The sequence below is a fragment of the Centruroides vittatus genome, unplaced genomic scaffold (assembly GCF_030686945.1).
Source record: "Centruroides vittatus isolate TY-2023 unplaced genomic scaffold, ASM3068694v2 contig_345, whole genome shotgun sequence".
Classification (NCBI taxonomy): Eukaryota; Metazoa; Arthropoda; class Arachnida; order Scorpiones; family Buthidae; genus Centruroides; species Centruroides vittatus.
The window spans coordinates 4,036,536-4,155,760 of record NW_027122170.1 but is presented as its reverse complement, the minus strand read 5'-3'; the positions used below and the strand labels follow the sequence as shown (position 1 = coordinate 4,155,760).

Sequence of the window (119,225 nt, the reverse complement as noted above, 5' to 3'; positions counted from 1 at the left end):
GCCTTTCGGTAAGGGGACTTATCGAATATACTGTGTATCGCTCTCGTTGAGTTATAGGAAGAGCTCAGAATAGGTCCCCTGGTCCTTACTGTAATGCTACTATACTGGTTTAATAAATATTTCTGCCACTTCGAGCGCTTCGATCGCGTATAGTACTAAGTTTTGCTGGAGCGTAGGCAGAGTCGGCTATAAACATTGGAAATTCTTTTAATATATGAAATTTTCTCGTTTTTAACTCAGATATTTCTTTTGTCTTTTTTAAAGGACTGCTTGTAAATACTATTTTAATCCGGTTTTGAACATTCTTTATTCGTAAATGTCGTTAATATTTATATTTCCGTTAACTGTCACTTTCGCGATTTTAGACTTTAAATTGATTAGATTGTTTGTTTTTTGCTTACAATTACATCTTACCGAGGCGTACTCCCGGGATGAAATGTCATTCGAAATTTTCCGAAGGAAACTCTTCGGCCTCCCGAAATTCTGTTGCAATACTTGATTTATCTTCATTGTTTGTGAGAAATATTGTTTAACAATAACCATAAAAACCATTGTTGGAATGATGACGTTTAATTTTTAAATTCGGCTTTTTTTGAAAAGTTTCTATAATATTGTAGGCACAAAATTTTTCGGATAAAACATTTAAATGTTTATTATTAAGGTTTTAGAAGAAGTTTCAAAGCACGCAGAAGGGCTCAGTCTTCCTTTTTTTTTTCACTGACGTGCTGTGTTGCAGGAGACATTCGTACAGTACATGTTATGTAGGCTACTTACAAATGTGATTTATTCTAGAATTTTTAATTTACATGTGTTCAGATTTATTCCCCACGAATGTACAATGATTACTGAAAAAAAAACTTTCACAAAATTAATAAGCTTTAAAGTAAGTGTACAAAATCGTGCCAAATGCCTATATAAACAAACGACAGATGTCAGCAGATCATCAATAAATCTTCATTCACATTGTACAGAATATGTCTATAACTTAAAATATGTAGAGTTAATGTGAATGTCATCAGAAATGTAATTTTTTATGTCAAAAATAGAAAACTATTTCATCCCAAGTAATATTTCTCACTGTACTGAATCGAGTAAAATTGTGTAGCATACTTTATGTAGTGTTAAAGTTAATAAATTATTTTAAAAATACTTTATCTTTATCTGGATTAAATTTTTATAGTTATTTAAATGTATTAGACCAGGCCTGGCCAACCCAAATTGTTTCGTGGGCCACTTTGATCACGCGTAATATTACGGTGGGCCACAATTTAGGCAAACATGCTTTTAAAAAAGTAAAACAAATACAAAATGAATAAGATTTTATTGTTATACCAAGAGTTCATACTCGCACTTGCTCATTATAACAATGACATATGCAAATTTTCATTTATTTAATTGTTTTGGTATGCACATAACGGGAAACAAAAGTTTTAATGGATATATAATATCGCTTAGCGGGCCACACAACTTAACGTGACGGGCCGCGAGTTGGACAGGCCTGCATTAGACGATAAGCTATGGTTTTCCGAATTATATTGTCATACATATGTAATAAAACAAGACAGTAAAATGCAAATTTATTTACTTATTTTACCATTACCTATTTATTAAACAGATATATTATGCACAGAACGTTATGTACAAAACTTTCATTCACAATACGTAACAATATAACAGATTTAAACATTATAAAAGAGTTTCTTGTTTTGAAAATTGTTGAAACTAATATCTCAAATACTATAGTAGAGATAACAGAGATCAATCACAATACTACCGGTAACATTAAAATGAGAGAAGATTGCACTCTGATGATAGAAGTGTTATTTTTATGTTACCAGTATCTGCGTGATAAGTCTGTTATCTCTAGTATAATATTTGAGATATTTAATATTAATAGTTTTAAACAGATCTCTATTTAAAACCTGGATAAATTAAATCGAAAATATAACAACTTTCGACTTATCCACATCCTCATCTATAATTTAAAATCATCGTGTTATTAATTTTTTTTATAAATCGAATACGCTTTTCTTTCTTTACACGTGATATAAAATTTAAAAAAATGTAATTACGAATAAGATTTTTTTGACAGAACAGTAGAAAAAAGTTAGAAAAATGCTTGTAAACGGGAAATTACCTACTAACCAAATAGATAAACAAACTTCTTCTCGCCTACCGGCGACTCTCACGCCAGCTATCGGAAACTCGAGGCATTAACTGTGAGAGTATAGCGCAAGGACCAGTATATCTATTGACTCTCTCAAAGTCTACCGAAAAGATGCACGAGAAATTCGTTGCAAAATAGGTGACTAAATTTATATACGAAACGAAGTTTAAAATTGATAATAAATTGATGTACAGTACTTTATTTAGGTTATCTAACTCTATCCAACTTATAGTCGTGGGCTAAAAACGTTGTTTATTATTATTGTTATATAGAATAACTATGCCTAAATCTCAAGGCAGACTAGAAGTAATCTTTAGTCAAATTAAAATGTCAAATACAGACATACGGTACTTTAACACTTGTAGAGACCAAAATATACCGTTGAAAACATTGCAAATATCTCATAGTATCAGTAACTGTATCCAAAGACATGACGTTAATATTATAGAAAAGATTATATTAAAATCCTTGATTAAATCTAGAAAATATAAAATTAAAAAACTAAAAAAAGTTAGGGGGCAATCTAAAAGACATCGGGAAACGAGATAAGAATTGTGAAGAATATTTAAATAAGAAAATTTAAAAAATAGAAAGTACGTTAGAATACCCTTTAATTTCAAATAAAGAACATTGGAAAAACAAATTATTACTTAATCATAGTGATGTTGAGATCCCACCTGATATAAGAGATACTTTGATGCTGGGATTAGATTTTAACGGATCCACCCTTTTAAATATAAGGAAAACTGCTGTAGATTTAGAAGCGGGTTTAATTAATCGTGAGCATCGAGAAAACGTTCGATCTATTAGAAATAATATCCAAGCTGTAGTGAAAATTATAAGTTAAAGAAAAAAGAGAAAAATAAAATAAATAAGGCTGAAGAATTTTTAGAAAATAATAATCTAATATTAACTAAAGCTGATAAAGCAAAACAAACAATAGTACTGACTAAACATAATTATAATCTATATATATAATCGAGACGAGTTGATAATAATAATCAGCACAGAGCCCAAACGGTTAGGAGTTGAAAGTTGAAATTTGGTACACAGGGTACCAAATTTAAGCAATTGTGTTACACCGAAGTGTTAAGTAACAATGGAGAACAAAAGAAAGCGACGTGCAAGATTTACGGGCGCCGGAGAAAAAAAAAAGAAAGAAAGAAAAAGAGTAATGTATTAGAACATTCGATCTTCAAATTCGACCTTTTTTTAGAAATACTTAGTTTGTTGATGAAATTACTCTTTTTATTTTGTGACTATAACGTAATAATCTTAATCTACGCTATCGTTACTTTTGCCCGAGCAACGCCGGGCCTACCTGCTAGTTAAAATATATTTTTCACCAATCATTTCAATATCAAATTCTATTTTATATATTTTATGTTCTAAATTACAAATCTACTGTAATTTACACTACTTTTTATTGAAATAAAGTAGATTTGTATAATTATTACAGTGTAAAATAAGCTAAACTAAACAATAACTTGGTACTTAACTAACAAATATCAGTATATAACTGGCATAAAACTTATAAACTTGAGATTAATACAAATAAATAGTATATCGTTATTCGAAATATTGTCTAAATGTTCTTAAACTTTGATTTATTTTAATTTGTTTTCAGACAACGAAGGTAGAGACGACAAAATTAATCCACCAAGCTTTCGTTCCGATCTGGCTAACACGTTGTTTGGAAGAAAAATGGCGGTTTAAGGTCACACGATCACAATAAGGATAAGCCTTTCATTAGTCTGTTACAAATTCTAAAATCGTAAAAAGCAATATTTATTAATATAATGAATTCAAATTATATTTAAATACAAGATAAAAAGTACAAAATATTATTATAGATTACAACAATGCTTTATTAGTTTCAGTTTCGTTAAAACGATAAATACATAATTATAAATGCAAAAATAATATACAAATAACACAACCTTTTATTATTAAGAATGGTTTTAGGTTCGTTTGATTTTTTGAGCTTTCGTTATCGCAAATTGAGGGATTACGTCGTCAAAATTAATACTTTTGGCAACGTCCCTCTCAATAAATAACAAACTTGGTCCATACAATCAGGGGCAGATATAGGTTTTACGGAGCCTAGGGCTTTAGTCTATTAGTTCCTACGTAGATCCACCCCTGGTCGCAATCTGCTAAGTTCTATAGTGGTACTAACCGAAAAAAGTCTTCAAACTTTGCTTTTATTTAACGGAAAGTCACAGTTTAAATTAATTTGAATTCACCAGTGACGCAGGGAATAATATACAGAACAGAATTCTTTTTTTATGAATTTCATTATAGAACGTTGATTTCAAACGTATTCGCCATTTTTAATGGAAGGATAACGTTGGAAATAGATTTTCAATTTGAAATGCTTCTAATTTTCGGCAACGGAAAACATTAGAAATTGCAAATATTTAACATTCAATCAAAACGAAGAACATTCTTGGTTTTTAAATTTTTTTTATAAAAATTATATAAAAAGTAAATGGAACGAAAAATCGAACATTTTAAAATAATATTTCGAAAACTTTTCATTAGAAATTTTAAATTTATATTAAATTAATATTTAAATTTTTGACGTTTACGTATATTAAATTATATTCTAAACGATACGATTAAGCTCCTCTTTGCCAAGAAAAAATGGCTCTGAAAAGAGCCGTTCGTTTGCTGATTTGCAAGAAATCAGCAATTGGGGCCTTTTTCGTGGCAACGAATTCCTATTTGACTACCGGATTTAACAAATCTTCCTTTTTTTCCTCACGGATTTCTTCCTCTTCGATACCCGTTTCCTCTTCTTAGGCTTGCAACTGCGGGAGCGTTTCGATTTCGTTCGACTTTTCTTTCTTCGGCTAATCCTTTTTTTCTGGCCCTTCATCGGTTTAATGCAAATACAGACTCCCTTCTCACTTCTCTCTGACTTTATCTTCTTGATGTTGGGAAGATCAACGGGTTCTTCACCACAAAATTCTTCTTTTTTACGAGATCCCTCACTCATGATAACCGCTTCGTTTATTCGTTGCTAACCGAATGAAGATATTTTCCAATTCGAACTGTCTCACGCGCTGTCCTCTACGATGATTCTTCGATTACGTAATTTAAACTTTAAGGTTCAAAGTTTAAATAGTTATTTAATGAAAATAAAAATTCAATTTTCATTAAATAACTGTTAGCAGTATTAATTTTATTAAAATGCAATATTTCATCTTTATAAAGTTTAATACAGTAATAATAACAACATCAGTGTTATATGTTTTAATTCTTTAAAACTTAAAACTTTTACTGAAATCAATTTCAAATGAATTCTTTAAACTTTTTGTATTGAATGTTACTTTTTGGCAGAAAATAAATTAAAAATCACGTGTTTATTTAATTGTTCGCACCCTTTTACGCCAACTTGACATCATCTCTTCACGCATTAATTTAATTCGTTAACATTAAATTGATGTAAATGTGAATCAATCGATGACTAACAAGAAGAGTCTGTACGAATTCGTAAGTTATCCGAATAGGCATAATATAATTTAATCCGAAAATAAGTTTAAGCAATGGGCGCTTATCTGATAATCGTCGTCTATTGATTATATTGCTGTGAAATTTAAATATGAGAGCGAGTCTAACGTAGTACAGTTGTGACATACTTCGTATTACTGCATCCAACTATCTAAAATCACGTAAAATCCAATGGTCACAATAGGTTTTTCAGGGCCTAGGGCTTATTGAAGTTCGACAGAGCCTCATTTTTTGTTAATACAAATAATACTATAAATTATCATTATTATTATATTATAATATTTTTACTATACGATAACAGCTCATTGTTAATGAAAAAGTATTAAAAATTTATTATAAGTGGGCCGTTGACACTTGGGGGCCCAGGGCTTGAGTCCTATTAGTTAGTCCCTATGTAGATCCGCCCCTGCATACAATCGTTCTTGGATCATGGAAGATATAAGGTCATTTTTTTAATTAACTTTAGTTTGCTGAAAGATTGCTACAGTTATAGGTTTGAAGAGAAATACAGTATTTTTTATGACCTGCATATATTCGATATAATTCGTTCGTTTTCCATCTGTGCACGACATAAAAAATGTCAAGGATTGAAGTGTCGATTTATGTTGTTAATTATTATTAAATAATAAATACGTATACAAATATTGTTTTATGTATATTTATTTACTTTATTAAATAAAATATTTTGTCGTGATATAATTCAAAGATGTTTTGATTAAAGCATTTCAGTGGAATATAACGCTATTTTGTTCTAGTGTTTACAGGTGACAACACTAAATTCACAGTGCAGACAGTAATGAAAATCTATCGTTGCCAGTAGTGGTTCGATTAAGACGGTTTGCACGGTGACATTTGTAACACATCAACAATCTATTCCGGGAAAATTTTTAAAAACGGTCCATAGAAAAATGTTCAATACACGTGATAATATAACTCATACTCGTATGTGACATTTTTCTATTAATTTATTAGTTCGCCTATATAACAAGTTTGAAATTTTGGCATCCCTTCATCTCTGCCGTGCCTCCTCTGCTCCCGCTGCTTACATTTTAGTGCGGTTTTCTAAATGCTGTATCTCACCCAGACAAAAAATGTGACGTAGTTCAAAAAATGCAAATTTTTAGGAAAAGAAAAACAGAAAGTTCAATGGAAGTAGCAGCCATTTTAACATTGGAGAAAATGTCCATATAAATCTCCACATTTAAAACAATACAAGTAACTAAGTGGCACGTCATCCTATGGGCAAAACGGTCAATTGCCTAAGGCCCCATCGATAGGGGACCCAAACCAATCTTTTATAAGAAAATATTTTACCTAAAAATTCCCTATTAGGAAAATGAAGTCGAAACTGTACTAGGACTCTTTAACTCAAATTCGCCTAGGCCTAAGAAGATATAATGGCGCGAAGAAAAGGCGCGAACGGTTATAGAAAAAAAGTAAAGGATGAATCATCGATTGCGCCATCTGTCGAGACTAGAGATTGCAATCCAGCAGTGTTTTTAATCCAGCTGGATTTTTGCTGGACCAACATCATTCCAGCTGGATCCAGCGCGGATCCAGCGCGGATGTATTTTTGGTGCAATAAAGTGTTATCTATCTATCTATCCAGCAATTTATGGTTCCTTTTTTTTAAAAAAATAAAACATTTATTTTTAAATACTTAAGAAACTTTTATTATTTAGACTGGTCACTATAAATCAGTAAAACTTCTTACACATTTAGGTAGTAAACTTAATTTTGGTTCGGTTTAACACTCGAGATAGAGATAATTAACTTTAAATGTTTAGTTAGATTATAATTATAATGTAATCTTTAAGTTAAATAATAACAAAGGTAATTCTACTAATTAATTTATATTAATATATATATTATAATAATGTAAGGACGGATAATCAGTGGCTAAGTGGCTATCAGTCTTACCAGTTTTCTTATATAGGCTCTACATATCAGTCTGTAGTTATTTATAACTAATTTAACTACTTGTGTTAGTAAAGTAGTGAGTAAGTAATTAGTAGTTGTCTAGTAGTTAGTTATTATTATCACAATCACGAATCATATACATTCGTATCATCATATATCTAAGATACTGATACTCATTAATTTAATTAACTATTTAACTAACTAGGTAGTTTCAGTTTCTCACTAATTTTCACAATAAAATTGCCTAGCCCAGCCCACCAACCACTTACAGAATAAAAGTTAAAAACTCTTACTTAATACAATTAGAGTAGAAGTTATAAAATATTAGTCTTGAATAAAGTATTTTAAAGGATTAAATAAAATTAAATCAATCACTTCTGTTATTTTTTTGACTTTTCTGGAAGTAGGATCTCGAGAAAGAAATGGTATTAATGGTGTTGTCTCCTAACCTACTTCTTAATGAACTGCATATATATCCCGCTGCGGAGAAAGCCCTTTCTGCCTCTACGTTAGTCGGTTTCGGGGTCACCAAATAATCATAAATCGTTCCGTCACGTGATTCATTGACGGTACGATTGATCGTAAAGTAGAATTATACACCAGCACTAGGAAAGGAGTTACTTATTTTATTTAGCGCCAAGACGCTTTATTTAGCGAGAGCGGAAAGTCAACTGGCAATTAGATCAGCAGAGGCAAAAGGGCGGGCGGTGCAGTGTAGCACGTGCCTCACTGAACGGCAACGTCACTCTTGCCGCCGAGCGATAGCGCACGTAGCAAAGCGGCAACGCCGACTTTTGCGCCATTATTTAGAAAGTTAATTGAGTATTTGCGGATCCGCAGCGCTGGATCCAGCTGGATTGCCGGATGAGGGATTCAGCAATTGCAGATCCCTAGTCGGGACAAAGGGTAGCTAAATGGTATATAAATAAAGAAATTAATACAGAATTAGAAAAAAAAAGAGCAGAACTAGGTGCAACTGTATCGGAAGGGAACCGACACGCCGTCTATTCTCAGATGCCGTCCCACTACTGCACGACGCGGGAGCTTTTGCCTGCTGCGTTTCCGCCCTGGGCCGATTCGCTCCTCCTCAGGCGACCCGGTCACCCCGGGTTCACCCGAGGCCACCATATCCACGTCGCTCTTAGCCGGGACATCCGATCCACATAGTACCGCGTGAAGGTATTCTCCCTTCCTCCAGCCGTACTCTAGTTCCGGCCTCCAGGCGGCTGGATTACAGGAACGCGCCACCGCTCCCGGCCGACAGCATCCACTTCGCAAAGTCTATACGTGTCTACCTTCCGCGTTTCTCTTTCTCACCCTTCGTTTTCTGCTCGAAAACTGTTTTATACAATTTTGTGGGCCGGATGGATCGATTGCTGTTTCTTAGTTTCTCGTATCCGATTTTTTAATTGAGCGAATATAGTTATTGTTAACGATGGGAGATGGCGCTGCGTACTTTCTTGTCACGTGCTAACTTTACCTGTTTTCCTATGATCGATAGAAATAAAGCTTGCTGTTACAATAAATTAGAAAATGACTATTCTGTTGTTTCTGTTGTACAGTAGGTTATTGTTAGTGGAACTGAGCAATTCTTTATCAGTTATTACGCTGAAGTAAAGAATTATTTGAGTTTTAATACCGAAGTTATTTAAACTGTTTTTACTGTTTTACTGTTTACGTTTGGTAAATAAAGTATCTCATCCAGCTGAGAAAAGTGACACGGCTCAAAAAATGCAAGTAAAAGGAGAAAATAGAAAGTCGAATCGAAATGGCAGTCATTTTAACATTTCCATGTAAAAAAATTCAACAACGAATTGCTTGACTTTTACGGAAATAAATTTAACATTACGTGTGGCTCCATTTGTTACAACATTTTATTTAAAACTTTCTTATTATATTAATTATTACAAAGTAGAAAAAAAAGGTTAATTTTGAGGGTAGAGATGAGTTTTATAAAAACAAAAAAAAAAAAAAAAATGAATGAGGAGTAAGCTCTTCATTAAGTCCGATCCCATTCGATATATGACGTATGACCCCCTCGACCTTTAACCGCCAAAATTTAATAGCATCAACCTCCCTAATACATAAACCTCGCTGTAAAATATCAGAAATTAATAATAATTACTAATATAAATACTTTTTAAAATAAAATCTCGTAACAGATGGCGCAGTACACAATTTTTAACATATGCCGGGAAAGTTACGCAACTCGTTGTTGGATTTTTTAATATTTTCTTTTAAGATTTTAATATAGTAATAAAATCATTTAAATGTATTCTTGGAATATATTCCATCAAGTTCGAAGGGTATCGTGCCATCAGCTAATCGTTTAAGTCCCTTTCCTCCCAATTTATTCTCTATGGTATATCATCAACTATATCTACCATAAAATTTATCATTTTCTAAATGCTATTAACTTTTCCTCAATACTTTATCTTAAATCGTACACTCCCTTTTTTAATAGCCCGTATCTAAATCCCATGAACTGGTCTCTCTCTAGTAATATAATATTGGAGATCTTAAAGAAAGGAAAGTATATATTACTTGAAGATAATCCTGCGAATAGCCTTAAAAAACAAGTTATAATATTTAACAAGTTAAATAAATTACCTGTTTCTGAGTATAGTATCACAAACACCGACCAATTCTTAAAAAACATGAATGCTATCTAACTATAGGATGGCATCTCTATATGTTAACAATATGTATCCCTCAATAGATTTAGAATTAATTTTAAATTCACTGTCCTATGTGAAGAGCCCAGATTGGGTTAACCAATTAGTTAAAGTAGCGTTAAATAATAATTTGTTGAGAAAATAAATAATATATTTCATTTTCATTCTTTTCGACTTAATTTGTCAACACTGGATGTGGGTATCTCGATAACGTGATCCAGTGCCACCGACGGTGCCAATATCCATTGCATAAATTATAAGCCAAAAAAGAATGGCGTAAAAATTTTAATACGGTGTCTTATTTATAGAAACAGTATCCTAATTGGAGATTGCCCACTCTGGCAACTGTGTCGAGAGAACAATGATTAATTTGCGACGGCGGGCAGTGCCATCTAGGGGCACTCGGAGAAACAGTCTACGAAAAAAAGGCATCAAAAATGTGTTATACATAAAAACGCGTGAATAGTACTTATTAAAAGTTTAAAAACAAAACATTTCTAAAGTATAATCAACGGTTTAAATTTATGGTTTACTGGTCTGTCGATGGTACTGTATTCGACACATACAGAGGCGTAGCTACCGTGGAACAGTTGGAGCAAACTGCTGCAGGCGCACGAATCACTGGGGCGCCAAGTTAGAAAGGGCGAAATAAAAACTACTTTGCCGAACTATTTTTAATTCACACCGCAGCCCCCTCAAGTAGCTTCTCCGACATTATTGCATCACGCCTCATTTTTTTAACTTTACCGGCGACGAAAGCGACAGCAGAACAGAGTTTTTCAAAACTAAAATTAATCAAAACTCATTTGAAAAGCAGCGTGTCACAACACCGTTTTACTATATAATTGAAAAAAACAATACCTTGTCAATTTTATCGGGAGAAAGTGATTGACCGATAATAAAAAAGCGAGAAAACAATTTTGAAGTTTTTTTTACATCTATTATTATGTACAGTATTTGTTATGAAACTGAACATGCATACATTTTGTCAATATAGTTTATATAATATGTAGTAAATATTATTAGTAGTCGAACCAGTGCTCGGGCTCTGGTAGTATTACCCAATGGGGACCACTCGTCCTCGCCTTCCTCGCTCTCGAGCCCAACCCTCTTACATGGACATACGTTTTGGTGCAGCCTGTACTGCACAAAGAGTTCTCTACTAAAGAGAGACCAGCTATTATAAACAGTCAGCAGGGTCCCCTCCCCTAAAAATGGGGGCCTGCCCAATGCGCCCACTGAGCATATAGGTCGAAGAGACCTATTACTATTCCCATCAATTCCTTCAATAGGTTTTCTTTAGTTGCTGCAAGCGTTCAAAGTACTTGTTCGGAAGGCTTAGACCAGTCGACCTGGTCAGTCCCTTGGCAGTAGTCTTCGGTTAGAAGACAGTCAAATACATAGTGCCTCGCGTCTCCGCGAGGGCACCCACAGGAGCAGCTACCATCTCATTGTCCGAACATGGACTTGAAGCGGGAAAACCCCCGTGTCTGCTCAGTATTTGCATTATGTACCAATTACAACTTACTGGAGTTTGGCCAAATTCAGGCACGAAGACGTAGGTTGACGTACAGTACCTACCGTACTTTGAGTCCAGCGGTCTTGCCGGAGGGTGGCTTGGTCCGTCCGGATATGTCGGTCCTGTCCCTCTCCACCCGGTCGCCCCATTGTGGGCCTGGCCCAACTCGTAACGGGCTTGCTAAAATGATGTCTCGTAGTGTCCATAGGAGAGTTAAAAAAAAGGTACTCCGTACTTAAAAAATTACAATTTGTATTACATTATTATTATTTTTATATTTATTAAATTGAATATCTTATTGTTGAAATGCTGAAATCTCAAATAAATTGTTATTAAGTAAGGTTTTAAATCGAAATAATTAGATATATGTATTTAAATTAAATGTTCAAAATAAATTTCGCGAGACCTCTTTCGAGGAACTAGGGGCGCATCGATTCTACTTGGTCCAGGGCGCCGAATATGTAGCTACGCCACTGAATACATATGTATTTCGTCCCAATCTTCAGTTTTGTTATAATTTAAAAGCTGTAATATGGAACAGAAACAGTGGAATGTGGATCGCTGGGGCGTGATGACATAAATAATCGCCATTAAAACAAACAATAAAAAGATGTTATTGTAGTTTAATTCAAGCTCTGAATGAGACGGTTGGAACCTTATCAAAGCTCTAGAATATACTCATAGGGACAAAAGGGCAATTGTCTGGGAACAAAGGAGGCCCAAAGTAATTATTAAGGAAATATTCCCCCCAAAAAAATTTACCAGTGGCCCAGTGGATAAAACCACTTAACAGTGGCATTTCACCAACACTTCATTGAAGAAGAGCTTCGTCACAAATGTTATTTAAATCGGGGGTTCTCAAACGTTTTGTGTGCGCCACTTTGATTCTTCTTCCTTTTTCTCTCTTGGAGGTTTGACCTTTGTCTTTTCCTCAGAGACCATTGTCATCGTTCTATTTCACCCTTCAAAAGTTTTTTTATAAGAAAAATAATTAATTGTATATTTAACATCTAATTAAAATGAGAGGCTCCTCAGATAAGTCGGGATGTTTCCGACCATAAATACCAGAGTTCTTTGTTATAGTCTTAAAAGAAACGTTCAACAGAGTTGGAATCTCGAGGTGGAAGCAACTTTTATCCACTTCCTTCCGGTGATTCTAGGAGAGATTTCCTTTTTTGTTTCTGTCGAGAGATGATTCGACCAGAAATGAAGACTTTCTCTAATCAGTGTGGACGGAACTCGTCTTGGTTGGTCTTTGGCTTAAACTCTCTGAGCAGATTCAAACAGACCGGCAAGGAGACGACCCATTCTCGTCTGGAGAATGGGTCGTCATGGACGTACTCTAGCCGTTCTTTCTCCATTTCACTGGGTTTTCGAAGATCCTCCCTTATGACATCACCCACGAAACCTTGTCGATTGACAGTCGATCCGCCTTTTCTTTCCATTGTATTCTCGAAAACCCGCCGAAAGTTTTACAGGGGACTTCTGCGCTGAAGAAAACACAGAAAACTCCACGTAGCCAGCCCGTTGGCAGGAGCGAACCCACGACCGGTGTTCAATGGTTTTATCCACTCGGCCACCGGTGGGCCCCCAAAAAATCTCTCGGACCATCCGGAAAGAAGTGCAAGAAACGCAATAAAAATAATAACGGAAATTATTACAAAAACAAGTTGAAGGGAAAAATAACGAAGAGACGAATAACAGAGCAAAGTGTTGAAAGCAATTCAACTTCAACCGAATTAAGTGAAGAAAAATCGTTGTTATATTATTTTCAAGTATTTAAACGCTTAATTATCCCGTAATTTATTTCCTCCTCGTTTATTTCTTAGCTCCATATTTCGTTTTCATTTATCCTCTGACCTTAGAGGAAATATACCGACGACGTTGCCACCATGGCGAAATCCGACCCAGGCTAGTAGATCACATCGGTCGGGGTGAAGATCCTGACATAAATGAAAACTTCTCGTGACCTTTATTACTACAAAACACACCGTTATTATTTTTATTTACACGCGATATAATTATTATAATCATTTATTATAGCGTGCAACTTACATAGAATCTGTCGAGCTGCTTATATTTTAAGATAAATCCGGTTAATGGTAATAATTTATTTCTGATTGACCACCGGCACGACTCTATTGTTAACAGGAAAAGTACGATTACGGGGACAGGACACCGCTAATTTGAGGTGGAGAGCATATATTTTAAATTAAATAAATTAACAATACGATGTCGCAATGAGTAATTTCGATTTTTAATAATATAATACGAATAATAGAACGTTAAATATACTATTATACGCCAAAAATTAACAGGAATTTGGTCAATTTGATAACATTTTATCGAAAGAAATACGCTAGAGGATTCATTAGCATTTATCTTCTTCCTATATATGCTTTAAGGGTGTATTTTAAGTCGAAAGCATCACCTATGTGAAGAAGTGCGATTGGCTTTCGTGCCATACACTACAACAGGGTCGGTGACCTATGGCACTCTGAGTGAATAGAAATGTAGTAAAAATTATATTTTAATTATTAATTATACATTTAAACAGAAACCGTAGTCTATTGTCGGCTGTGGTACATTAAAAATTCGAATCTCTTGCTCGTATATTTACATTACAGCGCACGACGAGTTTACGTTCCATCTACGCGCCTCGCGTGTAAGAAGATAATTCAATTAACCATTTGACTTCACAATTATGTAGTTTAGAAGCCCATTATAACCGGACCAATTTTGATAATATATATATATATATATATATATAACACAATTGGTAGAATCGTGTCGGCACCCGGAATAACAGTATAAATGAGGTTCGACACTACACCGCCGAAAGGTTGGCGACCCCTGCACTAGAACATACTAGAGATATACAGAAGAAATTTTTACTTTCCCGGCTGTTATATATAACAGAGCGATGGGTTAAAAAATGACCCGCCACGACTTTTACATTTTTGGACTTAGGACACTTTTAGTGTGTATATGGGGGAGACGACTTTTTTCACCCTGTTTCGAGCTTAATAACTCCTGTGCTTTTTGTCGAAAATTTCTGAAATTTTGCAGGGAAGTTTGTGTTTTGGGGAGATTAATATTATTATATTTTTGTGGTTAAAGTTCGAGGGGGCGAGGAAATAACGGGGGTGGTGTGTATCTCCAGTAGGGTCGGACTTAATGACGATTTTACTCGTTATTAGCATTTACAATTTCTTATAAAACTCATCCCTACACTCAAAATTATACTTTTTGCCGTTTTATAATAGTTAAAATATGGAGAGTCTTTTGAATATGAAATTCTAGTTCATTATTCGCTTACTAGCACTAAAACCACGATACTGTCATTTATTAAATTATTTTATATAGATTAACAGATGTAACGGCCATCGAAGTTTTCTGTTTATGTTACTTCAAACCCTCGCGAGTAATGCGTAACGCGTATCAATAAATTTAAATAAAAATAAATGAAAATAATTAGAATAAAAAATCTACATTGAAGAGTTTAATTGGTTATATTTTACTCCAAAGTTTGAAAAATTGCGTGATTAACCTATTAAAGATGCGTTCAAAATTGGAATCTAGTTCACTCTCGGTGTATGGCGGTTGATGGTTAACGTATTCACTCGTAGATTTATTTATAGAGCGAGATATATTTAATTTTCCTGCTCAAAACTCTAAATATTGTAAACAAAAAGCGAGAAAGTGTTAAATGTGGCTAAGAATCATGAAAGCGTAAGCCTTTATTTCCTTTCTTTTGTCAAAGACCCGACGTTTAAGGTTAAAGTCAGACGTGATTAAAATTAAATACTTTTTTTTATAGTAGAATGTTCTGATTCTTGGCCCAAATGTCTTCTATTTTCTAAATTACTTTGTTAAGATTTTAAACCCGGTTACTTAAAGCTTAATTTAATCTTCGACGACGAACTCCGAGCTATTTTTAGTACGTCTTATAATTGTAATAACGGAGTAAATTGTATAGTTCGAGAGTGCACTTTACAGGAAAATTTCTATTTGAAAGCATAAATACTATCGAAGTAAACTCGAAGTATTTTACCGCACGAAAGTTTTAAAAAATTTAAATACAATTATGTAAATGTTAATTAATTAAACGTAATTGAACGTCGACATTTAGAAAAATAAAAAGTCGAAGTTCAAAAGTAAAACGAGGAGAGAAAAGCGTGGAAAACTTTAGGTCACTTGCCTTTCTTTGACCCAATTTCATTCTAAGGACGTTGAGCTTTTGTTGTCGGTAAGGTTTCGTTGGGATCTATAATTGTAATCGACCTTTGACCCGCTACTTTGCATAACTCTTAGAGAAATCGTATAAAAGAAAAGATAATGCGCGCTTCGTGTCTTCAACGATACAACGACATGAAGACAGTGAGTATACACGTATTTTTCCACTATAAAATTCTTATGTCTTTAATATATATATTATAATTTACTTTTATTAAATTGTAGAAGACGTGACAAATTCGTTAAGTAATTAAGAGAAAGCAAATCGAGCACTGTAGTTTTTTTGTTTCTAAAAGAGATATTTTATAGAAAAATAATTTGTAGAAAATGTATTTAAGCTTACAGAATATACAGAATTCCGTAATATCTCTGTATAGTAAGCTTTTTCGATATTTTATCTGGACAGAGCTGAAAGAAGAGAAAGTTAAATTTGGAAATATGTCCATAACGATACTTCCTTTAGTTATTTCATCCCTCAGTTTTAAATTTATTGAAGTTTTATTTTAATATTTTAATGATATGATTTATTTTTTCAGGCTATAACGATCTTTCTGTTATTCGGTTTCCTGATAACTCCTTCTCTACAAGTCTGGAAGTTATCGAAACCATCGAAAGGACAAGTCAAAATAGTTTTATTGCCGTTTGTATCGCTTAAAGCGGGTGATGGAAAAGCAGAAATCATATACAAAGGAAAAAGTAACACGAGTGAAGAATATGACGAGAGATTAAACGAAGGAACATCCAACCAAAATGATTTTCAAGACGGAGAAAGCTTTCTAAATCCAAATACTTCCTCTCCAAATAGCGAAAACGAAGAAATTAAAAATCCTCCCGATAATAACGATAATTACGGAGTATTCGTGCAGTCGGGAAATATTTACAGAGGAGCAAACCAAGAAAACTTTCAAGTAGACGATACGAAAAAATTTGAAAGAGGTGTACAAAAACAAAACTCACCACAATTTGACAATTTAAATGCAGGATTTGCTCGACCGGTGATTCAAACGGGATTTAGAAACGAACAAAAGTATAATATAAATACCAGAGAACCGGCCATCGTTCATATTTTAACAGAACAACAAGATATATTTAATAATCCCGAACCCGTACAAGCGGCCGAAAGAAAACCTGGAACATTTTACCAGAATTTTAACCGCCAAGAGCAACAACAAAACTTCCAACATCACCCAAGAAACTTTAGAGAAGGAAATCAGAATGCAAATAACAGAAACATAGGAGGAAGATTTAACGAATATCCACCTAGAAACACTCCCGAAAGAGGTTTTCTTGTTGCTTCTATCGATAAACCGACCGAAAATTTTAACGTTAATATCGACGAAAGAAGAAAACCAATTCACGACGGTTATCTAAGAATTCCGATTTCGGGAAAAGAATCCCAAAATAATTTCCAAAATGGCGGAAGTAGAGAAGAAACCGCCATTGCAAACATAAGGCAGAACACCAATAATCAAGGAAGATATTTTGACGAAAGTGGTCATTCTAAGGGGGATAACAGAAATAAATCACCCCCTTTTATAATTCAAGATAAAAATGTAAACGTAAAGTTCAATAAATATAACGGAAACGAAGGGTTTCTTGTAAGAAAAAATATCCAAGTTCAACAACGACCGTTAAACCTTCCAGTTCAAGGAAATCAAAATACTAACATCCAACCCGTTAATTTAGGAAATTCGGCTAGTCAACAGAGGCCCGTAAAACCCGAAGAAAATTCTAAATTTATTGCTTCTGAAGAAAAAGTAATAGGTTACACTCAAAGATACATTCCCGAAAGTCACCCTGCAGATAACAATTGGAAACCGATGCAGTTTGGTGTACAATACAGAGGAGCGGTCGAAGAGAGGAAAATTAAACCCTACGAAAATTCGAATGCCTATTTACCTAACAATAGAGAGGAACCACCGAAACCTCACCATTTCTCTAACACAAGAGCACCTTTTTCAAACGATAACATAAATGGAGAGAAGCTCTTAACCGAAAGTTACGCACCTCGAGGGATCATCAGAGTCAATGGAAGAATACAAGTACAGTCGGATGATTCTAAAATTTCCGAAAATTTTCGTAATTCGGGAAGAAACCAATTCCTTCCATCTCAAGTTAACGAGAGGAATTTAGGTACGGATTCGAATATAAAAAACCATAGAGGTTTTGACTCGGATGCAAACGTAAACAGGCCTACGAATGTGTTGATGACACCCGTAACGATTAATCAACCGTCTTCGGGAAATTTGGCCCAATCCAAAGAAGACATCGGAGAGAGCCAAATGAATTTAAATCATAAAGAGAGTAAAAGTAATTCGGTCAGAACACAGGGATTAATACCAGTGATTATAGTACAGTCCTTTATCGAGGAAGATGCTGCAGATAACCAGAAAAATCAATAAACCAGGAATATTTTCTGCTGCATTATTGTTATAGGATAATTAAAGAATGATTCCCGATGTTAAAGAACTGATTTTCACAGTAAAAACACTAAGTGATTGGTTAATAACAAACAAAATTATTTCAAATTTACATTTACAGATTTTTTCTGAAATTTAATGGAGGACTCTTCATAATTATCGACCCCAACTTGGTGAACATATTCAAATATTTCTACTTTTATATCTCAATATTTACGTCATATTGTAGTTATTGTAATATAATGTACAGTTATGTAAAAATAAAATGATATTTTCTGATTTGTTGGAATAAATATAAATAACTAAATATTGTTACGGACATTCAATATCTAGAATGGCTGGAAAGTAACTAGGCATTGATAAATCGCTGTAATTTCTATACTTCCACAGCAAATAGATGAAAATTATTAAACTATTCTACCTTATTAAATATTAATATAAACACGTCTTTAAAATTTAATATAAGCATTACTACCATCCCCAACTTCCTCAAGCGCCCGAAGATCGTGATGTGTGAACGGCCGCTTCTCTGTGAGTGCGCGACCGAACCTTTGGTCATTAGCTTCTGATGACAATTTACGATTGTTTCCGCATGACATCCATCACCGCACGCCACCGTCTTCGCACGGCAACTAGCAATTTCCACACCTCGTAGCGGGCAGCAATCTGCGCTGGCTCCGACACGGAAGAGTGGTCGGACATCTTTCTTGCCATTGCACGTGAGACCTCTCTCGCTTATTGTCCAATCTACCGACGCAAAAATTATATAATTCCATTGGCTGATATACGTACATAGATAAATTTTATTAAGATTGCATTATTATCACAAAAATTACAGAGATTGCTTAACGCCTAGTCACTTTTTACCCACTCTGTATGTCTTATGAAGTAGTTAACACAGGTATTTAATTTATGTAAATATATCTATAATTTTTAAATTTTTTCCCTTTGGGCACTAAGAGGACCTTATTTCAGGCCCACTGCGGGGTGTCGCGTGATGAGAATCGAGGCCTGAAAATTTTCTGGTGTTGCTCGATTTTGGGTGTCCCAGTTTATTAAATACAACCTTAATATTAACATTTCTTTATTTTTCAAAGAATTTTGGGGATAGTTCCGTAATATTCTAATAAATCATCAAAAATTTCAAAATATTCAGATAAACTGAATTTTCAAACGAAATACATAGTATTTGTAATATTGCCATCGACTTCGACAGCATACTTGAAGCTGTTGTCCAACAGTTGTTCGTTCGAAAAATCGAGACAAGAATTGGAATCGTCGTTCCTGCCTCCATCCTCCCATCTGGCCAACAGATGCTGTTTGGCACGGTAGGCCGCCAGATGCGCGTACATAACGGGGCACGGGACGGAAATGCTTCGAGTGCACCTGACGTAAGTGTGGCACAAGTAATACGACAGGGTTTGCAACTCGTCGGCCGTAAAATTGTTATCGTCCCACAGCACGGTGTAATGGGCGGGTCTGCTGGTGCCCTGGATGCCGGCGTGGCTACAGATGTAAAAATCGAATTGGGTGGGATGGACGATGGTCGTATCCACGGTCGTGCCCGGGGGGATGTTGCTGTGTTTTCCCACTCCGTCTTCCACATTTTCTGGCACGAAACGAGTGTGGTGTCGTTTGCCCACCACCACGAAAGTGATGGGCGGTTGGTAGACTTCCGAAGAATTCATTTCTGCGCAGGCATCTCGCATCAGCATCAATTCCTTGTTTACCGCTTTAGAAAATTCGCCTTCGCTCAATCCGTCTCTGTAAAATATGATTTTTTCGGGTTTTTTTCCTCCGGTGCTTCGATAGAACGAGACCAATAAGTCTTTCATCATGTCTTTCATGTTCTCGATGATCTCCATTCTGTTCTTCTTGCCGTTGGTCTGCACGCTGACGGTGGCGGCGTATCTGCTCGGATAACTGTCCAAACTTCCCACCAAAGCGGCGATCGACGATTTGATTTTATCGTGTGGCGAAGGATGGGTGCAATCGGCACCGATGACGATGACCGGTTTATGGAAAATCTTGGGAACGACCTCCGGCGAGAGGATGTTGTTGACTCCACCCAATTTGGCGTTTATTTTTTGGCACAGATTGCAGATCAACTGGGCGTTACATCTTTTGCCGGAAATATTAACGTCTTTAACGCATTGGGTGATTAGTCCCATCCTTATTTCCGCCATTTCTTTAATTTCGGCGTAGAGACTTCCTCCTCCTCGAGAAGGGAGAACGACCATAATTAATTGAATTCTGGGACACGAAGATATTATACTTCTCAGAGTTCTCTCTACGGAATAGTTGGCCGGGGAATACTCTCTCAGGTAGTACGGTTTGTTAAGAATCATGCCAAACTTCCTTCCACCTTGACACATCATCCGAGCAAAATTTAACATGTCCGCTTCCTTACAGACATTCGAGGACATGCTGACAAACGCCCACCATTCTACGTCGACGGAACGATAGAAATTCTTGTCTCTGATATCCCAAGCGCCGTTTTCCGGAAGAATTTCTTCGGATTTACTATATACGATCGCCGGCGGCATTAACACTCGTCCATCTACACGCACCGGTTGATTATTTACGTCGATGCGGAATTTCCGGTTAAGTTCCTGGTTTTCTTGACAAGTCTGTTTAACGGCTTTGATGATGTCTTTAAATCGATTTTGTGGGGGTCTGGCAGTTTTTCGTATCATCTCCGCCACTTGCTTATCGTCCATCTTTTTACCGCAGTGTTGGCCCGGACAAACTTCGCAAACTTCGAGGGGTAAATAGGAGTATTTTCTGGTGTTTCCCACACAGACGCACGGAAGGTGCGGGTATCGAAGTTCTCCGTATTGTCTGTCGAAGTAATCCGCAACGGAGATCTGACGCGGCGAATTTTCTCGTTGCCAAATGAAGCAGACGTATCTGGCGGGTTCGCTGGTGACGTCGTTAATCTTGTACGTCTTTTTGTGTTGCAGATGGTTTACCGCAATTTTCAGAGACTTCAACTCCCTTCGAAGTGTTTTTATCTGACGATCGTCGAGTCCCCTGCGCTGTTGGACGTCGGCATTTAGGACTTCTTCGACGAACTTTATCAAAGGTCCGCTTTTGTAGAAGGTGGTAGCCGATATGTCGACGTTCAGCATGGGTTTCCATTGAGCTATGCGAACGCTCTGATGGTAACCGAACCAGATTTCTCGACCCGCTCCTAAGGAAATTGTTTCTTTATCGCTGGACGAAGAGAAGAACGATCTTCCGATAGGTACCAGAGATTTTGCGGGCCCGTGGCGCATGATGGTATCCACGGCCATAACGGCCTCTTCGGAGTTCCCGAGACTTTTTCCACGAAGAGGTTTTAGATCGATCCTGGGAATAGCCATTTTATCTTTACAAACGGGTTTTAAAACTACGTTGTAATCGCACGTTCTGTTGTTGCTCTTTAGCGATACGAAGAACGTCTTCTCTTCTTCGATGGGCATTAGATTACAACTGAACAAATTCTTCTTTCCGTCGAAAGCGACGGGATATTCCCGAAACAGTTGAAAAGTCGACAAAAGGTTGTCGATGACTTTTCTGTTTTCTTTGGTGTTGAGGCAGTTGTATCTTTTGCAACCGACGGATTGTTCCTTGTACTTTTTCAGAGGGAAAATATCCACGTCGTAATGGTACACGTAAGTCTGGCCTATTTTCATTTCGAAAAAGTTACTTATGACGTTTATCCTCTTGCCAGCGCACCCGAATCCCGGTCTCGGTGGGAAAATGTTCTGCAAATTAACATCCTTTGGTCTTGCAGCTACCTTGTCTCTGTTGATTTCTGTATATCTGATATCGGCAGATACAGAAGATACCTCGCGGCTGACCGAAGGAGAGAGTTTGTCGCTCTTCCATATGTTATTTCGCGTCTTCGGAAGTGCCCTTAAGTTTGATATCTTTCCGACGACGTCTTCTTTTTCGTCAGCTAATGAAATAACGGAAAGTATTTATTTAAAAATATATTAAAATTATAAAATTTGCACGAAAAGAATAGAAGAAGAGGGCAAGAGAACGAGATGTTAGAGAGGCTTTCGTACGGCACAAGATGAAACAAACTATGATAATAAATAAAAGTTTTAATTAGTTTTAAATAAATATATGTATTTTTACCTTCCTCTATTCTTCTTTTGGCCCTTTTAATTACAAATTCCATTTTTACTTTTTCCGATTTGCGGCTTAGAATTCAAAACAACGAATCCAATTGGAAAATGTCGTTAGAAGAATAATTCGAACGTCTTAATTTGAAAATATTCAAAAAATGAATAAAACAAATTGTCGGTTAATGATAAAATATAATTTTATTATTATACAATTGTATAATTATCAGATTATATTATTAATTTTGTGAAATTTCAATTATTCGGTTTATTAATTAATAACCAATAATGGGCTTAGAAGCCAAACAAAAATAAATATTTTAAATTACTAAAATCATTTTAAAAACTTGTGTAAATGTTTTTCTATTATCGCAGCGCAGCCGCGTGTCCTATGTGTTTCATTCGTCAGTGGCGCATTATAACTTCGTGGACCCCAGGCAGATTTGAATTGGGAGGCCCCACTTGTGTTGACTTCAGACATTTTTCTTTCGGGAATTTTTTGCGGAATATTTTCTTATAACTTAGCCAATCTCCATAAAATTATTTTTATACGGCGCGGAATACGATTATAACAATACATACATATTTATCTGACATTCTAGTCGGGCTTCTACTAGTAGTTTTTGATTCTCTATCTGATTTTCCAACCTTTATATAGAAGCTACTACCATGCTAAATGGTAGTAGCTTCTAAAGGGGATTAATGCTATTTTGGCGATTAAAGGTCGAGAGGATGGGGAGATAGAGGGGTCACTTATCGTATCTCCAGAGGAATAGGACTTAATGACGATTTCATTCGTTATAAGCATTTACAATTTTTATAAAATCATACCTTACCCTCAAAATTAAGTTTTTTGCCATTTTATAATAATTAAAAATATTTAAAAAGTTATTTAATAAAATATCGTAACAGATGGCGCCACCAAAATTTTAAATGTCGCCGGAAAAGTTAAGCAACTCGTTGCTGGATTTTTTGTTGTTTTTTTTTATGAAGTAATCCTAATAGCAAAAGTTTTTCTTTGCTAATAGTAAACGTCGTAATCAAATCGTTTTGTTTTTACTTCCGTGCAGAGCGATAATTTACTCTTCTGTGAGATGAGTTTAATGCCAATATGTGACGTCATCATCTCCGAACCGCTTCTCCCGTTCGCTTTCAAAGGTGTGGTCGTACTTAATCCTCGAAAAAGGAAATGCAACTCTGCAGAACTTGATTTTGGCTAAATTAATGATGCTAATATGTTACGAGACAGTTTTACGAACCGTTGCAACCAGTGGAATGGTGTCAAAATTTTAAAAAACTTCTTGCGGACGTGCATCTTTAACAAAGAGAGCAACGGTCGACAATGATGCAGTTGGTTTGAAGTTGAAAGAACAGTTTGTTGGATAATTTATAAGACTCCACTCGTATAGTGTCAGCCTTTGTTAACGGTTGTAATAACATACTTCGGTACTTTTATTAATTTGCTAATACATTTTAAATTAAACGATTTTCTACGTAAAGAGCTTGATAATGTCTTGCACATTAATTTTCCCTACTGGCTTCTGAATTTGTAACGAAAGATTTTTTTAAGTGTACGAAGGATTTTTTACATACACGAACAGGATCTTTGTTTCCTACAACCTGACCATACTGTCATGTAATTCGTTGACAATCCGTGGCAAAATTCAAATGGTAACTTCGATATGACGAAATTGAGGATTGAAGTACTGTGTTTATTTTGTATTCAGTAGAAATTTATTAGTGTTTGATTCGGATAGTGTTAATTTGATGTTATCTCTTCAGTTTTAGAATAAGAAATTATAAAGAGTGATGTGAAATCTACATAAATAAATGTACCATCTCAAAAAATCAAACAGATCTAAGGATTAAAATAAAATATTGCACTTTTATTCAATTTCATTAAATTATAATTGTAAGTAATAACAATAATATTCGTATTACGGACGTATCATACATTAACAGCCTAATTTATATGCTTTAATGTATACCTATGCCGAAACCTACCTGTTGGATTTTCTTATAAATACATCAAAATTAAAGTTTAGACCGATATTTATAGTATAATTTTTTTATAAACTTTTCATTTTTTATTTATGATTTTACGTTGTTAAAACTGCGAAGAAACGATAATAATCTCATATTAAACTAATTCAAAATACAGATGCAATATTCTAACGTTGCGGTTTTTAACTTCATTTTACATTCTTCTACCTCGGTTTCTTCTTCATTAAAACTAACAGAAGAATACGATTTTAATATTTATCTAACCATCTAGAGGGAGTTTTTGGACTAATAAACAAATTATGTCAAATATTATTGTAAATAAACAAATATTTACAAATGTAAATAAAACATCTGGAAATTAAAATTGCTTCTGAGTAATTCTTCAACTCTAGCAAACAGTCGGATTAGAAGGACATAACAATTTGTTTATTAGTCCAAAAAACCCCTTTTGGATGGTTAGATAAATAACTGATTAAGCCGGCTAATATTGTTACATTTTTCTGATGATTTTAATAATTACAATAATACCTTAAAATATATAGAATTTCAGAAGGTAAAGAAAGTACAACACTTAATTAGCTTTTGCAACACATTGTTAAAATGCATTTTTTACATAAAGGCGAGCAAACAGACCACGTACATTTTGTAAAGAAGTCCACGTCGACACTAAATACTTTCACACGTGAATGTTACAAGTAATGCAATTCATACATCTTAGTATTATTTATCGTTATTAATTTAATACTTCAGTTACTGTTTGATATATATACAGTAAGACCCCGCTTAACGCTGTTTCGGTATTACGCGGTATTCCCCGCGTGGGGATTCCCCGAACGCACGTTCGCTGCGTCACAGTTGATTTATGCTCGGTCATCAACTTTATTGTGTGTATAAAGATATAAACATATTTTATTTTATTGTGATGAATACGGCATTGTTTTAGTTTATGCAATGGGTGATTTCAAAGAAAAAGAAAGTAAAGCGACAAGAAAAAGCATTTCGTTGGAAACTAAAATGCAGGTGCTCGGACGATTAGATGCGGGTGAACGGCAATCTGATATCGGCACTGCATTAAATTTGTCAACTTCAACAATACGGACAATTTTAAAAAATAAAGAAAAAATCGTATCATCAGCAACTACAACCACAACGACTTTGGCAACAAAAATTACCCGTACCAGAAGCAATGTGTTTGAGAAAATGGAAAAACGACTTTCCATCTGGATTGACGATGAAGTTGAACGCAATATGCCATTAAGTCAGCAATTATAATGGAAAAAGCGAGAAAAATTTTAAACCACCATATTCAGAACAAAAAAGGCGACACGAGTGAAAATTTCTAAGCTAGTCGTGGGTGGTTTAATCGATTTAAAAACAAAAACAATCTTCATAACATACAGGTTACTGGAGAAGCCGCAAGTGGAGATACAAAAGCAGCTGCAGTATTTCCAGCAACATTAAGAGCAATCATTGAACGAGGGAATTATCCTCCTGAATTAGTTTTCAATGTTGATGAAACGGGCCTTTTCTGTAAGAGAATGCCAAAACGTACATTTTTATCCCGTGAAGAAAAGCGAGCATCAGGATTTAAAGATACAAAAGATCGTTTAACACTTCTACTGGGTGGTAACGCTAATGGAGACTTTAAATTAAAACCACTGCTTGTTTATCGTTCCAAAACCCCAAGAGTAATGAAAGGAATTTCAAAATCATCTTTACCAGTAATTTGGGAGTCCAGTAAAAGATCTTGGATCACTATGAAAATTTTCCAGAATTTGTTTACCGAACATTTTTGCCCGTCTGTTAACATTGAATGAGTGGACAGAAAAAATACTTTTTTAAATAGGGACAATACACAAAAAAGATTAGGAACCCTTCTATTAATTGGTTTAACTTTTCATTTTTATTGGTTTGTAAACAACTTAAACCAATCTTCCAACTTACTTTGTCGGCTTCCGCAAAGTCGTTAATTACTTTATCATAAAAGTCGCCGGTCGTCGACTCCATCGACGTATTTAAAAGCTCTTTTTCTATCGAAAGCAACGCTAGCGACGACAATTTTTCCTCCGACCCAGTGTTCCTGGCCAATGTACGAATTCTCTCCGTGGTCGACAGATCCTCCGGTAGATGCTACCGTAAATATTAACGATATTAAATCATATAATTCTTTTAGTACGTCTTTGTTCGAATCGTCATTAATTATAATACGTTTTATGTCTAAGAGTTACTTGTCAATATAGTCCGGACACGAATATAAATATTGCGATTCGCAACGTGATTTAGATAAATCAAAAAATTTCCCATAAAATTTACTTCATTTAAAGAATTAAAACACGCTCGGAAAAATTGTTAATAATTTTAATATTATGAAAAACATCTAAAAGTGATAAAAATTCTAAAGATTTTGTCTGAAAATCTGTCAATATAATTATAATTTTCTTTTAATTATACTGTAATTAAATATAACTTTGCAATAAAACGTACATAAAAATAACCAGGGCCGGATTTACATAGGGGCATTTGGGGCCTGTGCCCAGGGCCCCCACAAAATAGGGGCCTCCACAAAACTAAAAAAAAATTATGTTTAAACATAATTTTTTTTCTATTACCGCGACAGCCTAGTGTGGCCTAATCATGAGGGCAACAGGCAGAGAAAACCAAACCCGGAAAAAAACCTATTAAACATCGGAAAATTTCGGAAAAAAATTTCACATAGGTATTTTTCAGTTAAATTAAAATAATTAGTTTTACACAATAAAATATATGTATGTTTACAATAACCGTATTTTTAAATGAAATTTACAACTTCCTAGTTCAAATCTAATTGAAAGTACAGTATTTTGTGTAAATTTCCTAAATCATCAAATTTGCCTACTCTTAAAGGGGGGACCCCCACCGAATTTGTGCCCAGGGCCCCTGGATTGGTAAATCCGGCCCTGAAAATAACATTGAATACTCTTTACTTTTTAAATCTTAAACAATTCACTTAGTCAGATAGCTCCCCACCAGTGGCTAAAAGATAAAACTGTTGGAAGCGTTATACGTGTGTAACTTCCACCAGCTAAACCGAATGAAATTGGTGCTCTCTAAAGCGCATGCGCCATTGCCTATAATCTGGCTTACAGAACCTAGGATGCATATATATACTTTTCGTTTTGTATGGATCGATCTGTAAAATCGGATCAGCCCTTGTCACGTGATACAGATAGCTTCTGTCATAGCAGAAAATATACAAGTAGGATCGAAGATGGCGACAAACATTTGTTAGTTAATAATAGTCTCTGCTTGTTAGTTAACATACACTGATTTTTAAAAATATTATACGTATAATATCTTTGAAACTCTGTATACGTTAACTAACAAGGATTAATTAATTAAATTAAAATAATCCATTTTATCCCTCGATATTAAAACAGTAGTTGGTACTAAACGACATACGCTGTTACGAATTATCGTTTATTTGACAAAATTGTTTGTGCTCATTCGTACGAATTTTTAAATCGTATTACTCCGTCAATAAAATTGTTTTCCACAAAATAAAATTTAAATAAAAATTTTACAAAATTAAAAATAAAACTTGCAGAAAAGGTGAAAGTGCACGCCATACATTCTTGCTGTACAATCTAGCAAAATTGTTTCTAAATACTTATTTTTTCATCTCAGTTTATCGGACATTTTAATAATGATGTTTTTACTTGTCATTTATAAGTTTTAAATAAGTTTCCTTGTCAACAATTCAACGTGTTTCTTCGTTATTTACTATAAGCTTAACTTCAACCATGGAAGCCGCCATCTTTAATCTCTTATCCGATCCAAACGATCCTACCCTCCGCTCGGATTAGTTTGATCGCGATCCAGTTGATCCTAGATGGCGTTTGTATACGCAAATAGCGATTGATCGGATCGCAGTAGTTCCTTTGTATACACAATTTGAACGATCGAAGTGATCTTGGATCAGTTTGATTCCAAAAGTATATGCACCCCTAGATCTCAGAGTAGCGACACACGAGTAATCGCCACCATGTTCTGTCGACTGTCATCACGTGATCTAAAAGTTTACATTAAGAAATGACAACTTTTTTTTAGTTTAATAAAGCATTTTATTCCTAAAAGTGCTTTATTGAACTAAAATAATCGTCATTTCTTAATATAAACACATAGAACACGTGATGACAGTCGACAGAACACAGCGGCGATGAGCCGTGTGTCGCTACTCTCATATCTAGGTACACTACTCTAGGTTTATAAAATGAACACGTCGCAAACGAATTTGGGAAGATGTCACGTTTGTGTAACCCATTTCTGACCCGCCAACGGGCAATAGAGCCGCGTCGGCCCTCCAAACATTTGATTTTTGTCGCTGTCCATAAGTTTTACGGGATGGACACGTATATCTTAAAGAATAAAAAAATACTTATTCACACGTCAGCTGACAAGTGAAATTCACGTAGAAAGCACAGGAACACGCTCGGCAGTGCTGGCGTTTCGAAATGGACTAGCCAACTAAAACGGCAGCGCTCGTGGCGGAAACACTGGTGATGTAACTGAGGCGAGGGTGGAACTTCGCCCATGCACTTTTCCCGCACGCATCTCAACAGATAAGGCCATTCACATACCGGCCACACGCTCGCAATCTAAATATCGAAAAGTGAAAACAAAATTTTTTTTATCATTTTCTTTACCACTGAGGCGCCATATAGGATTTAGCGCCTGGAGCGACTGCTCTGTTCGTTTTACGGTGGGGCCGGCTCTGACTGTAAGACATTCTGATAGCATTACTTGGCGTGCAAAGGGCCACAATCATTACAAATTCCACTTTGGATTTTCAAAAATACAGATAACATTTCTTTAGAATAAATGAATGATTCGACATTTCTATAATTTTATTTATTAGAAAACAGAAAGCATTATTTTAACTTAAAAATCATAAAGTAACCTTGTTTGTAATGAACATTACTATAATAAAATAATCCTTTGTGAAATATTTCAAACCGATTAATGTTTTTCGTAACGCGTGACGTAAAGATATGACGGGATCATAATTTCTCACGCGTTTCAAACAATACATTCTAACAATACGGGTAACGAATTGTTAAAATGCATTGTTGACTTTTTCTATTGTAGGTGGCTATTGTTAAGAATAAATTTGTTCGAAAGTTCCGCGTTTCATTGAGATTTGAGAACAAATTGTGATTAAGTAATGTACGGGAGGCAGAAAGGGCTCTCTATGTCGCCTTTCTCTTAGGCTTGCTCGAGTAAAAAGATGAAATTTCCTGTCGGCCTTTTTATTAGAGTTACTCTTTACTCTTCACTCAAACTAACTCTTTGTGTTCTGCATCATTAAGGCTCGCTCGGATGAAGACAAAGACAGCACCCCGTTCTAGAAAAGCCCGCGAAAGGCGAACAGGCCCGCGTAGGGCGAAGAGGCCTTCCTAGGGCGAAGAAAGAAGATACAAGAACGGGTCGAAGGCAAAAGACGGTGAGGCTTTCTGTGTTTTGTTTCTTTAAGGCCCGCTCGAGTTAAGAGGCCGACCGGAGATGGAGAGGGCTTTCTGTGTCCCGTTTTATTAAATCGCGCGCAGGGCGAGTATTTTTTTTTTTTTTTTTTTTTTTTTTGTTTTTCGTTAATGAGGTTCGATATGAGTTTGAACTAAATTTTGTGACCCTAACGTGCATTTTATTACGATTTTGTGTATTTATAGATTTCCGTCTTTTTTCATTACTAGTTGTTGTAATATTGCATTTCTTAGTTCAGATAGTAATAATATGGTGAGTTTCGAATAGCTGAATCCAGAGGTAATTACGAATATTTTCATCGTGCGAGTTAGGAAGAACTCGGCTCGACAAGTGATGTTGGTCACTTGTGGAGTTGGATTCTTTCCAACTCTTGGTGGAACTCCGAAGCAGCCACCTCCACGTGGTGAGTTCTGGGTTGTCGTTCGTCTGGTAATGACGAACGGCAGGCGAAGAGCTGCTTGTTCCATTTTATCCATTCGGCTCTGCTGCGCAGCTTTCTTATGCCGATCGACGTTGAAAACCCTAAGTGTTTTGGTGTTTGGTTGAAATAGTCGAGTACAAAATCAAATTTAAATTTATTATAAACTGCTGATAAGTAATTTACGATTGTCCCTCCTGTGATTTATTAATTCTAAAACTGAAATATTTTGTTAAATACATTCTATTATATTAACTCCGGCTTTCTTGATGGGTCGGTACTGACCCTTCAGGGGTCAATGAAAGTTTGCGGGGATAGCTAAGACTTTGCAAATATTTACAATTTTACCCATTATTCTTCTTGCTCTTAAATAAATGTTTTTTTAAAAAATTATATAAGAAGTTATATTATATATAATATAATATTGTATAATATATATAGTACTTAAACGATACTGCGAATTTAAAAAGCTAGAACCGAAAGCTCTACTTTTGATCGATAATGCTGCAAGCCATCCAACGCGTTTGTCTGGCTTAACAACACGCATTCCAGTAGAAGTTGTTTTCCTGCCGCCAAATACAACTTCGTTAATCCAACCAATGGATCAAGACGTAATATCAAATTTTAAAGCTTATTATCTGCGGCGGACATTCCGACAACTGACTGATAAAACAGATGGAGCAGATAAACAATCCATTAGAGATTTTTGGACAAACTATTGAATAGGCCTATCTCATCATGGATGCTGTAGACAACATCAATCTTTCCTGGAATGAGGTGACCGAGAAACGTTTGAAAGGAGTATGGAAGAATGTATGGCCGGAGCTAAGCAAAGATGTTAACACAAGAGAATCCATTGTTGATGTCGACGAAATTGTCGAGCTAGCTAATGAAACGGGGTTGGATCATATAAATGCGCAGGATATTGAAGAATTATTCCGAGTTACAACTGGAGAAAGTTTTTCCAACGACGATCTTAAAGAATTAGTAGAACAACGGGTGCACGAAGATGACGAAATTAGCGTTTCTGAAGACGAGGAACAAAAGGAACTTTCTACGGATTTTCTAAAAAAAAGTTTAGCCACTATAACGGAAATAATGGTTCAGTTTATACAAAGTGATTTCAATTTTGATAGAAGTTCAAAGGCGAGACGAAGTGTCACGGATGCCATGTCTCGCCGAACGAAACGGGAAAAGGCAAACGACGTTAGGCGACTTCTTCGCAAAGAAACAAAAGATGTCAAATGAGGAAGAACCTTCCTCGTCGCAAACGTAACTTCTTCACTCGAACTTTTTTTTTATTTTCATGAGTGTTTTATGAATAAATATCGATATTAGCAATAAATAAGTCTATAATTAATGTAATAAAAAGTATTTAACAATAAATGTTACAAAATAAAACAAAACAAAAAAAAACTGATAAATTTTATTATTCTCTGTTCTGTTTCACGTAACTCCCTTATTTACGTGTTAAGATGACCCAGTTTAACGTTGTTTCGCTTAGCGCTCTGTCATCTTGGAACGCATCCCCAACGTTAAGCGGGGTCTTACTGTATATACCAAACAGTAACTCAAGTATTAGGCTAAATTAATTACATTATAGGCCTATACATACAGTAAAGGTAGCATTTTCCTATGAATACAAGAGGCATAATTCTTAGAACAAGGCAGAATGCATTGTCTTTGTGAGTACGAAAAGATATTGTTCCTGTGATTACGTAATATACTTTCCAGTGACGTAACAGTTATCAATACGTTGATAGAAAAACGCATCAAATACTGCACGAATACATTTTAAATCCTATCCCTTATATTTCGGCTCTGTTTTTCTTTACTCGGGATAATACACGAGTATAGGTCTACGTCTAACATAATTCTTGGCCGTGTTTTCGGTTTTACGAGTATTGTAAACAAATGACGTTGAAGTGACATCATTATTTCAGCCTTATCCAATCGGCTCTTTTTTCACAAAAGACAACGTTGAGCATTTGTCCACTTCGTCGTCAACTTCGTTAATTGTCTCGACTAATTTTGAAACTCGAAAAGTATCACGTGATCCGAATTGACAAATAGTCGTTTAGTAAATATTTAAAACGGACTGACGTAAAATCTTGGCGAGAGTTAATTGGTCGATTAGAATCGATTATCTTCACCATGGTAAGTCGAAGTAATTACGAAGTTTCGAAGCTCTCGCATCCGAATGAATATAAAAACACGTTCCTGGATGTATTTCGGCACGTGGTTATTCGTGTGATTAGGTTATATCGTGGTAATACGTAAATACGTATTGCATTGAAAGAAAATGGCAGATACAATAGTTGCGGACGAAGGTAAGAGTTGGAAGTTTCTCACAGAGAGTGACGTCTTATAATAAAAGTTATGAATTGTGTATTTTCAGTTGTTGACGAGAATTACAATGCAGACGACGAGAATGATTCGATGGAAAAAGAATTTAAAAATGATAAATTGTATACGATGAACTATTCTGTTGATGCCAGAAGTGAACAAGTAAACGAATACGAATTGCAAATGGAAATGAAATGGCCTGTTATTGAACCTGCCGCTCTTTTATCGAAAAAGGTAATTTAAAAATGCCAACATTCGGTTATTTATCAAATGAATTTTTTGGAAGTTTGATAAAAAAGACCCAAAATTTATTATTATTATTTCCAATGAGACTACTCCAAACTATTCGGTTCTACACTTCTCTTTGGTGAAAAATTGTGTTACATAAATATATGCTGCTCTTAATTCGATAAGCTTCTATAATCGGTTCTTGTCTCAATATTATTTTATAAATTTTTTAATAAATAAGAGCTGTTTGTACTCTGTACATATTTTTTAAGGAGTTGAATAGCTGCATTTGTCAGGGTTTGCTTGGGTTTAAATGGACTCTAGGGATGATTTGGGGGTGGTCTCTCACTATATTTTTTCCTAGGGTTGAAAAATATTCGTGCCAAATGTGGTGCGGATTTGTTGAACAGTATAGAACCTTTACCATACGTACATTTATTTTTACCTTTATGTGGGCAACTTTGAAAGTTACCAGATACGCAAAAATCACCAAATGCAGAAAAACGGTCTGCCAAGCTTCACGTCTTGGATATTGAATCGGCAGCAGTGAATAGTATCTAGAACAATTGTTTTTACATTAGAAAGATTGTCTTTGTGGGTGCCTCGTTCTCTGACTGAACAGCAAAAAGAAACTTGTGTGGAATGGTGCCACTATATGCTGGAAAAATTTCACCCTTTGAGCTCAAAAACATATGTGGGACATTGTCACTGGTTACGAGATCTGGATCTACTAGTATGACCCTGAAAGTTTGGGTCTTCTCCGATAAAGTCTTTTGAGAAATCCTAAAATGGGCATTTGTGGACTCTTGCTGCACCGTGATAATGCAACGACGCGTACGGCAATGATAACTGTAAACTACTAAAGTGATTCCCGAGTGCAATTTGTCACCCATTTACCTTGTAGTACAGATTTAGCACACTGTGACTTCTTTCTGTTTTCCAAAGCCAAGGAGGTCCTCGAGGAGTGTCATTTTTTGGGAGTCTGAAAGAGGCTGTTGCTGCATACAGACGCACCTTGGTAGACATCTCAGAAGACCAGTGCAGAGCTGGTTTTCCGGCATGTAACAATGGATCAAATATCAGAGAGAGTACTTTGAGAAGATATGAGGATGGACAGAAAGTAACAATAAACAGGACTGTTATTTCCGGAAACTTTCAGCTTGACTTTCATATATGTATATAGAATAACATTATTGGAAAAAGTTTTAAACAAACAAACCAGTGAGTTTAAATAAAGGTATATTGATCACAAAACATAATAAACTTTAATGAAAGATAATTAATATTTTACTGAATTTGAAATGTTCTAATTTCTATTAACAGTTCCTGATGTACCAATTAGAGGATGTCATTTTTTTTTTAATTACAGTATTGTGTTAATAACAATACTGTTTTAATTTATGAAATTTGAGATTTTTATTTATTTTATTCCAAATTATGAAAAAAATTAAATTATTAATTTGTGTAATTTAGTTACATAATAATGTATGTGTGTAATTAATTTAGTAAACAGGCCTGGATAAAGGAAAAGCTGGACCTGAAGCCTTGATATCCCAGGCTGAAATCTGTGTAATCAAATCTAATTATAAAGTTTATAAAATCAATTTATGTACAGTAGACTCTTCCCTACTGAAGTAATGTAGGCAGGAGTGATCTGGATATATTAGAAAAATCCAGATAAGGTGATGTAATAATTTTTAACTAAGATCATAACATATATGCCTACCAAAATATGTATAAAAATGTTTATTTTGACTTTTATGTTTATTTTTGACAATTGCAAATAATTTTGAAAGTATTGTGTTTTGTTCTTGTTTTGCCAATGAGCTGCTTCATCATGCCAATGCTGTAAAATGTTTTCAAAAATTTTTGGTTGCCTTTGATCAGTCTGTATGTGGGAAGATCAGATGAGGGAGTGAGTACTGTAATTTCAAATGCTTAAACGAAAAAAAGATAACTGAAAATGTCAAAAGTAGGTTCTTTTTTTATAACTCTCTCCTCCACAGACATGATTAAAAAGGCACTCCTACTGTCTTTGTAGTCATGTGTGTCAGGATATGTATCTTAGATTACAAAGTGCATTCTTAACTGGACTTTGATGATAGCCAAGTGGTTAAAGTGCAGTAGAGACTATAAAAAATGGGACACAAGCTATAGAAAAGGGCATTTGTACATTATGCAAGAAGTTTCAACCTCTATGGTTAAATGCTGAATGAACACTCCCACAAGGTGGTTCTGGTTAGACTCAGACTAATTTTGTCTTGAAAACAGGAATGTGGTTTTGGCCAACATTGAATCTAGCAATGGGCAATAGCGTTGATAAACTTGCTGCACTCATTGCAGGTTTGGACAGGCCCATTATATTTGGACACCTTAACCACTTGGCCTACTGACCTTTAGTCAAAAGGAAGTGTAGAGAGACTTTGAGACCCTAGCTTTAGGAATTGTGATTGCTTATGGCTGTGTTGATAGAAATGATTCCACGTGGAAACAAAATGAAACTTATAAAATTAATTATGTATTAATAAATTTTAACATAAATGTACATATTATCAATTATTAAAACTTTAGAAGGAGATTCAGTTCATTTACTGTAGAAATTAAACTTTTGAAATTAAAAATAATTCTTATATTTATGATTTTAACATTAAATAATTACCAAGATTTTAATGTGTAAAATTTTTGGACTACAATTTTCAAATTGCAGATATAAATTTCCATTGGCATCCATTTGCCTGTCTGTCCTTCCTTAACCTTGAGAACAGAGTTAGGTAGATGAAATTTGAGATGATATAATAAAGTTTGAGGGCAGGAGGCCCAATTAACTGTGTACAAACTACCAGTTTAGACCAGAAATCACATTATTTCAATTCAAAAATTTTCTGAATGGAGTTAGATGGATGACTGGCATGACCCTATTGCTAACAGGAAAAGTATGATGTAAAGGGCCAAGACACTACTAAAAAAATTGAGAACATTATGACAAAAATTGTAGCCCATCATTGTGACAATGTCAATAAATAATTGCTCATCAATATATAAAAATATATTTTAATTATTTAATGTCTGTTCCATAATTAATCATTCAATTTAATGTAGAAGAAATCCTGATAAGAATTCTTCAAATTATATTTAAGTCAAAATTTTTATTTTTGTGGGTTTCAAAATGTATTTAGTTTTGAAAATTAAGCAAGTTTTTTCATTTTAGCTTCAAACTCTTTTTGAAAATAGAATACAAAAAGTTTTTAAGTTATATGGATCGAATTGATATAACTAAGACAATCCAACACATTGACAGTTAGACAAAGGGTGGTAACTCCCTAGGAAAACTTTCTATGAAAACTGATCAATATTTAGGTGTTAGACATATGAATAAAATCAAAATTCTACACAACCAGCCTGTTGTTTAGCTGCAAACTCAACCAACTACCAACATTCAATGGTTTTATCCAGAAGAATATTTGTACTGCAGTTCCTGGATCCAAAAACAGATGTTTGTCTACAGCTTATCACTTGTACCCAAGAGTTAAGCAGAAAACATCTGATGCTCAGTTTTGATAGTTGGATGTAGATCAGTTGAGCTAAACTCATCTATACCTCCTATCAATGTTCTCACTTGCAATAGGGCAATAAGTACTTCTATTTTTGCTTTGTTTCAGTCTTAAAATGTTAAAAAATTGTCAGTTTTATGTAAATGCAGATATTTGCAATAAATAAATATTAATATTTATTTATTATATTTATTATATTTATTTTAAATAAATATTAAAAGTACAGTTTTAACAACCAGTTTGGCAAACTAAAAATATGTTAGGAAGTCTGCCAAACTGGCACAAACTAACTGAATGCCACCACTGGCATGAGAATTGTAAGCATTGTCTACTGTATCAATAGATCTATTTGTTCAATATATTCTAAAGACTCATTTTTATCATTTAAGTGAATTTATACTAAATTTCTAATTTACTTTAAAATACCATTATGTAAAATTGATAGTTTTCTGTTTTAAGACCATGCCAATTTATTATTGAATTTGTACATATTTTGATGAAATAAATTTTATTAATTTGTTATTTTACTAGAAAGTAGTAATATGCCAATAAAAACTGCTGTTGGTTTAGTTTTATAAATAGGTTTTTACATATAAATTCATTTTTGTATAATTAATATAGTATAAATCGGGGATCGCCAAACTACGGCCCGTGAGGTCGGTTCATCCGGCCCACCGCCGCACTGTGCCACAAATGAGCAAAAATATAATTATTTATATGGAAATATCATAGATTGTAGATAAACTTATTATGTAGAAAAAATTAAAATAAGTGTAAGTAAAAATGCCGAAATTGGTCCAATCTGATTTTTGCATCTGGCAGTAATATAATATTTAAAAAAATCGGCGAAATAAAAAATTTTGGCAACTTTTTGCGACTGCGATGATATCGGACCGCTTTTTATATAAGTACCTACAATAAAGTTTCTAAGAAAAACAATTATGAGCTTGCTGGCAGCGATCATGTTTGTGTATTGGTAATGTATTGGTAAATAAATTTATTGGTTGTCCCCATTTTTTGTGTATTCGGTATACTGTATCGAACAAAATGATTATGCGTATGCAGCCTGTGCTTGTCATTCTCTCAGTTATCTGGCTAACTGTGAAAAAAGTTTGGTGACCCCTGGTATAAATTGATAAAAATAGAGGTATACTTAAGAAATTAATTTTTGTAAACTGATTTTGTGGTTACGTTTATTAAACCAAGCATGTTAAGATTTTAAATTATACTAATGTTTGAGTTATTAAATAATTTAATAAATTGTAATTATTACTTTATAATTAAAAATCTGTACTGTACTTATTAAAGTTAATAATTTAATTATTTATGTCGAGAATGCAGAAAACTACACTAATTCGGAAACTTTAAGATTGCTACTATCAATACAGAAAAGTTTAGCTAATAATGTCATTATGGTCAATAATTATTCCAATATTGTGACTTCTGACTTTCAAAAAGATCGAGTAACTATATTTTTGTAAACTTTTAGAAGTAATAGTTTAGAAAATTCCCAAAATATAAACAAAGTCTTTTTAAATATTTAATGATTGCCATAGTTTTAAAAGATACATTGATTTTATAGATTTTTTGAATCAAAGTGTTCCTTAAAAATCCATTCAGGCAGAAAATTGGTTGTTTACTAGAGATAGGCTACTCTTTTAAAGAAATTTGTATAATATTGAAAAAAGAAATCATTTTAAGTTTTTAAAAATGAAGTAAATGTGAACTGAAAGAAAAACATAATAAAAATGTTTTGCCTTTTTTTTTTCAGATAATGACTATATCCGATTATTATAAACCGAGTAAAAAAAATGTGCCAAATATCTGGGGTGGTGTAAGGAAGAGAAATTCAAAACGAAGTATCGAGAAAGATCAGTTAAAAGTAGTCGAAGAAAATTTGTTAATCGAGAGCGACGAAGAAGTAAGTTTTATATTATTAACGACGTACGCTTCAATTCCATTATAATTTGATGGTTGGGGTCGAAGAGTACAAATTGCAATAAATCTGAAACCACATAGTATTGGAGTTGCAATGTTATAAAAAGGGAAAATGGCTTTGTAATGGATTCGAGCTTGACTACAACTACTGTAAAAAATTTGAAGCTGCAATAAAAAAGATATGATTTTGAGAGGGTTTTGTTTGTTACAAATACATTCACAATTTCCTACCTTCTCTACACAAGCATTGTTTTGTATGCAAACAATGATAATGCCCGTCAATAACAACACTAAAATTCCAAATAAAAGGTATGAATTGATGAAATAAGGATTATTTAGATTAGAAATATACAGATAACACAAAAATAAAAACTAACATCCATTAAATGATATCTATAATACAATCATTATCTATCGATAAGACCATATTATTAAAACAGGTTCATGATGTAATTGCATTATATTGAATTTTGTACTGTAATGGAGTTGAAGTGTATAAGTAAATAGATTGCAATTTGTTATGTATAAATTTCAAATAGTAGGCCTATATTCAAACCTGTATATATCAATATATACTATTTGTATACGTAGAGGTATTATCAATTCAAAATGTAAGATTGTATTATGACTATTTCCATTTTGAATGTACTTTATAAAAATATAAAAGAAATACTGTTTAGATTTACGAAATTTCTTCTTGTAAATTGAGTAAATGCTTTAAAATTTTAGAAAGTATCTAACAATTTTAATATTTATTATCTTTTATACTAGTTATTTATGTAAATTTTAAATATATAATATACTATTATAAAAATAAGGAATAGAAATAAATTTTGTTTACGATTGTATAAAGTGATTTTGATATAAAATGGTATGTTCTCTTTAAATTTGCTTTATTACTTTTCTTATATCATTTTTTTTGTAAATATTTGGAAAAGTAAATAAATTATGAAAATATTTTTTCAACAGGAAAAGTTCTGTCAGTCAGAAAAAGAAGTACAAATTCAGATAAATGAAACTTTCGTTGTGCCAGATTCTGAATCAATTTCTGCATGGCGCTTTGGTGCAGCAGAATATTGGTTTAATTCGTTAAATATTCCTGCTAATAGTAAAATATGCAATTATGGATTTAAATTAAAGGTAATTTATTTCTAATTCAATCAAATTGTATGTAATTTTACTTATTATAGTTGCGTACAAACTGGTAAATATAAATGAATATTAAATAACTGTATAAATGTATGTGTGATTGAGTGTATTCATATTTTTCTTTTGGACTCAAAAGCCATGATTTTTACTGCATCTCTGTCAAGTTATCTTGACAATTTGGAGGCTGTCCTACTTGTTTTTTACATTGCATGAATGAACATAACATAGACAAAAGATAAAACTTTGAATTACTATCATTCAATTATTCAATTCAGATTGATGATTTGCTAAAATTACGATTGATTATATATGACTTGGTCACCTCTATGATTGATTATAGAGGGACTCTCTAATAATGAAAAGATCTATACTGAAACATTACTATTACCACAATAGTAGTTCAACCTCATTTTCTCACATTGCATTCTATCAGTGACAGATCCTTGAGAACACTCCTGCATTTCTCATTCACAAGTTAATTGAGATTTTTTTTATTATTCTGAACAAAATCCAAAAATTGATCTGGTGACTTTCTGGGAAAACTGCCACAAACTAACAACCTGAGAAACTGTCAGCTACCACCTTGGGAATATCCCAATTTTAGTTCAACCATATACTACACTCAACTTTTACTTTTGATTTAAATACCTTTTCGAAAATACTTGTAACACACATTTACATACAGTCAAACCTCTGTTTTGAACTTAGTTAATTTCAAAAAGTTGTTCAAAAACCAATTTGTTTTCAAACTGAAATAAATATTTCCATAAGAAACAATATAAAATGGATTAATCCATTCCCAGTTCCCAAAACAAAACCTTTTTTTACCTTTTCAACTGTATTTTGTGCATAAAAATACCTACAAATGCAATATAATATTATCTATATCCATTTTATATTAAAAGCAAAATGTTCTGTTGCCACTAACCAAAACCATCATTTTATAAATAGAGACTCGCCTCTGCCTGGATGAAATATAACCAAATCAGTCAAGACAAACAACAAGTACTTTATCCGCACTTTCGAAATTATTATGTTTCAATTTCTTTGATTTAAACTTCAATTTAAATTAATTAATTAATTTCGATTTTTATTTTTTAATGTTAGTTTCAGTTTTGGTGTAAAATCCAGAGTTTTAATTATTATATTATTTTTAGTTTTAATTAATTGGCTGCCTTAATATTAATAAATATTAATATTTAATTTAATATTATTAATATATAACATTATATTAATAAATTTTTGTTATATTATTTGAGTTTTGTTCTTGAATGGAGAAATAAAAATTATTTTCAATTCACCAAATTATTTGGAATTTTTGCAGTCTGTTTTTGAATATGGAATTCTAGAAAAGCAATCTCATACTTTAAACATATTGTGGGGAAGTACTCGATCTTTAGAGTATTCCCCGTGCAGGAACAAAGAAAAAGAAACTTCAAAGAAATAAATCACACACTCTATGACGCCAATGCAAGGAACTTAAAGTTTATTTTAGTCCTTCCAATCACTACTCTGTCCCTTCGCTATAACAGACACTAAAACAAAAGAAACAACACACAAAAAAAAAATCAATCTCGCGACTCTATCGTCTACATGTCCTCTCTCTCTTTCTTTTTTCCGAAAAAAGTCGTTCTTCTTCCGTTGAGCATGCGTGATCTCCCTCTCTTCCTCCTTGATCCGGGGTTTTTTTTTCCAACGAAAACGCAGCCCATCCTTTCTTTACCCTGCAGCCCACCCAAGAATTCTGCAATAGAACATGTGATATTTGGACCACATATCTCCCCTCCTCCCATTAACTTTTACAACAGGAAGCTTTTACGCTATGAGGGCCTGTCCCTCCTTTACACCGTGAACCACCCAAGGGGTCGGTTACGAGCCGGTTAGGCAACAGAACACGTGGTCTTCAGACCACAATATTTAAATTTCAGTTTTGCTATATTTTTCATAATAAAAGATTTAATAATTTCTTTTACCAGGATGATGACTATGATGAAGAAATAATTGATGATATACCTCTTGAAAATTATTTGATGATTAATCAGCTACAGTGGGAAGATGATGTAATATGGGATGGTGAAGCCATTAAAAATAGAGTATGAAAAATTTTTATATTATAATTTTATATTTTGCATGGTTCTGCATGATTGAAATGATTTATTAATAATTTCAATCATAAAATTGTGCTAAAATTTTCAACATTCTTAGAATTACAACTGTTTGTAAAGAAAGAAGGAAATATATTTTAATAAATTTTAAAAAGAAAACTGCTCGAGAAAACAATGATAAACTGAAGTGAATATAAAACTTTATTAAAAATATAATATCAATAAAACCTTATAAAATTCATTTTAAATTAAGAGGAATTGAAATTTACAAAGTAAAAAATAAATAAAATTGTGTGCGCCAAGTAAATTCTGACATGTCACAGTTTATCATCTCTAGCTTAGCAGATAGACATCTTCAGTTAACTCAAATAGAACAAAAAGATCCAAACAAATCAGTAATAAAGTTATAAAAGTTATATCAGAAACTTTATTATCTGATACTTATAAATTAACATATACAGGTATACCTCACCTTATGTCGGTAATTGGTTCCGGGAGAGGCAACGTAAGTCAAAAAAACAACTTTAGTCGAATTTACTTGTCACTAGGCTAAACCACAAATAACCATTCCCTGTATTTTATTTATTAATGCATTTTTAATAAAATAAATTCTTATTAACCATACATTAAGCTTACAAACAAATTACTTTTTTCTGTACTGTATTAAAAACTAAAATTTATCTAAATTTACGAATACATATACAATATGTACATACTTGTAAATGTACGTTTACAATTTGGCGATGTTTACAGTGCATCGCAGACTCTCTATTTGTTAATGTGGTTTGCTCTAACACATTATAAAATAAAATGATTTTGTAAGGTTGAATAACAAATACAGTTATTAAAATTATTTTGCGATAGTAGAAAATAAACTAATTTATGTTAAATTTACCAATAAAGACTGCTTAATAAGGCGACAGTACAGAGTCTCAGATGTTGTCATATTTCATTCTCTAGGATTTATGATGTACAGTATTAACATTTATTGTAAATGTACAGTACATATTTTAATACGATTTTATATACTTTTATTCTTATTTATTGTATAGTAACATGATTTTATGTGCTTCTAATGCTTTTCTAGTGCTATTACGACTTCAATATTTGTGGCAGACAGATGTAAAGTATATATATATGAAAAAATAAAAATCAAGTTTAAATCATTTTATTCAACTTTGTCTGTCAACTTTACACACACACACACATATACACATATATATATATGTGTGTGTGTGTGTACGTATGTATGTTACTGTGAAAGACTGAAATTAGAGAATGTTGATATTCTCTGGTGAATGTCAACACATACAAAATACGTGGGTGAAAGACTGAATATTTGATTATATTGTTATACTTTTGAACAATTGCCGGTGTATGTCGACAAGCACAGATAAGCTTTGGTGGAGGTCGAAACAACACCCAAGAAGCCAATGTCGACAGAGAGGTGACAGTCTGTTGCCAAATCCCTTGTGGAGGTAGGACAAGGTCATACCTCTTTTTCCAGGAACAGTTTGGTGGAAACCACCCACCTTGTCACTTGATGGTGTTTTTGTTCTTTTGATCCCGTGAGGTGGGGATCAGTTTGTCAGATCGAGTGGCAGGATGAGAGGGGTTGTCAGTAAGGTGTCTGCAATATCCAAATAAAAGACACCATTAACAGATCAGTTCATAATCGCGTAATAACGTAATCAGTTTGTAATTTGTAAAGAAAAGTTACTTTCCATACATGAGATTTCTTCTCAAGAAATATCACTGAGAGAAGCAGCTGCAGCTAATTTGAAAAGTGGAGGGCAAGGCTATACATGCTGTCATTACAAAAAGAAGTGTTCCACGAATAAATGCAGTTGTGAAAGCAAAAGACTCTAATGAAATTCAAAGTGCCATAACAGTTTAAGTTGTTGCAATAAATAAGATTGTATAACTTTAATCACATAATTTATGTGTAAGTTTATTATTTTCTTTAATGATTTAGAATGTGCTGTTACTTAAGCTTTCTCCTATTTTGGCATATTAAAAAGTTGTGTTTTTGTCTTAACATAATAAAAATATTTTTATTCAACATTCACCATCAGTGCATGCTGAATGTCGACATTTGCCGGTATAAGTGAGAAATAATGATATTTAGCAAATATTTCGTACATATGCAAAACGACTGTGTGAATGCTGACATTTACTGGAGAATGTCGACATTCGCCAAATATCGGTCATTCACAGTAACATATATATTCTTTGACAAACGACGTATAATCGAAAACGACTTAACACGAAACGACATAACCCGAGGTATACCTGTAAATATAAATTTTTTGTGATTTGCAAAATATATGTTAACATATTCTGTGATTCCTCAATTCCAAAGCAGGAAGTCCACACACACACACACACACACACAGAAAATGTGTCAAGTTATCCAATATGACGACTAAAACGAAGTTGAAAAAAACCACAAAACAATTAGGAAAATACAGTAGTGCTTTATACAGTTAATACAATGAATTTCTCTGACCCTCCGTCACTGGCACTAAAGTTGATTTCTACTCCAATTATTTCACTGATTTCCATCACATTTTGTTTCAGTATTGGTCCCAAAACAGGAAGATTCGACGAACAGATTTGCTTTAGCTAACATACCAGAGTATCTTTGACATCTTTGTATGGTGACGTTCTCTGACATTCTTTATTATTTTTATTACGTATATTTAAAATTCAAGTAAATTCTAGTAATAAGTTTTAAGCTTAGAACATTCTGAAACTTGGTAAGTATTATTATATCAAGTAACATTACTAATTGAGTGGAAAATGATTCCTACTGTACTTTAAGCATGCTAATTCTAACAAGTAAGAGTTAATTTTGGAAGTTTTCTATTCAAGAAGTAAAACAATACGGGCGACTCAATGTTTTTTACTCTGAACAATATCAAAGTGCTTGTTTTAGTGTGTTATCTTTTAATCTGTTAGTATGATGTGAAAAGTTGATCATGTTTACTAAATAGAGAATGAATAGGCTCAATTTAGGAGTCTGAGAATTTAAAAAGAAAAATTTTTAGTCTGGTGGTTTCCCAATAAGCTAGGAGAGATGGAAAATCCATTGTAATTGATATATTGAACGAAATATATCATTTTTCAAATGAATTGTTAATATTGTTCTTTGTTAGGTTCAAACATGTTATACCGCTCAAAATATTTGGGATATTGCAATATTAAACTAATTTTTTTTTAAATCAATACTTTTAATTATATTTTAAGATTTATGTGAAATATCATTAACACTAAATAAGTGTACTTTGAATAATTTTATTTTTTCTATACAAGTATGCTGTAGTTAAGTTACAGAATATTACATGATTCAAAATTTAGTTTGTGTATGTCAACATGAAAGTTCAATAAACTGTTTTTATTATTAATCTGTCATCAATTATATATAAAATAAAACTTTCAATTTCATTGAGATATTGAAATGCCTTCAATAATTTACTTTGTATTTCAAGTTAAATGATTGTATTTGAAAAATATTGCTACTTGATATTTAATATTCATTATCTCTCATTAGTCTTTGAAAAAAATAAAGTTTAGCTCATAGAAACTATTAATAATATATTAAATTTTAAAAAATTTCTTCTTTAGGTATTACAGAACATGAAGAAAAATAACACACCGTATTGGGTCCAAAAAAGTATGTTATAAATGGTTTATTTACAGTGAAGTATATTCATAGAGATAAGAGAAATATTATTATATTATTGCTATGCACTAGCTAATCCTAATAACCATAGTATCTAAGTTAGTACAAAGTTTATCATACCATTGAAAGAAATATGACTATTAATGTGAAGTAAATGTTTTCATTATAATACTTCTAGTGTTAAGGCCAAAGCAGCCTTACCAACCTTTTGTGGACAACAAGACAAAAGGCATAGAAATGGGACTATTTTACATAAAGTGGAATGTCTAGTTACTGTGTATTATGTCAATTTTTCACTTAAACAAATATAAATAGTGTATGAAAAAAATTTTAGTAGTTGTAATAAGCAAGATAAAGCAAAAATTCTAACTTAAAGGAATTATTGGTTTTCTCTTAATAATAATGCAAATAGCAACTGCATAATATTAAAAATTGGATAAATGAAATAAACATGATTTACATTAATAGTGACATTTTTCTAACTATGAAAATTTTATTAAAATTATATTCTTAACACTATTACTATCAACTTACAGTTAGGCTTGCCAAATGTCCTGGTTTCATAGTGAGGTCCCACCATTCCAGCCTGTTTGTAATTTTGTCCCAGTTAGAGGAAAGGACCAAAATTTTATGTAAATTAATTGGAAATAGAGGGGGAACTTTTGGAAGCATCAACGTCAAGAATGGTGACTGGCATGGCTTGACCTTGACGTCCAGCATCAACATGGCAGTGCACTACTGTCAGTTCTCCCTTTATACTGCAATGCATCCCTACTGTCTTTCCCCTCTTCCATCAAATAAGAGCAAAGACAGGATACCATGTGCCTTGAGTTAGTGGATAACTATTCTTTATGCATGCATATTTGTTTTTCTCATTGTAATTATTTAAATTTAATGAAAAACTAGATTCAGTATGTTGAATTGTAATGGCAGAGGTGAAGGGTGCTTCTGTCGCCTGTCTCGGTTTGACATTGTGAAAATCTGGCAAGCCTACTTACTGTAATATTTGACTTCAGTTTGTTATTAAATTTTTTAACCTTAATTTTTTTTTATAAACTGATGTAAAAAAAATTCTAATATAAAGGCAAAATTTACTGTGGCAGTTTAATTACAAAAATTATGAAACATAACACACAATCAAATTCTACTAAAAAACATGTATGATTTACCGATAAACAGACATTTTCAACTACTTTCAGCTATCATTGTCAGCTACATCTGTCCAGAGAGTTTCCATTCATCAGACACCTTGAAATATTAGAAATACATAAAGTTTATAAGAAAAATGTTGTGATTAATTTTAAAGATACTACCATTTTTAAAGATACTACATTATACACCATGCTTGGAGATCTTTTATTTGAGGTACCGTTATGTATGTAAACCTCCAGGAGATAACCCGCACCAAATTGCTCCTTGACCTATTTAGGTGACTCCGCTTTGTCGTGTTCCTTTGTCTTCGGTCAGTCGTGATTTAGCTGTGGTGACACTTAGACCTGGAGGCACGTGTTACGTTTGTATTATAAAAAAGTTACTTATATACGTTAACAAGAATCGTTTATTTTACGGACACAACAGGTACCATTTTAATTTTTTATATTACTGCAGCAACAATCAATCAGATGGTGCCTTGCCATCATTTAAAGATTGACTTTTGGCATTATACTCTATTTTTGAACACTGGTTTAACTTGACTGTGATAGCTGAAAGCCATTGAAAATGCTTGTTTATTAGTAAATCTTGCATGTTTTTTTTACTGGAATTTGGTTTAACTTTGTGTTGTATTTTCTTTCTTTGCTTGAGGATGACATTTTGAAATGTCAAAAGTATTTGCATATATTTAATTCAAGTGAATAAATTTAATGCCGAAAGACAGTACATTTTCCTTCGGATAATATATTTGGTGTCATGTGAGTATATAAATTTTTTGTTTATCCAGTTTTTTGTGGTGGTTGTCTTTATATGAAGTATAAATTTTTAAAATACACACACTGTTGCCAAAAATTAACACACCTTAAAGCCAACGTGCTATAGTAATCAAATTCTGCATGCAGAATGGTAGTGAAACAACAAAAAATTCATTATAACATTACAGCACAAGGATATGCCCATTAAAAAAGAGTTTCATCACAATTGTTACAAATCAGAAAATGGTAAATGTGATCTGGCAATTAATTCAAACTGATCAGTATGAGAGAGTTTGAATTAATTGCCAGATTGCATTTGTCATTTCCTGATTTGTAACATTTGTGATGAAATTGTTCTTCACTGATGTGTCTGTGTGCTGTAATGTAATGAATTTTGGTATATTTCTACTATTATTTCAACATACAGAATTTGGCTACTGTTGCATTCTGACTTTAAGGTTCATATAATCTGTTGCATAAAAAATTAATGCTGATGTATATCAAAATTCACACCTAAACGCTAATTCCGACGGAAATGAACAATAAACTTTAATGTTCGAACGTTTTCGGCTTCTTTTAGAGGCCCTCCTTTTCTGCTGGAATTAATGTTTAGGTGTGAATTTTGTTAGTATAGTTCCAGTTTATATGTGTTAATTGTTTTAGCTGATGTATATAATTAATATAATATTTTTTTAATTTAAAATTCTTTTATTTTAGCATTTTTAAAAAATGATGAAGGTAGTTGGTATTCAAATCTCCCTGTAGAAAATCAAGATTTAATTAGTGGTGAATGGGAAAAAGATGTCATATGGAATTGTGATGTATGGGATTATTTTTTTTTAATTTATTAATATAAAATCTAGTGAATTGGTTATTTTTATTAATTGTAAAAGCCTTACTGTCCTTAAATTCTAATATTATTGTTAATTGTCTACAAGTAGACAATTAACAATAATATTGATTATTTTTATATTTATCAGCATAATTTGAAATTAGAAATTTTCTTTTATTTCATATTATTATGTAAAGGGAAGAGACTGGTTGTCTGAGATGACTTAGCTAGAAGGAAGGTAAGGGTAAGATAAGATATGGGGAGTGTGGGGAAAGAGTGTGGTGTGACGGGTTAAAGAAAACCACGTTATGTGAATAATCTCACGGATTGCACACGTATTACAAATAAGTAACAGTAAAGACAATTTTATTCGTTTATTGACGCGGATTACAAAAATCTAAGCTGATTAATTTTTCCTTTGTGTACAATGCGGGTAGTCCGGATTGAACATTCAAACGCGAAGGCGGTTGGTTTACAATCGGTTTTAATCGCGCTACTATACTAATTAAATCTACTTAAACTAGGTTATAACTAATGTTAGTTAGATTAAGAAAGGAAATATAAGATGGTTATATTTTAAGAAGACCACCCCTTTCTTTGTTTGGCGAGTTTAAGAGGCCTATTACGATTAATGAAAGACGAAACCTGACTACTTGGGACTCCTCCGGTGGGACGAAACATCTAAATAAAAAGAACTACTTCACTTCTTGATAACACAGTCCTTTCACACAACTCTGGATTTCCCTCTCTTGTTCTTTTCTTCATCGGCAATCTGCTCCCTCTCTACACGTGTTCTTCTTCCCGCCGTTCCCTCGCCAATGCCGCAAATTGTCCCCCTCTCCTTTGACAAGGGGTGAGTGACCTTGCACTCGCCCAAAACTCGCCATGAGAAAAATATTTTAGAAAATTAGTGAAAAGTCATAGACGATGGGGTTAGTGGAACAATGTTAATGTTAACTTATAAATACGATAATACATACATAATTACATAGGGGGGCTTCACCCACCACATCATCCCCCACCGACAGGTATTTTGGTTACATTACATATAATGACGAGCTACTAGTATCCATGGTGTAACAGGTGATAATTGATGCGCTGACCTCTCAAGTTATACGGTTTAGGAACCACTCTCGGCTGATCCTTTTCCGGTTGCCTTCTGGCTACTTCGTGTTGTAACCCTGTCGAATTCTGATCGCATTCCCGACTGCCTCTGGTAGTTGAGATGATGCGGGGATCAAATTCGTCGCCCTCATCCTCGTCCATAGTAGTCAATCCATGGTCCATTTGCATACCCCTCGCTCTCCTCTGGCTTTTATGGTTTCTATCGAGGTGTGGTTTGAAGTAAGGTTTAATTCTGTCTATGTGAATGGTTTGTTTGTTGTTATTATTTCCCGCACTGATTCTGACGTTAACATCATTGACTATTTCGGTAATGCGGTAAGGGCCCATGTACTTTGGGGAGAACTTTTTCCTCTTCGGGTCGCTGTGGGGCCTCAATAACCAGACTCTCTGGCCAACTACGAATTTTCTTACGTTCCTATTTTTATTCCAATATTCGCGTGCCTTTTGTTTTCTCTCCTCACTAACCCGCCTAGTGGATTCGTATACTATACGCATTCTCTCCACAAGTTGTTCACGGTATGACTCTATACTCTCACTTTCCCTCGATGGTGTTTCGATGTTAACTTCGTGCGGAAAGGCTGGGTCGAATCCATACATGATGAAGTTTGGCGTTTCATGTGTCGTGGAGTTTACACTATTCCTATAGGCGAACATTGCAGCGGGTATGTACTTGTCCCAGTTTCGATTGTCACCATCTGATATCTTCGATATGATGCTTACTATTGTTTTGTTGGCCCTCTCCACTGCACCATTTGATGTGGGCCTATACGATGTTGTGACTTTCCTTCTTATTCTCAAGTTGGTGCATAGTTCTTCCATAACTCGGCTTATTAAATTTGCTCCTCGGTCTGATATCAGTGTCTGCGGGCAACCAAATCGGCAAATGACATGGTCGAACAAGGCCTCAGCGATTATATCGGATGTTTGTTGTGGGATGGGGTGGCTTCGGCGTACCTCGAAAAGAGGTCGATTACCACAAGAATGTATCTATTTCCAAGGTCTGATTTAGGAAGGGGCCCAATCAGATCCATCCCTAGCACCTGCATTGGACGACAGATTTTATTAAATTTCTGCACTGGCGCCTTCCCCTTATGCCTGTTATATTTCTGGCAAACAGTACAGGACTTGACATATTCCTTAACTCTGTCCCACATTTTCCTGAAATAGTATCTCCTTTGCACGTGCTGGTGAGTTTTATACACTCCACCATGTCCTGCTAGCTGGCTATCGTGGTGAAGGCCAATGACCTTTTCAATTGCATCCTCCCCTACGCACTCCCTAAAGCGGGACCTGTCACTGTTATTGCCTCCCACGAAAAAGAGAGAGCCGTCGATTATGTCAAAGTCGGTAATAGAGAGAGGCGGGTTGTCGCAGTCTTTCCTGTTTCCTTGTATTGTGCGTTTTATGGGCCCAAAGAGCGGGTCCGTTTCCTGAGAAAGCACTATAATGTTATGTATGTTCTCACTCTCGTTGCTTGCCACGTCTGCACTTCCGCTCTCGGGTCTTGACAAGTAGTCGGCAACGACGTTATCAGCTCCTCGAACGTGTCCGATTGTGCAATCATACTCTGAGACCTCCAAGGCCCACCTCATTAGGTGCCGATTGTTGTTTTGCATGTTCTTCAAGAACATTAATGGGCGGTGGTCAGAGAAGATCCTTATTGGCCTGCCGAGGATGAGGTAGCGGAAGTGTCTCAGTGCAAAGACGAGTGCCATACACTCTTTTTCTATTGTTGAATAGTTCAACTCACTTCCATTTAATCTCCGACTGTAGAACCCAATTGGTCTTACCTCCAGGTTCGGACCTTCTTGTTGTAAGGTTGCACCAATGCAGTTGTCACTTGCATCTGTATATAGCTGAAACTCAGCATCAAAGTCGGGATGACCTAGTGTTGGTGCCTCAGAAATTATGGCCTTTATATTCTCAAAGTCAGATTCATGTTCGTCGGTCCAAATAAACTTAACACCTTTCCTAGTCAGGTTTGTTATTCTATTTACTATCCCAGACAGACCCTTCATAAACGGGCGATAATAGTTTATCATCCCTATAAATCTCCTCACTTCTCTCACACTGGTTGGTGGCTTTATCTGCCTTATAGCTTCCACATTCTTCGGGTCCAGTGAGATACCTTCTGCATTAATTAGATGGCCGAGGTATTTTATCTCCCTCACGAACAGGTGACACTTTTCGGGTTTTAGTTTTAGCTCGTGTTTTTTTATTCGGCGAATGACGTCGTCTAAGAGCTCGAGGTGTTCCTGTTCCGTTTTCGAGTAGAGTACGATGTCGTCCTGAAAGACATAACATCCATTTCCGATTATGTCAAACAAGATTGTGTTCATTACTTTTTGGAAGTAGCGCCCGCTGTTCTTTCCCCCTTGCAGCATACGGCAGAGTTGGTATTTGCCTGAGGGGGTCATGAATGCGAATATCTCTCTCAACTCCTCATCAATCGGAATTTGGTAATATCCTGAGCTGAGATCTAACACAGAGAATATGACACTACCTTGGAACTGGGTTAGAATATCATCCACTCTGGCCATTGGGAAGTCTTGGCCAACTATGACTTCGTTGACCTTCCGTAGGTCGAGAGTTAATCGGATGTCTCCATCGTCCTTCTGCACCAGGTGGATTGGGGAGGTGCTGTTTTCAATTATGCCAGCCTTCTTGTAATCATCAATTTTTTGTCTCAGCTTTGGTAGCAGGATGTGAGGGATTCTATATTGACGGGTGTGTATAGGTCTATTATCCGTGATCTTAAACCGGTGAGTGAATTTCAAAGTCCCATTCAAGTCACTCACGTGTAGCGAGAAGCACTCTCTGTATTTTATAATTATGCTCCTTATTTCATCCTTTCACGGGCTAGGCACACCAGAGAGATCCACTTTGTCTAATAATCTGTCATTCGTCACTTCATTGCATGATAGGGCGATAGTCTGTATCGTTGGAGCATGTCTCACGTGGTTTTGTACAATTCCATCTAATTTCTTTATGATTGATCTATCTTTGGAAAAATAATCTATCCCCAATACCCCACGGTATTCTCTCGTGGGTTCAATGCTGTAAACGATAAAATCATGGTTCACTTCCCTCCCTTCTGAGTTAACCATGGTCAATTCAATTCCCGTCGAGCAGAGTGTCGGCGTACTGTTTATTCCTTTTAATAAGATGTTAATGTGGTAGGTTCGTGCATCAGTGTCATTCATTCTGCTTACCAATCCTTCATCTATTACTGACCGCTCAGCTCCTGTGTCGATGAGGAAATTCACGGTTTGATTGTTGATTTCCGCTGTGCACAAGGGTAATCCACCACGACTTTGTGTTAAACTGTTGGCCATTTTTACTTGGTATTTACCCCGTTGACCCTGGCCATCGTCATTGGGGTTTCCTAGTTTAAATCTCTTTGCCATTTACACTTTCTAGCTATATGGCCTAGTGAGTTACACCTATAACACCTAGGTCCTGCCTTTCTCTCTCTGTTACTAGCCTCAATCTGAGTTTTTAGAGCATCGATTGTAGCTGTCAGTTTTTCGATGTCTGCTCTCATTTGTTTCATTTCTGCTTGATGAGGGTCACCTCTATCTCCACTGACACTATTAACTTTGCATTCTTCAGGCTCTTCCTCAATGCCCGAAGAGTTAACCTCGCTTCGTCTCGAATATCTCTCTCTTTGCTTCACTATCCTTTCAGCCAACTCCACGGCATCCCCCAACATTTGTGGATCAGTTCGGATGACATCCTTCTGAATGTGGGGCATTAGCCCTTGCAAAAACTGGTCTTTCAACATGTTCCCCTTTATGTCTTTGTAGAGGGGGGAACTTTTTTCAAGTGTCTCCATTGCGGTTTTCAGTCTAAAAGTGTAACTTCGGATCGGTTCCCCTTTCCTCTGTTTGATCTGAATGAAGCTTTCTAGTGCGGATTTGTATTATTTATCTGTGGGGAAAAGCGCTCAATTATGTCCTCCTTTATTTTTTCAAAGTCCGATCCATGGAAGGACTCACTTTCGAAAAGGTATGCGAGTGCCCTACTTTTCAGTCTGGCTCTCAATGTCACAAGTTTCGTGATCTGATCCCACTTTGCCAAACTGGCGACTTGTTCAAAACAGTTGAAGAATTGGGCGACACTGATTGACTCCCTCTCGGCAGAGAAGAAGGGAATCATTCCCAAAAACCCAGAGACAATCGGGGCTTCTTGCTGACTGCTGGAGAGTCGTTCATCCATTGTTCTTTGTTCTTCCATATTGTCCGAATACACACAATATTTATAATAATATAATATATCTCAAATATAATAATATATATAATAATAATATAATAATAATATCAATTATATTACACTTTTAAATTCGATACGTGCGAGGATACTCGTATCCTGTCGCGGACGCCAATTATGTGGTGTGACGGGTTAAAGAAAACCACGTTATGTGAATAATCTCACGGATTGCACACGTATTACAAATAAGTAACAGTAAAGACAATTTTATTCGTTTATTGACGCGGATTACAAAAATCTAAGCTGATTAATTTTTCCTTTGTGTACAATGCGGGTAGTCCGGATTGAACATTCAAACGCGAAGGCGGTTGGTTTACAATCGGTTTTAATCGCACTACTATACTAATTAAATCTACTTAAACTAGGTTATAACTAATGTTAGTTAGATTAAGAAAGGAAATATAAGATGGTTATATTTTAAGAAGACCACCCCTTTCTTTGTTTGGCAAGTTTAAGAGGCCTATTACGATTAATGAAAGACGAAACCTGACTACTTGGGACTCCTCCGGTGGGACGAAACATCTAAATAAAAAGAACTACTTCACTTCTTGATAACACAGTCCTTTTACACAACTCTGGATTTCCCTCTCTTGTTCTTTTCTTCATCGGCAATCTGCTCCCTCTCTACACGTGTTCTTCTTCCCGCCGTTCCCTCGCCAATGCCGCAAATCGTCCCTTTCTCCTTTGACAAGGGGTGAGTGACCTTGCACTCGCCCAAAACTCGCCATGAGAAAAATATTTTAGAAAATTAGTGAAAAGTCATAGACGATGGGGTTAGTGGAACAATGTTAATGTTAACTTATAAAATACGATAATACATACATAATTACATGGGGGGCTTCACCCACCACATATCGACAGTGGAAGGGGTGAAGGTTAGGATGAGCAATATTAGAAGGAAAGGTGTAGAAAATAGTTGAGGAAGAATTTAGAGTAGGGTGGATACACAGTCCTGACATGCGATGCAGGTAACAAAGATAAAACAATATACAATGGCATTTCTTGTTGTATATAATAATCTGGCCAGACGAACTTTTATTTCATATTAATAATAGCATCTTATAAGTGTATTAATTAAACACAGCACATTAGATATTTCAAGAATAATTATGCTGTTTAATATACATTAATTGTTGTTAGCATGTGGATTTATATGCACTTAAAACCCTAAAAATTGTATATTAATATGCTCCAAAAACAGGTAAAATATCCAATATAATATGCAGCCTTTTTATTTCAATTCTTTTAAATAAAATTTTATGCACAATCTAATGTTGTTTAGCACAACATTGTTTACAAATACAACATAAACATTAAAACACTACTTTGCTGAAGTAGTGAAAAACTAAACGTTGTTCATATGTTCAAGAGTAATGTGCCAATTTCATTCAGAATGAGTATGTACTGACTCATGAGAGATAGCACACTCAATATTGCAACATGTTGTAGGTGTATGCTCAGGGCCATGCCATGCTATGATGCAGCAAGGTGGCTGCATCAAGCACACCATAAGGGGTGGCATAAAAAACATTTAAGGGGTGGCATTTCAAAGACTTGCATCATACTAAGAAAATCTACTGCACGATCCTGTGTATGCTTGAAGTTGGTAACATTTTCTGAGTCACTCTACTGTATGAGGAACTTGCGATTCATTTCTTTTTTAAAATGGCTTGTCTTAAATAAGACATCAAATCCTGGGTTCTTTCAAGCCCACATTTTAGTTCTTCCTCAGTTTTTCTACCAGTCTGAGTTGGGACTTGGACATTTTTTAGTACTTGCAATGTTTCTATCAGAGGTAATCCAACAGTTTCCAGTTTCTTGATATTCAGGACTAAAACGTATAAATGATACATGATATATTCCAGCTATTGAACTAATTTCCTTTTTTTAAAAGTATACTGACAATCAGCAATGCAGCTGGATGAATCTCTATTAAGACTTTAAATCACCTCATTTATACTGTTGAAATGATTGTTATAGAATTTGCATCTTCAATCTGCATTTCGAACACATTAGCATAGGTTCTAACAGTAGAAGCACTCCTGGTATTAAGTCTTGACATTGTTGAATTTTCAAAGGTGTTTAAAATACATTTATTCTTTAAATTAAATTGTTTACCGTAGGAAACAAATATCTTCCACAATTCAGTAAAGACCATGGGCCAAACACATGACATAGATCAGCTTAGGATAAAACATACAAGTTATGTGCAGCCTTGACTATACAGTGGAACCTTGCTTAATGAGCATAATTCATTCCAGAGTCTTACTCATAATGCGAAACACTCATTAAGCGAAACAATTTTTCCCATAGAAATTAATGTAAAATATGATAATGTGTTCCACGCTGAAAAAATGCTCAAATGTTTTATGTATAACGTTTATTCAAAAAAATGTACAATATACACTGTTAAGGAGCATGAATCATCATCATCATCTTTTCTTCTAGTGAGGAATGAACCATCCTGGAATGAGAATTTGATTTGCAGAAACAAAAAAAAATCACAGCTAATATGTTTGATAAACACTCCAAACAATATGCCAAATTCTTGGGCCATGTAAAGGCTATAATTAAATATTAGAAATTAATTAATTTGACTAGAGGAAGGTAGTTATGTTTCCATCTCATATTAAATTTAATAATTATAAATAGTTAAATTTTAGAAATGTCTGAATTAAAAATTAATTTGGAATCTGTCATTAAATTTAATGACCCAAGAATTTGGCATATCGTTTGGCATGTTTATTATATAATGGGCTATGGTTGTTGATGTTTATAAGTAATATGTGTGAACGCAAGTTTGGAAAAATATGTGATTACAAGTGACAGAAGGAGTGCTAAACACAGACTGATGGAGCGTGCCTCATGCACACAATTCGGAACTTCCCCTCTCCTCATCACTCGTTAAGCAAGGCAAACTTTTACAGTTTGTTTTGCTCATTATGCGAAATACTCATTGTGCAAGGTGCTCGTTAATCAAGGTTCCACTGTATATATGTAGAGCTGCATCAGTTAGTGGTAGAAAAAACTTTGTATCATTCCACTTTCTGGCCACAAGACTCAAGGAATCATTCAGAAATCTTGCCATTGTTTCATTGTTTACTTTATCCAATGGGTTACAGGACAGAAAGATAGGAGTGGGAATAAATCATCTAGTAGAATCTGTCATTTCATCCACTGCTGACCAAATCAGCAAATTGCCTATTTTAAATCACATTTATCTGTAATTGATGCATATGCAATTGGCAGATATTTTTTATTTTTTTTGTAAATTTGACTCATTTGTGTATTTGTAAACATTTGTAGAAAATTCCCAAAAGCAGGTACATTCAATTTTCTCCAAGATATATTTGCAGCTATTAGTTCATCACACATTTCTTGATTAAATATATCTTCCATTTCACTAAGACCACTTTTAGTCAATAAAGCTTACTTATTTCTACACATAGCATTCTCACAACATATTCCAGTTGCCATGTGTTGATCAAGCTGAAATCAGCTTTTAGAATTTAACTAAATATGAACTCATCAGTAGTGATGTTTGATATGAAAATGCGATTTATCTGATATTTTTTTCTTAACAACAATAATAATAATTTGTTTTGATTGTATATTTGATACTTTACTATAATTGAGCATCAAACACAAGACCGTGTTATTTATTAAACACTTGGCACTTTTCCACTTCTATTAGTTGATGAGCATCAAACACAAGACCGTGTTATTTATTAAACACTTGGCACTTTTCCACTTCTATTAGTTGACCTAATACCTAAACTTTACTATAAGTTTGAGCTGCCTAACAAACAGTTCAAAATCTGCAGGATGCATTTGATTTCAATCATGCTTTTTTAAGAAAATCTTGCATTTTATTAAAAACTTACTAATGAAATATATTATGTTTTATCTTAAGATTTAGAATAAAAGATAGTACTTAATAATGAAAAATTTTATCGAAACGTAATTATTAACTATATTTTGTAGGAAATGAGTATTCTTCCCGAACCTAATATTTTGACTTTGGATCTAAATGATGAAAATATCATTATGGAAATGCCAGATGACACACTAGAGGATTCTACCAAACAGGAACAAGTTTTAAATGGTAAAAATAGCAATGGCAAAAAGGTGAGAAAACTCAGAATTTCTATTATATTTAAAAATACATTTTGTTTAAAACTGTAAATTCAATCACTTTAAAATAATCAGATAAGAAATTGGTGATAAGTTTTAAATCAGTTTAGTTTTCAAGGAAATCACAAATATCTGTGTTACAAAATTAAAGAATAAGATTTATTAAGAACTTTCGTTATCTTTTGGACTTTCTGATTCCTTAATAAAAACAATCACTTTTTATGTTTTTCAATTATTTATTTATATTTTTTTAAGGCTTCTTCAATTAAAATAATTGTGTAATAAGCTTTTAAGAAGTGTTAAGATTGGATGTAGTAGATTTAAAGTTTTTTTTTATATTAGTAGCTTTAAGTATAATAAAATATGCTTATTGTAATAGTTTTTAAGACTTGCCTGAACTGATAGCAATAACAGACTTAAGTAAATAACTCTCAATTAGTGAAAATTCTTGTTTTATTGAATCTGACATTAAATGTATATTAAAAGCAATAAGTCAATAAATCTTAATGTATATCTATACAATAGCCCCTCATTATATCATTCATATCAGCAGAAAACCAAACAAGCGATTTATCAAATGGCACATTATAATAAATGTGTGTATCCACCTGTTTTGTTTATTTTAGATTTCCATGATGACTTTTCTGTGGGTTTTGTTTATTTCATACAATGATAGTTACGAGGCTAATGATTGGAATAAGGTAATATTTCTTTGCCAGTAGAAATTCAATGGCAATTGATTTTTTTAAAATTATTGGCTAAAGCAATTTTATGTCTAGAAGACCAAAAAATCATGATATACCTGAATGAGTGATATGGTGAGGTGTTGCTGTAACCATTACTAATAAATAAATATTAATAATGGTTACAGCAATTTAAAAATGTGCCAGCAATTTAAACTATTGTGCTGTGAGGAAGTAATGATTTAAAATGATAAATGCATAATGTTTATGGCATTGTTATTGCTATTGTTAGTGAAGGTAAGCTAAGCATACCTTGATCTCAAAGGTTCACCTTGCAACAAATTAATTTAGAAGTGTAATCTTTTTAAAGAAAGACAGCAGACCTCTGAAGGAAAGCCAAAAGACATTACTATGGGCCGTATTCTGGTCACTTATCTCTCGTCTTCAAGGACGGATGATGTCAAGATGAGAGACGAATTTAGTCTCTCAGAGACAGTGGGAATTCTGGTCACTTTTAATGATCTCGTCTTCATTGATGATGTCACAATTCTACTAGGTTGATTACACATGTTCGGGTTATCTGCATGCGCAACATGGTATATAATTTTAACCAATAAAATTGTAAAATTTTCGAAAATGCAGAATACATGCTTATTTGAACACATGCTGTGATCTATAATTATTTTCTCTCTCAAAATAGTCTTTTCTGAGATAGAGAACATTCTTTAATATGATTGTATAACGCGAGTGGCATCCAGTCACCTTTATCGGATATAACGAAATTGAGGCAAAAGATGAGTCAAAAGACAACTATCCACTTTCTCTCGTTTCTCAGAGACATCTTTGAGAGAAAAAGTTGTCCAGAATTGTGTTTGGAGAGATGCAATGATCTCTCGAGATGTAAACAAATGATTAGCCAATCAGCGACAGGCTTGTGAGAGACGAGAGACTATGACCAGAATACAGCCCCAGGTCTTAATAGAAGGAAAATCAGATTAACAAGTCTGCCTTAGCAAATATCTACACACACACACACACACACACACACACACACACACACACACACACACACACACACACACACGAGATGCAGAGGAGTCTCCTCAGCAGATCCACAAGAGCAGCAAAAGGCTGAGGAGGAAATTTTCACTCAGCACAAATGTTTACAAAAGTGACAAAAATTAATTACATGAAATAAGATAACATTACTCTTGTTGAAAGCCAAGAAATTGTAGCTGAGAGCAAATGACTAAGTTCAAATAATCACTCAGCATTGATAAAATTAAAAGTTTATTATTTACAGTTAATACTAATAGTTTCTGAAAAAATAATTGTACACACTTACGAACTAGAAAAATACAAAGATACTTGGGACCACCCGTAACAATATTACCAATTGATTCCCATGTGCCGATAAAACAAAGGACTTGTTCTAATTTATGTCTAGCAAGTACTTTTTAAGACAGCCTGACTGTCAGAAATAATATAGATAGCCTTATTAAGAGAATTCTAAGTAAAATAGTTCAGACACATCAAAAAACAGCTAGCAACTCTGTTTGAAACACAATAGGAAACTTGCTATGAGAGAGAATTCCCTATCCAAATATACATACATACAAATGCTCACATCTATGCCACTATAAGTTTTGGACCCATCCATAAACCAGATTATATCTTGTGAATGAAAAACCATCTATCTGTGTGCCAATCAAGGTCAGTGTGAAAGAAGACCAGATAATGCCTGTCAAATGTAGAGGTAACATTTTGTTGGAACTGTAGTGCTCTGCAATGTGTGTATTATTTTTTTCTTTCGTTTTTTCCCTCTGTTCCTTCGTTCATTCTGTACTGTCTCATTTTCAACAGCATATACTAAGTTGGCATCTAGATTGGCCAACAGAAGTCATGTGGGGGAGAGAGGATATCTTCCCAGGAAGTACAAAAATGCTGGGAGTTGTGTAAGACTTATTTTGTCATTTGTGCTTGCACTCTGCTTTTCATTCCCATCTGAAGTTGAGAGAGAGACACATGGAAGTAGCATAACAATGGTCTAGTGAGAGTGATCAAGAATGTCGTCATGAAGGAATCTGTCCCTATTGGAACGAATGTACTTGAAAATTGGATAAGCACATACCAAGGGCATGGAGATTAAAAGGAAATTTCATCTAAGGACATTAGTTTTTTTGTTACATTCAGGTGAGTGGAAATTGTTAATCCTAATGTGCAATACATGTTTTGAACCACGACTCCCCCTATACCATTTTTCTTACTTTGTTTCTCACGCTTCTTTGTTCTTTCTTTATGCATACAGATTGTGAGATTGGCATTTAAGTACAATTGGTTATCATTATTTTCATCAATGAAACAAGAGTTGTCGGGATAGAAATAGATGTAAGTAGGTGATTTGATACCTGGTTCTTAATTGTCATGTGCAGAGGAATCTCGAAAAGGAGAGAGGAAAAGGAAAGGTGAATCACATCTTAGGGTGTACAATGATTGTGTATTGTGAATCATCAAAGGTAAAGATTAAAATCCCTGTTGATTGTTAAGTCAACTTGTTTCTGTGTTTGTTTGTTCCATAGATCTACACACTATGGTACCTTCACAGAATCCATCAAAAAGATGTTCCATTATCATGTCCTTCAGTAAAGCTGAATGATCAAAAGTGCTTGGTCTAGAAATGACCAAGTACTTTTCTTTGCACTTTGCTTATAGAAGTCCTCAATGCACTTTAGCTTATAGAGGTCCTCCTTGAATCATCAGTTCTAAAGTCTGGAAAATGAGCCTCCCATAAACAGAAAATAGTTTTCCAAGCAGATGCCAAAGGTTTACTGCGAAGAATTTAACTCAATTCAGAGCAGGACTTTGTAGTTTTTAGCTACAAAATCCTGAAACAACTTCAAAAGTCCGAAACTGCTAGGAAGATTAGAAATGTTTGAGCAAAAATCCTTTCATAAAGATCTTTTTAACTCTTTAAGAGGAGCTTTTTGTACTGTTATAGCATTATTTTAGACTTTCCGCTTGCCACTGTGCTTAGCATAATGACTTTAGAATTGATGACCTCAGAGAGCTCAACTCCCTGTTTCACCAAGGAACTGTGCCTTACATCTTTTCCTGCCCCTCCTTCACAGTGTGGTGGGTCCGACTCAGTGGAGGAGTTGTTGTGTAAATCTGGGTGTGTAACTTAGGGTGGGAGATTTATTGGAGGGTGTGTCTCGAGGAGAAGTTAGAACGGAAGTGGAGACAGAAGAAAAAATCAGTAGGGAAGAGTGTGGTGTGTGAAAATGTGTGAAAAAAATAGTTGGAAAGCCAGAAAGTAAAGACTGTGCAACCAGGTCAGCAGGAAGACTTCATTTTTGAACTGTTTCCTGTCCTATAAGAAGTAAAAGAAGAGGTACACTTTAAACTCATTGTCAGTATGTTTTATGTCTGTGTGTTACGGGAATTCTGTAGCATATTATTGTCGGGAGAATTGTGTTAAAGCTATTTGGTAGATTGGATTGTCAGGCTCTGTACGTTCCTGTTTATTTCCCTGGAAGTATTGTATGTTCCAAGGAAAATTAAAGAGTTATCTTGTTAATTTGGATAGTTGTCTTTGTCTAGTCCCTACTGAGATAAATGGATATCCCCTTCTAAGCGTCTGCTCTATCAAACACGTTTGTTATCAATTTGTCCCATCGAAGAAATCGCTAAAGTTCTCCATGTCAACTCGTTCGTACTTTATATAATCTCACAGAACTAAACAATGGTAAACTTCTCATAAGTAGACAGTTAATACTGTCTACTTAGAAGTTCACCCCATTTAAGTACTTAAGAGACATATAGGACTTGAAATATCCTATTATACAAGCTCAACAGCCAACTCATTGTCTGACACAGTATCAAATTGGCTCAAAAAGCAACCCAGTCTGGAAGAGATACTTTTGAAAAAGTATCCAGGCAGTTCTTTTGGGTTTTGAAATGCACCATTTTAAGCCTGATGCAAAGCTAAGGTAAATACAATGTATCTGTGATCAGACAGGGAAGGTTCATCAAACAGATCTAGTCCATCACAGTGCAGTTTAACCTGAAGATAGTGAAATGCAGAATTTCTGCACATCTGAAAGTGACATAAGTGGATTTATTACCTTGATTTAAAATAACCATCAAAAATTTCAGAAGATAATCTTGTCCAGGATTGTCTTTCTTATATATCTACTGTTGTGTGCTTTTGCATCATAACCAATTAGGAGAGGAAGGTGACGACTGGTAGAAAACTCTAACACAGATCTGACTTCTCCATGGGAAGATGTTCACTAGAATCGTAAGGAAGATAGGCAAAGGAGATAAAAATCTTTTTCTTAGCAACATTTACATCAACTATTAATCAGCATACAACAACTAGACTTCTTGTCCAGAAATCTGTGTTGGAGAAATACCTTAATCTGTGTACTAACAAAAATACAAGTTTGCTGATCTTTATCAGATGTGTTATAAAATGTACCATCTAAATTATATAAAGTCCTAACCTGACCTTAAAAACCCGGACTCTTACACGCTAACTGTATTGCAGAAGACACCCTGCAGTGTTACAGATTGATTTGGATAAAACTTAACGTAATAACTTACCCTTAAATGAAGTCGTCTTGGACATTAAAAAGACCCAGATATCGTAGAGCTCCCTTTTAGTCAGCAGCAACAAAGCCTATTTGGTCCCAAAGTTGCTGACAATGAGCTAGCATCAGCAGTGGCTCATTGTCATTGTCTGCAGCAGCACCAGCCATAAATCAGTAGCATCAGATCTGTAGCTAGATCCTAAAGCCACTGATCGCAAACCAACCTTAGCAAGTCTTCTGGTCCTGAAGCTGCTGAAGAATCAGATCATAAAAATGTTGTCACCCTGGTAAGTCCCTGAGACTTGGACCCTCAAGCACCCAGCTGAAGTACTGTCAATTACAACAACCAGGCATTGACCATAAATGTCAAAAGCCCTTTGAATCAGTGCCTAGTCTTAACTATTTTTAATAATACCAAAGTTTCAGTATCCAATAGCAATGTGAAGCTTATTTTGCACATTCTAACACATTACAGCCTAAGAAACTAATAAACAATACATTTATGCATGGTATGACTGAATTTGCTATGTAAACTCCTATTGCTATTGTATACTGAAACTTTGTATTTATCAAAAGTAGTTAAGTCCAGACCTCCAGACCCAGATTCTGAGTTCCAGGTCTTTTAAGAATTTCGAGAACATCCTTGTTTTTGACCCAGAATCATCATTAAAATTGTTTTACATGGAACACGTTAGGTGTTGGTTAAATTAGTTATATAGGAAAATTTTCCAATTCAGCATAAGACCCTTTTTTTATTTAAATCAATTACATCAATCTACTTTAAATTTTAATTAGTAATACGTGATTCATGTAATAAACTGTTGTAGAATTATTTTAAGCAATGACTTATTTTATGTAAACTAATGTACATTAATGTTAATAAAAATGTTAATATTATTAATGTATTGTGGCTGTACGCCATAATAAAATATTCGGTTAATGTGAGCCTAGGTATACAAAATGGCGGAGTTTCCGGTTGCCATCTTGTTTGCACACGCAAATGTGCAAACAAGATGGCAACTGTCAACAATAACCTAAACATGCCCATATTTAAATTTTTTTTAAAACTAAAACATTTTTAAAACGTAAATTTGCTACTTACTTTTTCCCCTGCTTTTGGTTACTTTTCCTACTCTTGGACCAGAAACGAAAAATAAAAAAGTCATCATACTACCTATAAATTCAATCGATGCATGGACGAAGTGAATTACAAGATTCTATATATCAGTGGTTCAAACAAAATTTGCCTGTATTGTACATAAATTTTACTCCTTTTAAGAACTGCAGTCTTACTATTCACATCTCTCGCCTTTTCATCTAGGATAGGCAGCATCTCTATAGAGGGTGGCACCTGCGATCCACAGCCACCTAGGCTTCCATGTGTCGTTCACGTTGTATTTCAGGTCGGAAATCACTATTACATATCCTTGGTTATGACAAATTTAACACATTTAAAACACATTTGCACACTTTAAATGCACATTTGAACCACACATAAACCCTTTACAAAATTTTTAACTTCACTTACACAATGTTAACAAACCTTTAATACACTTTTATGACATTTAACATTCATTAAACACATTAAGGACATGTTTAACATGTTAATTACCATTCACAAACTTTCCTCCTCGATAACTTTAGACTTTGAGTAAATTGTACAAACTTTAAAAAAACACAGACACTTTAAAAAAATTAACAACGTTCATAATCCGTCTACGTCATAACCAAAATTTGAAATTCACATTATTCCTCATGTTTCCTGAATGGAATTTTTTGATGGATATTTGCATATGAAGGCATCATTACTATCAACGCCATCTACATTTCTTTTCTAAAAACACTTGCCATCGAGGTTACCGGAAGCGCCGCCATTTTGTATACCTAGGCTCACATTAACCAAATATTCTAGTTTGTAGCTTCTATCCTCGATTGTTGTCTCTTTCCCATTTCTAGAATCTTTTCTTGTCTTCGTTTCTATTTCACTCGGTTGATGATTGATGTTCTGAACTGTCCTGTAGGAAAAGAAATTGCTTAAGAGCCTAAAGGGAAGATGTAACTGTTTTCCAACTGGAAAGGAGAGTCAAACTGTGGGAGACAATGGAGAGGAAAGGTTGATCCTGATTGTAGCAAGGGACTTTCTTTAAGGCTTCGTGAACAAAATCCCGAGGCTTCAATTAATCATTAATGAAGACAGTCCCCTTTGATCCCTGATAAAAAGATATGTTAACCTCCCCAAAAGGACCAACAAGGAAATTTCATTGAGAATCATCATCAAAAGTAATCATCTTCATGAAAAAGAGGAATCAACCGAGTATGGGTACTCCTATCTTTTTCCTTTCCTTTGTCTATTTTAATTTTCCATTTCATCCCTATAGTTATAAGTTAGTTGTAAGAAAAAAATTTTTTTTTTTCTTTTTTTTTGTAATACACAGTTGTACCCGTTTAACGAAATTGTAAGACACAGGAATCTTTGTTTTGTAATGTGAGTCTACGTATCTTTTCTTTTTTGTTTGTTTGTTTTTTTTGGCAGAGCTGGGCAAACATCCTACAGTTGGCATCTGAACTTTCTTTTTTTGTTTGTTTGTGCCTTTTGTTTTCATTTTTATTAAATCAATTGTTATCTTAATTTTGTACTGTTTTAATTGCATTGTATCATCACCCTCATGGTGACTTGACATAACTGCACTTTTCACAGTATTATGTCTTAATTATATAATTTTTATAAGTTCTTCAAGCATTTTACAAATTTAAAATTTTAAGTTAGTTTGACAATCTTGCTTTGCATTCAATACTAATGAATGTACCTTAAATGAAGAAGCTTTGACTGAAAATAACTGCAAATACATGTAATAAATGTTCTAATTAAATGCTAATGTGCTTTCTTTAAATCAAAACACTTAATGAATATTAGTAAAATAAAACAATTGAAAGTATTTAAATTTATTATAGGATGTTTGGAAATTCTGGAAGAAAGAAAATATTGCTTCTTATGAAGTAAGCATTTGATTTGTATTATTCAAAACAATGATGAAATTTAGAGTTTTAACAAAATTTTAATTACAGTAGAGCATCGATTATCTGAAACAGTTCAGGACTGGGGTTGTTCGGATAACTGATTATGTATGAAAAAATATATTAACCTATCCCGTGTTGAAATTGGTTCGAATCCTGGCACGTCCTTAAGTACCTTCTCATGGTTGTGCCAGTGCTGCCAGCTACAACATTCACGCCAACAAAAATAATATTGGAGTAGCCCAAGACAGACAAATATTGAAGCGCCGCGTCACTGGCGAAAATTTAAATTTGCCGACCGGAACGCTTTCCGTTAACCGATGTTGCGGCCGATTGATATTCGGATAATTGATGCTCTACTTTAAATATAAAGATGAGATTATCTTCTACGTAATTTATTTGAATGTGGATATTTGATAGCAAAATATAAATTTAAATAAGTAAACACAAACATATATCTAAGAAAGATTGTAAAAGATTGAAAGTATTTTAATAAGAAATTCTGGATACTTCTTTTCTGAGTTTACTCAGTCACTTTAATTATATAAAATGTTTTCAAATCATTGTGAAGTAATACAAAATATTTTTTTCACAAAACTTTATGCTGGTTTTTAAGATGTTTTAAAAAATTACAAAAACTGTATTTAAAATTAATTTAATATGTATAAAATATATATATTAATGTGTAGTGTATTAAAATAAAAATTAATAATAAATATTGCATAAATTGCTAGAAAAAGTTAGGTATTTCAGGTGGAAAAATTTCCCTTGCCAGAGTGGTAAGCTACATTGGCATAGCTCTGACTATAATCAATATTAATAACAACAGTAATTATGATCTGTAAAATGGTTTCCAATGAAAAACATAGTCAAAAATTATATGTATTTTTTATTCATCTTAAATGTTCATGAAGCTCATTACATTTTCATTCTTAGAAGCAGCATATTGTTTAAATTTTATTACATTGAATATTTTGTTCGTTTATACAAATTTAACATAAAAATTCTGATCTATGAAATGTGATTAATATAAATGTTCCTAATTACATTTCAGCTCCCAATAATTCAAAAAGATTCATTTAATATTTCAAATGATGAATATTATAATCCAAAATGCATTCAAAATTATAATTTAAGATCAAATGAAGGAATCATAATTCAAGTAAGTAATCAATACAACAACTCAAAGTTGGTATACGTAATTAAGCGCTACACACAAAACCAATATCCAGCAAAAGCTATGGAAACCTACAAAAGCGAATATTTTCACCCTTGTTGAACGGTCAGATTAAAAGACCTTTAAAGTTTGACTGAAGCTGTTAAAACAAATGATTCGAAAAGAAGAATTTCTCAGGATTGGTAATTTCCATCCAAGTGACTGCAGTCGTCAATCCTGACAAGCACTAAAACCTCATAATACTGTTCACATTCAGATTAGGAATTGAAGAATTGGAGATAAAAAAAATAATTGAATAAAATATCCAAATTTCTTTTACGTTGCAAAATAATATATTGCTATTTTCTGAAACTTGTATATTGGTTTTGTTGTGATTTTTCTTGTTTCAATAATTGTTAATTTAGTAAAACATTAATGTATTGTGTTAATTGTCTTTTAATATGTTATTTATTTGACTTAAATTTTTGATATTTTTTTAACTTTTTATAATTTGCATGTATTTAACATTTGCATGTATTAAATGAAATAAAGAATATTAATTATTGTTTAAAAACAAATAATCGACAGTTTGTAACTTATTTTTATTTTATTTAAAAATATGTAGCATTCAATTCCTGCATTGGAACTGCATCCCGCTTTTTATCCTCCTAATATTACCGAGGCTGTATTGAGGAATTTTCATCGACCCGTGTTGAAGCTTTATTATCGAGGTCCTCTGTCGAAATCCAGAAGTCACGAGGTTATATTTCTGAAAAAACACATTAAGCAAGTAGCTGAAGTAAGTATATGTAATAATCTTACTTTGAATAACAAAGGGAATATTTTTTGTCAGTTAATAAACAGAGCACAGAACTGATCTCTAACATAATTTTACAAGAGAGCAAATGTTTTCATCCTTGTTAAATGGGCATCAGGCTAACTAAGCTTTTTAGTTGAGTTCAGCTGTTGAAACACTGGGATTGCCATCCCAGTGTTGAGAGTGGAGTTTTGAATGGTTGAATATTTTCTGTTGTTTATTTATTTATTGCGTAAATACAAGGCACTGTCATTAAGCTGAGTTGTTTCTCTTTTAACAATACTATTATAAGAATAAATTACAGTACTTTTGATTGCTCTGTGTGCCAGTTATTTAATTTGTTATACAGATATGCTGTTTTTGTCATATTGGTGGTTTTTGTTTTACTGAGCAACAATTGCCATCAGAAACTTTAGTGATTCTATTTTCATTACACTACTATATGCAGTTGGTTCAAAGGTAAGGGTGCCTTTCTTTGGTACAAAGATTATTTTGTACCAAAGAATCCATTACCTTTGTACAAGTAAGTACATAAATTAAGAAAAAATGAAATAAGTATTGGAAAAAGGTTTGAATATGATAAATGCACTTAACACACATTTACAGCACTTATATGGAATATCTAAAAGTGTATTCTTTATCCACAGGGTTAGTGGCTACATCTACAATCATACAGGAGAGAATATAGGTTTGTTCATAGATCTGAAGTATGTAGGAGTGACTATTTCAATACTTATTATTTTTTTATTATGTAATGATCGTTTTATTTCTGTAGTATTTATTTAATATAGGCAGTAGTATTACTATTTACGTTTTGTTAGGTTTTTTGTTTGATTATGTATTTTTTGTCTGTAATTTAGTGAATTTTTTCAATACATGTTTATGTTTATTTTATATACATCTGATTTTAGTGACTGTTACATTACATTATAAATAATACACTTCATCTAATGGACAATATGCTAAGTGATCATAAATTATTGGAACATTTTTGGGTAAAACCAAAGAACAACATCTGAATTCAATAGATGGAAAAGATTCTTTTATGATTTATATTTTGTGTGAATCATCTAATCCATGTACTTTAAAAAATTCATGTTCTAGTAACTTAGATACATTTGTCTCTTTAGTGGATCTGTTGTTAGACAAGATTCTAAAAAAGGTTTAGGAGTTGAAGGCATATTTTCTACTTTTCGAAAAACATCATGTTCTTGCTATTGTATATAAAACACTTTGACCAGAATCTAGTTTAACTAATAATAAAATATCTTGAAATATTTTATTTATAATATAATGTTTCCATAGTTCTTTACCTAAAACTAATTCTAAAATTATAATTTCTAAAGACAAGATATCACTTTTTGGTCCTGATGGTAAAGGATATGGAAATGAATAACCACTTTTGCCTGGAACATCACCCATTAATGTTTCAGGAGCAGAATATTTAGGTAAACCTGTCGAAACTGACACACAAGCACAACATTCAGTCATATAATATAAACCATAATTTGCTAATTTTATGTTATTCTCACTATCAAGTAAAATGCAATTAGGAGAAAGACATCAATGAATTAGATCACTTTTGTGAAGAAATTCTAAAGCATCTAAAGTCTCAAAGGTTAATAATGCTAAATCTGATATATTTTCTTCTTGTTTTTGTATTATTTTTCAAATAATAATCACTTACAATCATTAGTCATTCGTGTTTTCCTCTAATAACATCAAAATATTTACAAAGACGATCATGATTAAGAGTTTTTAATTTTTGAAAATGACCAAGCATTTGAATAGAATTGGGAGTTAATGGCAGACCATTTATTCCACAAATATCAACAGAATGTGGTGTAGTAAAAAATGTTCGTGAACCTAATAAAGCTTCTCCTAAATTTTTCATTTCCTTCTCCTCGAAAATCGTTAAGCTATATTATTAATATTAGTTGCTTAATTTATTTTTAGATGAGAGAGAGAGAACGTGAAGCATCGGGTGGTGGAGACATGTTCTTTATGAGAACAATTAACGATCTTTCCAGTAAAGATGGGGAACTTATTTTTGCAGAATATTCGGAAGAGTTTCCTCCATTAATGATGAATATTGGAATGGCTACAAAAATTAAAAATTATTATAGGAGGGTATGTATTTTTGTTTTATCAATTTATGAAAAAAAATAAAAGATTTTAAGTAGGATTCCATATTTGAATTTTCAAAATACCAATCATTTGCGTCTAGATTGAACTTGTTTATTGAAGAGAGTCTAGATTGGGACTTATTTAATGAGCGGATTAAATATTTTGCTTGATAAATATACTATAAATACTACAATGGCTATGTGCAGTCAGAGTGACTTTGAGTGTTTCCTCGCAAAATACTTGAAAAAAATAAAATGATACGCAAACAATGTTAAATAAACCAAAAATTATGATTTAAAACAAACACTTTCATTCCTTATTATAGAAGTTTTTTAAGCTTACACAAATTTAGATAGAATATATTTAATAATAAACAAATATCAAGCAATGGGATCGGTTATTGTATACGTTAAAAACAATAATCTTTAAAAAATTGTAAATTTTTTAAAAATAAACGAGTTTTAAAAAACAACTCTTTTTTATCCGATTTCGAAATGAGCGAAGAACTGAGATGGACACCTTAAAAATTAACAAATATTTCTTACTTTATTGTTCATTATCCATACGTTATTATCCAAATTATTCAAATGCATTTCACAAAATCGTTTGCCTCTTCAGTGGATAATACACCTTTACAACACTGTTACATTTATATTCTATCAAACTATCCCAGCATGCATCTACAGATAAACCTGTATTCAAATTGATGACATTTGCATAACTTTTGATGCAATAATGTTCAACTAATGTTCAAATATTGTAACAAGACGCATTGTCTCGTTACAATATTTTCTATTTTATACAATATTTTAATATTATTTCTATTTATGATAAAATTCTTATTTTTACAATGTTGATGCCACGAAGATTCGGTTCTTTTTAATCGAATTGCCGCTTCATGCTCTTGTGGGGAACGTCACTCTCCACATCTTAACAGTCATAACGAACCCCAGGTGGTAAGAGTTATTACTTCCTGGAACGGGACCGGACTCACCCTGTGGGACCTTTTGGACAGCCAGTTGCCTTTTGTTAGCCACATCGTCGAGTCATGTAACTGTTACGCGAGCAGAAAATAAACGTAGTTTTGTTACTGTTCGTCTCATTCGTTTTTAATCGCGCGGAGTGACGAGAAGCAAAAGTAATAGCAGTAAAAACTCTACATTGGTGACCCGAACCCGGACTAATAACGTAATTCAACTAAGAAAACTACCGAATCCACCCATTGGAACCTTCATCAGGTACGTCGTTCTTCCTTGTTCACGACTTCAATCGTCAGATCATGGCCGAGATTGGAGCAGTAAAAATCCCTCCGTACAACTTTTCCGACCCAGCCTTATGGTTCCACATGTGCGAAAGCACATTTGCTCTAGGATCTCCAAAGCCGATCACGGAAAGTGCCACAAAGTTCAACTACGTAGTGGCTCATTTACCACCGGAAGTCGCATCAACGGTTAGAGACATTATTATTTCTCCGGACCGTACAGACCCGTACGGTCACATAAAGGTAGAACTTATTAAACGATCCGGCGAATTGTCTCAACAAGAGTTACGAAAACTATTGGCCGGAGAACAGCTAGGAGACCGCAAACCTTCCGAACTACTACGTGTTCTAAAGCGTCGGGCGGAAAATTTTCAAATCCCGGACGCAGTTATACTAGAGTTATTCATACAACACCTTCCGACTTCCGTCCAATCTATCCTAGCCGCCATTACCCCACTCGACGTAGACAAAGCAGCGGAAGTAGCGGACCGCGTGGTGGAAGTAACCCCTGCAACGATAGCTTCAGTGTCGCAACCTGAGAAGCCCGATACCTTAACCAACAAAATACTAGTCGAAATAGATAAACTTAACAAGCGAATCGATAAACTAACGCAGGCACGTCAGGATCGCAGCGACCATTTTTCTCGACGCTCCCGCAGTAGTTCAGGACATCGCAACAATTCCACTCACCGCAGTATTAACAACTACTGCTGGTACCACAACTGTTTTGGCGCAAAGGCACAAAAATGTACTCCGCCGTGTAGTTTTCCAACAAACGAGAGCGGCGAAGCGTAGAGGTGACATGCACTTTGCCGGAGCAATCTCGTCGCCTGTTCATCCTAGACAAGAGAACGAACGTAAACTTTCTCGTCGACACAGGTTCCGACGTATCAATATTTCCAGCCTCCTCGTCACAAAAGAAGCGCGCATCTCAAATGACCTTGATGGCAGCAAACACAACTGCAATTCATGTCTACGACCAACGAACACTCACTCTCGATTTTGGGTTAAAGAAAATTTTTCGTTGGAAATTCCTTATTGGCAACGTGTCAACAGCAATAATAGGCGCAGATTTCTTGTATCACTTCCATTTGGTACCGAATCTTAGACGCAAATGTCTCACAGACGTTCAGACAAAGGTGAACTCTCCAGGCAAATTATTAGAAACCTCCATCCACTCTATCAAGATAACGACCAACGACTCCATATATCATAAGATATTGGAAGAATTTCCTGAGATCACCAGACCTCCACGTCCTAACCAACCCGTAAAACACAACGTTGTACATCACATAGAAACTGTTGGTCAGCCCGTAACTGCGAAACCACGTCGCCTAGCACCCGATAGGCTTAAAATCGCTAAGGCCGAATTCGATAAGATGATAGCTCTCGGCCATATGCGAACATCAAAAAGCAATTACGCATCACCACTCCACATGGTCACCAAGAAAAACAGTTCGGATTGGCGACCCGTGGGAGATTATCGTGCTCTAAACGCACAAACCATAAAGGACAGATACGGCGTTCCAAACATCGCAGATTTCACATCGGAACTGCACGGAACACAAATCTTCTCTCACATAGACTTAATCAAGGCCTATCATCAAATACCCATCTACCCACCGCACGTGCACAAAACAGCTATAACGACACCGTTTGGTCTCTTCGAGAGTACCAGGATGCAATTCGGATTATGCAACGCATCTGCAACATTTCAACGGTTCATCGACGAAGTAACCATAGGACTCCCCTTTGCATATGCTTTCGTCGATGATATATTAATAGCGTCACGCTCCCAGGAAGAACACATCTCGCATCTTCACGCCTTATTCCAACGCCTCCAAGAATATGGGTTAACCATAAATCCGTCGAAATGCACCTTCGGCGTACCATTAATCGAATTTCTCGGATTCAAGGTCTCGGGAAAGGGTCTGGAACCACTCCCTGATAGAGTCAGAGCCATCCGAGAATTTCCCAAACCTTCGTCTCTCACTCAACTTAGACGATTCTTAGGCATAATAAATTTCTACAGGAGATGCATCCCTCGAGCGGCACACACCCTCGCCCCGCTAGTGCAGCTACTAGAAGGAAAAAAGAACGGGAAACGTACGTCACTCACTCGGAAAGCAGAATCACGATCTCTGCAATGGTCAGAAGCGGAAGAACAATCCTTCGTATCAGCTAAGGAAGCACTGTCCAAAGCCACACTTCTCCACCATCCACTACCCGGAGCTAAACTATGCATATGGGTAGACGCGTCAGACGTAGCGGTTGGAGGAGCACTGATGCAATACAACAGGAAATGGGAACCCATCGCCTTTATCTCAGCGAAACTGGCACCAAATCAACACAACTGGTCAGCTTACGACAGAGAACTATTGGCAATATACACATCAATAAAACAATTTCGCCACATGCTAGAAGGCCGTGAATTCACGATCTACACGGATCAAAAACCGCTCATATATGCCTTCAAACAAAAACCAGATAAATGTTCACCACGACAAATGCGGCATCTCGATTTTATATCCCAATTCTCTACGGATATACGTCATATTCCGGGCACAGCTAACACAATAGCAGACGCTCTCTCCCGCATCGAGATAGATTCGATCACCTCTGCTTCTCCTCTAGACTTCCGAGAGCTAGCCACAACGCAAGCTACAGATTCGGAACTTCATCAATTGTTAAAGGATCCTATGTCGCTCAAATTAGAGCTGAAATCCTTTCCACCTAACGAAATCGACCTATACTGTGACACATCATCCGGAACACCTCGCCCCTTCGTGCCACATAATCTCCGACGAACCATTTTCGACCATCTACATGGACTTTCTCATCCAGGAGCAACAGCAACCACTAAGCTAATTTCGAGCCGTTATGTTTGGCCGGGCATGCGGAAGGACATCCGTCAGTGGGCACGACATTGCATCCCCTGCCAGAAATCGAAAATTCACCGCCACGCCTGGACACCAATAGGAAAGTTTACACTTCCGGAAGCAAGATTTTCCCATCTTCACATGGATCTGATAGGACCACTTCCGCCAGCTGACGGGAAACACTACTGCCTTACAGTGATCGACCGTTTCACCAGATGGCCAGAGGTCATCCCAATTGCCGACATATCTGCTGAGACGGTATGCCGAGCCTTTTTCTCAGGTTGGATCGCAAGATTCGGATGCCCTACTACTATCACCACCGATCACGGACGTCAGTTCGAATCGAACCTCTTCCGAGAACTGACCAGACTTCTCGGCACCAATCGCATCCATTCGGCAGCATACCATCCCCGATCAAACGGTTTAATAGAACGATTACATAGACACCTGAAGGCATCGCTAATGGCACACGAATCCTCCAAATGGACCGACGCCCTTCCGGTAGTCCTCCTGGGAATTCGTTCAGCACTTAAAGCCGATATAGGCGCAACAGTAGCTGAACTGTTATATGGTACCCCGTTAAAATTACCAGCTGACATCATTAGCCCCGACACCCCACAAATTTCTTGCGAATTTTTTGTCAGTCAACTAAAAACCCACATGGCCAATCTGAAACCGTTAGCAACTTCCGCTCATTCCACAGAGAAAATTTTCATTCATCCAGAACTAAAAGAGTGTACACATATTTTCTTAAGATTCGACGCAAACCGACCTCCTCTTCGTCAACCTTACTCAGGCCCATACAAAGTGCTAGAAAAACACGACAAAACACTAGTAATTGACATCCAAGGTCGCAAATCCACCGTCTCAATTGACAGAGTAAAACCAGCGTATATCTTACAAGACGAACCACTTCAGAAATCTAGTATAAAACCCGTCCAATCAAGACCATCACAGACACCATCTTTATCTGCAACAGCGAATAACAAAAAACTGGAAATGACCTCCAAAAAAGATCAAACCGTTACCACGAGATCAGGCCGTCATGTTCATTTTCCTAAAAGACTAGTCACCATAATGTAACGTTAAGCGATTCGTTCGACATCAGTTCTATCGCTCGTCCCTCACTGGGGGATACTCTGTGGGGAACGTCACTCTCCACATCTTAACAGTCGTAACGAACCCCAGGTGGTAAGAGTTATTACTTCCTGGAACGGGACCGGACTCACCCTGTGGGACCTTTTGGACAGCCAGTTGCCTTTTGTTAGCCACATCGTCGAGTCATGTAACTGTTACGCGAGCAGAAAATAAACGTAGTTTTGTTACTGTTCGTCTCATTCGTTTTTAATCGCGCGGAGTGACGAGAAGCAAAAGTAATAGCAGTAAAAACACTACACTCTTTAATACGTTGTTCAAGCTGTCTTCCTGTTTCGCCGACATAGATTTTACCTTCTGGACATGTACATATTAGTTTGTAGACGACTCCTGCTATTTTCAAAGGGTCCCTTGAATGTCCTACCATTCCTTTATTCACCACATAAATACTTTTGCTTAATCTATTTTTCTGTTCGCCCACTAAGTTGACAGAACAATTTTTAAAGTTATTTTTATATTTTTCAAAAAATTTTTTAATATATGGAATTTTAATGTATAGATTATTACTTTTCTCTTTCTTTACATTATATCTACTTATGGTATAACAATTGTACCACTTACGTATTACTTGTTGCGGATAATCGTTAAGCAAATATTTTTTAAACAGGTTTTCAGTTTCAAGTTCTATATGCTTCTGCAATGTTGTTCTATTAAAAATTTTTCTTAGTTTCATCAGAAAAACGTTTCTTTTTATACCTAAAGAACAGTACAATTTATAGTTGATTACTTTATCATTATTACAACTCTTTGTATACTTACGAAATAATAGTGTTTTTTCTTGTCGTGTGATTGTAACATCTAAATAGTTAATTTCATTATTTCTCTTCTTCGTAGGTGAATCTAATATCATTGTTTAAACTGTTTGCATAAGTTTCAATGTTTTTGGCTGTGGTAATATTGGAATCATACAGGATCAATATGTCGTCTACATACCTGGCATAAAAGGAAATACCTTGGGACTGGAAAATCTTTTGATCTAGTGATGTCATGCATATATCTGCAATCTTCGGGCCTATAACGGACCCCATTGCTATCCCATCTTTTTGTTGATAAAAGTCTGTAGAAACTGAAAAATAGTTGTTTTTAAAAGCAAATTGTATAAATTCTAAAATGTAATTAGGTAAACTATAATTACTTAAACATTCTGAAACAAAATTCCACTTAATTGATGGGTACATTGATTTCACATCCAGACTCATAAGTCTAAAGGATTCCTTACTTTGACCATATAACAGATGCAAGATTAGCTGATCTGTATTTTTTATACTGTATCTAGAATCTGGTATACACTGTAAATAATTTTTTATATAATGTTCTAAATTATATAATATAGAATATTTAAAATCCACAAGAGGTCTATAAACATTTCCTACTTTATGAGTTTTAAGTCTAATATTAAGTTGCGGTATACGTATCTTGTTAAAATCCTTAATAAACCCTTTGAAAATAGCAGGAGTCGTCTGCAAACTAATATGTATATGTCCAGAAGGTAAAATCTATGTCGGCGAAACAGGAAGACAGCTTGAACAACGTATTAAAGAGTATGAAGCGGCAATTCGATTAAAAAGAACCGAATCCCTGTGGCATCAACATTGTAAAAATAAGAATTGTATCATAAATAGAAATAATATTAAAATATTGTATAAAATAGAAAATATTGTAACGAGACGCATCGTTGAACATTATTGCATCAAAAGTTATGCAAATGTCATCAATTTGAATACTGGTTTATCTGTAGATGCATGCTGGGATAGTTTGATAGAATATAAATGTAACAGTGTTGTAAAGGTGTAATATCCACTGAAGAGGCAAACGATTTTGTGAAATGCATTTGGATAATTTGGATAATAACGTATGGATAATGAACAATAAAGTAAGAAATATTTGTTAATTTTTAAGGTGTCCATCTCAGTTCTTCGCTCATTTCGAAATCGGATAAAAAAGAGTTGTTTTTTAAAACTCGTTTATTTTTAAAAAATTTACAATTTTTTAAAGATTATTGTTTTTAGAATATATTTGTTCAAATATTAATGTAGTGTGGGATCACCGGGAGGTAGACGGAGTCGTACCTTCTTTTTCCCCGGTTAACAGGTCGGCAAAACCAGCCCACAGTCAAGGATGGCAGTTCCGGTCAGGAATTAATTGGTTAGTTATTGTTTGTTTGGTCGAGTGGAAGAAGTTAGCGAATTCGTCGATAAGGCAGTAGCGATACTCGAATAAATAACACCATTGTAACCAATAAACAAGATTTATTTGGACAGAAATAAACAAATACAGGATTAATATTGATATCTATAGTTTTGCGTGAGCCTACTGCAGGGAGGAACCACCAAGAGAGAGTTTACAAAAATTGGTCGTCATACCTTGTCTTGGCTATTATTTCTTTCGTCGGATATCGTCTGGCCGGAGAGGATCGTTGGAGGAGTCGGCGGAGCTTTTTTCAAGGTGGGCACTTAAGCCAAGATTGATCAGACGACTCCATTAATTGTTCATTGTCTCCCTTTTATATTTTCAGTCGTGTGACTGGTTATCGCCAATAGTGATTATCGATGATTAAGATTTTGTGACTCAGGTTTAAATCCGCTGAGAAAGGAAAACGAATTTTGGCGGAGGAAGGATGAACGTCCGTTTTTGGTTGATTTAAAGTTTGATATGAATTTCCATCGGGGGGGTGGTTAAGGGACTGTTGGTCTCGATGTTAAGGGGGTTGCTCGGTCCGGTCCCTCACAGTAGTAATGTAATGAAAAAAAAATTACAGAAATTAGAGTTAAAAAATATAAAGTTGAATTAATTACTGTAGTTAACTTAATGATGCTATGAAAATATCTTTTTGACAGTGGGTTCATTTGTGGAATATGAACATTTTTGATCTTCTGGGTTAGAAAGATTCAAGGTTTTCTAAACTATTACTCACTGTTAAAGGTATATTGTTTACTTTCATAAATAATATAACCAATTGAATAAAGCAAATTAAAATTATCACATTAAATACAATGTTAAAAGTAGATTATTTCAACCAGCTCATTAAAAAGAATTTGAAAAGAAAATATTTGTTATAAGAAAAGAAATTTATACAATTCAATACTTAGTAATGCCTTTAGAATAGAAATAAAGTTGTATGTTGGAGTATTAATTTGATTGTAAGCTTTGATAGTAAATCTGTTTCCAACCTTGACAGTACAAACTTTGTTGTTGGGTTCTTCTCTGAATATTGCATTTATATTCTTGTAATTTAGTTTGTACTGCTCATCAAGTTGCTCTGATGTAAAATATATTATCGAGCTGGTTGTTAAGAGGATTTCAGTTAAATTGAACATTGCATAAGGATTTCTCTGGACTTTTTTGAAGGCATGATGAAACAAAAGATGGAAACTCATTAGTATTTAACAACAGACAAACAATTTTCTAATAATAATGACATAAACATTTGGCAAACCTGGATTCTAATAATTTATATGTATTACCTTATTACTTTTACTATTTACTATTACTATTACTATTTACTTAATTCACTAGACAGATGTTAGTAATTATAATTTGGTTATATATAATTGTAATTACATTTGAAATGTTTCTTTAGAGACCAGGGAAAGAAATAGCTCCAACATTTAAGTATGGAGAACCAGTGCAATTTATTCATACGTCACCATTCCTAGGTCATTTGAAACAAGGACAGAGTTTGCAAGCATTTGAAAATAATTTATTTCGTGCCCCACTTTATGAACACCAAATGCCAAATACAGACTTCCTAATTATAAGAACTCGACAAGGGTTTGCAGAACTATTTTAAAAATGCCAAAATTTCATTAAAATTTGTTTTAATCTATTTCCTTTCATTTTTAAATCTTTCTTATATTTTAGTTATTATATTCGGGAAGTAGACACCATATATGTAGTGGGACAAGAATTACCATTGATGGAAGTTCCTGGTCCAAAATCTAAGAATTCATATCTTTTTACAAAAGAATTTTTGCAGGTAATTTTTCTAAAGATAGATTCAAACTTTTTAAAAAATTCTTACATTTTCCACAAAAGAAATTAAATCTTAAGAATGAAATTTTATCATTTTAACTTTGTTTTCCCATTACAGATAACTTAAGTAATATACATATTTAATAATTATAAAATTTATAAGTGAATAATTGTATTAAATTTCAGGTTTTTATTTATCGGCTTTTCAAAATGAGTACGGATCATCCACCCCGATGCAAACTTGAAGATATTAAAAGAGCTTTTCCATGTTATTCTGAAAGTAGTATTAGGAAACGGCTGAACCATTGTGCTGAATTTAAAAGAACAGGTATTAACTTTATTATACCACTTATATTAATTAATTTATATATCCTCAAGGTTTGTTCTGGAAAATTTTAAAAAATCGTCAATTATTTTGCCAGTTTTAAATTTTTTTTCGCTACTTCAAATTATTTATCACGCCAGTTTAACTTACTAATTAATGCAAGTTCTGGTGGTCTTATAAATTTGGAGCCTGGAAAGCAAAAGTAACATGTTAAGCTGTCACTTATACATGGTCAGAATTATTCAAAAATGATTCCTAACTCATTTGATAACAATGTTTAAACAGAATTTCAAAATGTTTTCTCAAAATTTTTGTTTGCCTACCGAAAAAAGATTATAGTGAAAAAAATGTAATCACAAAAAATTCCCCATATTTTCTTGGTCGGTTGAAAAAAATTCCCAATCTGGAAACTGGGCGACATTGCACAAAAACTACCTTTGGTTCTCAATGTCGCTTCCTACTTTCCTGCCTGAACTTGCTTCATGACATCATGCAATTGCTAGATGTGTGGGTACACAGAACTCCTATCACATAGGAGCTAGATATTCTGCTGTTTTTCCTGAAGTGTGCAATGTGATTTGATTTTCATTCTGAATTTTGAAATAAGTAGACTAGGATTTTCATCACCACTTTAATAAAAATATTGCCAAGTGGCAATTTTGCACTGTACAGTGCTACTCCTGATTCTTATGCATTTAAAAATTTTGATATATATATATATATATAAATATTTTGCTTATTGTTGTTTTTCATCAGTTTTCTCATAGTATCTGATACATTATTATTCTTTAGTTTTCTGTTAGTTATAGCAGATCCAGTGAGCATCACCTTTTTTTTCATGTTACTCTATCTTGCACTCTTGTCTTTAGCTCCTTATAATTACGCTTCTTTATGTCATCCACCATTTTAATTCTCCTTCTCACTCATTTCTATCTGCTTGCAACCATTCCTTCCATAATGTCATTCAATAAGTCTTCCTCTCAAATCATGTGTCCCATCCAATTAACTTTTTGCTTTTTTATTGTCTTGTGACAATTGAATGTTGATATACAATGCTGACAAAAGCAATATAGGCTACAAAGTGTAATACCAAAACACAAATAGTGAACAGATACAATTAATACATTTTATTCACACAGAACAAAACAAATGTCACTACTTCAAATTAAATTTGTGTTGGGGAATTTTTTTTGCCAATATGAATAAACTCATCTGTGATTTGTGTTTCTGAAATATAGTGAATTTACCTTTGTGGAGATCTGCAAAGATCTGTGGTGTTAAAAATCGCACGTGGTTAGTGATTCGGATTACCACAAGGAGAGAGAAGCAAGACAGTCACTTAAAACTAATCTTTATGTACAAAATTATGTACACAGATATACACATTATCCAGTACACACTAGAAGACACAGCATGTGGTGGTTTACAAAGAGTCCTTTGGCGAAGAGTAAATTAGAAAAAAAAAAATTCCAACAAACAAAAAAATGTCCACTCGGTGATATTGTAAAGCGGGCAACTATCTCACGTATACAAATTCTATCCCGTGTTTCACTATTTCTTTTACTGATGGAAACAGATTTCAAGATCACCGATCTCCACCACAACGAACTAAGAACGTTTTGACCGGGATTGTCTTGGTTTGATGATGATGATCCAGCGTCCTGGCCAGTTTGTCATTTTGTCCCGGTTACTTGGTAAAATTTTAAAAGTGCCAAATATACAAGAAGTAAAAATAGTGCAGCCTCGAGTAAAATGGCGATTTGGCAATTACCCCTCTATTATACTCACTGTTGCCAATCTAAATATTTCGTATCTAGATCTAAGTACTTTTAATGTTGTCTAGATGTTTTCCCCAAAATTTATAGCGCATGGCCTAATGAATTTAGATGTTTTGTTTTATACAGAATTTATAATAGCACGAGGGATAGCCTATGAAATCCAGATATTTTTTATTTTTATTTCATTTTTTTTAGCTATTTTGTTTCAATTAGAGTTGGCAATAGTGAAACTTACACTGGCCACGTCATTGTTATGCATGTCATATCTTAGTCAAGTTCAAATTGTCGGTCGGCATTTGCAATTATTTTTACTGTATATTAAATTCATTTGATCTTAAAATACTAAAAAGAAACCATGTTCCTACTGATAATTGAAAAAAAAGGCTGTGATCATATTGACCAAGTGAAATATGAACCTTGCTTTTCAGAATTTTCAGTAACTCATGGTGGAAATTCAAACATTAAAAATCACTTGAAATGTGCAAAACATAAGGCAAGCAATAGGAACTTCCTCAAATGTATTGTCATATTTTAAATGTACCAATTTAAGTGACAAAGAATTTTTAAAAAGTTTGCACTAGTGATAAATATTAACAACTTAATAACTGAACGTAGCATATTATTATTAGCACGTTAACTGCCACCTGTAATATGATATTTTCCGTTTTTTCAGGCCACAACGAGAAAATTTGATATTTAATATTTTATTATGATATAAATAGAAGGGTCATTATATAACAGTCGGTAGGGTGAAGATAAAAAAAACATATCAATGATGACTGGCCTTCGTATGGCCTGAAACCAGAGACTATAAGACCACAAAATATTTAATATTAATTACTTTATATGTAAGAAAAGAGAATAATTAAACTAGTTTTCGATATTTTTTCCATTTTTTAACTATTCACTATTAAAAAAACACTATTAGATATAAAATAGCTTTCTATTTAAAAAAAAAACTACGACAGCCGGTCGTCGGACCACTTTGTGAGGCCATACGACGGCTGGCAGTCGGACCAACTTTATAGACGTCCGTGAGAGGCCACCACTAGGATGTAAAACAACGTCTTACGAAGCCAGGATAATTTAACCTTGAGTGAAACTACATTGGTTATAGCGACGACGGGCGGTCGGATGGCTCTGTACGGCCCTAATTAGTATGACCGCCGGCGTGTCGGATGGCAGTTAACGTGTTAAAAATTGCTTTTAACTTATTGTTTTTGTTAACAACTACTTTATTTAGCCTTTTCAATCATAGATACTTATCCTAGTAGGCTTAATTTTCTGTTGTGAGTATTTTCTCAAAATTGTCCTGATTTTGAGAAAAAAATATTATGGTAAGCCTATGTTAAGTATATCAAACATCACAAAGCCTGATATATACAATCGCCTTAAATAATTGGGCTATAACTCTGCTAATTAATTAGCAGAGTTATAGCTCGATTATTTAAGGTAATTGTTTGGTTATGGTTCTTACGTTTATCTGAATTCTTTCAGAAATTTTTGGGATATTTTCACAATTATATAGTTTTATTGAAATATAAAAATATTACTTAACTATTCAAAATTTTCAATTAAAGCATCTTACAGTATATTACCAGTTAAATTCTTTTTATATTTTTTTAAATGTTTATTGCATTCTTTCATGAGGCATCTTCAGAAAGTAAAGATACAAGGTGAGTAGAAATCCAAGGAAAATTCATTTTTATTTTATTTATTTTATTTTATTTTTCAGTTTTCTGCAGTGCTGCATCTATTAGGGTCTGAGTCATGTGACAGAAGTCACTTGACTTTAATTATATCATCATTGTGTATGCAGTTTTTGTTTAAAATGGCTATGTCGATTTGTAATCCCACTAATGGCTAGATTCATTCAGTGATATGATTCCTTTGCATGAAAAGAGAAGCTGCCACTGAAATTTGTTGGCAACTTTTCTGTTCATGGCAAAGACTTTTACAAATGTGACAAAACAGTGTCTTACTACATAATAATGTCCTTCTGCACATTTCTTGCATTACACAGTTGTTGCAGACATTCAAGTGGGACATTCTGGAATATCCATTGTACACCCCAGATCTCACAACAAGCAATTATCACTTGTTTCCAAAGTTGAAGGAACTTCTCTCTGGAAAGAAATTTGATGACAATGACATGGTTAGAGAGCAGGTGGGAGATTTCTGTGATGTTGGCATCAAAAAACTTGTTTCCAGGCTTGTCAGATGCATTGAGGTTCATGGTGACTATGTTGAAAATAAACAAACCTGTTTTAAAGGTATTATAAGTCAATCTAAAAATAAAATGCTTGGGAAATATTTTTTGGATTTTGTATCTTTACAAATATGCCTCATAATTTTATACGTTTTTTTTATATTTTAATAACATTATTAATTATTCCGGATAATTAATTAATTAATTTTATTTGCCAGGGAAAATATCCCTATAAGGGGATGGTACAAATACATATATTACTTAAAGAATTAATACATGATAAAGATACATATTACATAATTTTGTAGTGAATATTAACAACATAATTTGTTGCGTGGCACTGTTAATACCCTTAAGGTATATTATTATGAAGGATTTGCCCAAACATACAACAACAAATATTTAGATGTTACCAAGATTTTTTCAGTGATTTTAACAAAGTAGTAACAAATTTTATGGGCATCCTTTCTACTGATGAAATTTAGGTTGATTTTAAAGTCGAGAAATAATCCATCATTGCATATTCTTATAATGTCATTTTTTTTTCACACAAATTAGTTAGTACTTAGCAATTTTGGAGTAAGTATAGCATAGAGATGTCATCAAATTGGGATAATTGACAGAAAGTGAGCGAGTTTCCAGTCTTAAATCATGTCTATAAACAGTAATTCTGATATACCAAATGTATTTAAATTTCATCAAAATTTATAATGCCAAGGCGGCAGTGCCTGCTTTTTCTCGATATTGCACTGCTTTATCATTTCTTGATATACAAATTCGGTATTATCAACACTTTTGTATTTAGGTTTGTAGTAAAGTTTTATAATACGTTTTAATATCTGGGAAAAAGCCCAGATAAAACTTAACTCTTGACGGAAGGCATATCCAGGTATTGTATTTTCAAGATGAAGTGATTTACAATGGAAGTAAATATGCAGAATTTCAAGGTTGTATGAGTAATCCAGTCCTCATATTGGGCCTGCGTAATAGATGACAGGATTTACAATGATATTGTAAAGTTTAAATTGAATATTCAAATTTGATGTTTTCATTGTTATAATAAATTGTCAATTGCTTGTTTAACTTTGATATTTAATTGCCCTGACACTTCCAATTGATGATAATAAGGAATTGATTGTTAGAAAAAAAGTTTACAGATTGAAGTTTATCTTGTTTGTTAATTTATCATTTAGTTATATCTATTCTTGATGATGGAAGAAAAGTGTCTACTTGTACCAGTTTTCCAGTAGTTAAACTGTAGGTTAACTTTTCATGGTTGATTAATAAAATATCATTACGCAGTTTAACCTGCAAATTTTGTTTACGTAGTTCGTAGAAAGTTGGTAATAAAAATTTCCGTCTAGCTCTTGAATTGTTAGTTAAATCCGGAGAGATTTGTAATTTATTCCATTCTTCTAACGAATTCTGTTGTTTTTTTCGTATAATGGTAGTAAAAATACGGTCTCTAATTTGATTATTGCTGAGAGTAACTCTTAATATTATATTGGGAGTTTTAGACAGTTGGACTATCTCTAGTATATCCTCTTGAGCTATATTTTGTAATTTTAAAAGAGAAGTAATAAAGTTATGTACAGTCAAACCTGTTTTTATGCGCTCCTTTTATGTGCGATTTTTATTTGTGCGATTTTTTTAATGCGAATTTTTAATTTGTGCGGTATAGTTGGCGACTAGTCTCGTGCGATTCGTCATGTCTTACGTTGACTTATTATAGCTAAATAAACTTATTATAGCATAAATGCACTTATTATAGTAATATTATTGCATGAATATGCGAAAAATGAAATAATTTACTTTTTAAGTCAACAAAACACCACCTGGACAAAACTATGTAAAACAGACGATAGACCAGACGATGCAGTCAAGTGCTGACATCTGTTGTCAATAAATTCTATTTCGTACGGTTTTGAGTTATTTTCTATGTGAGACTTTTTTTATGCGGTCCCTGTTGACCGCATAAAAAAATTATTTTTTTAATTGTGTTGCGAAAACTATTATTTACAGCCATTCGTGAAGTTTCGTGAGATTTTTTTTTAATGCGGTCCCTATCCCCCGCATAAAAACAGGTTTGACTGTATTTCTGCTCTTGAGGTGGTTTTATGGTTTGGATAGTTATACATAATAATGTTATTATAGCGATGTTCATTAATTAACGAGTCCATTTTAAATTAAATACAATCCTTGTTAATTTGTAGCTTATTCATCTGTTGTTTTAAGTTAATTAATTGTTCCTCCATTTTTAGCTGGTGGTTCTTCGTTTCACTGATATTTTCGTGAATAGTTTCTAAATCTTGTTTTATCATAACCATTTGTCTAAAGAGTTTGTCATTAGCAGTATTAATCAAATCCAATATTTTATTCCATAACACTGAAGTAGAGGTGTCTGGAAATTTATCCGGTTTAATAGAGAGATAATGATCAGACTTGGTTAACTCACCTGGAATGCCATTTGCACTTATTTGCGATGAATTTAAGATGAGATTCATTTCGTCACTAGTTTCTTCATGAAGGTCTTTTCCAGCATTGAAGTTAAAGTCCAATATTGTCTTGGAATTTGACGAGAGAGGTTGGTTCTTCTTGGTATCCGGTTTGGCACGATTTGTTGGAGGCCTTCCTCGCTTAGGTGGAGAACGTTGCATTTTTATTGAAGGTGTTATTATTGAGATAATTTATCTTAATAAATTACAACTTTAAACTTTTAACAGCAATAAAAAGACAAAAACGTATGTTGCTTAGGCTTAGTATGGATGACCAGGAGCACAAGAAAAAGCGCCAGCAGCCTCGACCGATGAACACGCCCCCTTTCATTTAATAACATTATTAGTCATTTAATAATTCTTATTCATAACATTTAACACTTCATATTATATTTTATTTTTAATTCAGGTAACGATGCTCACTGGTGGGTTTTGAATAGAGATTTCAGATTACCTACTGAGGAAGAAATTAGAGCCATGGTTTCACCTGAACAATACTGTACTTATTATAGCATGGTTGCAACTCTACAGAGACTAAAAGTATGTATCTGTTTTTTCTCACTTTTATCTCAATTTAATATCATAATAAATTTTTATATTATGGCAATAAAATATTATATTATATTTCCTGTAATAATTGTCCACTGGGTGATATATGTATAGTTTTCCCTTCTTGTCAGTGATTTATTAGAGTAAAAAATTATTGACATTGTAAGTAGGAAAAAATTGTGATTTCAAAAGTAACATAAAACTAATGTAAAAATTAACATAAAATTAGTTTAAATTGGAATATCTTGACAAATATATAAAAAAATAATTTGAATGAATTATTTGAATTATCTTAATTAACTTTGTAAATTTTAATGATTCCAGATATCAGTAATATTGAATGTTGGTAATATTAATTAATATTCATTTTTTTCAACTTTAATATTGGAAAATACACCAATAGTTGATTATTTGATAATATCACATACTAGTAATGTGTCAGTATTTAGGTCATATGGTGCACTTTACCTTAGAATACAAGTTAGATGGGTGATTTATTACAAGAATATTTGTGGGCAATTATCATAGGTAATATAGTATTGTGGTGAAGTTCTCGATATCTTAGAGAGTTTCTTTGAAGGTATGAAGGAAAATGTATTCGATAAAATGAACACACACTATGACTATGACTCCAATGAAATAACCAAAAGTTTATTTTACAGTTCTTAAGTTCAGTTTAAGATACACTACTATCACAATACCTTAATTCTCTGCCAACTTTCCCAAGCTCACTCCTCTTAACACACACAACCCTATAACAAAGAAGAAAAATTCACACTTTGGTACACTTCAGGACACACTTTCAACACATCTTTTCTCTTGCTCACCAAACCAAATTGTCCCATTTTTCTCACCTGTAGACCTGTACAAAGGTTCTTCTAGATCCTGGTCCCTCCGATGTCATCAAGCCCTTGGACTTGGATTCTAATGCTTGACCATCCCAACCACGACAAACCCATTCACATAGGCAAAAGGTCAACAATAAATAATATCTAGTGTAGTCTTAAGACCACAGTATATTACTCATACATATTTTTAGATAAGCAAAAAATTTGTTATAACTTCATGAAATTTTTGGAATATCAACATATCCTTTTATCATTTATTTAAAAATCCATAACCAGAGTGCAAAGACAACCAGATGCCTGCCACTCTGGGGTATCCAGATCAAATCCAAGTGAGCAACAACACAAATTTTTCATGGGTGCACTATTCCAGATATTTGGCCTTGTTCCTCACCACTCAACCACCCCATTGAGGGCTCAGCCAAATTAATAATAAGTGTTGGGGAAGCTTCTCTTATTGGCTTTTTTCTGTCCTGTGGGCACTAATGAAAAAGAAACCTACCCTTTTTCGGATTAAAGAGACTATTACTAGATCAACATAGAATACAGCTACCATAGAAAATTTAATGAGAAACCAAATTATGGCAGTTATATAAATCTGGATGTTACAAATCACCAAAAAAATATGCAAAACAGTCATTTTCTGTAAACCATTATCAAGTTGACTGTGTATGTTTTATAAATATCTGATACATCTTGACATAAAATGTGGTATTTGGATAAGTCCATGAATGATTCCAACAGTGTCATAAACAGCCTGATGTCATTTTGACATTGTTTTGAGTCATCAAATGAAGTAAAAGCAGTATTGCAGGAGGCATTATGGACTGTTACAAAAGGTGGCTTTCAGCAATGCTTCTAGAAACTGTATGAGCACTGGTAAATGTCTATTATTGCCCAGGGGAATTTTTTTGAAGGTGATTGTGCATTGCTGTTTTTAAACTATTCAAAGCAAAAAACTGTATGCCAAGTCCCTGAACTTTTGGATCCTACCACATATTTGACAAACGCACATCACAAGACCTTTATTCATACAAACTAGACAAGTATTTGTCATTATACTGTAATGACAAATAACCTGATACACTGTCAGGTTTGTAATCTGATGCAATGAAGTAGGGTTATCGCACTACAGCACACCTAATGGACACTGAGCAGTTTCAATTTCCTGACTATTGGAAGAAGTAGGATGTCACAACATCATTTTAAAGAAAATGTTTTTATAAATTAGTGTTTCAAAATAAAACATCATTTTTATGTAATTTAATAAATGCTCTATTAATTAAAATACTGTAAGCTGAATATATGTATCGTTTGCCAAATTTAAATAATAATAATTCAAATTCCAAAGTTGTTTAAAAATATTGGTCTTTGCTAACAACAAACAAAGCATTTTTATGGAAACCAAAATAGTTGATTATTGATTGCTGAAACAAGGAGACTGTTTATAAAACAAAACAAACTTAGTCAATCATTCTAGCATCCCAATTAAAATCAAATCAATGCACATATTCAGTGGTCAGAAAGGGCATAAGAACTCTCTTAACTAAAATTTTTAAACAATTAGAAATACTTTTTAAAATAAATATTTTTATATTATGCTAACCTGACATATTTTTGATGTTTTGTAGGTTATATTGTTTGTAATAATTTTAATTTTATTTTTTTAAATTAGTTGTTGTTATAGGTTACCTGTTAATAAGTGATATTGATTACAATATATTTATCTGATTTTATTAATTAATAAATGTATTATAAAAATAGCACTGTAGATATTAACACATTTTTAAATACAGAACTGACTCCAACTTCAGCACTGGCATAAAATCTACACTTCCTTAAACCTGTTACTGGCATGTAACGCATATAAGATATGCAGCTAGTGACAAACGTTTTTGAACTATCTCGTAGTTCTTCCTCAGGTCACCTAACTTAGGAATGCTTCTGAATGGAGCGTATGGAATTCGACGGAATCGAATGTCATTTCGACGAAGTCAGTCTCTCCTGACATGCGCGGTTGTGTGCTGGTGGAGGTAGCTACGGGTTGGCATTTAATAGGGACTGCCAAGCCAACGACAGATTCGGCTCCTCCTTTCGGTTGATGCACGTGGCTACCTGGCCAGCTTTATGGATAGCTATGGTTTCTAGCCACTTAAGATGGTCTTGGTGGGGTGTGTTGATAATGACTGCAGCTTTATCAAATTGCACTGCAACATTGGGATTGGACACATACGTAGCAAGGGCAGTAGTGAGCCACCCATGCCGGATATCCGCTCGGTGTTCTCTTATACGGGTATTTAAGGAATGCTTGGTAGAATCGATGTATAGTAAGTCCTTGACTCACCTGTTGTCTCTAATCGAGATGGAATAGATACTGGGAAGTCTGGTGTGATCCGGTGGGTCTCTTTCATTTTGTAGGATATCAAAAATCTTGGGACATCTGTATGCTACCCATGTCCAATGCTTGTTGACTATCTGTGTATGCACTGCTTTAAGATGTGGGTTAAACGTGATGGGAACACTTACTTCAGATATAAGCAGCTCCTAAATTTTCAGAATTATATTGTGCATTAGGGTCAGCCTTATTATTATTATTATTATTATTATGGGTTAAGTGTTATATATACTCGGTTAACACCGGTGGCTTGTACTGGCTTGTGCCGGACCAAAGTCAAGGCATAGTAACCAAAACAAAAATTAATGAAGTGTATCAGTGTGTGTGTCTGTATTCAGGAATTTCCTCACAATATGACATGTATTCAATATAGTGGCCTTCTGTAGTTATAAATAGTTCTTTAGCAAACTGTTTTTAAGTTTTCTTCTAGTTCATTTAAAGTTTTGTTGCAAAATACTCTGAGAATAAAATAATCTTCCCTTCCAGTTAAAATATGGAAAAATATTAATGTCAAAAGGTTATCAGCTAGATCAGTTAAATTTATCCTATTGTCCTAATCTGTAATAAATACAGACATCACAATTACCTCATTTATCTTATCCATTTCTGTGTTTTAAGAGTGCAGCAGTGGTGTACCGTCATTGGAAGCGGTGGAAGCACTGCTTCCCTTGTATTTTCTAAAAAATAAATACATGTTGTGCAATTGTTTTCATATAATTATAATTAATATTTTATTATAACCTCGTTATGTATCTTATTACAAATTTCTATACTACACGTGAAAAAAAACGATAAGATTGCTATTGTATATTTGAATATTAGTGGCAGAATGGAAGTGCTATATTGTCAGTTTCCAAACAGCCAGATTATACTCATTTGCGCATGTGCTTTACAGAGCACCAACCTCACCTGGTTTAGCTGGTGGAAGCTACATACATATAACACTTCCAATTCTATCCGGGACCAGTCCTAGGATGTTAGCCGCCTGCCTGTTAGATATTTGGCCGCCCTCGCCTGATTATGTGAATCATGAGTAGATTTATAACTTAACCCAACCAATAAGAATTTATGGTATGATGTTTATGATAGCTCCGTATAGTTGACAGGAGTTTAAAAAATCCATTAAAATATTTGATATTTTTATTCTGCTCTCCCATCTTATATTACTTATGGATTTCAATGTTAAACCAGTGATATTACGATATCGTATGTCCCATCTATAAGGAAACGTAGAAAAAATGTGTACAAATCTTATACAATGTTAAAAAACTAACTATTATTTTGGCAGCATCATTTACAACTAAATTTAATGAAAGATGCATAAGGTACAAAAAAAGCTCTAGAATTTATTTTCCTTAAATTTACAATTTATGTATCCGTTGTCATAAAAATTTGTCTTTCCACTTTTTCCCAAGACTACAGATATTCAAGTACAAAGTAACTGGTTTCAATTCATTTCTACGTAAGTAGTAGTTAAATAATTAAAAGATTAGGGAATTGGGGACATAAATAAAACCCTGCTGAAAGAGCCAGAATTTTACTTAAACAAAAGCTTAACCAAACTAATCTCCAACCGAATACAGTGTAGACTGATTTCTTCATAATATTAGATAATAAAGACAGAAATTTTTCCAGTTCAATGAGAGTGACCGAAAAGTTGTAAATTTTGGAAATTTCCTTGAACCTGGTCCTAAACGAATTAGTTAGAAAACAAATGATGGACAATCTATTAATCTATTAGATTTTTATAAGCTATGGCAAAAAACGTTTAAAATGTACAATAACCTTGTCGTATCCTTTGAGGTATACGAGTGATGCGACAAAAGAGGCATTTGACATTGACTGGTATCGGCACCCTCGGCATTTGGCAGCCCTCATGCATGCACCTACCGGGACTGTCTGATTCCATCTATTAGTCACTCGTAGGGAGCTATTTGACTGAGTTGATTGTTTTAAAATTTAAAAAGTAAAGAAGATTTTGTTATTTTTATGTACATTTCTTTACAAAGCTAAATTTAATTATAATTTTCTTTTAAAAGTATATTTATACAATTGAAGAATATTTTGTACCAGGTACGAGTATGTACTGTACATCCACCACACATTTTATTTCACTAAGTTTTTATTATTTTATTTACAATTATAGCCCTTATATCGTGGCTAGCAATTCAGAATATAATTGTGATATTAAAAATACATTTAGAGAAACCTATGGTTTTTACTGACTTATCGAACAAACAATACGAATGAAACCAAGATTATCACCGATGCGCAATTAACCGATTGTCCCTGGAAGTCGGCTTCTCGCAGAAATGCAGCTTCCCTATCATCAAATGTCACGACACGCCACCGAGTGCAGATATAATTTGTATAGCTTTCAGTCAGTCAGTATTTCATTATAAATTTTTTACTGAATTTCGTTACAAATGAAATTGGATAAAAGGAAATTTCGGTTTTATTAGGAAGTAGTATAGAATTCATAATTTTTCTCTTTTTATAAACTTGCTGAAATTTTTAATTTAAAAATTAAGAGAATATCTGTTTTGTATTGATTCAAAATATTGTATACATATCATAAGTTTTTGAAATTAATAGCCCAATAAATACGTATTTGTTCTTATTAAGAATAATGTGCATTCTATAGTATTTAATGCTTTAGTTATTTATTTATGGAGTATTAAACAAGTTACCTTCTCTGTTATATAAACGTTCAAGTATATTTTCAGACAATCTAATTTTTTTTTCTTTCTTTAGGATGCAGGTTATGGAGAGAAATTGATATTTACTGAAGACGAAAATGAAGAAGACTTTCAAGGAAAAATTGATGATGAAGTAAATAAATGTTATTTTTGAATGTTTTTTTAATATTTTTAATAATTGACCTTAAATAGAATAAAGAATTTCATGTAATAATTTTTTGTTTGAGATTATATTTAAAATTATTTGTAAATCTAAATAATTTTAATTTGAAATCCAATTTTTAAAACTTAATAAATTTTTTATTAAAATTTCTAAGTTTTAACAAATGACAAATAATAAAATTTATAATATTTATTTGTTACAAAAAATTAATAAAATATAATTTTAATAGATAAAAGCTGCACCTTGGAATACAACCAGAGCATTTATTATGGCAATGAAAGGAAAATGCTGTTTAGAAATAAATGGTGTGGCAGATCCTACAGGTTGTGGTGAAGGATTTTCATATGTGAGATTACCAAACAAGTCTTTAATGTCTGTTAAAGTAAGTGTTTATCATAAAATTATTTTATAGAGTTAAATTTGATATATAGATATATAGAATTAATGATTGGCTACAGATGGGTTCCTGTAACTTGTTTGGGATGGCAGATGGTGCCATCAGAAAATTTAAAAATTTTCAAATGCACTGGTAGGACTGGTCACTTCCTTCATATTCGTATGTGCCAGTGCTAGCCCATATATTTACCATGCTTTAACAAGTTTCATCCATTGATGTTTTTGGGATAGACCACTATTGCAGTTACCTGAGACACATTTAGAGGATAGATCAGATGGTAGTGCATTCCTACAGATACCTAGAAACAAGTGGGTTAACACAACTTCTGCAACAAATAGAGGGATCTGTCACTTATCCTGACATTTGCTACATTATGGGTTAGCCCATTGTTGTAGCAAAGTCTTCAAATATGTAAAGTGTATCCAATTTTAAAAGGAACAGTCAAATATCTCAAACTAAGTGTTACCAAAAAACTGCCTTGTTTTTAGGACCAGAAAGGAAAATAGGACTATTAGTGTAATGCTCACTTTTGCGTGTTATACAGGCATACCTCAAGTGACGTCATTCTCAATTATACGTCGTTTGTCAAAAAAGTATATGGTATAATAAAAATCAAGTTTAAGTCATTTTATTCGACTTTACATCCATCTGCTACAAATATTGAAGTCGTAATATCACTAGAAAAGCGTTAAATGTATGTAAAATCATATTAAAATATGTACATTTACAGTAAATGTTAATATAATCATCATAAATCCTAGAGAACGAAATGTGAAAACATCTGTGTTGTTGTCTTATTTAGCGGTCGTTAAGTGCTCATTATTGGCATTTTCCACCGTAGTTTTGACTTACGTCGTAACTACGGGAGAGGCAACGTAAGTCGAATTTACTTGTGTAGTTTTGGCTTACGTCTCCTCTCCTGGAACCAATTACAGACGTAAGGTGAGGTATACCTGTATTCATTTGATTGTTAGAGGGACCTTAAAATTTGTTAATCGATTAAGCATGGTGTCTAATCCTTGTACTTTGTAGTGTTGAGTTAACTGATCCCTGTGGTGTATATAAATAAATGTGTTGCCAATTTTCTAATGATTATCTTGGGAAGTCCTCCATTTTTCTACCCCCGTATAGACATAATATACATTCATATATATTAATCACTACATTAGTGAAGGTCATATAGAAATCAAATTTTTAGGGATATAGCAAAAAATGTGGTCTTTCTCAAGTGAATTTATCATCATACAATATACATTCATGTTCAAAAATATGCCATGTTGATATGTTTTGTGTGATAAAATTTGTGTACTTGATATATTCTCCTGTACAAAAAAAAAAAACAAATTTACTCCTGCTAGTCATTGGAAATGTTAGTTTTTTTTAAATATAGTTTACATTAGACTGCCCTTGCCAGTGATTTGCAATCAAATCTAGAATGCACTCCATAGGCTCTCCAGATTTACATTTCTCACTTGTCATTAAACTACAATCTCTTTTCTTTTTTTTTTTAATCCTGTTTTGATGTTTTTCTCTCTGTTTTGTTAAATTAGAACAATTAGTGAATTAGTCTTCTTAGCCCAGTAGGTGTTTGATGGTCAAAATAAAAGGACAAAGAAAATTTCTATAGAAAGAATAGGAAGACAGGCAAGTTCAAAAAAGAAATTTAATTTATTATTAAATTAATAGAAAATTTATAGAAGCCCACTTTGCTGTCCTTATAGCAAACAGGACTTCTATTTGAATAAACCACAATTCTGCCAGTTTGTCCCAGAATGACAGTAATTTTGTGATGATTCTGTTGATCTCTGCTGAAGTTCTTTGTTCTGTGAAATTTTAGAAAAAGGGATTTTGTTGCCTGAAATTCCAGTTTGTTGGGAGAACAATATTACGATGATTAGAATAAAAAGAACCCGACTATAATAATTTCAAATGTATTCCTTAAACACTAATTTATAATTATGAGGAAATAACGAGTAAGAGGCAAAATGTATATATGATATGATGCCAAAGTTGTTTGTTGTATTCTTTTAGGCATGATATGATGATATAGATTAAACATTAAAAATATGTTTGTAAAAGTGTCAGTAATTTTTTATTAATTATTTTCACTAGGATGAAAACAACTCCTTCCCAAGAAAGCCAATTGTTGGTACCGATGCAGATCTTAGGAAAATGTCACAGAAGAAAGGCATACAGTTATTACGTTCTTGTGGATGCTCAATTGAAGAAGTAAGAATTTTAATAAAAGTTTAATAAAGACTTTGATATTCTTATAACAATAATAATTTAAGTTTCAAGGTTTGGGGCCTCTAAGTATATAAACTTTAAAGATCCTCAAATGTTAAGAAACAATCTTGCACCAGAATTTGTTTTAAAAAACATTAAACTTTTATTAAACTAGAAAGGCTAATACTAGACTTTCTGATAAAAACAAAAAATATATATATTATGATAGGTAGTACAAAACTGAAAATGGTTAATACTACAATTTAGTAATTATAATAATAAAATTGTTAGTAAAAATTACAATTATTCAAAATTTCATACAGTTAACCTGATTAGGGAAAGAAGTTGTAAGTGATTCGTATTAAGGGTTTTCTTCTAATTCAACAGCTACACATTGACCAGAAAAAAAGTGAAAGCTAGCTTGCCTTGTCAGTTTGACAAGGTCCTTTTTATACTTTGCTGATTTGCTTACTTTTCAGTAAAGACAAGAAGTTAAGCAAAATCATTTTTTATAAGCTTATAAAAAAAATTGATTTTGCTTAACTTCTGTCTTTATTAACATTTACGTTAAAACTTCTCTAACTCAAACCTCCAAGGAGCAGGAAAAACTTTGAATTACAGACAATTGAAGTAAGAGAACAATAGAATAAAAAATTCTGATTCTGAATAGATTTGTACCTCTCTTGCATTATATTGTAGTGCTACGCAACTATGTGATGTGCTGTTTGAGACAAAAAATACCTATGTAATGCCTTTCAGCAAAATGTTCAATGTAACTAATGGAATCAAACAGTTTTACAGATACATCTTGTTGAGATAAAGTAAGAGAACCTCTTTCTTTGGACTGGAATTTTGTCTGAAAATTAGTGTTAGAGAGTAGATACAACTATCTGAAAATTTTATAGAAATTCAATAATTAAGATTACTTTGTATAGAATAAATATTAAAATTCCAGTCGGGAAAGTTGAAAGTAGCACAAATCAGTGTGGCAGACTGTGAAAAACTTCAACTAGGTGAAAATTCAAGTTGAAGACATTAAATCCCTAAACCTCATTAAGACCTACCAAGTGCTTTGTTTTCTTTGAGTTAAAGAAATATTTGAGTTACAGATGTTTGAGTTAGAGAAGTTTACTGTATTTACAGAAGCATAAATACAGAATTATTTAGGATTTTAAATAAAACCGAAATACTTAACAAATGAGATGCAATTTCATTCATTACTCAGATCTGTCTATGAAATTTACAGATCACACACTAGTTGGGAAGTATTGAGATAACAGTTGAGATTTATCATAACTCAACCTCCAAAACTCAAAATAACTGAAAGAAAATAAAAGTAAATTAATATAACTAACTAAACATAAGTATAAATCAAAATTTCTCTCTTGCTACCTCACATAGTGATTTCTATTACTGTATTTTTGTGTATGTAATCTATGATGGTTAATAACCTGCATGAAATTGCTAGAATAAAAATACAATCTATTGCTCAATTTATCCCATCATATATTATCTGCACCTATGAAGCAGCCATTGCTCTACAGTGTAACCTATAAAAATGACTAAAATTTTTTAAATTTTATTTTATTTTTATTTATTTTGTTATATTATTCTTTCCTTATCTCTATATTCAATATCTTTTTCCTGAATTCTTTGCTTTTATCTCCTCTCAGGCTAGAGTAATTTTTATTTCTGGGGTTTCCAACATGTTTTTTTCCATTCATAAAATTATGTGGGGTTAAGGACAATGCAAATCTCTAGATTTGTTTAATTAGAATGTAGAGCACATTTTCTAGAAGTTATATAAAACAAAAAGAGAAATCATGGGGTAGGAAGATGATTGAGTTTATGAAGAAAAGAATGGGAGAGATGAAGGAACTGTTTAGGACAAAGTTTGGGAGAGACATTAATGCAACTTTTACAAGGATAAGAAAATTACAAAAGAAATTGCCCACCTGTGGTCAAGTGCCTAAACAGTTGAGATTTGTTGAGATAATAGTTGGTTGTAGGTTTATACCTCACTAGTGGTCAAGCTACATGGATTTTTTAAAGTTTTCTTCACGTGTATAACCAAAGCAACTAAAACTAAGCATAAAAAATAACTGAGTTAACATCAAAGACTGTCCAAACATGCACTTTCAACCAGGCATATACACTATGCCAGTTACATATCACAGAACCAACTGCTACACTGAATACATAGGTCATACAATGTGCCCTTTAAACACCCACCTCAAAGAGTATCAGTATTCTATCCTGAAAGAGTCAGCCAATACTGCTCTAGCCACCTTTGCCTCCAACTCCAACATAGACATGCAATTTGACTGTGTGCACCTCTTATATAGCTTCACCTAGAAACATCTCAGATATTTAGAGCAGGTAGAAATTTACAAGATCACCCAAAAAAATATCACCAAGACCACCCAAAAAATATCACCATTAACTTTATGGATTCCTTTCCCCCCCGCATGGAAGGCATTTTATGAACTGTAAACTTTCTATCTTCTCCCCTTCCCCCTCTCTTTTTTACATCACCTCCCTCTTGACACATGTATGGCAATCCCCTGTTGTTTTTAACAGCTTTGGGTCATTTAGCCTGATGATGCCTGTTTAAGTGGGTGAAAACATTAGCTCTGTTATTTTTTATGCTGGTTTTTTTTGTTTCAAGTGCTGCTGTTATCAAGTTTACCCAGTTTTTAGTGGTTGTTTTACATGCATAACCTAAATAGAGACCAGTTTTCTACAGGAAGTTCTCCCAGGAGGTATCCCCATTGACAAATTGTCTACATATTACATTACTATATCCCATCAAAACAAAAGAAATTCTGAATATAGATAAAGTATTCATTTGAAATTAAGAAGAAAAATTTTAATTAATAAGTGTAATATTTTAGTATTTTAATTTTTAGTATTTTAGTAGAATACAAAAGATTAATCAAATTGTAATTAAGGGAGAATTAATTCTTAAAATGATAAATTTATATAATATTTCTATTATTAAATTGTCATTCAGTGGTGTGCCGTTCATAGAAGCTGTGGAAGCACTGCTTCCCTTGTATTTTCTAAAATATAAGTACATATTGTGTGATTATTTTCATATTTTAATGTACTTTGAATTAATTAAAATTAATATTTTATTATAATCGCATTATGTATCTTATTACAAATTTCTATACTATATGTGAAAAAAATGATAAGATTGCTATTGCATATTCGAATATAAATTTGTATGTGCATATTCCCAATGGAAGTGCTGTATTGTCAAATACGGGACAGCTTCCACAACGACAAAAATATTTCAATGGTGTAAAGCAGTCAGATTACAGGCATTGGTGCATGAGCTTTACAGAACACCAACCTCACACAGTTTAGCTAGTGTATGCTACACACCAAAATATTGTATAATGCTTCCAATGATTCTATCCAGGGTCAGCACAGCTTCCCTATCATCAAATGTTTGTCGCACGCCACTGTTGTCATTATTTCAATTATTATAGGTTTGACATTCTAGAGATGATTTATAAATTTAGCTTTATTCAATTTTTCAAGTCACCTTAATTGTATTTTCAGATTTTGGTAACAGTAATAATTACAATTACATTTTTAATTTATATTAAAATATAACTGTTGTAACATTTATTTCCTTAAGACTAAAGATTTAAGTCGTTGGGAAGTATTACATCTCATCAGAGTCTTGACTTCTAATGAAGAAAATATGGAAGAATCTGGTAATAATATTTTCATTAGTTGTACTTCTAATTTTTGCTTAGCAGTAGCATAACCAGAGCCAGTATTAGGGGTACCCAAGTTAGAATGCTCAAATCTACATTCATCCCTGTATCACTGTGGATAAGGAGTAAACTCTTAAATATTTATCATATAGACGTGTATATATGCATTTTTCACATTCAAATCTTTTTCCTGTACTTATTTGATTTTGATCTATTGTATATGTACAAAGATAAGGAACCTTCTCTTCTCTGGTTATGCTATTGTCACTTTGTGATACTGTGAAAAAAAACTAAAATTTCATCTGAGAATATGTCAAAACTGTATGTATTAAAGCATATTCCTGTTGAGGCAATGAGAAGATGCATAACATCTTTTAAAAAATGTGATTGAGAACATACACTTGGATATCAATTTTATTTTGGTATTCTTCTGTTCAAGCCAGTGATTTTTCCCCCTTGTTCTTATTATTAATTTTTATTCTGTTTACATGGAAAAGTAATAAAATAAACTGTAACTAATGTCCACATCTTGTAAATAAATGTTTGTCTGAATGTTGACTTCTCATTTTTCTGTGACTATACATAAATTTTATAAATATTATGAGTAGAAATGGAACAAATCACTGCAATATTTGAAATAAATAAACACAATGGCTTTAGCAACATATGAATTTATGCTTTGCTTGAACATATGGCTTTAGCAACATATCTAGTTTGAAATTGTTCGTCAACTAAAAAGTTGACAAACAATTTCAAACTACATGAATACAAGTTTTTTTAAAACGTACACAATGGAGTCTTGTTATAACAAACTTGAGATGGCTCCCAAAAATGTCTGTGCAACAAAGATTGTTGCGATGAAAAATATATATAAATTATAAAGCAAGTTAAATAGTAATGTTGGCAAAAACTGGAAATTCTCAAAACCGGTTTTAGACAACTTAGAATTTAGTAGAAAGCTTTTAAGGGGTCTTTCTAAAAACTACATCATTCATACAGCAAGATAGTTTTGAGGCTGCTGACCACATCAAAAACATTTTTTAACAAGAAGTAACAAATTGAAAAGCTCATCTAATAGACTTTTCTCACTAATAGTGTCAATGTTTTGTTGTTTTGTACATATACAAATCCAGTGAAGAAGTAGTGGTTTTCCTTAAATATTACTTCATTAAAGATTTATACAGCATGACCTTGGGAGCTCCAACATGGATTTGTTGCAGGGCCCTAACTGTTTGTACAATATTGTGATATTTCTAAATCTTCTCACAGCTGGTTATATAAAGAAATTGCTACTAATAGAGGGTGTGTGATAACATATAGAAATAACCCATCCTTTTATTCATTATTAAGAAACAGCAAAAATGCTGGGGGTATATAGTATACTAGTGAGAGATGACAGATGTGCATCTGATAAGAGAGATCTGATGTGCATTGGGTCGACCAAAAGGTCTCTTAAAAAGAAAAGGCTGTAAAGTACTAATCGAATCAGAATAACTAAAGCACTATTGCAAGACTATTGCTAGCTTACCGACTGTCAACCCAACGGGTACTTTACACGGGTTCGCATGGAAAAAAACATTATGCCAGGCCTGGGCTTTCGCGGGCTCCGGGAATTCTAACTATAAATAGTCAACCAAAAAAGAACAAATCAAGTTTTAATATGAACTAATACGACTATGTAAAAATTAGTAAATTCCAAAACAATTTATTTCACAAAGGACACTTATTTCAAACCGACAAACAAGATACTTATCAATTACTATCTAAAGCTTCCCTGAGACTCCCCTGAGACTTCCGACAAAAATAAAATTTCAACTTACGACTGTGTACAATTCAAACTTAGAATCTATGACTATTCGTCACCTCAGCTATAAGAATCTTTTATCCAATTCCTCTCTGTCGAAAAACTTTCTTATCCTTTTCTTTCAATCTGTAATCACCTGCTCGAACCTCGCTTTCAATCACCTTAGGTAGCACACCTCGCTCTCAATCAATTGGAAGCTCACCTCAATCGTCTTGTCGGAACTTGCTCTTTTTATAGTCGTGAGGTGACGTTACAATCGTTTGCTGAAACCACCCTCTCATTTACATACTTAGATGCTAACAGTGGTTTACATTTTTACCTGGTCAGCGTATTTCGACAATTGACTAACGACTTTTACATTACTTTCACTTAATTACTTTTTACACAATTGAGATGTCTATTTTTAAGTCGTTTACTACTACTGATTCTAAGTGTGTGTGTGGGGGGTCTCCCCCCTTTTCTCAAGTCGAAACGTCCGTATGAACTTCCGATTAAGGGTGCGCAATGGCGCGTTAGTTTTTTTTTCCCCCTATGGCGCTTCGTCGGTTCGGTGAGTTGGTTCTTTTATTCTTTTTGTTTGTTCCATAGGGTGAGTGGGGAACTTTCGCCCTAACTAAACATAAGCCCCAAACTTAAAATATACATAACGGAAACAAAAAATAGAAAATAAAAATACAGCTTGGACTCAGTTCCTTACAAGGCTGGCAGAGCATAAATACTATATACGTAACAAAAAGCAGACCACCATCCTAGCAATATATGCTTCTGAAACTGGTGTAGAAGCTAAACTATAACAGGCCAGTCTCATTAAATACACCTTTTACACCAAGCAGGTCAAAATTTTGGAGGCTCTAGAAATTAAAACCGAGCTAAAGGGGGAAATGCATAAATTTTGAGGAGGAGGCAAACAGCTCGCATGCCCGGAGGACTTTTTTTTTTTTTGACAATCCCGACAACATTAATAACAAATAGAAATCAACCACTTCCATTGGGATTTGTTACAATATATATGCTAAATTTTTATGTTAATTTTTATTTTATTTTATGTTAATGATGATGTTAATTTTTATTTTTAATGTTACTATTAACACACATTTGTGATTTTTATACTTGTTAGAATATTTAACCTTTAATGCATAGATGGGAATTTTTGTATTTGTTCCAATATTTAATCGTTTCAGCGATTTTCAAATTGCTTTTTAAGCATTCCAAATTTTTGTATAGAACATTTTGACCTGAAGCAGATTCCAATTAGGATCGAAAACGCTTGCCAAAGTATATTAAAAACTTTATTTGCTTGTTTAATTATAAAGGTTTGTTTGTGTTATTGTGATATTTACAATCTCATTAAAATAATGGTGGTTTCTGTAACTTGAATTTGTTAACTCAAATTTTTCTGTATCTTTTCCATTTCGAATTATTGAGTCTACTATATTATGTAATGCTTTCATATGTATTTAATGACTCAAATTGGGTATATATATAATTAAGCATTACACAAAAACCAATATCCAGCAGGAAATACAAAAATCTACAAAAGCAAATATTTTTACCTGTCTTTTAGCCTGTGACAGCTGTTCAACATGAATGAAAATGTTTGCTTTTGAAGAGTTTTGTAGTTCCAGCTGGATATTGGTTTTGTGTGTAGTGCTTTGTTTTAAACAAACGTACAAAAATTATTATTTATATATAAAACAGCTTTCTAAATATTTATTTTCTGTTTAACAACTCGGTGGTTTTTATCTAATTATTTTCAATTGAATACCCGATGTTTAATTAAATTCAATTTTTATCCAAGATATTGTTTTTTAATTTTAAAATTTGAATATAATTTTAATTTCTGTATTTATCTAATGTATCTCAAATATAAATCTGTTCGTTTTTATTTCTGTACCGAAGAATTGAAGAAGTATGCTCGAAAACAGAGACCGACGATAACGGACCAATTAGAAAAATATGCCGAAGAATGTCAGAGAATTTTTGAAATCCAAAATAAGTAAATATCTTATCTCTTTAAATAAAAGTAATTAAATATTTAATGTTTTTGAATTTAAAGCATTAGGTTGGCTTTAGGAATAAATAAAACTAACAGATAACCCAGGTATCTTCAGAATAAGTCATCAAATAGAAAAATTTAATTTAGAATTAAAAGTTGAAATTTAATATCTAACAAGAGTTGCTTGTAGTCTGGACTACGTGAAATGTATTCACTCTTCCAACAATTACAAAAATGAATTACAAAAATTTTTGTATCCCATTGTTTAAGGTGGTAAATCCGATATAACCCAACTTTTTCTATCCCAGTCATACTGACTAACAATTTAGTGAACACAACATTGAATTGTTACAAAATCTCCACTATACAAAAAGTTTCTTAGCAACTTCTTTCAGAAAATTTGGAACATATCATCTTGAACAAATCATTGGATCCAAAACAAAGTTTGTTGCACATTTTCAGACCCTCTTCTGTCTGTCAACACCTAATTTGTTCAAATCCACCAAGAAATCTAGGAATTAAGGGAACAAAAATTTTTTTAGCATTTGCCTTGCCATCTTAACAGTTTTATGGAATTTTTAAACAACTCGTGATAGGAAAAATTGTAGTCTTAGTATGCTGGTGTCTTACATATGGTTGAAATAATTCATTTATTAGTATATTTTATTATTATTTATCAAACATACATATTAAAGAAACAAATTGTTTTCATTAATCCATCACTTGCATTTACCAGGAACAAAAACAGTCCTTAAACACAGTCCTTTATTTGAAGCTATGACTCTGAGAAAGCCATACACGAAGGTTTATCCTTATATATTGATTCATATTCTTCTCCTTAGAAAGCTATGATTTATCATTAAATATTTGAAATTCTAAATTGAACTAAAATTTGCAAATATTTATAGTTGAAAACTATAATAATTAAATCAAAATCTGAAAAATATTAACAAAATGTTTAGCTATTAATTAATAGCTAAACACAATGATAATTAAAATATCATTCAATTTAATGTTTTGGGGTAGGATGGAATGATGGGAAAGTTGAAGAGTGGTGGCATTAACCATTTTTAAGTGTCCTTAAATCCAGTCATAGAAATCTGGCAATCCTAATAATGATTTACATATGTAGTTAAATGTCAGTGGTCAAATTTAATGTAGATATAAGCAGGGAAAAAATATAGTAAATTGTACTAATCTTCATAATAACTACAGTATGAATATTAGATAAATTTTGTGATTGTTATTACGATAATAAATGTTTACAATATAACTATGTAGAGAACATTTAGTTCAGTTCAAATTAAAGTATTTATAAATGTAGACTGGCTGTGTAACCAGAATTGTATACTATTGAATTATTGTTTTTTTTTTTTTTTGTTTTGAATAGGTTTCAGTATCTTTTTATCTTAAGTCTAACTAACCTATCCTAACTTAAAGGTTAAAAAATTAACCTAACCAGTGAGGAGCCTCCTGTATCCCTCTCTGGTTATGCCAGTGTTGATATTATTTGTCATAAGAGCTAGCAGAAAAATTTTTCTGAACTAGCATGTTCATACCCTTGAGGATGGGTTGGAAATCCTGAAAATACAATGGTTAATGAAGAGTTTTACATTTCCATCTTCAAGAAAGCAGATGTTGAGGAATTTATAGAAATAAATTGTGTGAATTTTATAGTGTTAAAACTATGTTTTTCATCTAATTTGTAAATTGTATGTTGTAATAATAGTAATATAATACAAATGGAACTATTTTAATATAAAACACTGTATATGATCTGTACGAAAATATGTTACTTAGCTTTATTTTGAACAAAATGAGATCATTTCAAGAGATGATCTGATTAAATTCGAGAAAATCATTGCTATTTTGTGTTTGCTTTTGGCTGGCTTTGCTCGATTATACAAGGGAGGAACAATAAATAAATTCTCTAGGCCTATATATAAAGCTATAAAGATTTATTATTAGGGGATTATTTTGTTGGGAATAAGAATTAATCCGGATACATTTTGTTAATTCATTTATAGAGTTTTATCGTCAAACGAAATATTATCGACCGACGAAAATTCTACCGACGAGGACGACGACGATAGCGATATTGAAGAAATGGGTAGAAATATCGAAAATATATTAGCCGATAAGAAAACTTGCAAACAGGTAAGACCAGTTTACAGTAATTTAATTTAAAATACACTCTCTCCACCTTCGAAAAATTAGTAGTGTCTTGCCCCTGTACATCATACTTTTCCTTTAGCAACAGAGTTGTGCCGGTCATCTCTTTTCAGGGGAAAATTTTTGAACCGAAATAACGTGCCTTTCGGTGCAAACCAGAAATTTGTATATAGTTAATAGGGGCAAGAGGCAATTTTACAATACAAAACTTTTTCAAATTGCTGCCCAAAAAAAGTCTCCATTTCTTATCATTTGTAGGAAAACTCTATTTGTTCTTTGTATAAAAGAAATAAGTCAAGTGTGTTGTTAAAAATATTTATTTAATGTTTCCAAATAGATTTCGGAAGAGCAGGAAGAAATTCAAAGGCAAGAATTACAAAAATTTATGAGCAAAGATACAAACAAATTAAATAAGAAAAGTATTAAAACTTTACAGTATTTAAAAAAGTATTTTATTTAAAAAAATGATATAATTTACCGATCCACGCCCGAAATTTTCTCTTCTAGATAAATTAAAAAACGAAAAAACTACCAGCAAAGAATTGATAACGGACGAGAGTTACGTAAGTTAAAGTTTAAAATAAGTATTTGGATGTTATAAAATTCTAATAGAACAATAACAGCCAAATATTCTACTTTTATAATTAATTAATTAATAAATATATTGTGTTACAGGAAGGAAAAATACTAGAAATTACCAGAACATACAAAACTCTAGAAGGGAAATTGTTTAACAGAGTGGAAACCGTTAAGAAACCGGAGATCATAAGTAGATACATTCATATAAAAACAGCCAAGGATTCCGAATTGGCGTAAGTCGTTTTAACCGTTCGCTGCATTTAGAACGTTAAATTATTTTAGCGGATAGCAAAATTTCATACCGGAATAGTTTTTACCCGAGAACTATGGCGAATAAGAGCCCAAAGATCAGTCTCGAAAGAAGAAAAATTTGGTAGTTTCCGCGATTTTTATTAAAGTGTAAATAAAATCAAAAATTTCCAGATACCGTCCGAGCCCATAAATGTTTATGCTCGATGTATTTTTATATCAGAATTATCTCTAGCCTTGCCTCAGATTATAAAAATCGCGTTAATGTTACCTTAGGTAGGCAAGATGGCGGCTCGTCTCCGATTCCGGCAAGAAAACAACGAGACTCACGTTCTAATCTAAATAATTTGGTTGCTAGTAATTATGGTAATTTATTAGAATAGAGACGAGCCGCCATCTTGGCTACCTAAGGTAACATTAACCAAAAATCGATCGTGATTTTAGTACGTAGCGGTATATTACATAAATTTAATTTTTACGTTGTAATTTACGAGTGTCTGTATGGGATGTAGTTTTAACGTTTTTAGAATTGTGTTTTAAATAAATTCGATTTTACTCTACATTTCGTAATAAAAACGGAATTAATTTGCAGAAGAAAAGTCAACGAAGACTTAGAAAAAGAAAAGAGAAAAGAAATCAGGAAGGAAAAGAAGAGGTATGTTGTATTTTAATAATAGAGGAATACGAGGAAATATGTTCGAAATAAAAATTGATATAAAATGTTTGAATTTAGATTCGAATTTATTCTCAGAAATGATTTCATTGCTATTATCTTATAAATCCTAATGGAAAGAACTAGTAGTTTTAATACGAAATTTTATATCTAGAAATAAATTGTAATTAGACAGCGATAGATCTTAAGTAAACTTGCGCGTATTATTAAAAAACTTAAATTCTAATAGCTTGAAATATTTTCCAATAGATTACAGGATAAATTAAGGAGAATAAATAGAAACCAGGAACGGGGTTTCTACGAAATTCCGGCAAAAAGGCCGAAGAAGGAACTAATCCCCAGCAACGTAGGTAAAATTTGTCAATTGGAATAATCCGAACTGGCGTTTAATCCGTTCTTTCGTCGACAGATGAAGTGCGGCGCGTGCGGCGTGGTGGGTCACATAAGAACCAACAAGATCTGTCCCATGTACCAGCCGCAGCCCTCGGCGGTACGCATCGCCATGACGGAGGAAGAAGAAAAAGAAGCTTCGGACGTTCTGAACGAGAACGCCTTGGTGAAGGTAGAGGACACGAAACTGGTCCTGTCCAAGAAATTTATGGAACGGATGTTGGAAGTCCGGAAGAAGACCATGAGGCTGACCTTTCGGAAAGACGTCATCGACCCGAAAAAGGGCGCTTGGCCGCGCGACTATGCCGGGAGGAAGTGCGAAGAGAGAAGAAATTCTGCCCTTTCCGCGGAAGAAACGTTCAGGCCCGCGGCAAACAATCGCTGCGTTAGAAATCCCGTGGTTTCGCTTTCTACCGCCTTCCAAGAAATTTGGCAGAAAATGAGAAACGTTCCTAACGTAAGAGCCAATCTCTTCTCTTTTCTTAAAAATCTTTGGCCTAAATTCTATGTTAACGAAATCGTAAAATTGCGGATCATGCGAAAGGTGGGGATTTCTTCAAGAGGACCTAAAACTTTAAATACCGAAAATTTCGACCCAAAACGCACGTGGTTCTGTCCGAAACACACAAAAATGGGATTTTCTTACGCAAATTTTAGTTTCTGTCGTAGGTGGCACTTGTGTGTAAGAAGTGGGCTTAAGCCTTTTGCAGTTTACTTCCTTCTCCGTGAGTCAGTTTGGTCTTAACGTGTCTGGTGTCCGTCTCTAACGCTCTACATACAGTGTGTGCCGTCGTCTTCGGTGTACTTTACCGACAATCGCGCTACGCTATTGAACGAGAAGGAAAAACGGCAAAGATGTTTATCATCTTCATAAATATTTTCGAATGAAGTGATTAATTCGATTCAGTTTTATTTTCTAGACCTTTTATACAGTTTAAATTCTTTATTAACACTGGACAATACTTGTTACCGTAGCGCGTACGCCTAAGTTTGTGTGTTTAAATTTAAAACTAACCGGCATCCAAAATTCACCAGATTTTTACATTTGGAAAGAGTTGCCAAGTACTTCGAGTGCACTTGGTCTTATCGTTTCCAAATTAACGAGTTTTCGTTAGAAATTTGCGTCGTTTCTCGATATTTTAGCCATTAAATAATTGGATTATCGCTTTATTCTTTTAGAGCAATCCGTTTTGGTTTCCGGTGAAATCTCACACGGCTCCAGACTACACAAAATCGTGTCGTCTCCCATGGACCTTTCCAGGATTAAACACAAGCTACAGGAATTCGACTATCGAAACAGAGAAGAATTCCTCGACGACGTCTGTCAAATAGTCAAGAACAGCAGCCTGTACAACGGTGAGCTTCTTTACTTTCTCGTAATTCCTCCCCCCGACTACGCTAAAATCCAATTACGTAACAGGAGAAGACGACGTTTTGACGTCGACGGCCAAAGAAATGCTCAAAATCTGCGTCGACGAATTTCAGAAGAACGAAGAGCGTTTGATGAGTCTGGAGGAGGCCATCAATCACGACTCGTTTAACGACAACGTCACCGCCCTGTCTTACATCCTGACCGGCGTGGTCGATAAACATTTGAGGACCATACCCGAATGTTGGCCTTTTCTTCAACCCTGCAATAAAAAATACGTCCGAGATCTGACTAACGGAGAAACTCCCATGTGTTTGCAGATAATAAGCGAAGTAAGTTTTCCTTGTGTCGTCGTGCACTTCGGCAAACCGCGAGTTCTCTCGTTTCCGAGATTTAAAGAACTTAATTCACATCTTTACTTAAAATTTAATCGTAATCCGCGTGTATTTTGAGAGTTGTGTATGCGTTAAATTTATTTCTTAATTCCTTTTTTTGCTCCTAGATCCAACGACGCATTTAAACCTCGGGTTTCGAACTTAATTCGTCAACTCGAGGTTTGTCCGTATTCGTTGTTTTACAAACACCGGGGTTGTGTTCGTAAATAGCGTTGTAGGAAGACGTCGTGTCGACGTAAAAGTGTACACTACCGTGACAAAACGAATTTGCCCATAGTTGTTGCCCCCCACAAAGAAAAAAAATTTTTTTTTGTTTCCACGAATAGCCTATAAATTTCTGCGCGTAATCGTAACTTTTTATGCCGATTCCGCTAATTTTAAGTGTTTACTGGACGGTACCGCCTTTGGCGTGGTAATTTATCGTATTCGGACGTGTGTTTTCCGTGTTTGTAGAATATCAAGAAACTGAAATATCGTAACGGAAGGGAATTTTTCGAGGACGTGGAGAAGATCTGGAAGGACAGCCGGGCCATTAGAGGCGAAGACAGTCAATTCACTAAGAAGGCCAAGGAGATCGTCGACGCCTGCGCCCGGGCGCTCGAAAAGGTAAATTTACCATTAAATACGGAAAATGTACGTTTGTAGTGTGTAGGGGCCGGTCTGAAATCTGTCGTACGGGAAGATTTCTGACCGTATCTTTTCCCGTCGTTTTCGTAACGATAGCGGTCTTTTCGAAAGTGACGTAACGTATGGTTTGCTGGGTTTCGAAATTTTGCCCACTGTGTCGATATCGAACAAGTCGGAAGTACGTGCGCGCACAAATTTTATTATAATTGAGTTGCAAAAATGTGTAGCGATTTCTCAATGCCTGGTTACTTTCCACCCACCCCCGTATATAACAATACGGGATGGATGGTTGCGAAAAGGTTGTTTATGTATTAAGTTATTTTTTTCAAAAAAATAATCTGTTACGACGAATGCCAGATACGAAGTAAAATGCGCGTTACGGAGGAAAAAAACTCTCGTCGAGCCGAACTGTAGTCGGAGGCGAGAAACGTAGTTTCGAAATCCTTCGGCATCCTTACGGATACCTACGGATACCTTACGTGGCGATGAGAGAGAATCCATCGTCGGTGGATGGCGCCGCTACGAATTGAATTTTAAAATATGTATCCGTATTTCCATTTAATAAAGTACGCATCGAGTAATTTTCGTCACCCGAGCCTCAGAAGTATAAAAATTACACCGATTTCTCCGTGCCTAGTTACTTTCCACCAATCTTGTAGAATAACGATGATTCGAAGATTTTTATTTCCGCTTTGACGTAGGACTATTTCTAAATATTTTCTTTAAAGAATAAAACTTTCCAAATAATTCTAACTACAGGATCGTATTAAAAATTACGTCTCTCCCCCTCGTGTGCCCTGCTGTTTCTACAAATCGTTCGTCTTCCAAATTCGTTTGTAGTGACTCCCGCGTACCGCGTGCGGGTTGCACCCATGACGAAAGATCGACGAATATCTTCCCCGTTAAAGACGGAAAGGGCGTTTTTAGAGAGGGCGGTATAAACGATAATTATACGTGAAGGCGTGTTCGATTATAGAAAGCCAGCCTTCAACAGAATTTCGTAACTTTTTGTTACTATAAATTAAAATAGGAGAGAGGTCCGTTCGAATTGCAGTTAAAACTAGTTCTATCGCCCGATTGTTTCCCTCTCCTCCGTATAGGCAAGTAAATTTAAAGATAGTAAAACAAATTCTATATTGTAAAACATTCTCTCTTTAAAGTACGTGTTAGAAATTTTTAAAATGACATCTTTTTCACACAGTTGGCTGCTACATATTGTACACGTGTACAAAATACATCCATCTCTCGTTGCATTCTTCCAGAACACTATGCAGCATTGGAGAACAACACATCTCAGGATTCATAACACTTCCATACAAACAAACTAAATATTCATTAGACGAGGAATTTTTAAGGCGATTCCTTGAGTCCTCTATGGTTTCGCTTAGCCTTGAACCCATTATCCCTCGTGTTAAACAACACGCAACATGGTTACAATGTCAGACACGAAAAAACAACTGTTTACATTGTCACACTCGTGTACATGGACGACATAAAACTTTATGCATCCACACAAAAACAACTTCGTCAACTCCTACAAATCACACATTCATACTCCGAGGACATAGAAATGGAGTTTAGCCTAGGAAAAACACTTCGCATAGAAAAAAGAATCCTGAAGAAATGAGATTTGCACTTGAAAATGGGAGAGGGCGAGTTCTATCAGTATTTAGGATTCCAACAGGTCAAATTAACAGAACATATACAAATAAAGCAAAGATTGATTAAAGAATACCAAAGTAGGTTAAATGCTATTCTCAGAACAGAGTTAAATGCAAAACACTCAGTTAAAACAATAAACAGATGTCATCCCAGTACTCACTTATTATTTTGGAGTTTTATGTTGGACTCACACAGATCTTGATCCGATCCAAAGGAAAATAAGAACAACACTTACTAAAACATCATCATCCTAAATCCGTCATAGAAAGATTAACCCTTCCAAGTAAAGATGACGGACTTGGCCCGATTGACATAGTTAACCTTCACTACAAACAAAGACACTGCGAGAGTTTTTCTACAAAAAGCAAGAAACATCACAGTTACATAAAGCAATAACTCTATCAGACTCAAATAACACACCATTAAATCTACACTCACGACATATGAACACGACACAACATATAAAAAGCATAGACACCGTTAAGCAATTGTGGGTTCAAAAGGCATCCCTATGACCTGTCCCAGGATTTTGTTAACAAAACTGCGTCAGACAGCTCGTTTGCTCGGGGATGCCTCTTTGGGGAGACTGGAGTCTACAGGTCATAAACAGTGGTGATATTCGGCGGGTTCGCACAGGTTCGCCCGAACCCGTTGTTAAAATTTTCAGTTTCCCGAACCTTGTTAAACACACGCAACATTTCTCAGTGGGTTCGTTTTTTTAAAAAAAAATATATTAAAATATGCGTATTATACTCTGTAATATTACTAAACTAGAGCCTTAAACCCCGTTCGTACCGAGCATTTCAATCTAGATTGTGAGCAAGGTCAAGAAGTATGTCTTGGTGCGATCTCTCTCGACCGTTTCAATCGAGGTTTAATCGCGATCGATTCAAGAGAGTTCTTGAAAGTAGATCCAGTCATAAGAGAGATCCCAGAATGCCACGCGCGCGAGATAATACAAGATGGCTGTCGAACACGTGTCGGGCAATGGACAGCGAAAGAAAAAGTATAATGTATCTCGAGAGAAGATGACACGTGTGTATTTCGAGAAGCGCCAATTCGCGGTAAAGTTTACCCCTGCCTTAAAAAAAAAGGTCGATAGCCGTAAAATATTATCGTTACCTGCCCTTCACCCATGGCTCGTTACGTTCCAAATACGCCACTGATTGTTAGATATACGGTTGCAAGAAGAGGTGTTGTATTTATTTCTATTCAAAACTTCCATTTCGTTTGTCGGTGATTGTCAGGGAAAAATTTTCTGCTAGCGAACCCCTTGTTAAATATTTCGAATATCACCACTGGTCATAAATACTAAAAAGTACAGAAAACACTGTACTTTTTAGTATTAGTTTTTAGTAACATACTCAAAGATACAACACTCACAAACGACACATGCAGAAAATGTCACATCATGCCAGAAACTATACAACACATCACTTCCGGCTGCAAGCTCTTGGCACAGACAAACTATTTACATAGACATAATCAAGTAGCAAATATAATACATCAAGAGCTTGCAAAGAAACACAAATTATTAGACATCTACGAACCATACAACAACTACATCCCACAGACAGTATTGGAAAACAACACGCACAAAATGTACTACGACAGTCGTAATCACAGATAAAACAATTTACCACAACAGACCAGACATCACACTCATTGACAAACACAATAAAATCACATACATTATAGACATATCCATTCCAAACACTCACAATATACAAAACACATTCACTGAAAAAATTAGCAAGTACACAGAACTCGCCAGGAAATAAGGCATCTGTGGAGGATGGATAGGGTGCTTATTGTACCTGTTGTTCTCTCCTCTACAGGTGTCATACCCCACACACTACACAAAAGCCTGGGCACATTACAATTGAATAGAAACACACAAATCACATTACAGAAAGCCGCTATATTGAATACGTGTCATGTTGTTAGGGAATTTCGGAATACACACACACCGACACACTTATTTAATTTTCGTCTTGTTTTCGTTGCTATGCCTCGACTCTGGTCCGGATAGTACACGGAAACCGGTGTCAACCGAGTATAACCCACGAAACCCAATATAATATTATTATTAGAGTTAATTGGATAAAAATAAATGAGTAAAAAGAAAATATTCTTTTCAGTGCCGCGAGAAACTGCGCAGAGTGGAAGTCCCTGACGACCGGGATGAGGAAAACTCAGACTTTTACCGGGTGAGTAATTTCCCTTTTCGCCCGCGGAACGGACCGACGGAAAAGAGTTAACGTTACGGATATTTCTGGAGTCCGGCCCATCTTAAAAGCGGAAAATTTTCTTCCCGCTCTCCCGTCCGGCGGCGGAAACCCCAAGCGGGCCCCGGTCCCCTATCGGGTTCCGATTCTCCTCCCGACCGCGGGCGACGGGCCCCCGCCGCCTTTAAAGTAACCGTAACGGGGGAGGCGCGAGAGAAATTAGAGAATTTCGCCCCTTTTCCCAGGAACGGGCGCTGCCCGTTTATTCAGGTGGCAACTTTTGGCGAATTTGCGGGCGATATCGATAAGGAGGAGAGAAATAACGGAAAACTTTTGCCTTATATTTCAGGAAGGGCGGAAAGGAGGAGGAGGCGAGTCGGATCAATTGGCCAGGGACTTGCACCTGTCGCCCGACAACTCCCAGGAGGAAGAGGAGGAGGAAGATTTCGAGCCCCGGGCCACCGACCTCCGGTCGGAAGTCGTCTTTTAGTTCCTCCCTTCGTCCGTCCCCGATTCCAATCCTTTCCGGTCCGCGCCTGAAGAAGTAGATGCGGCGGCGGAAGTTACCAGGCCGATCCCGGCATTACCCACAATTTTCCCGTCGACGGACTGGAATCTTTGGCGGAATAAGGTGCGGAAATTAAGCTCGGCCATTAAGCCCGATAAGTTGTAGGTCTGCACGAGCCGGCTGCTGCCTTTCGCCCCCATTCCCCGGTAAAACGGCCGCGGAAGAAAGGCGTCGTGGTCGGTGGAAGAGAAGAAAGAAAAAATCGGACCCGAGCGTCACGTTACGCGATTACGTCTTTTGTTAAGGATTAGAAAGCGGAAAATAAAATTATTCTCCGCCGATCCTTTGACTCGATCTCGCGTAACGCGGAAACTGTCCGGCGGTTTCTCCGCGAGAATCGTGAATCGTGACGAACGGAAGAAGAAGAAAGTCGATTGCTCAAATCTTTATTCAATAGACGAGAGAGGAAGGATGCTTGGTCTTCCTTCGGGACGTCGGGCCTTTCCGGAGATCACCGTTTCGGCATCTAGAGGTCGGAGCACTCGTAGTTGAGGAAATTCGGGCAGGTGTCATGCAAGAACGCATTCAGCACGCACTGTCAGGAAACAAGTAATAGCTAGAGGTCACTCCGCCGACGGAAATACTTGGGTCTCCAGGAGGCTTTCGTAAATTATATAACGGTATTACGGAGGGTTGCGCGACACGTTCGTTATGCGTAACTCTACCCAGTGTCCGAGATTAGATTTGGATTTTTTTTGTGTAGGAAAGTACAGTATTTTCCTTTCCCGGGTTATTACGACGATCCAGATCGATTATCTTTCCTTCGTGACGCGTGAATTTTCGATTATTTTGAGCCGCGCGTAAAAAATCGTAATTGTCGCTTTCACGGTGTCGGTGTAGTAAATTAAGGCCCACATTCACGAGTGTCGTTAGTTGCGACGTAGCTAAGTTTACTACGTACGGTATCTGCAATTGACGAAGCTCGTCGTAACCGTAATCACTATTACAAAATAGCGATCCGATTTCGAGAGTATACTGCTTCGTCCAATAGGAATGTAGTCCGGAAACTTTCAAATGGCGCGAGTTATGATTGTATGACCGAAGGCCCCCAGTGGCCAAGCGGTTCCGTTCCCCTAACACTAGTAGTTCGGTGGTGGGTTGCGCCTGGCCACGTGAAGTTTTCCGGGTTTTCTCTACGTCTTTAACGCCTAAATAGGGGCCAGTTACCCTTAAAAGATGGCCGAGTGTTGCGTTGCCGTGACTAACAAAACAAATTGTACGGTCGATTACCTGCAACGGAAGGGCAGTAGTATTACAACGTAACATAATTTTATAGAGACGTGGCGAGTAGCGTTACGGTGCCTAACAGGGGACGGGGGTAGTAAAAACTAGCATTACGTAACTTACGAAAGCCTCCTGTCTACTTTTGTGTTTACTCTTTCCGCCCGCCGGCACAAAGGGTTTTTTTTTATCGCGCCCGTCGCGGGTTCCGACGGATGCGATCAGAAAAGGGTTTCTCCAATTGGCAGGGTATAAGTTCGACGTATTAATAAACTCGAAGAAGGTCGAATTTGAGATTTTTCGGATATTTTAAGCAGAATGCCGTCCGCGATTTATCGGTACAGTTATCGATGAATGAAAAGTAAATCTTAAAGATTATTTCTGCTTTGGAATGTGTAAATCGGTGGGATTAGTTACGCCGCTACCACGTCACGTGTCGACACACGCTACATCCGGGTCTTTATTTTTCCACCCGTCGTACGCGCGCACCCATGCATCGAAGGACCGTCTTAACGAGTTTCGGCGCCCCTGGCTAAAAATCATATTTTATCGAGCACTAACAAATACGGGATAGTCCAAGAGTCGGTAAACAATTTTTTAAAAATCGATATTTTCGGGTGGTAAAGAGATTAGCGTGGAAACGCTTAGAATCGCGCGGGTTTTTTCCGGAAATGTCGAAATTACTTCCAATTATGCCCTCCGGGTGGCGCTTTACTACGCGGCTGCTGTCTTCGAAACTAACACTATTACGAATATACGAATTAAAGCGCTACCCGACGGATACAACCGGAACTGATTTTGGCCTTCTAAATCTACTTGTAATTTCACTACGATCTATCCTAATATATTGTAATGTATGGGATAGAATACTTATTGTTTAATTCGGATTTGCCCTAACGACGATGGCGGGTGATTTTCTTTAATACGTTCCAAGCAGAAAATGATCTTTCCCCGCTACAATTGCGGCAGACGATGTTTAATTTATAGTAATTTATAATCGGCCGTCGTTACTTCGACATAACCTACTGGGTTCTTAAGCGCCCCGAGCTATGACACTTATATCCCGACGGATAAGGAGGGATGGGATGGGATCGTCCACTCCTTCCGGACGAAGGGCGCGATTAAAAATCCCGGCGGGTGTCCGAGGGAGGGAAAGAGCTGTAAAGAAAAGAAAAAACGCGCGTCCGAGATCGCTCACACCCTTATAGAGCCGCCCTTACAATGACGTGAAATGTACTGTACATACAGTACTTACCTGACTGCAGTTTGAGGCGTTCAAAATTTTCACTATCTGAAAAATAAAGTTCCGGTCGTTCGTCTTTTAAGTCGACTTGGAGGTGGAGGAGGAAACGAGTTTAGCGCCCGAAAGGAGGTATATCGTCCGCGCCCTTTCTGCCAAAAGGGGGTTGGGTCGATTTCCTTCTCGGATTCTTCCCCGACAGATCCGACCCAACGGACCCTTTTCAATCGTCTCTCGTGTTTTTCAGCCTTTCGGTAAGTAAGACGCCGACTTCGTTTCCTCTTCCGGTCGGTAAAGAGCCACTCACCTTGTCAAGAACTGTGCAGCTTGTTAGTATTTCTATAAGCTGGCTTAAGTTCGAGCAACCGCCCCCAAACAAACTTAAAATTGCAATAAAAATGTCGAGGAAATTCTGTAAAAGGAGCGATTAAAAAGGTAAGAGGGTCGGTCTTTTTTTAAGTCCCGTATTTGATCGAGGAAAGAATACGTACTTTGCAGTAAAATAACTGTTTCACATGGTCGACGAAAGAACCTGTAATATAAGAAAACATTATTCAAAATTACTCTTCTCCCCCATTTTTAAGGCCTAGTACTCGCGCGCGAAGAAGGTAAGCTAAAATTTGAATAAATTTTCCACTTTAAAACCCAATTTGTCCTGACCTATGTATATAGATCCTGCACAAAAATCGCCACCTTATGTCTCGTACGCTACACGACAATAAGGCTTTAAAGTGCTTGGAACTTTTGCAAAAATTCGATGACTTTAAAGTCAACCCGGTTTCGGTGGATTCGGTGCCACGTCGCAGAAGCCGAGGGTGCCCCACCGCGATATTAGTCTCTTGTTTTTTCGATGTAGGTGGAATATATTTGGTATTATTCGGGCTGGCACTTTTGACGTGGGAGGCATATCAAAAAACCCGTTTACACTAAATTACATTAAAAATTTGCCGGGACGAATTCACATTTAAGAAAAAATATAATTTCTTACAAGACTATACATTTACACGAGTCTTTATCCTCCCGTTTACACTTATTGTCTTATTTAAATCAACTTAACAAAGCGTACATAAATAATACCATTACTTACTCGATTTCTTACGCAATTCATTGGCTTCATTCGTTTCACATGGAGCTTTTCGACCGATGGCAACGTCGGCGATTATGCAAGCCAAGCAAAATGCTGCCAAAAATTTATATATCATATCGAAGCGCCGTTCTTCTCCCTTCTGTTCTCGATCCACACCATCCCGGACTTTTTATTTATTCCCTTCGCCCATCTGTGACGTATTTAACGTAACTTCCGTCGTACGGAAGCTACGTCGCCGGTAATCGTGTGACGTAAATTTAATACAGTTCCGATTGCGTAGATTAGTTAATTTTTGACTTTTTAAAAAATAATAATCCGTTTTTTTTTTGGTCGTCCTTTTCAATCCCGACGACCCGTCCGTGCAAATTTTCCAGACTCGAATCCGGACCCCTCCGGAGCGACAGGTGATTGGGGTCGGTATTCGCCTGGTAGAAACGTGCCGAAAGAGAGAACGTCGATTATTTTCGTTTGTGCCCCCTATCAACTACCCCCTACGACATTTAACGATAAAATGAATACGAGTAATTTTACTTGGCGCCTCTCCCACATTGAAGGATTTTTGCAGATTTTTTTCCATAAATGAACTGGAAGGGTTTTTTAATTAAAAACAAAATTGGGTCGGGCCCGTTAAAGCCCAGTTTGTCAGTTAAATAAATACCGAATACGAAAAAAGTACAGAATTCTTTCTAATAAAGTCTGGTATGGTTGTTTAACCTGCGCGCACGAGAATGTTTCGTCCAAAATCCAATTCGGCCCTACCCCGACTAACGAATAATACCGATTTATGTTGACTATGAACACAATATAGTGCTTACGACGATCACTTGGCTTTTCTTCTCCCTGTTATTTAGTTGACGAATGAAGCCATTTTTAAAAAAGTCAAAAATCGAGTGATCGTCGTAAGCACTATATTGCGTTCATAGTCAACAAGAATCAAGCGCGACACGGTTTCAAGTCATTAAATATTGATTTAATTAACGGGGAGCGGACAAAAGTATAATGTATATTTAGAGAATAATAAACAGATGAGAAAATAAAATGGAGTAAACAAGCGCCTACTGTTTGCATTATCGTGGTTGGAATTCCCGTGTAATGAATTTGTTCAGCCTCCGCTAATACAGGAAATCGAAGCGCAAACAAACGATTTACGCGTACCGAGTCGAATAATTAAAATTTTCCATTTAAAGTATAATTCTTACCCATTCCGTCCCCCGCCCCGGGACTGGAAATCGAGGGTCAAGCTATCTGTCTAAAATTTGCAATTTGCGAAAATTATATCGGAGTGGCGGATGACCAGCTGGAGTCATTCTGTCACAAAACACGAATTAGTCTTGGTCCAAAGTTATAGTAAGCGAATAAAAAATGTGGCGATTGTTAGGGCCTATATATATAAAACCAGGGGTGACCCCCTGCCGTAGATTTTTCGGGGCCGGTGTCGCGCCACCTCCCTCCGAAATTCGCATTATACGATAGGATATTTGTCAAAACAAATTTCGTCTGTACGTAACAATTACTACAGAAAACCACGGAGAAAAGTGTTTTAGTTCGTCGTTAAACACCGACCGAGGAAATTTCACTCCCCATCTCGAGTAATGGATAAGAATTCTGTTGGGAGGCAGCGGCCCAAGCAAATTTGAATTAGGTACCCCGTGTACGGTGTTGGCTTCAGACATTTTTTCGGGACGAATTCCCCGGTATCATCGATGTTTTTTTAATGCCA

The 119,225-nt window shown here is 34.4% G+C and overlaps 3 protein-coding genes across 3 annotated transcripts; 2 read left to right on the top strand and 1 right to left on the bottom strand.

The window, feature by feature from the left end:
• Window positions 1-16,135: 16,135 nt before the first annotated feature.
• On the top strand, window positions 16,136-18,435 carry LOC136974186 (homeobox protein 2-like). The gene is made up of 2 exons (XM_067268990.1): window positions 16,136-16,177; window positions 16,570-18,435. Exons 1-2 carry the CDS (start codon window positions 16,136-16,138, stop codon window positions 18,433-18,435), a joined length of 1,908 nt encoding a protein of 635 aa, XP_067125091.1.
• Window positions 18,436-19,622: 1,187 nt separating this feature from the next.
• Window positions 19,623-22,712, bottom strand: LOC136974185 (protein argonaute-2-like). The gene is made up of 2 exons (XM_067268989.1): window positions 22,582-22,712; window positions 19,623-22,396 (listed from the first exon to the last, which is right to left on the bottom strand). The coding sequence occupies exons 1-2, from the start codon at window positions 22,622-22,624 to the stop codon at window positions 19,623-19,625; spliced, it is 2,817 nt and encodes a 938-aa protein (XP_067125090.1). The 5' UTR covers window positions 22,625-22,712.
• Window positions 22,713-32,761: 10,049 nt separating this feature from the next.
• LOC136974184 (transcription initiation factor TFIID subunit 1-like) lies at window positions 32,762-113,915 on the top strand. Its single transcript, XM_067268988.1, has 33 exons — window positions 32,762-32,837; window positions 32,906-33,087; window positions 38,404-38,553; window positions 39,540-39,710; window positions 41,696-41,812; window positions 45,452-45,500; window positions 48,134-48,237; window positions 57,627-57,770; window positions 66,004-66,048; window positions 67,121-67,228; window positions 67,848-68,021; window positions 69,996-70,169; window positions 79,042-79,232; window positions 79,323-79,437; window positions 79,620-79,761; window positions 86,650-86,780; window positions 92,784-92,861; window positions 93,121-93,273; window positions 95,401-95,517; window positions 99,164-99,242; window positions 102,949-103,045; window positions 105,073-105,202; window positions 105,555-105,636; window positions 105,725-105,780; window positions 105,893-106,029; window positions 106,638-106,700; window positions 106,968-107,064; window positions 107,128-107,773; window positions 108,288-108,464; window positions 108,529-108,809; window positions 109,326-109,478; window positions 113,303-113,371; window positions 113,739-113,915. Exons 1-33 carry the CDS (start codon window positions 32,810-32,812, stop codon window positions 113,877-113,879), a joined length of 4,581 nt encoding a protein of 1,526 aa, XP_067125089.1. The 5' UTR covers window positions 32,762-32,809; the 3' UTR covers window positions 113,880-113,915.
• The last annotated feature ends 5,310 nt before the right edge of the window (window positions 113,916-119,225 follow it).

Excerpts from the sequence above, each read along its gene's own strand:
- LOC136974186 (XM_067268990.1), top strand. The coding sequence starts at position 16,136 with ATGCGCGCTTCGTGTCTTCAACGATACAACGACATGAAGACA. Across the intron at positions 16,178-16,569 it reads GATACAACGACATGAAGACA|GCTATAACGATCTTTCTGTT; the intron begins GTGAGTATACAC and ends TTATTTTTTCAG.
- LOC136974185 (XM_067268989.1), bottom strand. The coding sequence starts at position 22,624 with ATGGAATTTGTAATTAAAAGGGCCAAAAGAAGAATAGAGGAAG. Across the intron at positions 22,397-22,581 it reads CAAAAGAAGAATAGAGGAAG|CTGACGAAAAAGAAGACGTC; the intron begins GTAAAAATACAT and ends TTATTTCATTAG.
- LOC136974184 (XM_067268988.1), top strand. The coding sequence starts at position 32,810 with ATGGCAGATACAATAGTTGCGGACGAAG. Across the intron at positions 79,438-79,619 it reads TTACAAAAGAATTTTTGCAG|GTTTTTATTTATCGGCTTTT; the intron begins GTAATTTTTCTA and ends ATTAAATTTCAG. Across the intron at positions 113,372-113,738 it reads AAAACTCAGACTTTTACCGG|GAAGGGCGGAAAGGAGGAGG; the intron begins GTGAGTAATTTC and ends CTTATATTTCAG.